Below are 122,557 nucleotides of genomic sequence, written 5' to 3'. Positions count from 1 at the left end.
ATAATGTAGGGCCTGTTTGGCACCCTAGTTTTTTACCAAGTTTTTTAGTTACTAGTTTTTTAACAACTTTTGCTACAAGAACCCCAAAAAACTTTTCAAAGTTTTTTACCTACACACTTCAAAAATCTATACACAAAAAATTTCTCAAAAACTTTTCTTCCTCCCTCACCCAACCCATCACACCAGACACCGCCTCCACCACCTCTCCCGGCGCCGGTCACTTATTCCAGCGCCGTCGGTAACCTCAAAAAAAAATTTTGAATTTTTGAGTCCCTCACCCTCAAAAATTTATTATATATATTATATATTTATAATATTATATATTTATATATTTATTTAAACATATTATAAATATTATAAATATTTTATTTTATTTAAAATATATTTTTATATATTTATATAAATATAATATACCATATAAATTAATATTAATATAAATATGTAATTATACATTTATATAAATATTATATATTATATATTATATATTTAATATATATAATACATATTATATATATTACACATTTATGTATATATATTTATGTATATTTATATACAATTATATTATGTATTATGTATAATATAATACATTTATACATAATATTAATACACAATATTAATTATACATTTATACATAATACTAATACATTTATACATTTATATTAACTATATTAATACATTTATACATAATATTATATATTTATAATATATTCATTTGTATAATTATATAATATTCATTTATAATAATATACAATTATTACTTTTGTAAATATATTTATATTATGTATTATATATAATATAATACATTTATATATTTTTATATGCCTATATAAATATATTTATTTATAAATGTATTATAAATACATAAATATATATAAATATTTAAACAATAAAAATTAAAAATTATAAACAATATTAATTATACATTTATACATAATATTAATACATTTATACATTTATATTAATTATATTAATATAGTTATACATAATCATCACATATATTTATAAATTGTAATTTATACATTTATATAATATTTATTTATAATATATACATTTATATTAATTATACATTTATACATTTATAAGTATATGTATATTATGTATTATATATAATATAATACATTTATATATTTTTATATAAATATATAAATATATTTATTTATAAATATTTATAAATGTATTATAAATGCATAAATGCATATAATAATATTATATATTTATATATTTATTTAAACATATTATAAATATTATAAATATTTTATTTTATTTAAAATATATTTTTATATATTTATATAAATATAATATACCATATAAATTAATATTAATATAAATATGTAATTATACATTTATATAAATATTATATATTATATATTATATATTTAATATATATAAAACATATTATATATATTACACATTTATGTATATATATTTATGTATATTTATATACAATTATATTATGTATTATGTATAATATAATACATTTATACATAATATTAATACACAATATTAATTATACATTTATACATAATACTAATACATTTATACATTTATATTAACTATATTAATACATTTATACATAATATTATATATTTATAATATATTCATTTGTATAATTATATAATATTCATTTATAATAATATACAATTATTACTTTTGTAAATATATTTATATTATGTATTATATATAATATAATACATTTATATATTTTTATATGCCTATATAAATATATTTATTTATAAATGTATTATAAATACATAAATATATATAAATATTTAAACAATAAAAATTAAAAATTATAAACAATATTAATTATACATTTATACATAATATTAATACATTTATACATTTATATTAATTATATTAATATAGTTATACATAATCATCATATATATTTATAAATTGTAATTTATACATTTATATAATATTTATTTATAATATATACATTTATATTAATTATACATTTATACATTTATAAGTATATGTATATTATGTATTATATATAATATAATACATTTATATATTTTTATATAAATATATAAATATATTTATTTATAAATATTTATAAATGTATTATAAATGCATAAATGCATATAAATATTTAAACAATAAAAATTATAAATTATAAACAATATTAATTATACATTTATACATAATATTAATACATTAATACATTTATATTAATTATATTAATACATTTATACATAATCATCATATACATTTATAAATTATAAATTATACATTTATATAATATTCATTTATAATTTATACATTTATATTAATTATATATTTATACATTTATAAATATATGTATATTACTTATTATATATAATATAATACATTTATATATTTTTATATAAATATATAAATATATTTATTTCTAAATATTTATAAATGTATTATAAATGCATAAATGTTTAAAAATATAAAAATTATAAATTATAAAATACTCAAAAATATGTTTTAAAAATACCTCTAAAAATAATCCAAAAAACGTCTACAGTAACATTTCAAAAACTTCTACAAAAAAGTTTTTCACCTTACAAAAACTTTTACAAAATTTTTTCAAAAACTTCTACAGTGCACTACAGTAAAGTTTTAGACAAACTCCCAAAAAACTCAGGTTCCAAACAGGCCCGTAGTAATGCTTCATTTGTATTGGTTTGAGCAAACCAAGTCTATCCATCACGTCAGAAGTCATCTCCAATGATAAAATAAGAATTATAATAAGAGTAAACTTAAAATGAAGAATGATAAAATGAAAATGATATCCAAATTATTTTGGTTATGCCCAAAATACCCTTATTTTTCTAATGATTACATATATTTATTTAATTGCAATATTAATGAACAATGGAAGCGGTTATGAAATGAAAAGCTTTAAAATTAAGTAAATTTCATTTATGGTGACAATTGTAATTAGACAGAGTTAGTGCATTCCAATAATTGATAATAATGATAGCGGTTATGGATTAAAAGTTGGCAATTAAAAAATAAAACATTGCAATATACAAAAAATTAATATTAAAATTGTTAATTAGCCACAATTCTCATTCCAATTCCATGATCATAAAAAAAAACTAATTGCTTTTGCTTTGCATTGGATTGTGCTAAAAATATAAATAAAAGAAAAGGAAAATAGAAAAACTCCAATTATCTCTATCTATAAAATTTCAATTGTCAGAATATACAAGCTAAAAAAACTTTAGGTGGTGGATCATTTATACTCCATTATTGAAAAAAATAGAATTAACATAATACAAAGAATTCAAATTACATGTATGTTTATTTTTCTAACTTAATTATATTCTTCGTTTATGAAAAATTGTAGTGATTGTAGTTTATATGCAATAGAATCATGAATATACAATAATTTTAATAAAACATGATATTATCAATATTTGATATGTTAGAGTTCAAGCTATAAATAAAAAAGTGTTTGATTCATGATTCCAATTCAATCTTAAGAGACATGTCAACTACATTGAAATGTTTTTTTGTCTCTTTTCATTTAATAAATTTTTAAAAATAAAAAAACATAAAAATACTATATTATGATGTTGATGATCAAATTTTCATAAAAATTTTTAGTTTCTTTAAGATATTATAATCACGTGCAAAGCACACGAACTACTACTAGTATTTTAAGGTGGACAATTCATTGCCACATTGGCATCTTTAGCATAATGCCAAACACAAAAGCAAGCCAGAACATACTTTGCATTGTGACTCCAAAGAATCAATTAGAATATTTGAGAGCTAAACTTCCAAAACACGCATTCTGAATTGAAAGTACCAATTGAATTTACAAATCATGGGGAAAAATCATGAACAACGGGAGTCTTACGTTGTATGCCTGAGCTGACGTATGGACAAAGGCAATAACACACTACTTTTCCTTTTGTTGATATCTAACTTTCCAATGGAAACGACTATTAGACGACAAATTTCAAATAGGGAATTTCCTAAATTCACAAGTCAATATAATCCCAAATCGATTTGATCAAAGATTATTCTATGATTTTCCATTTACTTTGTTTAAGGAAGAGTGATCTCAAAGGCATTCAAACAAGGTTCTTTTAACTTGTAGGACAAAGCCAAGTAGCCAACTGCAGGTGACAACAAGAAGATGAGGAAATTTTGTGTCAACTCTAGTTCAGGCATATTAAACAATCGTGACTATGTCAATCAACGTTGTCTCATGCGTGGTTTTTATATACAATCCAACTCAGGAAATTATACAAAATTAGCTTTAGAAGATCTGAGAATCTCTAATGACAATTACTCTTTGATTGTAGATTGATATGATATGATCAGGGAGACTAAAATCCAAAAGCAAGGCAAAGGCAAGTCCCAACCCTTGTTTCATTCACAACAACATTAACAAAGATAGCCAACAAATGTCAATTTGAATTGAGCAATAACCTGGCAGAGTAAAAGGGCTATTAGGGCTCCATTTTTACATGTTTTACTAAGCTGAGATGGAAACTGGTGGCTATCTATATCCTTCTTGAGCTTAGAACTACAATTTTTCTAGGAATTTTTAACTTATTTGATTTTGAGTTGGTGCTCTAAAACTTCATCTTTTTTTTCTGATAAATACAGCTGAGTCAATTTGTTATGGGATGTAATCAAAATGCATAAAATCGCGGCTATGAAAAATGTTTTTGATGGAAAGACTGTTTATAAATGAAAAGATGCAGTATAAAATATTGAAGCAGTGATCCCTGTGAGGTCCAGTAATGATTCCAATAAAAAAAAAATTCTCAAAAATACTAAAGTTAGAATCAAAATTTGCATTATTTTTTTAGGTGACTGACATTGCTTGTCGCCCCTCTAGTTTCATCTTCGCTTCCAGAGAAAGTTCCATCGGACAATGCCCGCTAGAAATGGCAGTGGATCGGGTATTCTAAAAAAATCTCTTCTACCAAATGTTAATCTGCATATTTAAATCTTTTACCAAATCCTATTCCCTCTCATTCTAAATTTGGATTATCCATCAAATATCCTCTGCCTACTAAGTTAAATATAATTCAGAAAAGAAAGAATTACATGTCATCAAACTCAAATTAATACCTACTTCATGTTAAATTAACACACTACATTAACTTGCATGAGAGGAATTCAATATTGTTTATAAAAGACTATGTAAAGAGTTGTGTTAAAGTTATATTTTATTGGAATATAAAATTGAGGCATGGTCAAAGGATACTTTAATGCTAATATCTATTCGAATTCGAGATAGAGCTCACTCGAAATCAATCTCAAATCGAGACCAAACTATTCATTAAGAGTTTAATTCATTTATAGCTCCGCATGTATATAATTATTTTGATTCGATACTTTAATGGAATCCTAACATCTATTCGACTTCAAGATAGAGTTTGTTCAAAGCAAAACTATTGAGCCCAAACTATTGATTAAGAGTTCAATTCATTTACAACCTCGCATGTATACAATTATAATCAGATAAATGAAGAGAAGAATATATTAATGGTAGCTATAATCAAATGTCAATCATCATTTAATGTGATTAAAGAAATTTAGTAAATTTGGCACTAATTACATCAAAGGTAATGGAAGAAGTGGATGAACTTAAACTAAGGTTGAAAGATGAATCAAATTACTTGATACTCAAATCGCATTTGACTTGATAAGAGTTCGTTTAAACTTAGTTCGCCAATTAGTCAAGTCAAAATTAGACAGCGTTTTATGTTCGATAATATTCAAATTCAATAAAAAAAAAACTCGTTCAAACTCAGTTTGATAAATAAAAAAGTCAAGATTGAACAAAATTTTAAACTTGTTAAAGTAATTAAATAAATTTGAACACTTGAGTACTAACGTAGACCCGAGCAAGATAGTAGACTGATTGACAGCTGAACGGGCTAGATTGGCCCTTTGGGGGAGTGGGATTTGAAAACCACATGTTATAAATAATAGGAGAAAGTAAGTAAATATATCTAGTTGTCGGATAAAATGGAATTCCAATTATGTGAATGAAACAAAAGTGAATTAAATTCGAGTTGCCTAAAATTGATGGCTCAATTGTAATAAGGCGTGATATAGGCGCAAGGTTAGTTGCTAACTTTCGTTAAAGTTTGGAAAATCATACTATTGAAAGTAAAACTGAATATTGAATACGAACAACAACTCGCACAAACCGGTCATAGCACCAATGTTTTTAAACTTGGATAGGCCAGTGAACCGGAGAGGGGGACGGTTCGCGGTTCGACCACCGGTCCGACCAGCCGGTTCATCGGTTCTGCCTTTTTTTTTTTTTTTTTGCTACTTCAATGCTAAGTACTTCACGAGTCTTCACTCTATACTTGAATTTGATAGCTGATGCAACGTCTAACATGGTTATTGATAACTTAAGTCCCTAAAATGCATTCACCAACATAATTTAAAACTAAATTTAAGTTGAGATAATAATAAGTTTTCTAAAAGTTATACATGAAACTCCAAAAAATTGTAAAATTATAGTAGTAGATAATACAATTATGACAAGACAAATGGCATCTCTGTCATGGACTAGTTGAAAATTTTCTTTTGATTAAAATTTTCAAATATTTGTATTGAATCATTTGCAAATGGAAATAGAAAACAAAAATCTTGAAAAGGAAAAAATTATACTCACCAAAATGGAAAAACTCTTATGAAAGTTGAAGCTCCCAACGTGCTTATAAATCCGCTAAGATAATAACTTGATGATAATGGGGGAGGCTTGAGAAAGATTTTGTCATGGGTATTTGATTTGGAGGTGGAAAGGTTACAAAGAAAAAAATGAAAAAAAAAAAAGAAGAAGCAGAGACAGAGAACCGAGGATAAGTGAAGCAAAAGTCAAAAAGTGTTGTCTAGTGTCTATGTCTTAGTGCTAGGGTTTCCTTTTGTTTAATTAGATTTTAGTTTTTAATTTAAGATAAGTAGTATTGTATACAAAAAAAGGTTGTCTCGTGAGTGTAGTCCAGTGTTAACAAGCCTTTGTTGTGACTGTGGAGACTTGGGTTTGAATCTTGGGAGCTCTTTTCCTATTATTGCTTTGAATTGTGAATGAATATTTGAAAATTTTAAAAACTGTCGTTTACAGTTCGAACGGTTTTCAATGATTCATACGGTTTGCCCGATTTTTAACAATTTTTCATTAACTTGCGACTTTAGCACTAGACCGGACCGGTGACATATCCGGTTCGCGGTCCAATCAGTCGAACCAGCCGGCCCTGTCCAACTCTGAAAACATTGCATAGCACTGTAGTATAGTGCAACAAACAAAAGTGGGCTTAAGGGCGGGAGCGGTCCGTCCGCCAGAGGACTGTTCTTTCCTCGCAGCGTAGAACAAAGGGGCTAGAATAAGCCACGTGGTCAAGTAAGTAGCTAGGGCCAGAACAATGTCGTTGAGCTTAGTGATTGGAAAACCAGAAAAAAACTTGACGTACCGTGTGATGAAGCGTCAAGTCCATTCCACAACATTTCGCATAGAGCTATTAAATGGAACGAGCAGCTCGAAAGCTCAATTGAACTCGACTCGATAAGACTCGAGCTCGGCTGGTTAATTATGGTAAACGAGTCGAGCTCGAGCTCGAGATATGCTCATTTAATTAACAAGCCGAGTAAGTTCGACTTGTTTGTTATCCGAGTAGCTCGATTAGACTCGATAAAGAAGGGTATATATGTCATTTAACAATTCAAAAGTATAAAAATTGAAAATTATAGACTTTTATTGGGGTCAATTTGCACATGTCCCATTTGACGAGTCGAGTCCGAACACATTTCAAAACTCGTCCGCCAGGCTCGAGTCGACCTCGACAGTCAAATACTCAGCTCGATTAACAGCACTAATCCCGCACAAATGAATCTTCAAAACGAAAAGGTCAATTTGTGAGAGGTCCCTCTGACAGATCATTCCGGCCCTTAATCCACAAAAGTGTCGTAGGTGAGGAGTGTCTGGTCCAAAATGAATAAATGAGGTATTTATGACTGTTAAACCTCGTCAATTGACTCGGAACTCTATATGTTTGAGAAAAGGAATAATTTTCGTCATTCAAAAAACAAATGGAATATGTTAGGCATTTTTCAATTTATAATGCAGTAAATATAGCGCAATTTTTTGGGGCAATTTAATTTTACAAGTGAGTCACACATTCTATTTGTGAGGCACACCTTTTTTCGGGTAGAAAAATGTTTTACGTGACTTACTTCCTTTTTTTTGGGTTGAAAAAAATTTAAATGGATTTAACTTCAATCACTACCACGAGTTAGGGCATGACTTCGATATTATAGGTTATTTTATAGAGATTTTTACAAACCGCTCACCAACACAATCCTCACATCCGTAGCGGGTTGGAACATGCAACTTGCTTCCCTGCCACACACTTGATAAGATTGGACTGTGTATTATGTGCCTCTTCATTCTTTCGAGTTTCGACACCCACACACTTCCTATGTAAGCATGGTCGAAGAGTGCCAACCATAAAGTGAATCCTTGAAACGGCTTCTCAAAGGACTAGATCTTTAGGGGGGAAAATGCTAGTTTTAATTCCTAAACATTGGATCATGAACGCATTTCATCCTCATACTTTTTGGTGTAATACATTTAGTATCTTAGTTTTTTTTTTTTTTTTTCAAACGATAAGAGATTCATTAATCATGAAACAAAGATTACAAAGCTGGAGCACTTGCTCCTACATCATTTCTAGCTAAACTAATCAGCCAATCAGGAAAAAATTCCTGCCACTCAAAGTCGTTCATCAGGTTAATGGCAAATTTTGCCAAGTGGTGAGCTACAAAGTTACCTTCCCTTTTGATAAAAGAGAAGGAACATTCTGTGAAAACTTGTCTGAGCTTCAAGATATCAAAAAGAATGACTCCAATATGTGGATCCGCTGCCTTTCTCGCATTAATTTTGTCAATTATACCTTTGCAGTCAGATTGTATCAGGACCTTTCTCCAACCCTTTTGCTTTGCAATGTTCACAGCCTGCCTGATAGCCTGAGCTTCCTCCACAGCCGGTTCCCCCAGTTTGTCCTCACAATCTGCCCATGCCCCAATCAAACCACCATCATCCTTTCTGGCCACAATCCCCCTCCCCACTCTCTGCTTTTGTGTGTTCAGACCAATGTTTTGAAAATCGGACCGGACCGGCCGGTTCGACCGGTTGAACCGCGAACCGGCCATGGCACCGGTCCGGTTCAATGACATTGTTGACTTTGCTAGAAAACCGGTCAAAGACCGGTTGAACCGTGAAAACCGCCGAACCGGATTGAACCGGCGGTTTTCCGGTTTTCAGCTTTCCCCTTTTTTTTTTTTTTTAGTTTTGCAAAATGCAGCTATCAAGATTCGAACCCAAGACCTTTGTAATAAAAGACCAATGTATTAACCGTTGCACCATCACATCTTATTAGTTTTTTTTGATAACTTATTTATATAAAGCAAACACTCATATTTCTTTTTTCCATTTTTCTTACAAAATCTCATGCTCTCAAGGCTCTTTCTTTTTAATTTTCAACTCTCTCTCTCTCTATTCTCTTTTCTTTTGTCACTCCCTTTTTAATCAAACCTCTTTATTTTTAATTTATTGATGTTTTCTTCCATCTTTTAATTTTGTTTTTGTCCATTAAATTGAAAAAAGTTAAAAAAGAATTTTTTTTAACCCAAATTATTTAATGCCACAACCACTCACTTTTATCTTATTTTTTGTTTCTTATCAAGTTTACATTTCTATTTTCAATTTTCTTGACTTCCTTCGAATTCCAAATTTTCTTTTTTAAATTGCAATCTCTAAATTCCAAAACGTAAATTAAAATTTAAGTTCATAATATCTAAATTCTCAGAGACATGAATTTTGTATAATTTCAAAATATTGTGATATTTTGGGGTTGGATTTAGATATAATTGAAATTGAAATGAAATTTATTTGTTTTAACTTATAATTTAAAAAATTTATTTTTAAAAATCCAAGTTATTAAAAAATAGTAAACTTTTCATCATATAAAATATTAAATTAGTCCATTACATGTCTTATTTTGTACATATATATATTTATATAAATTATTTTTTTAAAAATTCATTGAACCGAGGTTGAACCGGTCCGACCGGTTGAATCTCGACCCTTTCACTTCACCGGTTCAATTAACGGTCCGATTTTTAAAACATTGGTTCAGACTGGCATCAGTATTCATGATTATATAGCCTTTAGGTGGTAATGACCACCTACCACCTTTCATAGCTTTGTCCCCCCCTACTTTTCTTTTAGAATCATCCCCACTCCCTACGTTCTTATACTCTAACCATTCCAGCATCAAATTTCGACTAATTTCATCCTCAAATAAAAAATTTAATCAAATTGAACAAAAATTGGACACATGATAAGCATGAACCCCTTAAGTAAAAAACCATGCATGATTTAAATTCAACAAAATAAAATAGCTATTTTCACTCTCTCAACTCCAATACTTTCTTCCCAACTCCAATTTTCATTCATATTGATTAATTTCCAGTTTAAGGATGGAATTGATTAAAAAACTTGATAGTTCAAATGCTAAATGTAATATACTGAAAAATTTGAGTACGAAGTGTATCCATGATCCAAAGTTTAAGGATGAAAACTGACATTTTCCCTATCTTTAGGCCAATGGCCAGTTGGCCACATGAGCAGTAAGAAAGTGCTGTTTCCTCAGTCAACTAACATTATTATAAAGTAATTGGTTTTAAGACACTAGCATCATCATTCCTGTTTTGCTATATCTTTTGTCTATTGGTAGAATTGTTGCATCCTCGGTTTTTGTAGGCTACTTGCCATTTTTATAAATAAAAGCCACCTTGAGTTTGTTGACAATTTGGCATAGACCGCTACCTATTTATTAACACATTAATGACCCGTTTAAGCTACAAGTATAGTTTACAAACTGTGCTACTGGTGAGTAATTGAGAAATCACTTACTTTAATTTGAGATAACAGAAAAGATCTTGTAATTCTGATTTTTGAAAGACATCTGAATTCATGATCTTGTAGCTCTGGTCGATACATGCGACCTGGATAATTTGATGCCCTCCCATTCCCTTTAAGTTCTCTGAGAAGGACTAGACAACTTGATGCCAGTCTCCTCTCTTTTTGCAGCTTGATGGCTGTGTAGTGTTCATTGTTTACCATTGGACTTCATTGGTTCCCAAGGTTGCCTGCCTGTTAATTTCATGTTTTTGTTTTCTTGAAATTTTTTTGCTACAATTTCTGCGAAAATGTGAAGTTGTAAGTCCTTCATGTTTAATGGAATGCCAAAAGATCTCTTTCCAATTTCTGTTTAGTCCGAGACAGTTTTTAATGCTATGATCAAGTATCAAATCCTTTCTATTCCAGTCATGTGATCAGTTCAAAACTACCAATATTTAATCTGAGACAGTTTTGAAACCTTATGATGTGCCCATCAAATTGATTCTTTTGCACCCTAGCTTCAGAAAATCATTCTCTTGAACAAGAAAGACAGCACACAAACATATCTCCAAGTTACAAGTGACCCCTTGTGACTTGCATAATACCGGATGACCCTTCTAAAGTTTTAATATAGTTATATAATTTCTCTATGATTTTATATAAAATGAAAAATAGATGGAATGAACCACCCCTAACAGTATAATATCGACTTAACTCCCCTATAATTTGCATGAATGTCCACTATTAAATAATTCCCCTACGATTTTATGTATGGTGGTTGGGTCATTATTCAATTCGGTATTGGAATAGGGATACAATTCGTATTTCAACTAACGATGTTATAGAAGTTATTTTCCGTCAAATTTCTACTTTACATAAAATTAAGAAGAAGTGAAGTAGACATTTTAAAACATTAGGAAGGTCACGTAACAATAAATGAAATTACAAGGGGTTATATATAATTTGCTCAATATTACTGTGTGTGACTGTGTTAGTTAGCAAATCCTATTCTAAGCCATATACATGACTAAAGTGATATGAACAAAGTAAATGATGACACAACTCGACAGTTAGTAACAGATGTACAAAATAATGTACTCAAGAAAAAAAAAAAAAAAAAGCCCTTGTACTTGCTACAATTAGCAACAGTTGTACTAAAGAAATTCGTTGCGTTTCCTTCAGTTTCCAAATGTAACCACCACAATAATCTACAAAAGCTAGACCTCGAAAGTAATGCACGGCAACCCTAAGTTGAGTGCAAGAATTTAAAAGGCAATATCCTCGGTTCAGTTCAGACTACATATCCCAGCAATCTTCAAGATTCAAGAATGTGAATTAGTGGTATTTGGATTTGGGATTATGTCATCATAAACTTAACCAGAACATAAGAAGACAGACAGAGAATTGGTGATAGAATATCAAATTAATTTTGTTTGTTTCTCTTTCCACAGGAAATTTTTTAGCCAGCATCTGATGGAAGCTAAATGACACTTCGGTTCTCAATCAAATCAAAATAAAATAGCACATTATTCACAGCTACAGGTCATCTATTTTTGGTTGTCAAGCAATTTCCAGTGTCCGTCCGCTGTTTATGCCAGTTTGCATCTAGGACTAATCCACCTTCTCAACCATGGTGGAGTCGGTCCCCGTGAATTCCTCAAGCTTTATACTTCAGATAATATAAAACAATAAGAATTATTGAGTCCTTGATCCGAACTTTAGCTGGACTAAGTTGACTTTGCAAGTCGATGACAAAATGGTAAAGCTAAAACGTTGAGCAACTAATCAAGTTTCTTTCTTTTCTTTCACATGGTGTCATAATAGTAGAAGCTAAATATTCTATTTCCATCTTCAGGTTCTCTGGCCTGCCACTTCTGAATATTTTAGTGAATAAGATATGTAAGTCAGAGCTCTTCACATGATAGTAAATGGGTAGTAAGGATAACATCTTGGTTGAAATGTCCATTTTAATAATGTCATCCTTGAGTTGTAACTTTCTAGGCCTGAAACAATCCAATTGATCACTTCTGCTGCAATCAGTTCATCAAGCTTACCAGTCTCCTTCCCTCCCTTTGGAGAACTATCATTTCTTTGGAGAAACTAATTCGAGAGAGACACAAGGCATGGATGTCTTATTCACTTGTGTTGAAACTCCCTTAATGAGTGTGGCATGGGCCCTGAAACACCGGAGCTTGCCTTCTCTTTTGAGGGATCAGGTCTTGGCCCTAGCAAAAGAGTTGCGATTCCTGAGAACTTTTCTTATTTGTATTGGAACATCGAAGGACATAATGGCTGAATCAAGTTCAATCATTGGGAGATTCGAAGATGCATTTGGAAAGGCAAATGAGGATCTTATCTCTGCTTGTCGTACCATGCAAGAGAAGTTTTCAGGTAAAGAACTTTACCAAGCAGCTTGTGCTATGCTAGAAATGGCCAAAAATTTTCAACCTGAAATCCGGGAAGCTTACGGCAGCTTGTTGAAGCTGTCCCGGCAACAACACAACATTCCGCTGGATCCAAAATTACTAATGGGGTTGATTGATTCTCTCGCAGAGAATTTAACTGATCTTGTTGACTCGGAAGATCTGATTGCTTCTCTGAAGAAACAAATACCAGTCCTCAAGGAGAAGCTGAGGTTCCTCAGAAATTTCCTGGACATTACTGCCAAGAAAAGCATTCCAGACCAGATAATGCAGTCTTTTTTGTCATATGTTCATTTCTCAGCTTCCACTGCAGCATCTCTGTCCTATTGTTGCTGGACTGATGAAATGGATGAAATCATAGCAGGCGGAATGAACATTAAGCTCTCTGAGCTGGTGTGGAAGATTATGCCTGACACTCTAGAGCTCATGGAGATGTATGTTGGACTTCTGAAAGCTTCAACGTTGGCTACTTCTGATGATGCAAAGACAGATGAAGTTGCGAGTTTTGCTAAGTTTCTATTGGAAAACTTTGTCAGTTTCACAGACAATAAAGCTTCAATGATTCAGGAGGAACTAATATTCCTGCTGTCTTTTATGATTGGTCTCCAAGAGGAGTGCACAGGAGATTTGGGACAGATCTCAGCAAATATTAAAACCATTGCAAGGGAGGCAGGATATTTGGAGTACAAGCACCTTCTCAATGAAGGGACAGAGGACCAGATCAAGGAGATGAAGCATGTGGCTGATAAGTTGCTTGAAAAGATGAAGCTTGTCAAAGCAGAGATACTTCTGATAGAGCTACTACACTCAGAGGACAGTCTGTTTGTCCTCATGAGAGATGCAAATGCAGCAATCCATGAGGAGCTGAAATTCTTCAAGTCTTTTTTGTTGAATCCAAAGCAAGACGGGGAATCTTTCCTAAAACAAGCTGAAACGGTTGCCAGTGAGGTTACATCTCTTATCCACTCAATTCATGGCAAAAAATTTAACGAAGAAATGGTTACAAAAATAAATCTTGATCTTTTTTGGTTGCTAGAAACGATTAAGCTCTTTAGATCAGAGATCCATTTGAATGAGCTAAAAAATAATGAGGCCAATTCGTTGTTCCCCAAGAGGGGTGACACTGAAATTCTTTACAAGGGATTGAGGTCATTGAGGGCATTTTTCATGGATATCCCTGACAATGACGAGAACAGGGAGGATAGGAAATTGTATTTAACATATCTAGAAGCTGCAATTAGTGAATTACAACCTCTCGATCTGCCACTTCGTGTCAACAAAATGACAGAAGACTTGGTAGATGTATATTTGGCGAAAGGCAACGCTGTTGCCAATGATTCAGGATCTCAAAACTGTTCAGTTGGTGAAAGTATGATGCAAAAAGGTATGCAAATTCATCCATTTGCATCTGAAGTGCTACAGTTATTTGGGCTTTTCAAGGCTCATATGGGACAGATATATCTCCAAGATGTAAAGTCATTGCAGTCAAATCTTCCCAGGACTGATGATCTAGGATTTATCACTTCTCTCTTGCAAAATCTGAGAGAGTTGCTGAATCACGATGCAAATCATGCAGCATCTTTCGCAAAGCAACATCTTCAAATGGTATGCGTGGAATTAGAGTTCCTCCAATCTTTCCTAGTAAAAAGTGTGAAGCAAAAAAATGACCATGCAGAAGTTAGAGATCTTTGGACGTGCATTACCAAAGTTGCTTATGAGGCAGAATGGGTCATTGACTCATTTGTCCTTAGAGATGGCCCTTTTACCTATCACATGCTGTGGCTTTCTGCCGTCATGGAGTACATTAAGCTTATCAAAGCAAAGGCCATTTGTGTTCAGGAAAAGTATTACAATGAAGTTCATGACATCGCCAAGCCCTCAGATCGGGCACCCTCATCGGTTAGTACTCCGGAATTGGATGAAGTTGTTGTAGGTTTCAATAATGAGGAGAAGGAGATAAAAGGTGTTCTAACAAGAGGAGAAATGAAGATGGATATCATCTCCATTGTAGGAATGCCAGGGCTTGGCAAGACAACACTGGCCAAAAAAGTGTACAACTCTCCCTCTGTTGCCTCTCACTTCCATGTTCGTGCTTGGTGTTGCATCTCTCAAAAGTATCAGAGGAGACAGTTATTACTTGATATCTTGGGCCAAATTATTGAGATCACTGACCAGATCCGCAGACTGGATGATGATGATATAGCTACAAAGTTGTACCAATCTTTGAAAAGGAAAAGATATCTCATTGTGATGGACGATCTGTGGGAAATTGGAGCATGGAGTGACATGAGGCAATCATTTCCAGATGATAAGAATGGTAGCAGAATTTTGTTCACAAGTCGACAGCAAGATTTGGGTTTACAAGCTAAAGAAGATGGCAAAACTTTCCCTCTTTGTCCACTTTCTAAGGATGAAAGTTGGCAGTTATTGCAAAAGAGGGTATTCTGTGAAGTAGACTGCCCTAACACATTGCTGGAAGTTGGAGAGAGAATTGCAGGAAATTGCAAAGGGATACCTCTTTCACTTGTTGTGATAGCTGGTCTCCTTGCAAGAACAGAGAAGACTCCAGATAGGTGGAAGCAAGTTTTGGAAAAGTTGTGCTCTTATATTTTTGCGGATCCAGAGGGAGGATGCATGCATGCACTAGGATTGAGTTATGAGCACTTGCCAGACAATTTGAAGTCGTGCTTTCTTTATTTTGGTGCATTCCCAGAAGACGCAGAAATTCCAGCCTGGAAATTGTCATGCCTATGGATTGCAGAAGGGTTTGTACAAAATACTGACTCTAAGAGCTTGGAGGATGCTGCAGAGTATTGCTTGTCAGAATTATTATCTAGGAGCCTAGTCATTGTGGCAAAAAAAAGGTCCAATGGCAAAGTGAAATCATTTCGAATTCATGATCTGTTACGGACGCTGTGCTTGAAAAAAGCCAAAGAAGAAAACTTTTTCCAGCTGATACATGGGTATAAACAACTTTTTTCGCCTTCTGGTGAGGCCGAGGGTCTGGATTATGATGCAGATTCCACTAACAGCTTTTCATCAACTCCCCTGGAATACCAAGACCGACGGCTGTGCATCTGTTCTAAGCGAAAGCATTTTAGTCTGCTGAAACCTTGTGGTAGACAGGTTCGTAGTCTATTGTTTTTTGCCTCTAATGAGATATACCCAAGAACTCCAGAGAAAATTCTTAAATTGTGATGAAAAAAAAAAGTTATTCTACAAAGGGGGTGATTTGTGAAGTTGGTTCCACAAATGTGATCTTCGCATTTGTGAAATGCGAGTTCAGGAAATGCGAGGTAAGTGTTTTCAGAAAAAAAGAAAAAAAAGCTCGCATTCTGAGATACCTCGCATTCAAGAAATGCGAGGTACTCAATCTTCTTGCTCCATTTGCTGGTACAAGAACCAGCATGAAGTACAAGACCGCTTGCAAAATGAGAAGCAACAAATGGGATTTTTCTTCATTTTTCTTTTTTCTCCAAGATTACCAATACACAATTCCACCTCACTCACCAGAAGATGCCAAGAATATTCTGGAATTAAGAGCATCAAACGGCTCAAATTCTGGCCATAAAAATGCAGCAAACAATTACCATGGATGCCAAGAACTGGGGCTGAGAGTTTTGAGGGACTGAGGAAGACAAAGAGCAAGAGTGAAATGGGGGGAAAAGGGAAGAGTGGAAGCAAGAAGCTTTCGGAGGGTTGGAAAGGATGAGCTGGAGCAGGAAAGAAAAGAAAGCAGAGGAGAAACTAAGAGAAAAAGGAGGAACTTTGCAGCTGGGTTTGTAAGAGAGCTACGGGTTGAGTGAGTTGCCTGGGCGAGAACCTCGCATTTAACAAATGCGAGGTATATGACCTCGCATTTAACAAATGCGAGGTCTGTTTTTCTTTTTCTTTTTTTTTTTTATTTGAATGCTAGGAAAATTCAGGGAGACCTCGCATTCAGCAAATGCGAGTTCCTTGAGCTCGCATTTGCTGAATGCGAAGACCCCCGAACGGAATCCCATACAAAAAATGTCCCCTTTGTAGAATTTTTTTAAAAATCATCATAATTTTAGAAATTTCTCAAGAACTCCATATGATATTGAGAAATTTCTAATTTTGTGATGAATTTTAAAAAAATTCTACAAAAGGAGTGATTTTGGTAATGGATTCCGTCCGGGGGGTCTTCGCATTCGTGAAATGCGAGCTCAGTAGAGTTCGCATTTCACGAATGCGAGGTTAGAATAGAGCTCGCATTCGCGAAATGCGAGCTCTACTTATTGAGCTCTCATTCCACAAATGCGAGCTCTAATTTAATGTTTCTTTGCATCAACTCCTAGTTTGCTGGTTCAGACTTGCGGCTTTGAAACTTTATCTACTTCAGTTGCTGTTTGGTTGTCTTTGTTTGGCCGCAAGTTCTGATCTGCTGAGATTTGTGTTTATAATCAATAACCCTGGTTTCATTTGAAGTGTTCAGTGTTAAGGGGTATTTGGGGTGATAGGTTCACTAGTTTTGTTTGAAGCTTTGCATGATTTTTCTGCATCGAAATTTGCAGAAGCATTGTTGTTGAAGAAAAAACTGTTCTTTGATGCTCGCATGATCCTTTCATCTAATTTGTTTTGTGCTTAAACATAAGGATTTTTGCGGCTAAAAGATGGAAAATGTTTAGAATTTTTATTACTATAGTCTAAGTGTTGACTGTTCAAGTCATTAGTTGCAGTCGGATGAAAGGAAACAACATCAGACACCATAAAGGCTGTGCCGCGAGCCTGCTGCCGAACCATCTTGCATGAAGTATTTTCAATATTTGCATGATTTCCTCCTTGTCTTGGCTCTCAGTGAGCTCGCATTCCGGGAATGCGAGCTCCAATTCGAGCTCGCATTGGCGGAATGCGAGCTCAGTGAGCTCGCATTTCCGGAATGCGAAGACCCCTATTTGCAGAATACACTCCAAGAATCGCCCTCGTTGTAGAATTCTTTTTTTTTTCCATCATAAACTAAGAATTCACCCATATGATATTTCATTCATTTGTCAGAATTTTAAACTTGTTAGAGTGTTAGATGTGGAAAGCATCAACATGGGTGATTCCTTTCCCATTGGACTAGAACTACTTGTTCAGTTGAAGTATTTGGCAGTTAGAGGTGATGTCAAATCTGTTCCATCATCAATATGCAAGCTCTGGAATTTAGAAACATTTCTTGTGAAGGCATTAAGGGGTGAGGTTCTGGTGCCATCTTCCTTTTTGAATATGAAGAGATTGAGGCGTGTACATATAAATGATCGTGTTGCTTTCAGCTCGCTAAATGATAAATCTGATTATTCTTCGCTAGTAGAGAACATGGAAACGTTTTCCACTCCAGCTCTTTCATATGGAAGTGTTACAGAAAAGATGTTGAGAAGGTTTCCGAGTCTTCGGAAACTAAGATGCATTTTTGTGGAATCTTCGGATTACTCCAAGAAGTTCACCAAATTTCCTGTGTTGGATTTTCCAACTCACCTTGAGTCTCTGAAGATACTTTATCATGGCATGGTTAGTCAGCCTTGCGAGTTCAACTTGCCCTTGAATCTCAAAAAATTAACTCTGTCAAAATTTCGCTACCCCACCTTGAAGTTCTGAAGTTACTGTCAAGAGCTTTTGATGGACAAATTTGGGAAATGACGGGGGGAGAATTCCAGAGTCTCAAATACCTGAAACTTGACAACCTATGGATTGCTCAATGGAAAGCTTCCAACGATCACTTGCCTTGCCTGAGGCATCTTGTATTGCAAAGGTGTAAAAAACTGGAGGAAGTTCCGTCCAGTCTTGGGGATATCCCTACATTGGAGAGAATTGAAGTACACTGGTGTAGCCAATCTGCTGCAGTTTCGGTCAAGGAAATTGAAGATGAGCAGCGAGACATGGGAAATGAGGAGCTTAAGGTCCTAATATCTGGAATGGAACAATAGAGTTCTTTGCAGGAAGTGGATTAGATGTCTGCTCATGTTAGCAGGTAATAAACTTTATGTTTCTTAGTTTCTACCTTTTTTTTTCTATCTTATTTTCTTCTATATTTTGATGCACCCTGTCTTTAAGAGAATTCGTACACATATAGTATCACATGAGTACACTTCATGATCATAATCTCGCAAATACTACTTGATTATCGACAAGGAAGAATACATGCATATGGCATAGGATTCGATTTATTTTATATAGTACGAGTCCTTATCAGAAAAGTTTTACCTCTATTTTGAGATTAAAAACAAAGTTTAGATGACCATGAAGACTGCATGCTCATTTTTCATGGAGATCAGAAGGATGGAAATGTGTTCAAAATGCAAAAACAGATATTCAGAGATTTGAATTTCATCCAAGCCTAAATATTACCTCTCTTTCATACAGTGGCGGATTTACACCGGAGGCACTGGGCCCCTTAAATTTTGATGACACCTATAAAAATTTAATGTAATTTCAACTGTGCCCCTTGGAGTTTTGTGTATCTATTGGTTTATAGGCCCCCACTGTCTCCTTAAATTTCTATAATACCTATAAAAATTTGATGTAATTTCAAGTGTGCCCCCTAGAGTTTTGTGTATCTACCGGTTTATGTGCTTTTAAAGTTGTCTTTGATTTTACCTGTTGTTACAACTATCGTAGAAAAGGTTTTTTCAATGATAAATATAGTGAAGAATCGGTTACAAAATAGAATGGAAGACACTTGGATGAATAATTGTTTAGTTACTTATATTGAAAAAAATAAATTTTGTGAAATTCGAAATGAAAAAGTTGTAAACCATTATCAAAATATGAAAACTCGTCATGAGCAATTGTAAATGGTTTAGTTTGCTTTTGAAATAAAATTATTATTACATTAATAATTTTGAGTTTGTCTTTTGATGTTTTTCATAAAATATGTGCATTATTTGTACTTGTTGGTGAATATTTTTTTTCCTTAAAAAACTAAAAAAAAGGAGTAGGTAAAAAATTTTGGAGTTGCTTTTACCCTCACTGAAAATTTTTTCTGACTCCGCCACTGCTTTCATAGTATTAGGAAGAAAAAGTCTACATCTGTTGTTTCTTTGTTCCCTGGAACTGATTATATTCTTTGCAACAATCTTTTTCTTGCACATTATGGTGAAAAGAGTCATATGTTGGATGAAAATGTTTAAAAATGCTGAGCATGGTACTCACGAATTCCACCTTTATCCTGCTCCTATTTCTTGTGAGATGGAGTCGCAGCATGTATTTGCATCTGAATTTGCCATGGTTAAATGATTTTGTTTTTCAAGTAACCCGGCTATACTGTCCTCCGTTATTTATGACAGCAAAGGCAAAAAAAAAAAATCTGGCTGAAGGCTGATCACCGATGGATTCAATATGGTTTATGTATGCATCTCCAATAATGTCCACAAGCAAGCTGGTCTACAACTTTCTACCTGTTCTGCTTGGTGTTCGTCTACCTTTGTGCTTCAATTGGTGCTTCTTCACTTTGAGAGTCTGTGACTCTATCTACTGCAAGTTAAACTGGCGGTGGAAGATTTACTCTGCCATATCTTCACTTTGTAATTGGCTCATATCCTGTGTTCTTGATAAAGCTTGGTGGGACAAGATTCTTGTTTTCCAAATGGACTTTGCTTGTATTTGTGAGTGATTATATGTGTTACTATTCAGCTTGATACTTTGACTTCTTGTTTCGTTACAAAAATGTGTCATTTCATTTGGAAATTTCCATTAAGCAAATGAAAAATACTTAATGCCACATAAAAAGAATGTAGATTTTGATCCTTCTTCATCAATCAGTGAAATAACTGCGAAAAGAAATAGTAGCTTCAGTTGTTTTTTGAGAGACGTCTTACTAATGGTCTATTAGTAGTAGCAATGGTAACCATCAGACCAAACAAGTGCAGAGCACATCCGTCTGAATTTTTTTTAAAACAAGTCATTTAAATGTTACATTTTTTATGAAAGGCAAGATATCTCACCCCACCAACTAGGTAGTGGCCACTGAGCCGATGGGCCAGTGGTTAGTAGCAATGGTACTCGAGACATTAAAATACTGATAAATAGGACTTGCAGTTAACATTTGGAATTTGTTGGTCTTTCAATTACACTGAAGACAATGCAGCAGCAAGTAGCAAGAAGCTTTTGCACTATGTTGTTGGCCCCTTCATCATTCATTCTACATTATTTCGGGAAAAAAAAAAAAGCCTCTCTTTCTATTCTCCAAAAGCCTGTAAAGGAAAAGAAAAGCAGTTGCCAATTGCACGTATTACAAGACAATTGTCTTATGATATCCTTGTCAGTGTTATTAGATTCGTACTGATCCCTTCACCTGGACTTCCAGTCCTCTCAGGTTATTATTCCCACATGGGCTATGTTTAGCTGTTGATTGCTTCATTGTTGCTTTACAGTTCCACTAGATTTTTAGCCCTGATGCCATGCATCAGGTAGCTGACACTCGTTATTTTTCTGTTATGTTTGTGTGTTTTTTTTTTCTTTGTTAGATATAGTAATCATGTGATTGAATGTCTTTTTTCTAATTACACAGATAAACATGACAGTGGCAATGACAATGGCAACCAATTCTATCATCTACCAGTGGCAATGACAGACCGTATGCATGTGTAAATTTAAAAGGAAAATTATTAAATTTTTTTAAGTAATTGTTGGAGATTTTTTTCTTTTTTAAAAATATGAATGAAAAAATTGTGTTTTTCTTCTTCTTTTTTTTTTTAGGAAGTTGTTGATTTTTTTTTGGGTCAAATATCAACTTCAATATATATATAGATATCGGAAGTTGTTGATGGTTGTTGCTTTATTGGAAGTTTTTCAGTGGTTCATTGGTATGGAATATTTTTGCCCAAAAGAATATATAAATTGTTAGCATATTACAGGATAGTTTTGTCCCTCAGGGGTTTGAGTGACACCAAAAAAAAAAAAAAAAGAAATAAATTGTTTGTGTGTGTATTGTTCTCCCACATAGGCCAACCTAATGGGAAATAGATTGATATGGGAAATGATAGTAATTCTTCGGACAGATTAACCTGTCCCAACTCAACCAAACAATTATAAAGCTAAAAGAAGATAAGTTAATAGAAACAAACTGTAAACAAAATGCAGTAAAATTAAAAAGAAGATTTATAGTGGTTCAGCACTAAAATCGACGTCCACTATCCAAAGTCTTTCTTCCCAACTGGAATCTAAGAAGCTAAATTCCTTTGACAATTGTAATGCAAACTGATTGATATAAACCTGTTCAAAGATAACAAAGTGAGTCCCTTCCTTCCATTTGCCTTTCTTCAACAAGTTTCAACTTTTCGAGAATATACTGTTTACAAAAAAAAATGGTACAAATTGATTAACGGAAACCAATAGAAATAAATTCCACAAAAAAAAAAAACATAAACAATTTGATTGTAAAAGGGCAAAAAAAGACACAATTTTATGTAAGCAAAGCAGAGGAAGAGGAATGGGAGGGGATTAAGCTCCAAAAACCAAGTCCAACCCATCGCACGAAACAAAAGCTGGTAATACACATAGTTGGTGCTACTGCGCCCGCAGCCGAGTTTGAAGAGGGGGGAGGATTGAACGACAACTTGCGGTGGGTTTACTAAATTCCCCTTCTTTGAAAACAAGATTGACAGCGGACTCCTAAATCGACAGTTCGCTCACGCTTTTCGTGTTCATGCAGCTATGCAGTGGAAGGGAAGAAGAATGAAAGCTAAGAAGACGCGGACTCCTAGATCGATAGTTCACTCGTGCTTTTCGTGTTCACACAGCTATGCGGTAGAAGGGAAGAAGAATGAAAGCTAAGAAAAAATTGCTAAGAAGAATGAAAGCTGAGAATGAAAGCTAAGAATAATGACCGCCCACCGCCCACTGACCGCTAAGAATCGGTGAGTGCCAATATTGTGAGCAGAAATTTCTGGCTAGCAAAATCGTCCCCCACCGCCCACTGACCGCTAGGAATCGGTGACTGCCAAAATTGTGAGCAGAAAGTTGCTGACCGAGAATGAGAGAAAATTGCTGACCGCCACCGGCCAGAGAAAGCTAAGAAGAAGAATGAGGAATTGAAGCGGTGTTCCCAAAACCAAGAACAGGCCAAGAATGAGAAGAAAAGCATGAGAGCCACGCGGATGAGAAGAAAGGAATGAGAGCCACGCAGATAAAGGAAATTCCAGCGCAGCCACTAACACCGAATGACAAAGGACCAAAACGCCCCTCAAAGCCACAAAAATAGGACCAAAACACCCCTCAAAGCCACAACAATCACGTGATAACCGCTCATCCTGCACTGTTCACAAAGGCTATCGACGCTTTATATATGTAAGATAAGATTTCGCACCGAAGAAAAGAAGAAGAGTAAATTATCTTTTACTTTGTGTGATTTGGTGCTTTATTACATTGTTCTCCTATATTTTAAAAATTTATATATAATTCTTTCATAATTTTTGGACTAAAATATTGTGATTAGTTTTTTTCATTAAAACTAAGGATCAATGTCAAAAAGTGAAACAAAAACTAATGAATTGACTAATTCACCATTTCACTACTTTTTTTTGCCCTTTTTTCCTTTCCTTTCTCTTCTTTTGCCCTTTTTTCCTTTCCTTTCTCTTCTTCTTTTACCTTTGGAAAGGGAAAAGATGTTTTTAAAAAATTGTACTTTGCCCTACAAAATCATAATAAATCTTTATTTGTCCCAAATGCAAAAAGAAGAAAGATAAATAGAAAATAAATAAACAAGAAATAGAAAATAGCATACCACAATGTCACTTTTTTCTTTGTTTTTTCATTTTCAGTATGCTTCTTAATTTTCTATTTCTTATTTATCTATTTTTAGGATAAATTACATATAATCTCCCTGTGATTTCATCTATTGTCACATGATTCCTAGCATGTCAAATGCCCACTGCACTCCATCTATAGTTTTATATAAAGTGAAAATTTAACACAATATAACTATGCAATGTGGTTAGTTGAAATACGAATAGTGTCATTACTTAAATACTAAATCAATTGACGGCTTAACCACCCTGCACAAAAGTATAGAGGGATTACGTGGATAAATGTAAAAATTACAGGGGGTAAAGTAAGTATTTATACAAATCATAAGGGAATTACTTGGATATTAAGATTTTATCACAGGGCCTTTTAAAGCACATTTGGTATGAACGCTGTAATTGATTGTGCATTCCATCCATTTTTTCACTTTACATAAAAGCCATAGGGGGTTATGTGGTTATTTTAAAACCTTAGGACAGGTCATTTGGCATTTTGTAAAACCACATAGGGGTATTAAGTAATTTACCCTTTTTTATTTCACTTCCTTTTTTTTTTATTTGGGGCAATTTAAGCTTTATCACAATTTAGTAGTCCAATATACTAAATAGGAATACCACTTTATTTTTGAGTATTTATTTGGGTGATTCAATTGAACAAATATACTTTTATTATTCAAGCGAAATATGTCAAAAGTTGTATTCACTCTAATGCTGTCTTTGGTTCCTTAAATGAAGAAAAATTAATAACATGGCATTCGATTTCTCTTCCCTGGGCTGGCTACTCCTACTGCTCCCTCAAACGCAGTTTCCCATGGTCCCTCCAGCTCCCCAGCTCCACCTCTAGTTTTTTTGATATCCAAATCTCTTTTAACCAATCTCATTTTTAACTTTTTTGTGTTTGTGATTAAAAGTGGCCCTCAACCATCTTTTTCTTGATGCATTTAACAAGAATTCCAAGTGCATATTCATTTGGTATAAGAAACCACTGAAGGCTAAATCGAAGAGATTGGAGATTTTTTTCAAGGGTGGTTGCCCTTCTCGGTATCTTCTTAGCCTTTGATTTCTTCTCTCCTCTTCTCTTCTTCAGGTACCGACAACTCTTCTGTTTATTGTTCATTTTTCTCAGGGTTTATTTCACTGACCACGCTTCTGTACTATTGCTAGTAATAATTGTCACTGGAACCAAAGAGAAACTGCTGCCATGATCATGATTAATTAGTGAATTGCTATTGATTTGGTTGTCAATGATGGAGTTGCTATTGATTTAGGTGAATCTTAAACCAACAACAAAATTTTAGATTTTTTTTGGATGAATAAATGTTTGAATTCTGATCAAGAAGACTTTTGTTGTTCACTTCAATAATAAAACCGTGCGTGGTTTGGTATGATTAGATTGTAGAGATAAGGGCTGGGTAAATGCTTGGGGAGGAGGCACTGTCAGGACTGTGGGGAAGCTGTGAAGGGATGGTGGTGTATTGTTGTAAATTAAAAAAATAAAGGGTGTTCATTGTAATATCAACGTTTAGACTCAAATAGTCTAAGACATATGAGAATTGAGAAAACATTCTTCCTGTATTCAAGTAGTTTAGCCAAAAGGTGATAAAGATAGATGATGGGTAGACCAAATATGTTGTTTAGTTTGACACGCATTCGTTTATCACCGGGTCTGGTCCAACTGAGGCTCCCTGGCCAGGGAACAATTTTAAACGCTTTATGGTTCCTGCAGTACAAGTTTTCTTTGAAATCCAAGTAACTATGTCTAGTTTTATAGATTGGTTGTCTTGGTCCAAAGTATCCGAAGATTTGTTTATAGATGGTCAAGCTGGCAACTTGATTGTTTAGTGCAGTTTGTCAACAAATGAAATTTCTGGGGAAACTGCTGCACTCAGAAAAATAAATGGTTTTTAATGACTTGGACATGTCAATCGGCAAGCATTCTGCATATTTTAGGGCCATTTACTCCATTACTCCAAGGGCTGGAAAAACCAAGGGCCATTTACTCCATTAGAAAGACATAGCTGAAGTAGCAGCAATGAGTTCTCCTGGGATTCAACATATCTCACAATGTTTTATCAAACCAAAAAACACACCAGAAGAGGCAAAGCAACCGATTTACTTGTCACAGTGGGATCTAGCAATGGCTTGCGCCAACTACATTCAGAAGGGCCTTCTTTTTGCCAAGCCTCCAGCTTTCGACCGTGAAAATCAGATGGAGGACCTCCTGGAGAAGCTCAAGGAATCTCTTGCTCTCACCCTGGATCATTTCTATCCATTAGCTGGTCGTCTTGCAACTTTGAAACAAGAAAATCCCCCAATTTACTCCATCTATGTTGATTGCAACAATAGTCCTGGGGCAAGATTTGTTCATGCATCCTTGAACTCGACCATCGATGATATTATTTCACCAATTGACGTCCCAAAAATTGTTCAATCATTCTTTGATCATGACAGGGCTATCAACCATGACGGTCACACCAGGCCTTTGCTGACCATTCAAGTCACCGAGTTAATTGATGGCATCTTTATTGGTTGCTCTGCCAATCATATGATTGTTGATGGGACATCCTATTGGCATTTCTTCAACACATGGTCCGAGATCTTCAATGCCAAGGGGCAAAAGATAGCGATCTCAAGACCACCTATCCACAAGCGCTGGTTTCTTGAGGGGCATGGTCCAATTCTTAGCCTTCCATTCACCCACCATGATCAATTCGTACGAAGACACGAGGCACCACAAATGAGGGAAAGAGTTTTCCATTTCTCATCAGAGTCATTGGCTAAAGTGAAAGCTAAAGCAAATGCTGAATCTGACACCACCAAGATTTCTTCATTGCAAGCATTGTCAGCTCATGTCTGGAGGTGCATCACAAGGACTCGAAATTTGCCACCTGATCAGGAAACAAGCTGTATGATGGCAATCAATAACAGGACAAGGTTATGTCCGCCTGTGCCTCAGGAATATGTAGGTAACTGTATTCAGGCGGTGAGAGCAACTGCTGCAGCTGGTGAGTTGCTTGATCGCGGGCTCGGATGGTCTTCCTCGAAATTGCATCTGGCAGTGCACAACCATACAGATGAAATTGTACGCAACTGGGTTGAATCATGGCTGCAATCGCCCGTCATTTACCAAGCGGCTGAGCTCATTGATCCTTGCAGCGTATTGATCGGAAGTTCTCCAAGGTTCAACATGTATGGCAATGAATTTGGCCTAGGGAAAGCAGTAGCAATTCGTAGTGGTTATGCAAACAAGTTCGATGGGAAAGTTTCCTCATTTCCGGGAATCGAAGGAAGTGGAAGCATTGACTTGGAGATATGCCTTCGACCACATTCCATGAGTCTTCTTGAGTCTGATGAGGAGTTCATGGGGGCTGTCACTTTATCAAGCTCAAGGGACTAATCTTGGAGTTCCTTCAGTGTTTAAAAACATTCAGATCAAATCTTGGTTTCTGCCTTAATGCCTTTGTTGAAATAATTCTTGAATGGAAGTATCAATTTTAATTTAAAATTTTGTTTATAAGTTCCAACTCGTTTTAGTACTAATCATTGGATTTCCTAAATGAAGGCAGAGGAGAAACAGCGATTACGTTGAGAATTCGCCTCAATACCTGCCTTTCCCTTCTGATCTAAATCTAATTTTCCTTAGGGTCCAATTTCTGGCTGCATTATTCTGTATGAGGCATAAAAGATCTGTCTATCGTCCGTGTTTAGGCTGCATATAATATAGTTAGAAATTCCTATTGTTGGTTGTACGCAACGCAAAAAGATAAATCCATTTCTGGTTGGGGAATTATTCATTGCCACAAGGCTCCACTTCATCTACCTACATAATTTTATTAACTCAAAATTCAACGATAACAATATCAAGTCGTAATTTTTCGCTTATGATTATTCACAAACATCAACTTAGAGACTTTTCCTCCATCTCACAACTTAACTCAACTCAACTCTTCAAGAAGCAATAGTATTTATAGATTGCAAAATTATCTAAACAGACACAATTGTAAATCGAAACTTATTTGGACTTAGAGTTGACCATTGTTTAAACGACTTAAGCAAAATTAAAGGAAACTCCCCGGACTTAGTAGAGTCAAATTTGTGCTTGGACACAATTACTAAGAACTAAAAGGAAGCATTGAACTTGTCAAACCCACGCACAACTAAATAAACTAATAACGCTTGGTTTAAGATATTCTAACACGGAACTTGATTAATGACTACTGAAGAGGATTGAGAAGGACATTTACGCACAAGAACTATCTTTTAGCAGAAATTTCCTTTTTCCTTTTTATATTAATTATGCTTCTGTACTGTGGGTTGCTTTGTTAAACAGGTCGACGAATGTTTGTTGGACACGAGAGAGCATTGAAAGTATATCACCAGCTCAGGACCAAAGCACTTGAGGATGAGCATTGGATTAACCAAATTAGTAATAATTTCTTAAACCTTGGTCAACCATTGGATCAAAATTTTATGGAGTTATATTCTATAATCTTTATATACCGTTCTATCTTTTGGTGGAAGAGAAATACTTACTGCTTTTCGTCTACCTGGTCAACTGATCATGGCTCATCAACCCTTGAATCTTCTTGGAGTATGCGTGCCTCCACATGTCAACAAACTATAAGGCAAGCTCATCAAATCCAGGTTAAAATAATGTCCATCATTTTGGTCGGTGATCTACAATTCCATAGTTAAATTTTCTGGCGATGAATCCTTATCCTCCTGTGGCACGGAGTTTGTCTGCATTAGCTCAGTAGAGTCAAGACCATAAAATTTGCTCAGTAGAGTTTGTCTGCATTAGCTCAGTAGAGTCAAGACCATAAAATTACCCGTCATAACTCATATTTGTAAGAATATTTATGTGGCCTACATGATCACATATAATGTTTTTAAAATTACCTCCCATTAATTAGCTATAATTACCTCCCATCGGTTGGATGTGGGGGGGGGGGGGGGGGGGGGGGGAGGGACATCCCTCCCACATCGGTTGGATGTGGGTTCTTTAATCTGGGTTTAAGATCCATAGGACTCTTGTCCTGTCATCAATTGGCTGGACGTGGATTTTTTGTGGGTCCTCCTTAGATTATTCTTAACTGGGTCATTTAGTCGCTAACTTTCTGAGTGTTTATAATTTAATTGGGTGTGTGAGTTTCTATCTCTTGACAGAAAAAAAAAATTAGCTATGTTAAGGTATCTAGACTCTTTCATGATATTCAATTAGTAAGTTGAGTCCATTTATGACTCAAGACCCAAAGTGAGAAGGCATCTTAATATTTACTAGTTTGTTGGGGCATCATGCATGATGTTGCCTAGATGGAAGCTATAAAAGAATTTGTGCATTTAAAGAATGGAACAGAATATTCATAGATTAGTGAAGCTTGTAAAGCAATAAGAGTGTAGTCGAGAGTTAGTAGGAAGTTTACAAAAGATAGTTCCAAATTTTTTGAAAGAATTTAACTTGCATGCACAATACTCATATGTGGGATTGACAATCCAAATAAATTTCCGAGTAATGATTTTTGAAAAGACTTACCGAACAGTGAAAGTGTTAAAATCTCTTTTCAAAGACTGAAAGTCATATACTTAGTGAATGCATTGTTTGTTAAAACTGCATTCATGAAGTGCATTCTTTCAATTGCATCATTGGTCGAGAGCTATTTGGAAAAGGTATCGTTATTTGAGTAATAACTTGGAAAACCAACGTGATTCCAAAGCTAAACAATTTGACAATCAAGGCATTGAACCTAATCACCAAGAATAATTAAAATGGCATCTCATATTTCAATAGCATTTATCGCCCAAACAAAACTGATTTATTAGCAAACCAAATAGGAAGAAAGTTATTAGCAGACGGCTAATTTGAAAATTTCTAATTTCCATGGCTAATTTACTTCCTAAGTATCCATAAATTGGAGGGTTTATTTGAGTGCAAGGTATTTACTTCTAACACATTACAGATTGCAAGTTGCAACCATCTAGGAGATGCAATCTCATAGTTGAGAAACCAAAGGAACATTGAAAAGAGAAATTTGAAGACACAAATTGACTTGAATAAGCTGAAACTTTTAGCGATATACAAACATACACCAAACTTGTGCATATCCCATTTCGATTAATGTAAATTAATTTTGAATTGAAAGCAATTAAGATTAATGATCATTGATTTAGCAATATTAAAGTAGTGCAACTTCAAGTATTAAATCTATTCATCGATCAAACATAGCTACACATTAAATAGTACAGTTTATATAACGAAATTATTGCACTTAAGCAGCTGTTCTAAAGAGTACAAGTCTCTTTTTTTTTTTCTTTTTTTGGGAAACTAAGGAATATAAGTTCAATTTATACATGTAACTACCGATAAGATCCAGTTTTTTATAATTAATCACTAAGATATTCAAAGCACTGACTTTTCTATACTAAACTTTTAATTTAATACAAAAAAATCAATTCAACCATCTATATTACTTCATGCAACTATTAAACAGTTGTAAAAAATATTTAGGTTTAAGCACACCATTGGAGATTCGAATCCAAAGGTTAACATAGTCACAAAAAATATTTGGACCGTATTCTATCTCACACGATCAGAGTTGAAACTAACCTAGACCAATAGCATACACAATTGAATTCACAAAATTGTCCACCCACTCAATGTCATCCCAATCAGTACAGAGTATAGACAATTAAGGTATTGAACGTAGTCACTAAGAATAATTAAAATGGTATTTGAATAGCATTTATTGCCTCAACAAAACTAATTCATTAGCAAACCAAATAGGAAGACGGAATTAGCAGATGGCTAATTTGGAATTTTCTTATTTCAGGAGTTGTTTTAAAGACTATAAGTCTTTTTTTTTTTCTTTTTTTTTTGGGAAACTAAGATATATAAGTTCAATTTATATGTATAACTGACGATAAGATCTAGTTTTTTTTTAATTAATTAGTAAGCTATTCAAAGCACTAACTTTTCTATGCTAAACTTTTAATTTAATGCAAAAAGATGAATTTAACCGTCTATATTATTTCATGCAACTATTAAACAGCTGAAAAAAATATTAGGTTTAAGCACAGCAATAGGGGTTCAAATGCAAAGGATTCAGGAAAATTAACTACGCTATAGTGTTGTTTGTGGAATTAAGAGTAGGAGTGTGTCAATTTGGCGATGAGAAGGCAATAGTTTATAATATATGTACATACATTGCATTCTAGTAGTTTGTACATTAGCAAAAGCTGTTTAACAGAGACATGCAAGACATGCAACTTCAGAAGCTCCCAATTGCTTCCACGTAAGCTAACAACACCATCGTATCTGTCCAACACCCAAACATCAAAGTGAAATTCCATAATTAACCACCTACTGATGGTGCCCATACGGGACCATACTTCTTATGTGATATCAGCCAACTCCCCTTTTTATACTTCTTAGGATATACAGAGGCTCTTGGTCCCTGTCTCCGCTCTGACCCACGTTTGTCACTTTACCCATCACCAAGTACAAACATAATAGAGAACCACTGACCTTAGCTCAGTGGCCGTCAAGGTGGGTCTTAAGATCCTGTTTGGATTGTAGGTGAGGGTTCAAATCTCACATGCAGTAAAAAAATTCAAAGGTTGTGCCAAAACATTCTCTTGGTCTAGTAAGGTCTGTGTACCTATTAGTCCTAACACAAAGTTTCTTTAGACTCCCCCTCTCCTCTAATTTATGATAGATAGGTTATACAATAGTTGTCATTTTCGAAAAAAAAAATACAAACATAATAGAGTTCTGGAGGGTCCTCGGGTGCAGATCGGCTGGCTATGGGATAACCTCATTAGGCTCCAGGTCATGTGGTCGATTCTGACTCTCCTACCCTCTCGTGTATTCTTGGGGGGCGGGGTGTACGGATGCAAGGAGATTAGTTTGACAAAGTTGGGATACTCCCTGTATTGAAAAAAAAAAAAAAAAATAGAGTCCTGGAGCACTTGCAAGTTGATCATGTTCGGACGCAATCACGCATTCGAACAAAGAGCCTTTGCCTCTCTGCTTCAAAGAAAAGAAGGAGGTGGGGTCAGTTGAAGTACCTATAAAGTTTGGGGTAATTTTATTCCTTGCGATCTACCTATCCGCTACTCTCACTGATCCTCTCATAAGGTAATCAGACCGGCAAGTTAATTGTGATTTTGCTATCCATAATTAGACAAAATATGTCTCAAAACATTTGGTGTGTTAAGATAGGAACTATAGCATTTTGTGCGATGTGAATGAGAGATAGAAAAAATGATTTAAAATATAAAAATATGTGTTAAAAAATATGTTTATAATACAAGTAAATAATTTTTTGCAATCCATCAAAACATGCCCTTAATTGCTTGATTGCTGTCAAAATCAAGATGTAGTTCATCACCACTTGATGATCACTTGAGAAGGCAGCAAATATTGCTTCTATATTTTCTAAACCTTTGTTTATTGCTGAAAAAAAAATATCGCAAGAATGTTGACCTGACAGGGAAGTAGTATAAAACTATGCGTACTAGGTTGATAATTTCTTTGTTTATTGCTGAAAAAAAATATTGCAAGAATGTTGACCTGACAGGAAAGTGGTATAAAACTATGCCTGTTGGGGAAATTTTTTTTTTTTTTTACAGTGTTGGGTCGCCGGGCTAACTAGGCCCAGCCGCTAGCTGGGAATTTTCTTGGTAAGCTGCCGGGCTGTCAGCAGCTTGAAATTTTTTTTTTTTTTTTTTTTAAAATTGTTGGGCTGCAGGGCACACCGGCAGGCAGTTAGAAACCTTTCAACATTCTATTGCCCCCCAAAATGCAATTAGCTTGCTTCCAATACCAAATGGTCAAAGCTATATTTTGTCACATCAAAATAATATAGTCAAAATAATATATTTTGCTAATAAAATATAGTTTTTTTTAAATGCCAAGAGTGTATATTTAAAACTTTATTGAAGTTTTCGCATGTTCCAAAGACAATATTTTTCTTTATTGTAAAGTGTTTTGAGCTAATTTATAATCATTTACATAATTTTTAATTTTTAATTTTTTTTGTCTAAATCGACGGCTTGGCAACTAAAAAGATACAACATGTTAAAATTTATATATAAACTTGTTTTGATTTTTTTAAGTTAGTCCAAAAAGGTATTCCCATGGTTATAAATTATTGCAAGTTGTTTTTAAGAGTACCATAATCATTCATAATTTTAAATAATTTAAATTTTTTCTGAACCAATGACACAAAAATGTTAAATATTAAAATTTTCAAATATTAAATTTTCATTAAAGAACTATATCGATCAATTTATAAAATTTTAGCAATAAATTTGGTGTATTATGACAATTAAGAAATCACAAGAAAAGGGCAAATTTGAAATGAAATTATATTCTCTCTCCCAAAATGTATAGAAGACCAATCCTTATTAATATTTAGTTGAAGAAACAAACTTTCCAGACTGGGGTTTTTTTTTTTTTTTTTTTTTCAAAACGATAACATATTCCATTTCCAGAAACTAATTACACTGTTGGAGTGCTCTTACATCTTTTTTAGCTAAACTAGTAAGCCATATTGGAAAAGATTCTTTCCAACAAATTTCATCATACAGTTACCATCTCTTCTAACAAATGAGAAGTAACATTCATCAAAACCTTGGCTTAACATCAGTATATCAGCTAAGATAGTCCCCGTAATTGGGTCTTCAACATTCCTATCCTTGAGCTTATCAACCATCAGTTTACAATCGGATGGATTTCCACTCTGTTCCAGCCCCTCTGCTTTACGGGGTATTTAAAACAAGGGAAATTCCACAGCCTCTTTAGGAATTTTAAAGGAACCATTCCTTCAGTGCAAATCCAATTTATGGATGCCGCGTTGTTTAGTCATGGTAGAGTTTGCTACATAGTAAATTTCCTCCCAAGTACATGGCAACCTGCTATAATAGGTTATGGTCATCAATTTGTATGATAGATGTGTTTTATCCTCTAAGATATCAAATTAACAAAATAACTACTAATTTGTATGTTCAAAAATATAATTATATTTTTTAATGCCATAATATCCTTGACTACAAAGAAAGTCCTGTAAACTGAGATTCATACTGTATCATTTCATCTATAAGAAGGTACCAGCAATTCTAATTTTCATTAATGAAAATAAAAACTAAAAAATACAATATTATTAAAATTTTATATTATAAGTTATTGATTATGTTAGTACAAACCAAATTGCAAGAGACAATTAAAGACTTTTATGTAAGATGGGATGTAAGATTTTTTGTGATCATAAAATAGTTGTAAGAGATAAATGTTCTGAGTATATTAGTGCCAAGTAAATTGTTAAATTTGTTTTAGCGTTCAAAAGATCATTCATCTACAGTATTAGCATTGTTAACTATAAAAAAAAAGTATTATGAAAAGTAAAATTTAATAGGATTGTATATTGTAAGAGCTACTATCTAATTGTTTGAATAGAGATACTATAAGACATGGTAAAAATTATGTCTTTTTTAAATTACTAGTATGTTAATATTCCACTCCCATGGTATGTGCTAATGGCCATAAAGTAATTATAAAATACAACCTTGTGATAGAATATAAGTGCCAAAAAGAACTCAAGTTTTATAATGTCCAAAAGATCAATAGGTTAGTACTATTAAATACTAAAAGAAGTACTATAAAAATCAAAAGTAGTATTGTCCAATAAATTGAAAATATACTGTCCAATTGTTTGAATAATAATATTATTAAATATGATAAAAACTGCTTCCATCTTGATAGTGTTATGAGATTTTGTCCAACGATTGTATTAATAATGATGAAATTGTTGTAAACGACATATTTGATGAGTATATAGTGTCAAATAAATTGTTAAATTTTTTTTTTTAGCATTCAAAAGATCATTATTAATAGTAGCATTAGTACCGTAAAATACAAAAAGAAAGTACTTTGAAAATCGAACATAGTACTCTCGAATATAGTAAAAGCTACTATCTAACATTTTTTGTCTGACCAAGTTAGTTATTTTATTGACATATCAAGCGATCTTGATGTTGAAAATTGAACTAACTTGTTACGAAGTCCTGCACGGGTGGTAAATGGTAATACAGAAAAGGGATAATTGCAGAAACCATCCCTAAGGTTTCTATTGGCTCTTTATGAGCATTTTATTTTGAATCTTTGAATTTATGGATGAAAACCAATAAAGAGCCAATACTTTACTCATCTAATAGATGAAAATCATAAAGAATTAATACTTTATGGGTCATTTCTTTTTTTTAAAAAATATTTAATTTATATTAAATAGATAACCTACCGATTTCCTTCTTGTAAGAATATTACTGTAACACTTTTTGAATTTTACTTACAAACATTGATATATTTATCATAAATTAAATGTTTGAAAGTAAAATATCCATAAAGAGCCGGTACTTTAAATGGGTAATGCGTATTTGCCCATAAACTACACCCCTTAAAGTTTATTAATCGTTAATTGATTTATAGTACTTTGTCATTCATTGAACATGTAGCACAAAGGGCAAATCTGGTATAAAATTCTAATTTCACTCCCTAAAACAATATTTTAATCGTTTGGACTGAATTTGCAAAGGATTAGTAAGTTCAGGGGAAGTCAGTACAATTTTTCAAACTACAGGGGATGTCAGTGCAAGTGTCAGAAATTCCAGGAGAGGTTTCTGCAATTCTCCCTACAGAAAAATCAAACCCCAAAAAAGAATTAGGAATACCACTTTAGTTTTGAGAATAGATTAGGGCAAGAACGGTCAAACAAGTTGATGGCCGACTCGGTTCCCTCACCAACCGACCTACCTACCCCAAACTGCCCTCCTTGGCCAGGCAACAATTTTAAACGCTTTTTGATTTAAGTAACTTCTATATATACGCTTTTGCCTCATCGCTGCTGCTGCTTTTCCCAAAAAGAAATATTTACCATATTAATAAGATACAAGACTTAATAGGATTTACAAGATTTGGCTAAACAAAACAAATCCCCCAGGGATTAATTTGGCGATTATTAATAGGTGGCGTATGACTTACGAAAGGTTGGCGACTTGATTGTTCGGTGCAGTTTGTCCACAAACTAATTTCGGAGGAAGGTGCTGAAGTCAATGAAGCAACTGCTTCGAAAGACTTGGACATGTCAACTGTCAACCATTCTGCAGAATTTACCTACCCAACCATTTAAACATGAGAAGAGAGCTGGAAAAACCAAAGGGCCATTAATTACAGAAAGACATGGCTAAAGTAGCAGCAGCAATGAGCTCTCCTGGGATTCATCATATCTCACAATGTTTTATCAAACCAAAAAACACACCAGAAGAGGCAAAGCAACCGATTTACTTGTCACAGTGGGATCTAGCAATGGTTTGCGTCAACTACATTCAGAAGGGCCTTCTTTTTGCCAAGCCTCCAGCTTTCGACCGGGAAAATCAGATGAAGGACCTCTTGGAGAAGCTCAAGGACTCTCTTGCTCTCGCCCTGGATCATTTCTATCCACTAGCAGGTCGTCTTGCAACTTTGAAACAAGAAAATCCCCCAATTTACTCCATCTATGTTGATTGCAACAATAGTCCTGGGGCGAGTCTTGTTCATGCATCCTTGAACTCGACCATTGATGATATTCTTTCGCAAATTGACGTCCCAGAAATTGTTCAATCATTCTTTGATCGTGACAGGGCTATCAACCATGACGGTCACACGAGGCCGTTGCTGACCATTCAAGTCACCGAGTTAATTGATGGAATCTTTATTGGTTGCTCGATCAATCACATGATTGTTGATGGGACAGCTTTTTGGCATTTCTTCAACACATGGTCCGAGATCTTCAGTGCCAAGGGGCAAAAGATAGCCATCTCCAGACCACCTATCCACAAGCATTGGTTTCCTGAGGGGCATGGTCCAATACTTAGCCTTCCATTCACCCACCATGATCAATTCATACGAAGACATGAAGCACCACAAATGAGGGAAAGAGTCTTCCATTTCTCATCAGAGTCATTGGCTAAACTGAAAGCTAAAGCAAATGCTGAATCCGACACCACCAAGATTTCTTCATTGCAGGCGTTGTCAGCTCATGTCTGGAGATGCATCACGAGGACACGAAATTTCCCACCTGATCAGGAAACAAGCTGTCGGCTGGCAATCAATAACAGGACAAGATTGCATCCACCTGTGCCTCAGGAATATGTAGGCAACTGTATTCAGACAGTGAGAGCAACTGCTGCTGCTGGTGAGTTGCTTGATCGCGGGCTCGGATGGTCTGCCTGGAAATTGCACCTGGCAGTGCACAACCATACAGATGAAATGGTTCGCGACTGGGTTGAATCATGGCTGCAATCGCGCTTCATTTACCAACTTGCTCAGTTCTTCGATCCTTGCAGCATAATGATGGGCAGTTCTCCAAGGTTCAACATGTACGGCAATGAATTTGGCCTAGGGAAAGCGGTGGCAATTCGAAGTGGTTATGCAAACAAGTTCGATGGGAAAGTTTCCCTATATCCGGGAATCGAAGGAGGCGGAAGCATGGACTTGGAGATATGCCTTTTACCACGTTCCATGAGTCTTCTTGAGTCAGATGAGGAGTTCATGGAGACTGTCACTTTATCAAGCTCAAGGGACTAATCTTTTAGTTCCTTCAGTGTACAACAATATTCAGATCAAATCTTGGTTTCTGCCTTAATGCCATTGTTGAAATAATTCTTGAATGGAAGTATCAATTTTAATTTAAAATTTTGTTTATGAGTTCCAACTCGTTTAGTACTAAACATAGGATTTCCTAAATGAAGGCAGAGGAGAAACAGTGATTACGTTGAGAATTCGCCTCAATACTGCTTCAGAAAGTCCCTCTATACCCACCTGCCTTTTCCATCTGATCTAATTCTAATTTTCCTTAGGGTCCAATTTTCTGGCTCCATTATTCTATATGAAGCAAATAGATCTGTCTATAGTGCGGGTTTTGGTGGCACATAATATATAGTTAGAAATTCATATTGTTGGCTGTCCACAACGCAAAAGCACAAATCCTAACGAGAAAGCCTAAATTTTTATTTCTGGTGGCGGAATTATTAATTGCCAAAAGGCTTCACTTAATCTACCTACATAGTACCTCAAAACGATGTCATGGAACTTGATTAATAATTGATAAGGACATTTGCAAGAACTATCTTGTAGCAGAAATTTGCTTTTTCCTTTTTATATTAATTATGCTTCCTGGACTGTGGGGTAGCTTTGTTAAACTGGCAAGTGTTTGTTGGACACGAGCAAGCATTGAAAGTATATCACCAGCTCAGGCAATGGGCTTACTACAACATGGTTAAACATGCACTTCATGATAAGGATTGAAATAGCCAAATTAGCAATAATTTCTTAAATCAATGGAGTTATATGCTATAATCTTTATGTATGCTCTATTTTTTGGTGGAAGAGAAATAGTTACTGCTGAAGGAAATATTATTGAAATAATAAATGCTTTTCGTCCAACTAAAGCAATGGCTCACCGAACCCAGGATCTTCCTGGAGCATGCATGCCTCCACATGTCAACAAACTGTAAGGCAAGCTCTTCAAATCCCGGCTCAAATAATATCCAACTGTCTGTCGGTGATCTACAATTCTATAGTTAAATTTTCTGGCAATGAATCCTTATCCACATGTGGCACAGAGTTTGTCTCATCAGCTGCACACCAGTAGAGTCAAGACCATCAAATTACCTGTCAAAACTCATAAGGGGGCTATGGTATCTTTATCTGTATCCTACATCCACAGGGACCTCCAATTTGCCAAGCCGTTCAAGTTTAATTTGACAGAATGATAAACTTCCTCCAGAAGCTCAATGACAGGGTATGAAATGTAGTAAATTTATATGTTTAAGTTGCAAGTTAATTATGTTATTTGAGCTTTATCTTGAGTAGAAATTATTTAATTTTGTTCTTATATTGTTTTAATAGGTGAAAATTTTAATTGAAGAGAAAATGGGCTAAAAACGTGGCATGAAGTAGCAATGGAAGAGGAAAAAGTCAAGAGAAAAGGATTTGATAAGATTGACATGTTTTAGTATTTTGGCAATAACTTGAACTACATAAATTGAATTTAGATGATTCTTGATTTAGTTTGAACCTCAGAGAATGTTCTACAAATCTTACGTAGACATCAATGTTTGGTTATCATGTTTTCATAGTCAAAAATCCAAATTACTAAAATATAGTTGAGCTGCGATGCTCTTGTAATCAGGTATCAGTGTTTTAGGTATATCTCGGCATCCATACATACTCCAAATGACTTGATTCTTGTGGCATTGAAAAGCTTATTCAAAGAGTTACAACTTGCATGTTTTGAGTAAGAACTGATTCAGCCTCTTTGATGATGTTTTTGGGCTTCAAAAGTGATATGCATGCGGATCTGTACCGATTCACGAACGGATCTAGGACTGGCGTCAGACATTGCAAGGAGCTTCGTGTCAGACATCTTCAGATTCTTTTGTGTTTTGAACTTGATCCAATGACCGGCGCTGGTCATTGGGCCGGTCATCATCAGAAAAATAGGCGAAAACGTGATTTTTCAAGTCCAATAAAGCCTATTTCTACCCTGTTTAGGATATATTTTCAAGAAACTATAAATAGGAGTTCTTAAGGTTGTTTTTAGGATAGAAACCATTACATCTTCTTTTCTTGAGAGATCAAGGAGGAACCGTGGAAGAATCAAAGAAGAAGATCGAAGCAAGGGAAATTGAGAAGTTTTCTTTACTTTTATCTTCTTATTTGTATCTTTTCTTTGAATTCTTGATTTTAATTATGAATATATTAAACTAAATTATATCTAGGGTTAGAGTTTTGTGAAGGAGTTTTGAATATCTATTTTATTTAAATTTTTAACTTTTGCCTTGATTTATTTATCTTGATTCAATTACATGTTTGTGATTGATCACCATAGTCATGCTTTTAGGGTTTGTATTGAACTAAGAAAAAATATACAATCATATACTAGATAGATGAATATATTTAGTCTAATCACAAGAGCAGGTTAGGATTTGTATGACACACTTATATCACCAAAGTTTTTAAAAGATTTGATTGAATACTTGCGATCTCTAAAGAGACATAGAATTTAATTAAACAAACTTTAGATGTATTGAGAGATAATCTAAAATACAATTGTCTGATGCATTCATGGTTTGTTAAAAAATTAACTCAAACCCTAGATCAAAATCTTAAACCCTAGTTTTTGCCAATTGTTTTCTTATCTTTATTTATTAGATTTGATTATCTATTTTATTCTTTAATTAGTTAAAAATTAATACTTTAAATTTTATTCTTTTTTTATAATAATTAAAGTAGAAAATTAACTCGAAACCATTGCTACGATCGATCCTACGTGCTTGCTGGAAATAGTCAATCACTCAACGACTCTTTATCTGTCGCTCATTTCTATCCACTAGCAAAGGGCACGTGTTTGATCGTACCAAAATTTGTCTTACTCTTATTTGTTTATAGATGCAGGCAAAAGATATGGTAACAGCCACATAGACGGCACAAAATTGTTGATGCCAAAAGAAAGGCTCAATGGTCCACAGAAGTTAATAAAGGCTTAACCAAAACAAGGTGAGGGGCTTTATCCTTTGGGGAAAGCTCTAACGTTTAAATAAGAATTTATGGAGAAAGATAAAATTCAAAGAGAGAGAACTCTCTAAATATAGAATTCTGGTGAGAAAATAGAACTCACTAACATGAGCCGAGGAGACTTTAGTTTAGTAACTAAAGTTGAGGGGCTCAGGACTTACAAGTCTTAGGTCAAATCCTCCATTTCTTTTCTTGTTTTTTAAATTCCACCTTTCCCTGCTAGAAAAATTGAAAAAGAAAAAACTTGCTGAAATGAAAATTTACCTCCTTTCCTGTGGAGATTCTCGTAATGGGCGTAAATGGGTCTTGCTTACATTCTGGATGAAGTTGTGCTTCTTTGAATCTAGTGAACAATTTCCTTAATTGGAAGATAATTATTCTTGGACTTGAATATTATCTTGGGCTACAACCTAGATTCAAGTCTTGATCCAACAAGAGAATATTTTTGGGCTGAACAGGTTTTTGTCCACAACAAATTTGATCAAATGTCCCAGACCTAATTTCCTTGTGTGCAATTTATGCAAATCTGGTAAAGTTAATACTGAATCTGTTTTTTTTTTTATTCCATGGATATCACAAGAATGAAAAGTTTGAGAATATTTCAGACCTGTGGAGATTAAAGTTATGCGGTGACAAAGAGTGAATAAGATAATTATTGGGATTAGTTTAGTGATTAGGGGAGGGCTCTTAGACTTCTATGATTAGTTTTCTTTGAACTAAAAATTTCCAACTGATTAACCTTTTTTTTTTTTTTTATGGGTGGTGCTATCAGTGGCAGAGCCACATAGAATCCCCCTCAAATTCGATAAATTATACAATGACGTTGAAACTTTTTAAGATTTTTAAGTTTGCACCATATTTTCACCTTTGAATTTTATAAAATTCTCTCGTGGATTGCTCCACTTAGGTTTAACAAAATTCCTTCCTATTCATAGATTATCCTCTTAACATTTATGTATTCTCTCCTCATTCTATATTGACCCTAAAAAAGTAAGATTTTTTTTTATTGATCACATGCTTTAACAAAAATTTTGGACCTATTTCAAATCATGCATGTAATATATTGCGAATTATTTTAATGGATGATGGGGATAAAAAATGATATAAGAAGTGAGACAAAAAATAAACCAATTGTACAACCTTTTCTTGTTAAAGTTAATTAATTTCCATAATAGAAAGACAAATTGGTTTAAAGTCAAGTTTCTAAAGCTTCATTGCATGCGTCATGGGAAAGTGAAGTATCCTGGTTGTTGCCAACCACCATGACCGACACTCAATATGTCGTTTAGTTATATAAAAAACAAGAATAAAAACATAGGAAATGAATACCTACATTTTATCATTTATTGCTAAGAAAAGTTAGGAGATGTTGATATAACATGGTACTTGATATTAGATAAATAAAATTTAGAGTGGAATCCAACAACTCGTATCTACTATCCCCAAGCAAAGGAGAGAGAATGAACTAGCAGAAATACAGATAAAACTCTCTCGAGATGTGACGTATGTGAAATAAAAAGTGATTAATAAAAATATATTTATGACATAACTAAATAAATTTGTGCAAATAATAGTCTATTCAAATAACCAAGAACATAGATCTTATCAAATTAACTCCAACTGTTGTACCTATGCCCAATTCAATCTTCTCCTTGTTAAAATTGGTAAATTGTATATTGCTCAACTGAATTTCCTCTTATTTATTGATAAAATACCTCTTATTACATCAAAAGTAAAAAAATTTATATGGCCAATTCCAATCTTATTCCATACCATGCGCGAAAGAGGATAAGGCAGGAAGTGTTACACGAACGATTTCTAAAAGTAACCCAAAGATGATTTACAATCAATGCTTCAAATAAAATTTAACAAGACTCTCTTTTTAAAAAGAAATTTAACAAGACTCTTAAATGTTAAAGAAATCAAGAAAACTTGGTAAAAATCAAAGAGTTTTGATTAATATTAATAAAAGTCTGAACAACTAAAACCCTATAAAAGAAAAGAAAATACAACTAAAACTAAAAACATAGAATGAAAAATGCATCTAGCATCCTTAACGGATTCAGAGCAAGATCCGAATCTAAGTCAGGAACAAATAGTGGGTCGAACAGTTTGAACTCTATAACTCCTCCCCAATGATCGGGATTGGATTCCTATCTCCATCAAGGTCACAAATTTTATTGTAATTTGATAAGTCAGCAGGCAGGTAAATCACAAGAGCAATAGAGACGTCTTCCTTTGTAATAGAATAGAATTTCTCCTTCTCCAAAACCCCTCCTCGTAATAGAATAAGGTTTCGAAATAAGGTCAGAGACTTGAATTTGGCAGTTGTGGGATCCGGCTCGCGATTCGGTGCAGGAGATCATTCCCCTGGGAGAGATCCCCAGCTGGTGTTCTACAACAATGACTACATGAATCCCTTATAAGATGGCTACATTCCACACCAGGAATGTATCAAAATTGGAGCAGCACAGGTTCATTGGGATTTTGCCCAGAGTGAAAATAGAATTACAGAATTTGGTGTTAATTCATGCAGCTTTGTTGTAATTATGAACAGTAACTTAAGAAAAAATCACTAAAGTTTATAAGAATTACACCAACTAAATACAATTAGACTCTTCACAATCCCTCTAATACTATATGCCACACCACGAGCATCATAACATCTATAACCCACTCGCGCAATCTGACATGTCATGTAGATGCAACTTGATTGTGATTTTACTATACATAATTCGCCAAAATATGTCTCAAAACATTTGGTGTGTTTGGATAGGAGATTATTGAAATATTATTTAGAATAATTATTGTAGTATTTTTACGATGTGATGTATGTAAGATAAAAATATGATTTGAAATATAAAAAATATGTTTTAAAAAATATGTTTATTATGCAAGTAAATAATTTTTTGCAATCTATCAGAGCGTGCCCTTGCTTGCTTGATTGCTGTCAAGATCAAGGTGTAGTTTATCACAACTTGATGATCACTTGAGAAAGCAGCAAATATTGCTTCTATACTTTCTAAAGGGTTCAAAATCAAGATGTACTTCATAACTACCTCATCAAGCTTTTTTTTTTTTTTTTTGTGAAAATTCTATACTGAGCCACGTACGACTTGAGTGACAAAGACAAACTAATGAATAACTCATCTCTTTGATTTTAAGGGTTTTTATGTTAGTATCTATCACCTAGAAATATCGTGATTTAGGGTCATTTTTTGTAAGTAAACTCTTTTTTTCTCTCATGGTGCAAAATTCAGCAATGAAGATAACCATATAGTACTCCTACATGCTAGTATATGTTCAAATATTCCACTTTTGCGCTCAACCCCGTTCAAGTGGTCAAATGAGATGTCAACGCTTCATCTGGAAAATGTAGAAGAGGTGAAGAAGAAAACCACAACTTTGAGCTGTTGCATGCAGGTTTTGTGCGTCAAAGATACAAAAAACGTGGTAAAAGGAGAATTCAAATTTTCAGACTTCAGAAATAGGGATAGTTGTAAAATTGCCAATCAAACCCTGTTTACAGCTGTTTTAAGACCAACATGGACTTGATATGCTAAGTACTTTGATAAAATGGTATAAAACAGAAGACAAAATTTGACTAGGATTCGCACGAATTCTAGTAGTTGTTTGGGCAAGAAAATATGGTACGGCATGTGTGCCTGAGTGTGAGCTGTTTACATTAATTATTCATACAGCTCTGGACATATTTTAATCCTTTGTCTTGTGTTGATAATTCAATTTTCAAACTATACCCCATTAGTCAAATTTAAAAACTAAAACTAATAATCATACTTCTGCATTTGATTTATTTGATCTAATGGCTTGGAAGGCCTTATAAATAGAGTTAATTTCATATACATTACGGCGTATATACTATTATGATTAAATACCTGACACATATATAAAATTTTCAATCTTAAATTTAAATTAAAATTATATGTCAGAGTATAGGAGATTAATCCTTATTAACATTTAACTGAAGTATCAAACATTTGAAGACTAGGGTTTTTAAACAAAGGTAATTAAGTTAAGCCCCAACTATCAAACTAAATGTCAAATCATGACTATTGACAAGGAAGAAGAGGCATACTGAAATTAGTTTTCTTCAAATAGAAGTGGGAACAACGTAGGAGTCGAATTCATGAACAAGAATTTCATCTTTTGTTTCAGAAAAGTATGCAATCTAGAAAGTTTTGTTCTTAAGTTTTCTTAGTTTTTATTTTTCCTTCTATTTGCTTTTTGTCTTTCTGTTAGGCGCATTAATTCACAGATCAGCAACATCGTTTCAAGCTACCTGCAATAAAGGGTCACATTCACAACAATCCACAACTATGATGGTTAAAAACGTTAAGCAACAAAAATCAAATAAGTGCATTAATCAAAGCAACCAACGTGTTGATTAATCAAAGCATAAAGTGCATTTATGCTGCTTTAATTAGGAGCTAAAAATAGATAAAAATTAATTTGTAAATAAATTTATTTGGACGATCCCATCAAGTTGACAAAAGAAATACACCGCTTTGTATTAGAGGTAAGGTTAATGTCCACCTCATGTATCTTTTCATAGTAATCAATAAAATTTAGGGTTGGCATCCATCTTCGTATACGGGTTTTGCCATTTAAAAAAAAAGGCATTTTGTTTTTTTAGTTTTAAAGAGGAAGATTAACTTGGTCTCAAAATAAAAATACCCATATTTTTTTGGACAACATACATCCCAAGTTACACATTTCGATCCACTGAGAATTTAGTTACTTGTGACCAAAAGATGAATATTTAGCTATTACATGACGAAGAAAAAACAAAGGTTCTTTGATTCACCAAATTAGGTCACAATGAATCCAACAGATACCCCTATTTCTTCTCGTATGTTCAGACAAATAAAGCCTTGTTCAGATTTGTTGGAATTAGTTGTAGTCCATAAGGATTCTTCGTGCACGTAATGTGTTTGCAGACTTTATATAGTCTCATTCAATTATCCAAATCAATGAATCATGCATACGAGGAGGGTATAATACAAATGGAGACAATATAAACAATTTCTTGACCCTATATTGCCAAGTGAATTTTCACAATAGAATGACAAATTTGGCTGAAGTCAAGTTTCTAAAACTTCATTGCATATGTCATGGGAAAGTGAAATATCCTGGGAGTTGTCAACCACCCTCATAGATACTCAGTATGTCGTTTAGTTAAATGATACATGAATAAATAAACACATAGGAAGCCTATGCCTGCGTTGTACCATTTCTTGCTGAGAAAGTTAGGAAATGTGGGGATTAGTCAGGCCCCGTAAGGATTGACCCGGACACCCCTGTGTCGACAAAAAAAAAAAAAAAAAAAAAGTTAGGAAATGTGGATATTACATATTTATTTTTATACAGTATATTAAATTTAGAGTGAAATACTGCTGCTACTCGTATCCACCATCCACAAACAATAAAGAGAGAATTAACTAGCAGATATTCAGGTGAAATTCTCTAATGATGTTATTTAACACCTAGCCAATTAAAAACAAGAGCAGAGATCCAATTACACTGTCAGTATAGAGATTTTTTTACATAATAAGTAGATTTAGATGAATGCCACATTATTACTGTTCAAATTTTAAATTCACTTTTTACCTGTGTGTCATATATCTATACCTGAATGTATTAAAAATCTATATACTAACAGTGTATATAACATTAATTCATTAAATTAACCGCAACTATTGTACCTCTCCTTGATAAAAGTGGTAACTTGTAAGCTACTCTTTAGACTTGTAATCTCAATAAGCATGAAACTAGTTCATCACTACCTCAAGACTTGTAAAGGCAGCAAAATTGGAACAAAAATACTATGATATTGCTTCTATACTTCTTATGGGGCCCATCGAGCTTTAATTTCCAAGGTGCAAAATTCACAATGAAGACAATTATGTACTCCCGTGTACCAGTGTATGTACAGATATTCCGCTTAATTTTGTGCTCAAATCTGCTCAAGTAGTCAATAAGATTGTCAATTCTCCATCTAGATGATCTAGAAGACGTGAAGAAGATAAGATGCCCAGACCTTTGAGTCATTAAATCTGTCCAATATTCAGAATTCAGAAATAGAATTGACTAGCCGTAATTAATTAGTTTACCTGTAAATTAGCCAATCAAACCCTGATAACAATTGTTTATGACCAACTTGTTATTAATTAATACTATGAGAAATACGTTATCAAAATGGTACAAAAGAGAATAGAAAATTTGACAAGGATTTGCATGGCTTCTAGTAGTTGTCTGGGCAAGAAAAATATGGCACTGCAGGTGTGCCTGAGAGTCAGCTGTTAATATTGAATCCTATATTTTGCATCATTCAGAATTTAGCCATATTTTAGTCCTTTGTCATTTGTTGATAATTCATTCTTCTTCAACCTATACCCCCTCATTCAAAATTATAAACTCCTTCTGCTTTTGATTTACTTGATCTAGTGGCTTGGAATGCTTTACTGAAGAAAGAAACATTTCAAGAATGTTGGGCATTTAAAACAAAAGTAATTAAGATAAATAAACCCCACCTATCAAACTAAACGTCAAATCATGACTGTTTACTTGGAAGAAGGGACATGCTGAAACTACTCATTTTCTCCTAAATAACGTGGGAACTACGCATTATTGAATTCAAGAGCCACAATTTCATCTTCTTGAGACAAAAAAGAAAGGAACGCGGTTTGGAAAGTTTTGCTCTCAAGTTTTCTTGGTTTTTTTAAATAAATTTTTTCCTTCTTTTTTTTTGAAAAAAAAAAATTCTTCTATTTTTTTGGTCTTTCTACATCATTTCGTGTCAATTGCAATAAGGGGTCACATTCACGAGAATCTACAAGGAAGGATAGTCAAAATCGTTAGGCCACAAAAGTCACATTAAATAAAGTTCCACAAACCTACCAACATGTTGATAAAAAGTATAAAGTGCATGTTTTGCTGCTTTAATCTTTTTAGGAGCTTAATGGTTGATACTAATTAATTCTTAATAAACGCATTTCCACCTAAAATACCATTTGATTATCTTTTTGGAAAGAGGAAGATTAACTTGTTCTTAAAAGAACAAAAAATTAATCTCATGACAATATACATATCAAATTAGAAAAAAAGACTTTTGCAGTCATGAGAATGTAAAACTATTTCTTCAAAATATTCCTCTGATTTACCAAATTAGGTTATGTTAAATCCAACAACTAGTATCCCTATTTCTTTCTTTTTTTTGGGGGGGGGGGGGGGGGGGGGGGGGAGGGGGGGGTGGGTTTTGGGTGGCTTACATTTTTGGGTTAATCCTTAAGAAAAGGAGGAGACCACCATGAGTGAAACTCATGATCACTTGCATCTTCAAATAGGTACAGAATACCCGGACTACCATCCCATTACCAAGTCGAACAAATGTTATAAAATTTTTTAAAGAAATAAAAGTCGAAAATTTCTTTATTATTTATCTCCGTATTCAATCTGCCAAATTACTAAAGGTAGTTCTCGACAGCCTTGTGATATTTTCGATAAAGATGCTTTAGCTTTTTTGTTGACTAGAAAGACTACATTACCGGACTAAATGACCAAAGGCCTAAAAGTTCTGCATAATCTCCAAACTTTGATGTTTGACATAGAATTACAAACAGCATACTTCCATTTAACTGAAGAATACAATTTTTTGTATCTCTACTTCTGTCCATGTTTAGTGTGATACTAAAATTTTTTCTTTTCTTTTTTCAAATAATGAGATGTGATACTGCACGGTTTATTCTCGATTGATTGATTATAGATCTTGATTTTGAATAATTAATTTTTTTTTTTATGTTCTCGCTTGCTTTTGTACTTAGATTATATTTTTTTTAACAATAAACAAAGTTAAAATTCATAATTTATCAAAGAGTAGTTTTTGATTATTCTTTATAATCATTTTTCATAATCAACTTATGCAAAATCCAAAGCAAACAATAACAAGACGTACAATTATTTGATTAGCCAGCAAATTATGGCTTTTACATGAAAAAGTAATATTGTCAGCCATTCAACCATTCCCCAACACTCCACACCACTTAAACAAACCATCATAATTAGATCGCAACTATATAGCTCTTTCACTTGTCACTCTCTTGGTCATTAATTTAAACTTGTAATTAACTTTAATTTGGTCCCATCTTTATTCTTGTCCTACTGGTTCTATTCAAATCTTCTAGCATGCATTTCAATGAATTTATGATCTTCGAATCAATTAATGCATGGGGCAATTTAAGGCTCATTGAAAGAAAGACATCCCAGATCTAAGAAGATGGGCTATGCTAGATGTACCTTTATTCTGCATAGAAACTTGTATCACTAGTTAAGTAACACGTATGGAATTTGATAAACTCAGAATTAATTGTGAGCTTGAGTACATTCAAAAACGTTGTATCATTGTCATCATTTTCTTCAAAAAAGAAAACCCGATATCATAATTTTTCTTGACACTGATTTTCTATAAGATTCAGATTTTTCCTCAACAAAATCATGAATGGGACAGCCAACTTCTTTGCTTCCATTTGAAATGGAAAATTAGAAGTAAATGCTCAAAAGAGACACGCACGAGAAATTTTGGGGAAAAAGCACGGCTCTGTGTCCGGCCATCTAGAAAGGCTTGACTTTTTTGGAGCCTAAAAGCAAATTTAGCCACAAGAAGAAAAATATTGTTGTTATTAAAAGGAAAGGGACAATGGACCAAGACTCATTGATGACATGCAACCGCACCAAACTCTATTCACACGGTTCATTTTCATTTTCCCCCATTTCTTTTTGTCATTTCCTTCCTGGATTGCTTCTTGCTCCCTTTCTTTTCCACCCATAATCTTCCTCCAAGAAAACCATGCTTGATCCAAGAACTGAATCTGATGACAACCCTCATCAGGCGTTTGATCCCTTCAGAAGCATAAATGATAGAAATGGCAGTGGTAGTTGGAGGTCAGGGAGCTTTGGTGCAAGAGCAAGAAAAACAGGGGGAAACTATCAGAACTATTGGAATTTGAATGGTGATGGAGTTCAATTCAGGCCTCAAAATTCAGAAGATGAATCAGGGGTTCAATCACCACCTCTGTGGAAGAGTAGTCCACCGACAAGTCCATTGAATTCTCGGTGTAATTCCAATACTTATCGGTCACTATCTCCAACTTCAAGAACACAAGCCATAGCCAGAGGACAAAGGGAACTCATGGAAATGGTCAAGAACATGCCTGAATCTTGCTATGAACTGTCTTTAAAAGATCTTGTGGAACATCCCAGAATAGAAAGTCCTAAAGAAGAATCATATTTACTTGAGCAGAAAAATTATGATGATCGTCTTCAGGTTTTGAATCAGAAAGTGAAGTCAATAAGAAGGCAAGAAAGCAAGAACAGTGAGAAAAAAGCACAGATTCTGAGAAGTAAAAGTATGGAAAACAGGGATTTGTTTCTGAAGATGGTTTTTCCACTTTCTTTCAAATCAAGAAAGAAGAAGAATCTGATGACCAATACTCTTGCCAAAGTTTCTCCTAAGCCAGAGGTCCCTGATAAAACATCAAAAAGCGTGGATAAAGATTGGTGGAAGAAAAGATTTTCAAGCTCCAGTGGGAGCGAAAGTGGTAGAACAAGCAGCAACGGTGGAAGCACTGGAAGTAGTGGTAGCAGCAGCAGCAGTAGTCGCAGCAACAGTGGCAGGTAAATTTTTCCTGATTTTTTCACCCTTTTCCTTCATGCCTTTGAATCTGTTAGCTTTTCCTTCAAGTTCTTGAAATTAATTTAGAAATTCTATGCTCTTATGTAATTAGATTATGTCAGCGCATAATAAAGTACATCAATTTTTGAATCAGAACTGCTCTTACAACGTTTGAGCATAGGTGATAAATCCAAAATCTGATCTTGATTAGAACAAAAAGAATAAAGCAGCCAGAATAGTTTGTTTCTAAGCTAATTGGATTGGGGCATATGGACAATTGAATAGTGGATTAATTGGATTGGGATATATGATTATAATTTGAAGTTTAGAGCCAAGGAGAAGACAAGAAAATCTGATATTCTGGCTATCCATTGCTCACTTGTTAATTCTTTTGGAGAATGACAAAATTGTGCCATGAAAGGTATGATCCAGTTGGTGCAAATAAGACAATCTAATAATGATTTTCTGTAGCATCCTTTGTATTCAAGTATTGTTGGGTCCTATATGGAAACAGAACAGAGCAGAACAGAACAAACAACAACTACTGCTTTGGAAAGAAAATATGGTAATTGTTGCTAAGTTAATCGTAATTATCACTTCTACTGTCTTATTTTTCACAAGGTACTACATGATTAAAAAAAAAAAGAGATTTCGGAAGTGCCATTAATAATTGCATTTTCATTTCGTTACAAAAAAAAAAAATTGTATTGATATGTTTTGTTTCTGTTTTCGCACCAAATATTTACATATACAGCATGAATACTAAACTAGTCATATTGATTCTTGAATGTGATGCAGGAAAAGAAGTGGCTTCTTAACAAGTTGCTTCTCCTGCTTTTATTCCACGAAAGGCAAATCTCGTGAGTGAAAAGAGAAGAGTGGCATTTTGATATGGTAAAGAACCCTTATCTTCTGTAAACCCGGTGGTATGGTAATTCATGGTGGATGAAGATAAAGAAGTTCTTTTAATACTTGTCACAAAGTTTGGAGTTCATTATGTGTATATTCTCGGAATTATCAACAAAAAAAGTAGTACTAGTCCACTAGTTGTTACTTCTTTTAATATTTCAAATAGGTGGTTCCTTTTTATTTTTTTTGTAAAATCATCCTCTTTGTTTATCTGAAAATGAGTGGGCATGCCCATCTCAAGGTGCAATCAATTTGACATTCCAATGCAGATTTTGGCACGAAGATACACATGGTAGTAATTTGTCAACCCGGGTCTGTCAAATGATTCTAGAGGAATAATAGGGGAGGACATTGCAATTTGGTTCCAAGAATTTGAGGGTTAGATAACACAATAATTGATCTTTTTTTTTTTAAATATTGTTTTAGTTTTGTATTAGGCCACATACACCAAGATTTCATAGTTTTTCTTTCCAATTGAAAGTCAATTGAAGTTTTGTCTCTATAACTTGAAAATTGAAAATTTTCCATGCACGAGCAATATGAGTGTTGGCTCTTTTCCCACATATTAAGATGACAGTCTAACACATCCATTGACTATCGATAGATATTTGCCCCACCAAAGTCTTGCATCCCAAGTCCTCCCGTGCTCTAATTTATAAAGTGGATTGTTTCACTTTATTTGAAGTCAGCAAAAGAAGATAGTTTGATTCATACAATCATGCATCAGAAATCCTATCTAGTTCACATAAAAATGAAATTCTTAATCAATTTTAAGGTTAAAAACTTTTATTCTTTGGTTAAAACCCCATAGTCAGTCCTAATTTGTGTTGAATACTATTAAAATTTGAAGCAAATAGGAGGTCAAAAACTTGTTAGTAGCTATTAAAGTATATCATTTCTGTCAAACGTAATTATGTCTTTGTGATGAGCAAGTTGCAACTTAACTAATAGAAATTTCTACACAAAACTTTATCCTACGAAGTACGAACCAAAACTACATTATATTTAAAAAAAAAAGATTAAAAAATCCATCTCTATTTTGGACACAATGTCACTAAAAAAAAGCCTCATCCCTCACCCTGATTTGAAATATAATTTATGTAGAGGTAAACAAAAAAAAAAACTGCCATCTCTACCAGAAAAAGGTACTTTACAACATGTCTAACACAACCTTTCATTAATCTTAGGAAAACCTGAGATGAAGTCATGGAAAGCGACTTCCACAACGTTTTTGAGGTGACGGCGATGACAACTTTTGCTAGCTTCATCCCTTCTCAGAGTGCATATTTGAATTTAAGCGCTATGGCTGTTTTTTTACCCAATTGCTCTCTGTAAACTTATTTGTTGGCAAGATCTTTTTAATTTGTTCACTTTGACAAGTTGATGAGCAACTAATTATGATCTCTCATTCAAACAGTTGATGAGCACGACTAATTCTGATCTCTTCAAACAGAGGTTGGGGATTATAAGTGCAGCCATCTGTAAAATTAAGATAGTTGGCCAATCGGACATAGAAGAATGTTTCATCTTCTGAAGCAAATCACGACTTAAGATTGTTCCTTTTGCTGTTGTCCTTGGCTCGCCTAATGCTAAGCAAATTTTTAAGTTTGTTATCCTATTTATGCCCAACTTTAGTTTCCAATAATTTGGAAGACCTCATAGACTGCAAGTCGGCCGAGCTTTTTATCATCGATATTTTTGAGTTTGAGTCATCTGGATTAGTATGTAATAACCTTCCAAAGTCTTCTGACTTGGTATGTAATTAATAGCCTTCCAGATTAAAGCATGTTTTAGATTTTTGCGGTTTGAGTTGAAAAGCTATATGTATTATGGGGTTTCTTACAAAGCCTAATCCCGAAATGTTGTTTAGTTTGTTTTACTTTGGACTTGCATCCAGACTCAAGCCCAGCTGCAAATACAATAGTTGTTCTTCTTTCTGTATGAATTCACCAAATCTCAGAATATATTTGGCATGTCCATTATTTTTTTTCCCTTTTAGCCGGAAATACGATTTAAGAAGTTGAAAGGGGAAGGAGATTTGAATCTAAAATCCTACCTTAACTACTAGGCCAAGTGCTCCTCGACATCAAAATTAGTGAATCCAGACTTAATAAATGTCACTAGTTCTTTGTGAATGTAGAAGTAAAATATATAAATCCACAAAACATGTTCAAAAAACACTGAAAGATGACTCATCATCAAGCATAACTTAAAATAAGGGATAATTTCAGAAACCTCCCCTGAGATTTGTAATAATATCATTTGATATCCTTAAACTTTGAGAAATCTCACCTACCTCCCTTTTTTATCAACTTTTTGTAACTTTATCAATTCATCTTAAAAGATATGATTTAAAAACTCGTTTTGGGAGAGATGAAACATTTCTATTCTAAAATTGCTCTTTTCTTGTTGACATTTAGTTTTCATAACAAACCAAGTTAAATCCTGAAGAAAATAACATATTAATCAGGTTAAAAGACGTTTTGCAATTTTTGAAGGCATTAGTGTAGACAAGAAATGGAAAAGAAAAAATTGTTATGATTAGAAAAAAAATAACATTTTCCACTTTAAAAATACCTCAAATAAGTTTCTAAATGTTTTAATAATAATTTATCTTTCTCTTGTTTTCAAGTCATTAATTTGGACAAAAATTTAGAACATTAAAAAAATTCTAAAAAATTTGTAGAATTCTAAATTCATCTAAAAATACTTTGAAGCAAAGAAAGTTACTTTTACATATTTTAGAACACCTCAAATGAGTTTGTAAACATAATTTTAGACATTGTGTTTATTTATGATATTCAAGTCATAAGTCTATACAAAAAATTTAGAAAGTTCAAAATTTTTAAATTTTTAACTTTCTAAAGTTCAAAAAATTTAAAAATTTTGAACTTTCTAAATTTTTAAAAATCCTCAAATTAACAAAAGTTCCTTATGGTGAATGAAATAATTTTTTTTAAAATCTTGAAGCATCTTAAACATATTTTTAAATAATAATTTTTTGAACCTTAAAAACACTAACAGATATAATTTATTCTATTAGAACTATACTTTCACACTAGTTTTCTTTATGTTCAGGCTTTTAGTAATATATCTTCGCTTTTGGAAAGGTAGTAGGATAACACAAGGGCAATTTTGGCATAAAAACACGTGCTCTCTCCAAATATGAGTTTCTTAATAATATATTTTGAAATGGGTTGATAATGTAACAAAAAGTTGAAAATAAGGGAGATGGGTTAGATTTCTCATAGTTTAGGGGTACCAAGTGATATTGTTACAAACCTATGGGGAGGTTTCTGAAATTACCCCTAGAAATAAAATAAGTTTAGCCGTTGCAGGTGGGAATACATCATTTGAAACCTTTCAAGTAGAATTTTGGTGGGGTTACGGATATGAACAAACAAACGTAAAAGGCAAGCACCTAACACCAGAATGTCATAAATATTGCAATGTTAATTAATTATCAGATTATGAGATTTTTTTTTGGCTTTTTTCTGTCCGGAAATGTTTACTTATGACCATTATTGCACCCTTAGATAAAACTAGGTGCGTGAGATATTTGGAAGTAATAGTGGTCAAGATTAATTCTGCCTAAGTTGAAATAAGTTGCATTATTTGCAAGTCTTTTAGTGGAAGCAATTTCTTTAAAAATTGCGCACAAAATATTTAACGATTTGCAGTACAAGGAACTGTTGATGGACTCAACTTGTTCATAAGGGCTCTTCACTATCTTATATTTCATAACAAAATACTTTATAATAAAAACGATTGTCAAATGAAAAGGTGGAGAACAATTAACAATTGCATTTTCATTTCGTCACAAAGACTATATGACACATACTATTTTTGTTATCCGTAGCTAATATTTTTTAACACCATATCAATACTAAGTCACTAATATCGATTTCTTTCTTGAATGTGATGCAGGAAAAAGAGTGGCTTGCTTCTCCTGCTTTTTTCCCACGAAAGGCAAATCTCCAGAGTGAAAAGGTTGAGTGCCATTTGATTGACCCGGTCAGCAAAAAAAAAGAAAAGGTTGAGTGCCATTTTGATATCGCAAAGAGCCCTTATTTTCTCTATACCAGGCGGTATGGTAATTCACGGCAGATGAAGATGAAGTTCTTATAATACTTGTCAAAAAGTTTGGAGTTCATCATCTGTATATTCTCGAAATTATCAACAAAAATGGAATACCAGTGCACTAATAGTTACTTCACTTCTTTCAATGTTTCCAAAAGTTTAGGTGGTTTCATTTTGAGATAATTTCAAAAACCTCCTCTGAAATTTATGACAATTTCATTTAGCTCTCCTGAAATTTGTAAAATTACACCTACGACTCTTGATTTGTTAGTTTTAGTAATGAAACCTTAAAATAATATTGACTTGGTCAAATTTTTAAATGAATACCCTAAAATGCCATCGTGTGATGAGTTTTAATTTACTTTCATATACAATTATAAGATTATTTAGTACAATTATAAGAAACGGTGCCAAATTTTTCATGTCTATATCTACTATTTGAGAAGCAACTATAATAATAATAATTTTATCTCTATGATATGATACTTTTGGTGGTATTTTACTATGGATTTAGATTTATAAGATAGAGAAGAAAGTATTGAAATAATTCTTCTAGAGTTTGTGAATATTTCGAGTAGTGGAATTACCATAGTTTAGCAAGGGTTTTGGGCATTTTCCTTTTAATTTATTGTTGATTTTGATACCAAAAAAAGTAGAAACCAAAGATCAGCGCAAATATTGGATCACAGTACAAAGTTTACTCATCAAAAAAGTCACTAACTCGATATTTGGTTACAATAGAAGCTAGAGGTAATAGTGGTAGTTCTATAGTTTTGTTGGCAAAAAATAAAAAGAGGAATAAGAAGGAAAAAGTACGAAAAAATAACTTTAAAACTCATTCGTAGTATATGCATACCAAACAAAAGAATTTCATTAAAATGTTTAAGGGCAATATTGTCATTTTAATAATAAGAGAGGTATGCATAATTTTTAAAATTTCAAGAGAGCTAAGTGAAATTGTCATAAACCTCAAGGAAGGTTTCTGAAATTACCCCTTTCAATTTTTTTCTTTTGTGTAAAATCAACCTTTTTTTCCTCCTATAAAATAAAAAAGACAACTTGATTTACTGTAGCGATCCAAGCATTTGACACATGGATAGACCTGGTGAAAGCCTTGCTCAAAGCTTTTTTCTTTAACAAAAAGAAAAAAAAAACCAAGAATCCTCCACTTGTAGCTCATTGTCCTAGCACTGGGGGAATGAAGGAAAAGAAAAACTCTGTTGTAACTAGATAAAAAGAAACAGCCAAGACCGGAAAAAAGTTTCCATAGTCTCACTTATTACCCCCAAAAAAGAAAAGAAAAGCATGAACTAGGAAAACAAGTATTTTTATAGCATGTTTCTAGAACTAATAACTCTTTTAATTGGAAGAGAATAAAGTAATTTGGAACATTGCCTTTTCAATCAAATATGTTAGAATAGTTTTACTAATTTAGAAATGACATGTCGCAACTCGCAACATTATTATTATCATTTTCTTTCGTTTATCAATTCAATAGAGATAATGAATCTAACTTTGCATGTAAATGTCGGTGATTTATTTGGTTAGCTTTTCTATTATTTTTTGTCCATTGAAACTTGCATTATATTTAAGGTTTTTTGTCTCAAGATTAATTTCAAAGTACCTTTTTCAAGAGCACATTTTTCTTACTTTGCACACTTGACTATAAAATCGGATCCATCTGTCCCATGTAGTATTTGATTTTTTTTCAAATGGGCACAGTTAGTGTTGCAAGTCTAATTTCTCATAAATTGCTTACGTGAGAATAGGGGTGCAAACGAATCGACCCGCTCTCGAGTCAAGCTCGATTAATATCGAGCTCGAGTCGAAATCGAGCTCAAAATATTAAGTTCGTTAGCTCGCGAGCCGCGAGCTCGAGTATATATATATATTTTTTATTTTTTTATTTTAAGTATATTTTTTTTATTTTTTTATTTTAAGTATATATATATTTTTTAATTTAACTATATATTTTTTTATTTTAATAGTAAAATTACATATATATCCTTAATATTTTATTATTTATTAAGAAAAAAAATATTATTTATTTATTTTTTAAAAAATAAAATAATTATTTTTTATTTTTTTCGAGCTCGAGCTTGAAATTGTCAGCTCGTCGAGCTCGAGTTCGAGTTCAATGAAATTATGTCGAGATTCGGCTCGATTAGGCCAAAATTCGACTCGACTCGACTCGTTTGCAGCCCTACGTGAGAACCACAAGTATGTATAAAAAGATAAAATTACATCTACATAAGTCAATAATGCTCTTGATTCCAGGTCACATTCTTGCTGAAAAAATTGAATATGCAACTCAGTGGCTTCAGTCATGAACTGTAGTAAAGATGCTCAAATAATTATAATACAATTTCACAAGAGTGCTTACATTTCCTTAACATTTCAAAAACAAAAAATCTTCTTTTTTATGGGCCAACGCACATGAAAAAGAAACTTGTGTGCCTTTTTTAATTCCAATCCCTGGAGGACTGGAAGTGTAATTTTGGCCACTGCACGTGGCAGTCTTGTGGCTTAAAAAAATAAATTTTTTTTGCAGCCGCATCTTCCTAAAAAAATGAAAAAGCCCCCCCCCCCAATTCCCCTGTTTGTGCAACTTTTTTTTTAATTCAAAGAAATTTGCCCTGATATCATAGAGATTTCTTTTTGTATTTATTAGAAAATGAGTGGCATGCCAATCTTAAAGTGAAACCAATTTGAGCTTCCAATGCAGATTTTGGTACAAACATATACATATTACTAATTGTCAACGTCAATGTGGCAAATGATTCTAGAGGAACAATATAGGGGCAATTGGCAATTTAGTTCTCAGAATTGAGGATTAGATCACACAATAATTGATCTTAATTTAGTATATTTTTTAAGTTCTGTATTAGGTTCATTATATCAAAAATTCATAGTTTTTCTTTCCAAATGAAAAAAAAATTGAAATTTCGCCTCTATAAAAATCTAAGTATTTGATCATTCCTTTTAGAACTTTTTTCCCATATTAAAATGACCGTCCAACACATCCATCAATCATCCATAGATATTTGCCCCACCTAACTCTTGCAACCCAAGTCCTTTCACATGCTCTAATATATAAAGTGGATTGCTTCACTTCATTTGAAGTCAACGAAAGAAAATATGTTAATTAATACAATCATGCATAGAAATTCCTATCTGGCTTATATGTGAAAATAAAATCCTTAGTTCTTTTTAACTCCAAAAAATTGCTTCTAGCCTAATTCTATCAAATGTAAACCATTCTTTTTGGTGAGCAAGTTGCAACTTATGAAAGTCCTTTAACAATTTAGGAAAGAAATCATATCAACTAAAACTATCAAATTAAAAGAATAATAGGAAAAATATATCTCTATTTTAGAAACAACTTCATCAACAAAAAATGGTTTCCCTCAACCAGCGTTCGATTTGCAAAATATCAGCTATAAGGAGGTAAAAAGCTTCTATTTCTACTAGAACGTTAAAATTTGTGTTGATATTTCTAGATACCTGACTGTAATACTTTCTATCTACACATCATGTAAAAAATATGAATAATCATCTACAAAAATTATTAGCTGTAATTATTCAAATTAACCAATAAACTCATATGCAAGCAATGGTAAACTACATGTAAAACGTTCTCAACATATTTCAATTGCCAGCTTTTAGGAGACTAAGAATTTCTTTTCTTTTCTTTTTGTCAATGGAACTACTTAGAGAGTACTTAGAGGTTTAAGCAACAAATCGAATAAATTGAATTTTGATTTAGTCCAGTAGATAGGAGAGGCTCATTCTAATCTTCCCAACTTTTGTGATATTTGGTTAGAGAGTAAAGTTGAACATATTGCCACCTGATTCTGCTTTGCATATCGATGAAGGAAATATATGAAAATTCTATGAAAATATCACTTTAGTTATTCCACTTGGGGTGTTCCGTACAGTAGTTACTAGCTGTTGACTTTTCGATGAATGTGAATATTTATTTTTTTAATTTGTTTTTCATAAATGGAAGTCCTTAACCCAGGACTTCCTACTTACAATAGCTCCTCCTTTGCCACCCAAAACCCCACATGTAAATATTCATTAATCATTTTTAGTTTTTTATTATACTATCACTATTTATTGGATTGTTTGTCAATGTTTTTTATTCATTTAGTGGTAAGACTAAGCACTTTTTAGTAGTGCTAAACATGGGGATAACGGTACCAACATAACAACTAAGAGCAAGCAGTTGGAGGACATTAGAACCTTCGGTAAGCAAAATTTGCAAAATATATTGGTTTCCGCTTTATTGATGGATGAATTGGTTATACAACTATTTTGAGACGGAATCTAATGTTCTGGTGTGCAATTACCTTGCAGATTATTGGGAAGAAAACTTTATGATGGATTTTTCAATTAAAAAGGTAGATACTTCAATGTTGGAGGTGCGATATGTACAGTATACATAGCTCTATGGACTAATGTCAAGCTGAGTGGAATAATGCAGCAAATACATATTGATGGGTCACTTCAGAAGTTCCTTCAATGCCGCAATCTGCCTCTTCAGACTTTCTTCTAGAGCTTCATTCTCAGCTGGAAGGGTATCCACGACATCCTCCATCCTCAATAGGCCTGCAACAGCAACGTACCTCTTAACTTGCTCCACGTGCAAATTCTCCACTAGCATCCCCATTGCAACCATCATTGCTTCTTTCTCATCCTTCAATCCCTTCAACTCTTCCTTCAACTTGTGCAGCATACTCAACCGTGTCATTAATCCGCGATATGACTCAAGAAGGGTTGTAGCAGCCACTATCAAACCATAAATACCACACAAGACGGTACAATACGTAGCCGCCCGGTTGGAGAATATGAAATCATGTGCTGTCCAAAGTCACCAATAGATCTAAATCCATTTCAACATCAATTATTACCTACATAACAAAAAAAATAAATTTTGTTCACCTGACTTCAACCACGTGGCACTATTGCCATTGACTCCAGAATTTGATCCAGTGCTGCTAAAATGCCTTCTAGTAAAACGCCCACGCACACTTCAATCAAAGCATGAAGACATGCCATAAACGATTAATCCGTTTTTATACAAAGGAAAATGTTAATACATGTTAAGAAACTAATAAGCCGAGAAATGTCTTTTTTCCATTTTCTAATCTAGTTCTTATTGCACATCATATCAAACTTCAAGCTCTCAGCCTAAAGTCAACTTTAATTTGTTATTCAAGTGAAAAAACAGTGTTTGTGCATACTTACATTGAAAATGGAAAGATAAGTCCATATTTGAAAAGAAAGACATAATAAATAAAGAGTTACAAAATACTCTTCTTTCTTCACCTTTTAAGCTGCAAAGACGTGTCCAAATTGAAAACCTGATGATAAAATGAGTGGTCTGAGTCTTTAGAGAACATGTCTATTACTCCACATAAGGAGCCATCCTAAGCCATAAAAAGAACCTCTCATAGCAAATCTTGAACTCTCATTAGTCCCTAAAAAGAACCTTGAAATGTTATTGATCAAATCAACCACGAAATTCACTATAGACACAAAAAAATCTTTAAAGTTAATGATTATGTCCTAAGCTTGCTCCTTTCTTTTTTAAAACAATTTATAATGAAAAAACTTACATACACGTGAGGTTTAATAAAATTTACTGACCAACCAAGTGCTGGTTATGACATAAATGGAGTAACAAATTCTCATTACAAAAGTGGAAGAGGTGTTGGCTTTGGTTGGAGACTAGTAGCATGCAGAAACTTCTTCAAAAGTGCCCCCAATGAATTTATCATTTGACCTTTCGAGGGCAGAGTAGGTGAACAGACATTTTAATAGAGGGAAGAGGACTCTTGTTTTCAACATTATAAACTCCCGAATTTGCATCTCAAACTCCCAGCAATTAAAAAGATTGCTTTGTGAACTTTAATTTTTATTTGCTTGGCAGTTATGTATTCAAAAACATTCTTGTCAACTTTGGGATTGTTGTAGTACTGTCTTAATGTACGCCATGTTGCATTAATGTGGCATCTTTCTTGTTTTTTTTTATTTCTTTTATAAATTCCCGTGGAACATGTAGTATTTGATGTCAATTAACAGGAAAAAGGAAAGAAGAAAAAAAAGATATCAAATGGAAGGAAAAGTTCTGTAAAGACAGAAGTCGAGGGGGTTAAGAAGGTTGGTTGATTTTGAAGACGATAAAGTTTTGTCCTCGTTTTACTTATCGGGAATAAAACAATTTTTTATCTCATCCCAATTTGATATATAGGTGGATGTTTGGTATATGCCATACTTTTACATATTTTATTCTCCAAGAGTTAAAGTAGCGAATTAGACCGATGTCTAATCAAGTTGGCCTAGAGCAAGTTAAAACATTTAGTCAAACAAGGATCAGATAAAATAATCCAATGAGAAAAGAAAGCGAGTTTGGGAAATCAGTTTAGAACCCGAACGGTTTAGACTCCGTTGCTTTGACTCTAAAGTTGCTTCAGATTGGTGTCATGGTTCAAAGACTCGGCCGAGACAGAGACGACTCGGCCGAGTCGTCACTGGAACAGGGCTTCCCAATCTGATACCGAGACGAGATGATTCCGAGATAATGAATCGCCGAAAACTCGACCGAGTCACCGAGACCTCAGCCGATCCGTCTCCGGGACGGATAAAAACAGCCGAGTCTCCCCGAGTCAGCTCGAATTTTTATTATTTTTGCTAATTTTTTAGTTATTTTTTATCATATTTTTTTAATAATTTTTAGAATATTAAGTATTCTAAAAATTTGCGTCTCGCCGAGACCACGTGGCATGTGCAGCAGTCCTGTGGCTTAAAAATAATTTTTTTTTGCAGCCGCATCTTCCTAAAAAAATGAAAAAGCTCCCCCCAATTCCCCTATTTGTGCAACTTTTTTTTTAATTCAAAGAAATTTGCCCTGATATCATAGAGATTTCTTTTTGTGTTTGTTAGAAAATGAGTGGCATGCCAATCTTAAAGTGAAACCAATTTGAGCTTCTAATGCTGATTTTGGTACAAACATATACATATTACTAATTGTCAACGTCAATGTGGCAAATGATTCTAGAGGAACAATATAGGGGCAATTGGCAATTTAGTTCTCAGAATTAAGGATTAGATCACACAATAATTGATCTTAATTTAGTATATTTTTTAAGTTCTGTATTAGGTTCATTAGATCAAAAATTCATAGTTTTTCTTTCCAATTGAAAAAAAAAATTGAAATTTCGCCTCTATAAAAATCTAAGTATTTGATCATTCCTTTTAGAACTTTTCCCCCATATTAAAATGACCATCCAACACATCCATCAATCATCCATAGATATTTGCCCCACCTAACTCTTGCAACTCAAGTCCTTTCACATGCTCTAATATATAAAGTGGATTGCTTCACTTCATTTGAAGTCAACGAATGAAAATATGTTAATTAATACAAGCATGCATAGAAATTCCTATCTGGCTTATATGTGAAAATAAAATCCTTAGTTCTTTTTCACTCCAAAAAATTACTTCTAGCCTAATTCTATCAAATGTAAACCATTCTTTTTGGTGAGCAAGTTGCAACTTATGAAAGTCCTTTAACAATTTAGGAAAGAAATCATATCAACTAAAACTATCAAATTAAAAGAATAATAGGAAAAATATATCTCTATTTTAGAAACAACTTCATCCACAAAAAATGGTTTCCCTCAACCTGCGTTCGATTTGCAAAAAATCAGCTATAAGGAGGTAAAAAACTTCTATTTCTTCTAGAACGTTAAAATTTGTGTTGATATTTCTAGATACCTGACTGTAATACTTTCTATCTACACATCATGTAAAAAATATGAATAATCATCTACAAAAATTATTAGCTGTAATTATTCAAATTAACCAATAAACTCATATGCAAGCAATGGTAAACTACATGTAAAACGTTCTCAACATATTTCAATTGCCAGCTTTTAGGAGACTAAGAATTTCTTTTCTTTTCTTTTTGTCAATGGAACTACTTAGAGAGTACTTAGAGGTTTAAGCAACAAATCGAATAAATTGAATTTTGATTTAGTCCAGTAGATAGGAGAGGCTCATTCTAATCTTCCCAACTTTTGTGATATTTGGTTAGAGAGTAAAGTTGAACATATTGCCACCTGATTCTGCTTTGCATATCGATGAAGGAAATATATGAAAATTCTATGAAAATATCACTTTAGTTATTCCACTTGAGGTGTTCCGTACAGTAGTTACTAGCTGTTGACTTTTCGATGAATGTGAATATTTATTTTTTTAATTTGTTTTTCATAAATGGAAGTCCTTAACCCAGAACTTCCTACTTACAATCGCTCCTCCTTTGCCACCCAAAACCCCACATGTAAATATTCATTAATCATTTTTAGTTTTTTATTATACTATCACTATTTATTGGATTGTTTGTCAATGTTTTTTATTCATTTAGTGGTAAGACTAAGCACTTTTTAGTAGTGCTAAACATGGGGATAACGGTACCAACATAACAACTAAGAGCAAGCAGTTGGAGGACATTAGAACCTTCGGTAAGCAAAATTTGCAAAATATATTGGTTTCCGCTTTATTGATGGATGAATTGGTTATACAACTATTTTTTCAGACGGAATCTAACGTTCTGGTGTGCAATTACCTTGCAGATTATTGGGAAGAAAACTTTATGATGGACTTTTCAATTAAAAAGGTAGATATTTCAATGTTGGAGGTGCGATATGTACAGTATACATAGCTCTATGGACTAGTATCAAGCTGAGTGGAATAATGCAGCAAATACATATTGATGGGTCACTTCAGAAGTTCCTTCAGTGCCGCAATCTGCCTCTTCAGACATTCTTTTAGAGCTTCATTCTCAGCTGGGAGGGTGTCCACGACATCCTCCATCCTCGATAGGCCTGCAACAGCAACGTACCTCTTAACTTGCTCCACGTGCAAATTCTCCACTAGCATCCCCATTGCAACCTTCATTGCTTCTTTCTCATCCTTCAATCCCTTCAATTCTTCCTTCAACTTGTGCAGCACACTCAACCGTGTCTTTAATCCGCGATATGACTCAAGTAGGGTAGTAGCAGCCACTACCAAACTATAAATACCACACAATACGGTACAATACGTAGCCGCCCGGTTGGAGAATATGAAATCATGTGCTGTCCAAAGTCACCAATAGATCTAAATCCATTTCAAAATCAATTATTACCTACATAACAAAAAAAATAAATTTTGTTTACCTGACTTCAACCACGTGGCTCTATTGCCATTGACTCCAGAATTTGATCCAGTGCTGCTAAAATGCCTTCTAGTAAAACGCCCACGCACACTTCAATCAAAGCATGAAAACATGCCATAAACGATTAATCCGTTTTTATACAAAGGAAAATGTTGATACATGTTAAGAAACTAATAAGCCGAGAAATGTATTTTTTCCTTTTTCTAATCTAGTTCTTATTGCACATCATATCAAGCTTCAAGCTCTCAGCCTAAAGTCAACTTTAATTTGTTATTCAAGTGAAAAAATAATGTTTGTGGATACTTACATTGAAAATGGAAAGATAAGTCCATATTTGAAAAGACAGACATAATAGATAAAGAGTTACAAAATACTATTCTTTCTTCACCTTTTAAGCTGCAAAGACGTGTCCAAATTGAAAACCTGATGATAAAATGAGTGGTCTGAGTCTTTAGAGAACATGTCTATTACTCCACATAAGGAGCCATCCTAAGCCATAAAAAGAACCTCTCATAGCAAATCTTGAACTCTCATTAGTCCCTAGAAAGAACCTTGAAGTGTTATTGATCAAATCAACCACGAAATTCACTATAGACACAAAAAAATCTTTAAAGTTAATGATTCTGTCCTAAGCTTGCTCCTTTCTTTTTTGAAACAATTTATAATGAAAAAACTTACATACACGTGAGGTTTAATAAAATTTACTGACCAACCAAGTGCTGGTTATGACATAAATGGAGTAACAAATTCTCATTACAAAAGTGGAAGGGGTGTTGCCTTTGGTTGGACACTAGTAGCATTCAGAAACTTCTTCAAAAGTGCCGCCAATGAATTTATCATTTGACCATTCGAGGGCGGAGTAGGTGAACAGACATTTTAATACAGGGAAGAGGACACTTGTCTTCAACATTATGAACTCCCGAATTTGCATCTCAAACTCCCAGCAATTAAAAAGATTGCTTTGTGAACTTTAATTTTTATTTGCTTGGCAGTTATGTATTCAAAAACATTCTTGTCAACTTTGGGATTGTTGTAGTACTGTCTTAATGTACGCCATGTTGCATTAATGTGGCATCTTTCTTGTTTTTTTTTATTTCTTTTATAATTCCCGCTGAACATGTAGTATTTGATTTCAAATAACAGGAAAATGGAAAGAAGAAAAAAAAGATATCAAATGGAAGGAAAAGTTCTGTAAAGACAGAAGTCGAGGGGGTTAAGAAGGTTGGTTGATTTTGAAGACGATAAAGTTTTGTCCTCGTTTTACTTATCGGGAATAAAACAATTTTTGATCTCATCCCAATTTTATATATAGGTGGATGTTTGATATACGCCATACTTTTACATATGTTATTCTCCAAGAGTTAAAGTAGCGAATTAGACTGATGTCCAATCAAGTTGGCCTAGAGCAAGTTAAAACATTTAGTCAAACAAGGATCAGATAAAATAATCCAATGAGAAAAGAAAGCGAGTTTGGGAAATCAGTTTAGAACCCGAACGGTTTAGACTCCGTTGCTTTGACTCTAAAGTTGCTTCAGATTGGTGTCATGGTTCAAAGACTCGGCCGAGACAGAGACGACTCGGCCGAGTCGTCACTGGAACAGGGCTTCCCAATCTGATACCGAGACGAGATGATTCCGAGATAATGGATCGCCGAAAACTCGACCGAGTCACCGAGAACTCAGCCGATCCGTCTCCGGGACGGATAAAAACAGCCGAGTCTCCCCGAGTCAGCTCGAATTTTTATTATTTTTGCTAATTTTTTAGTTATTTTTTATCATATTTTTTAAATAATTTTTAGAATATTAAGTATTCCAAAAATTTGCGTCTCGCCGAGACCACGTGGCATGTGCAGCAGTCCTGTGGCTTAAAAAAATAATTTCTTTTTGCAGCCGCATCTTCCTAAAAAAATGAAAAAGCCCCTCCCCCCCAATTCCCCTATTTGTGCAACTTTTTTTTTAATTCAAAGAAATTTGCCCTGATATCATAGAGATTTATTTTTGTGTTTATTTGAAAATGAGTGGCATGCCAATCTTAAAGTGAAACCAATTTGAGCTTCCAATGCAGATTTTGGTACAAACATATACATGTTACTAATTGTCAACGTCAATGTGGCAAATGATTCTAGAGGAACAATATAGGGGCAATTGGCAATTTAGTTCTCAGAATTGAGGATTAGATCACACAATAATTGATCTTAATTTAGTATATTTTTTAAGTTCTGTATTAGGTTCATTATATCAAAAATTCATAGTTTTTCTTTCTAATTGAAAAAAAAAATTGAAATTTCGCCTCTATAAAAATCTAAGTATTTGATCATTCCTTTTAGAACTTTTCCCCCCTATTAAAATGACCGTCCAACACATCCATCAATCATCCATAGATATTTGCCCCACCTAACTCTTGCAACCCAAGTCCTTTCACATGCTCTAATATATAAAGTGGATTGCTTCATTTCATTTGAAGTCAACGAAAGAAAATATGTTAATTAATACAAGCATGCATAGAAATTCCTATCTGGCTTATATGTGAAAATAAAATCCTTCGTTCTTTTTAACTCCAAAAAATTGCTTCTAGCCTAATTCTATCAAATGTAAACCATTCTTTTTGGTGAGTAAGTTGCAACTCATGAAAGTCCTTTAACAATTTAGGAAAGAAATCATATCAACTAAAACTATCAAATTAAAAGAATAATAGGAAAAATATATCTCTATTTTAGAAACAACTTCATCAACAAAAAATGGTTTCCCTCAACCAGCGTTCGATTTGCAAAAAATCAGCTATAAGGAGGTAAAAAACTTCTATTTCTACTAGAACGTTAAAATTTGTGTTGATATTTCTAGATACCTGACTGTAATACTTTCTATCTACACATCATGTAAAAAATATGAATAATCATCTACAAAAATTATTAGCTGTAATTATTCAAATTAACCAATACATTTTGATGGGTCACTTCAGAAGTTCCTTCAGTGCCGCAATCTGCCTCTTCAGACTTTCTTTTAGAGCTTCATTCTCAGCTGGGAGGGTGTCCACGACATTCTCCATCCTCAATAGGCCTGCAACAGCAATGTACCTCTTAACTTGCTCCACGTGCAAATTCTCCACTAGCATCCCCATTGCAACCTTCATTGCTTCTTTCTCATCCTTCAATCCCTTCAACTCTTCCTTCAACTTGTGCAGCACACTCAACCGTGTCTTTAATCCGCGATATGACTCAAGTAGGGTAGTAGCAGCCACTACCAAACCATAAATACCACACAAGACGGTACAATACGTAGCCGCCCGGTTGGAGAATATGAAATCATGTGCTGTCCAAAGTCACCAATAGATCTAAATCCATTTCAAAATCAATTATTACCTACATAACAAAAAAAATAAATTTTGTTTACCGGACTTCAACCACGTGGCTCTATTGCCATTGACTCCAGAATTTGATCCAGTGCTGCTAAAATGCCTTCTAGTAAAACGCCCACGCACACTTCAATCAAAGCATGAAGACATGCCATAAACGATTAATCCGTTTTTATACAAAGAAAAATGTTGATACATGTTAAGAAACTAATAAGCCGAGAAATGTCTTTTTTCCTTTTTCTAATCTAGTTCTTATTGCACATCATATCATGCTTCAAGCTCTCAGCCTAAAGTCAACTTTAATTTGTTATTCAAGTGAAAAAACAGTGTTTGTGCATACTTACATTGAAAATGGAAAGATAAGTCCATATTTGAAAAGACAGACATAATAGATAAAGAGTTACAAAATACTCTTCTTTCTTCACCTTTTAAGCTGCAAAGACTTGTCCAAATTGAAAACCTGATGATAAAATGAGTGGTCTGAGTCTTTAGAGAACATGTCTATTACTCCACATAAGGAGCCATCCTAAGCCCTAAAAAGAATCTCTCATAGCAAATCTTGAACTCTCATTAGTCCCTAAAAAGAACCTTGAAGTGTTATTGATCAAATCAACCACGAAATTCACTATAGACACAAAAAAATCTTTAAAGTTAATGATTCTGTCCTAAGCTTGCTCCTTTCTTTTTTGAAACAATTTATAATGAAAAAACTTACATACACGTGAGGTTTAATAAAATTTACTGACCAACCAAGTGCTGGTTATGACATAAATGGAGTAACAAATTCTCATTACAAAAGTGGAAGGGGTGTTGGCTTTGGTTGGACACTAGTAGCATTCAGAAACTTCTTCAAAAGTGCCGCCAATGAATTTATCATTTGACCATTCGAGGGCGGAGTAGGTGAACAGACATTTTAATAGAGGGAAGAGGACTCTTGTCTTCAACATTATGAACTCCCGAATTTGCATCTCAAACTCCCAGCAATTAAAAAGATTGCGTTGTGAAATTTAATTTTTATTTGCTTGGCAGTTATGTATTCAAAAACATTCTTGTCAACTTTGGGATTGTTGTAGTACTGTCTTAATGTACGCCATGTTGCATTAATGTGGCATCTTTCTTGTTTTTTTTTTATTTCTTTTATAATTCCCGCTGAACATGTAGTATTTGATTTCAAATAACAGGAAAAAGGAAAGAAGAAAAAAAAGATATCAAATGGAAGGAAAAGTTCTGTAAAGACAGAAGTCGAGGGGGTTAAGAAGGTTGGTTGATTTTGAAGACGATAAAGTTTTGTCCTCATTTTACTTATCGGGAATAAAACAATTTTTGATCTCATCCCAATTTTATATATAGGTGGATGTTTGGTATATGCCATACTTTTACATATTTTATTATCCAAGAGTTAAAGTAGCGAATTAGACTGATGTCCAATCAAGTTGGCCTAGAGCAAGTTAAAACATTTAGTCAAACAAGGATCAGATAAAATAATCCAATGAGAAAAGAAAGCGAGTTTGGGAAATCAGTTTAGAACCCGAACGGTTTAGACTCCGTTGCTTTGACTCTAAAGTTGCTTCAGATTGGTGTCATGGTTCAAAGACTCGGCCGAGACAGAGACGACTCGGCCGAGTCGTCACTGGAACAGGGCTTCCCAATCTGATACCGAGACGAGATGATTCCGAGATAATGAATCGCCGAAAACTCGACCGAGTCACCGAGAACTCAGCCGATCCGTCTCCGGGACGGATAAAAACAGCCGAGTCTCCCCGAGTCAGCTCGAATTTTTATTATTTTTGCTAATTTTTTAGTTATTTTTTATCATATTTTTTTAATAATTTTTAGAATATTAAGTATTCCAAAAATTTGCGTCTCGCCGAGACCACGTGGCATGTGCAGCAGTCCTGTGGCTTAAAAAAATAATTTCTTTTTGCAGCCGCATCTTCCTAAAAAAATGAAAAAGCCCCTCCCCCCAATTCCCCTATTTGTGCAACTTTTTTTTTAATTCAAAGAAATTTGCCCTGATATCATAGAGATTTATTTTTGTGTTTATTTGAAAATGAGTGGCATGCCAATCTTAAAGTGAAACCAATTTGAGCTTCCAATGCAGATTTTGGTACAAACATATACATGTTACTAATTGTCAACGTCAATGTGGCAAATGATTCTAGATGAACAATATAGGGGCAATTGGCAATTTAGTTCTCAGAATTGAGGATTAGATCACACAATAATTGATCTTAATTTAGTATATTTTTTAAGTTCTGTATTAGGTTCATTATATCAAAAATTCATAGTTTTTCTTTCTAATTGAAAAAAAAAATTGAAATTTCGCCTCTATAAAAATCTAAGTATTTGATCATTCCTTTTAGAACTTTTCCCCCCTATTAAAATGACCGTCCAACACATCCATCAATCATCCATAGATATTTGCCCCACCTAACTCTTGCAACCCAAGTCCTTTCACATGCTCTAATATATAAAGTGGATTGCTTCATTTCATTTGAAGTCAACGAAAGAAAATATGTTAATTAATACAAGCATGCATAGAAATTCCTATCTGGCTTATATGTGAAAATAAAATCCTTCGTTCTTTTTAACTCCAAAAAATTGCTTCTAGCCTAATTCTATCAAATGTAAACCATTCTTTTTGGTGAGTAAGTTGCAACTTATGAAAGTCCTTTAACAATTTAGGAAAGAAATCATATCAACTAAAACTATCAAATTAAAAGAATAATAGGAAAAATATATCTCTATTTTAGAAACAACTTCATCAACAAAAAATGGTTTCCCTCAACCAGCGTTCGATTTGCAAAAAATCAGCTATAAGGAGGTAAAAAACTTCTATTTCTACTAGAACGTTAAAATTTGTGTTGATATTTCTAGATACCTGACTGTAATACTTTCTATCTACACATCATGTAAAAAATATGAATAATCATCTACAAAAATTATTAGCTGTAATTATTCAAATTAACCAATACATTTTGATGGGTCACTTCAGAAGTTCCTTCAGTGCCGCAATCTGCCTCTTCAGACTTTCTTTTAGAGCTTCATTCTCAGCTGGGAGGGTGTCCACGACATCCTCCATCCTCAATAGGCCTGCAACAGCAACGTACCTCTTAACTTGCTCCACGTGCAAATTCTCCACTAGCATCCCCATTGCAACCTTCATTGCTTCTTTCTCATCCTTCAATCCCTTCAACTCTTCGTTCAACTTGTGCAGCACACTCAACCGTGTCTTTAATCCGCGATATGACTCAAGTAGGGTAGTAGCAGCCACTACCAAACCATAAATACCACACAAGACGGTACAATACGTAGCCGCCCGGTTGGAGAATATGAAATCATGTGCTGTCCAAAGTCACCAATAGATCTAAATCCATTTCAAAATCAATTATTACCTACATAACAAAAAAAATAAATTTTGTTTACCGGACTTCAACCACGTGGCTCTATTGCCATTGACTCCAGAATTTGATCCAGTGCTGCTAAAATGCCTTCTAGTAAAACGCCCACGCATACTTCAATCAAAGCATGAAGACATGCCATAAACGATTAATCCGTTTTTATACAAAGAAAAATGTTGATACATGTTAAGAAACTAATAAGCCGAGAAATGTCTTTTTTCCTTTTTCTAATCTAGTTCTTATTGCACATCATATCAAGTTTCAGGCTCTCAGCCTAAAGTCAACTTTAATTTGTTATTCAAGTGAAAAAACAGTGTTTGTGCATACTTACATTGAAAATGGAAAGATAAGTCCATATTTGAAAAGACAGATATAATAGATAAAGAGTTACAAAATACTCTTCTTTCTTCACCTTTTAAGCTGCAAAGACTTGTCCAAATTGAAAACCTGATGATAAAATGAGTGGTCTGAGTCTTTAGAGAACATGTCTATTACTCCACATAAGGAGCCATCCTAAGCCCTAAAAAGAATCTCTCATAGCAAATCTTGAACTCTCATTAGTCCCTAAAAAGAACCTTGAAGTGTTGTTGATCAAATCAACCACGAAATTCACTATTGACACAAAAAATCTTTAAAGTTAATGATTCTGTCCTAAGCTTGCTCTTTTCTTTTTTGAAACAATTTATAATGAAAAAACTTACATACACGTGAGGTTTAATAAAATTTACTGACCAACCAAGTGCTGGTTATTGTGGCGACCCCACTTTCCCCTAAGGCGAACCAAAGGGTTGGCGGGCCGTCTGCCCAACTCTCGCCAGGACTCACGCAAGCATTCAACTTAAAACCTTCCGACGATTAACTTAAGCTATTACAATAACAACTTTCCCAAATAGGATCATCCTTAAATCTACATTAACTTCAGAGATAGCAGTGATAAAAATAACCAGTCGAGGCTCTTAAACGTCCCACGTGCTACGTACCCAAGATATAAAGTCGTACCAATCTGGAGATAGAATACATAAATCCCAAAAACAAACTTACAAACCAAGTAACCGAATTAGGGTTTACACATTTTCCAACTTCAAGTGGCAATCAAAAACAAAAGTACATAATTCAAGTTGAAGCATAATACAACCCACACAATAGCCGTAATTCTCCATTACATCCAAAAGAAAAGAAGCATAAGTAAGTTCAAGACTTTCAGTTTCCCGAACCTGTCAAGGAAAACAAATAAACGTGGGGTGAGCTAAAACTCAGTGGTGCCCCAAAAACATGCAATCACTTAAATCAAACAGCGAGTAATAATTTAAACAAATTGAACAAGTAGGAAAGCGTATAACAGCACAAGGTAGGATACAGGGCTCTCAGGAGCCGTTTTTCCCCGCTTGATCACCATTCGTCGTAGTTGACCCTCCGTCAACTTTCACTACCTAATATCCATGTAGATCCACTCATTTTAATCCTAACCCGTCACCGTTCATACCTCCGCTTTGGGCCCAAACTTCATCTACCGACACAGTATACTCGAGATATACCCGTAATAAAATTTGTCGAGGGATTCACCTATCGACTTTAATGTAAATCGATTCAGATGTCGAGGGATTCACCCAACGACTCACTACATTTAGATTCAAGATTTTTGTAGATCGATTCAGATGTCGAGGGATTCACCCAACGACTCACTACATTTAGATTTAAGGTTTTTGTAGATCGATTCAGATGTCGAGGGATTCACCCAACGACTCACTACATTTAGATTTACGGATTCATTAGAAAATGTTTCACACTGTCACCACTCGAACGGCTAGTGCGATAAAGTACACACTGCTCACTTCGGTGGATCAAAAATCATTTATTGCATTTTGACAATTATCACATAGCGAATTGATAAAGCGCTTAACCACATAACATAGAACAAGCAGGGACACTCACCCAGAGTGAAGTCCAGATATTGGATTGGGGATCAAATTCTGCGTCCTCGTAAAATCCTAACATATCAGAATTTAAGCCATATGTTTTCTATTGAAACTTTCGGCTTGAACATGTAGAGTTTATCTAGCGTGTAGCTAGCTTACTTTTCTCAAAATATTTACTTGGAGTCAAGCTTGTGAGATCAGTACCATATTTCTCATGTGTCTCCTGAAATACCTTTCCTTAAAGAAAAAAAAATACTATTATTATTTTCTTAAAATAAGTCGGCAAGCTATTTAATATCGAGGCTAAGGGGATCAAGACCCACCTTTTAAACTTTTCCTTAATTACAACTAGCCTTAGACTGTTTATAAAGAAGGAAGGAATTTGAAACAAAACTAAGGTTTTGAGTCTGGGAGAATCATTTTCCCAAATTGATAAGGCTAGTCTAACTTAAGGGGTAAAAGTCATGTTGCCCAAGTTTCTAAGGCAAAAATAGTAGATACTATGTTTAGCAATACGATGCTAAATCTGTACCGTTCGAGACTTAAAGCAAAAATATTTTTCATTTACTTAGTCAATCATTTACTTGGAGTCACAAGGTCGGTACAACTTCTCACATTTTCGATTCCAATCCAAAATCACATTTTCTCAATATTGCACAATTAGAATTTAAACAGTAATAACACTAGGGCTCGTCAATTCTTAGCCCTGTGTTCCAACAAATTTATATCTAAGCATAAGCAGGAAAATTTACCAAGGTTTCGTCAATACTTAGCACTTGGTAATCAGTACTTATATCAACTCACGGTTTCACAAAATAGTAGCACAGATTTCTAAACAATTTCAGCACTTCAGTTATCCAGTCAGGGCGGGAATTCATAGAGCCCACCATCAACCAATTTTCAATAAATCACCCAAGGTTTCATCAATCATTAGCTCTTGGTTTCAGCAACCCAATATAAGCAAATAGAATAGAAGTGAAGTCCCAAGACATTCCAGCAGTTAATTTCCGTCATCCAGTAATACATTATAAAAGAAATCATTTCAATGGCTAAGGGCTTCATCAATCATTAGCCCTTAGCACTCAACCAGTAATTCCTGGGACAATCAAGCTAACATATCAAATATTTAAATCCACTAACAGTTATTTAGAACCAAAGATCACATTTGCAGCAGCCTCCTATTCAAATATATGATCCAAAGCCAAGAAATATCATCCACAATATCACGTTGTCACCTCGATAATCAAATGCATGACTACTTCAAGGTATTATAAAGCAAATTCGAAAGTAATACTATTTTCTTCCACAGCTCCAAGATATATGAAGTAAACCATACGGGTTCTTTATCAATCATGACCAAGGCTGAAAAATTTCCAGTTTATATCCATAACTTCACTTCACTAACTCCAAATCGAATTCACAAGATATCAAATGATTCGATACCATACGATTTCCACAGGCTACGTGTACATTTTATCATGCATTTCAGGTTCCTAACATCCCAAAAACAATTCGAGAGTTTTTCTAGCAAGCCACGGGTGAATCTTGAATGAAGGAAATTTTCTATTTTCACCTTACTTGTTCGAGTGAAGTAGGCTATTAAACTCTCACTTTCTCATGCCATGACTTAGCTAAACAATGCACAATTTTCGTTCAGAGGTTGGAGTTAAACCACTGTTATAATTTTCAAGATTTCCAGGTTCAAGTTAACGGTAATTCGAAAAGGATTTCCAGCAATAGCAATGATGCCAAAACAGAATTTTTCTTTGGTTAAAACAGGATTTTTGATACTCCATTAGCTCTTGAAAACATGTAGCTAGTTATTAAAGATTCCCAAAACACTCCAGATTCATACTATAACCGAAATCATCACACAAATCCAGAATTTTGTCTACTAAGTTCGGATGGTAGTTCGTGAAATAATTTTCTGTTTTCATTTTTATTTTCCTGGTTAGCCAGGCTACAAAACCTTATGCAACTTCTATTAACATGTTGTTAACTGGTTAATCATATACATTAACTCATAAAAGCCCCATAATCCTAGATTGAGAACTAAAGATTCAATTCTAGGCCTCGGAAATTTCAGTTGCAATCCAATTCACCAATCCAGAATTTTTCCAAGTTCTTAGCTTTATTATCCAATAATGTAACTCAGTGTGCAGGCCCTTAAGCATTTTATCATCCCTTAGCTAGTTAAGATAATAACCACAACTCATAAAAATTAAGCTAAATAAGTAAATCAATCCTTAGTCATGCTCGGCAGAATGTTAACATCAAACCAGAATTTCTTTCTTCCTAATTTCACCATCCGAGGGTCTAACATGAACATGCAAAGTGGTACGCGGTTTCATTAGCTAGTAGTTAGTTCATTAAATCCCAACACAAGCTCGGTTTATGGCTGTTTAGCAGATCAAAGTTGCAGTATTCAATTCAGTCCTCGGCAGTGACAAAACACTATCACATTTCCAGAAATTGGTGAGACTACACTCGAATGAGTATGCATGCAACAAGTTCTGTTTCATTTTTATTTCCAAAGTAATCCAGGCTAATTAAATTCATGCCTGACCCTAATCTTAATAATCATCCAAGGTTTGATTAATTAGTCACTAATGCATGCTCAAATCATTTCCGGAAAACACATTAGGACTGCAATTCAAATCAGTTTCTCGGCTAAGACATTTTCCCCTTAAAACAGAATTTCCTTAATCCTTGCCATTATCATCCGCAGGCACAATCAACATGCATGGTCTTAATCATCAAGTTTTACCCCAGCTAAAGACATTTAAGAGTTCAAATTATCACCGAAAAACACAAATTAAGCTGCATTGCTCAATCAGCTTCTCGGCAGAAATGGTTTGCCCAAAACAGAATTTTCCACAGCTTTGGTTTCATCATTTGAATACACAAATTAACACATGCAAGGCCACAGCTAGCTTAAGCCACCTCTGATCATCCATTTTTATTCCAGAAAAATTTACCTCACAGCAAGCTAGTTCACACACGAAATTCTGAAAAAATCTCTGCTCCCTCTCGGCTCTCACACACACGGCAGGTTTGATGATTCTGGCTTGGTGTAGTGGCTTCAACTGATGTAGGTGGAGGCTGGTGATGTTGCAGCCGTGAAGTTGGGTGCAAATGGAGTTGATGGTTCCCTGATCTCTTCCCTCAGCTTACGGACAGGGCAGGAACGAAATGGAACTGCAGCTCGCGGCTTCTTCCTTTGGTCGATACTCACGAGGAGCAGCTCTCACTCACTTGCTCTCGGATGCTACAATGAAGGTGAGGTGCAGCTGTGGTTTGATATGTGAAGTGGAATGAATGAAGTGGTGCCGTGGTTATGGAGATGTTTGTGGGCAGAATTGGTGGAGTGTAGGATTTGGTTTGCTTGTAGAATTGGTGAAGTTGTGGTTGGCTAATTGGGGCGGCAGTGGAAGGCTGTAAGAGGGAGTGTTTGGCCGTGCATGGTGAGGTTGTGGTGAAATGGAGGTTTTGTGAAATTGTGAAGGGCACTTTGGTCTTTTCACCTTGCTCCCTAACCTCGACTAAACTCTCAATTCTAATCTTAATTCCAACAATAATCCCCAAGTGTGATTTAAACGTCGAATTATACACTAGTCCTACAAGACCTTAATTATCGTAAGTCTTACGTCCTAAGTATATCTAGGATACTTATATCGTTCTTGTCCAAAATTTATCGATTGCATCTTAATACTAAGGTTTCAGTATACCCTTAATCTTATTCGTAATAAAGTTAGCTATTGCAAATTAAGGAATTTATTTTTTTAGAGAGTAAACTTAATATCGCTCAAGAATTATTACTTTTAGTATAACAAAACTGAATAATTCAATATTGATTACAATTATATTATTTATTACATAAACATTATCTTCATACTTTAATTCAAAACAATTAATTACAATACTAGAGTTCAGAGAGATTAATTGTTAGGTCAAAGAAATAGTTTACAATTGAAATATGAATTTAAAGTAGCAAAACTAATAAGTTTAGTACATAGAGTAAAATATATTCACGTAGTCCAATTTGAGAATACTCGATATTTTGCACATTTAACGTGTTTGCGATTTTAAAATTGTGTTTACATATTTATTCAAAGACAAAATCCATTCTCCTGAAGAAACGGGACATTTAAACAAGATGGCCTACTTCTTGAGCAAATTAATAATTTGTAAGTGATCACTTATCATACTTCCTTTATTATTTAAACTATTAAAATCAAGTTTGACCTTAATATAAAGATTTGACATTCTTGATAGTCGTTTATCCATTTATATCAACATTTATTAACTTAATCATTATTAACACTTACGATCAGCTATCGGAATTCAAAGAGGTCTAATCGTTAAATCAATGAAATAATTTACCTTCGAAATATGAATTTAATGAAACAAAACTAGAAATTTAAATGGCTTAGCACAATTATTTTATTTTGCACATAAAATTTATTGGTTCTGGTCTTAACGTGAAAATTCTTACTAGTATTTAACGCTATTCGCTAATTAGGATTAATTATTGAAATTCAAGAAATTTTATATAATTAATCTACTCAGGTAGCGTTAATTTTTAACATAAAGAAAACTAAGTATTTTAGCATTTTATTTTAAGGCGGTAATTTATACTAACTCCGGATGTATTAATTTAGTCTAGCAAAATCAAGAAAATTCATAACTTGTGAAAATTATATTATTTCTCACACAAAATTATTTTTACGGTCTTATAAGCAGACAAGGGAAATTAATGCTAAAATTTATTAAAGAGTTAAAAGAAATGCAAATGATCAACAGAATGGTATTTATATATATTTTTTTTTCGGGGTTCTCACAGTTATGACATAAATGGAGTAACAAATTCTCATTACAAAAGTGGAAGGGGTGTTGGCTTTGGTTGGACACTAGTAGCATTCAGAAACTTCTTCAAAAGTGCCGCCAATGAATTTATCATTTGACCATTCGAGGGCGGAGTAGGTGAACAGACATTTTAATAGAGGGAAGAGGACTCTTGTCTTCAACATTATGAACTCCCAAATTTGCATCTCAAACTCCCAGCAATTAAAAAGATTGCTTTGTGAACTTTAATTTTTATTTGCTTGGCAGTTATGTATTCAAAAACATTCTTGTCAACTTTGGGATTGTTGTAGTACTGTCTTAATGTACGCCATGTTGCATTAATGTGGCATCTTTCTTATTTTTTTTTTATTTCTTTTATAAATTCCCGTGGAACATGTAGTATTTGATGTCAAATAACAGGAAAAAGGAAAGAAGAAAAAAAAGATATCAAATGGAAGGAAAAGTTCTGTAAAGACAGAAGTCGAGGGGGTTAAGAATGTTGGTTGATTTTGAAGACGATAAAGTTTTGTCCTCGTTTTACTTATCGGGAATAAAACAATTTTTGATCTCATCCCAATTTTATATATAGGTGGATGTTTGGTATATGCCATACTTTTACATATGTTATTCTCCAAGAGTTAAAGTAGCGAATTAGACTGATGTCCAATCAAGTTGGCCTAGAGCAAGTTAAAACATTTAGTCAAACAAGGATCAGATAAAATAATCCAATGAGAAAAGAAAGCGAGTTTGGGAAATCAGTTTAGAACCCGAACGGTTTAGACTCCGTTGCTTTGACTCTAAAGTTGCTTCAGATTGGTGTCATGGTTCAAAGACTCGGCCGAGTCGTCACTGGAACAGGGCTTCCCAATCTGATACCGAGACGAGATGATTCCGAGATAATGAATCGCCGAAAACTCGACCGAGTCACCGAGAACTCAGCCGATCCGTCTCCGGGACGGATAAAAACAGCCGAGTCTCCCCGAGTCAGCTCGAATTTTTATTATTTTTGCTAATTTTTTAGTTATTTTTTATCATATTTTTTTAATAATTTTTAGAATATTAAGTATTCCAAAAATTTGCGTCTCGCCGAGACCACGTGGCATGTGCAGCAGTCCTGTGGCTTAAAAAAATAATTTTTTTTTGCAGCCGCATCTTCCTAAAAAAAATGAAAAAGCCCCTCCCCCCCAATTCCCCTATTTGTGCAACTTTTTTTTTAATTCAAAGAAATTTGCCCTGATATCATAGAGATTTATTTTTGTGTTTATTTGAAAATGAGTGGCATGCCAATCTTAAAGTGAAACCAATTTGAGCTTCCAATGCAGATTTTGGTACAAACATATACATGTTACTAATTGTCAACGTCAATGTGGCAAATGATTCTAGAGGAACAATATAGGGGCAATTGGCAATTTAGTTCTCAGAATTGAGGATTAGATCACACAATAATTGATCTTAATTTAGTATATTTTTTAAGTTCTGTATTAGGTTCATTATATCAAAAATTCATAGTTTTTCTTTCTAATTGAAAAAAAAAATTGAAATTTCGCCTCTATAAAAATCTAAGTATTTGATCATTCCTTTTAGAACTTTTCCCCCCTATTAAAATGACCGTCTAACACATCCATCAATCATCCATAGATATTTGCCCCACCTAACTCTTGCAACCCAAGTCCTTTCACATGCTCTAATATATAAAGTGGATTGCTTCATTTCATTTGAAGTCAACGAAAGAAAATATGTTAATTAATACAAGCATGCATAGAAATTCCTATATGGCTTATATGTGAAAATAAAATCCTTCGTTCTTTTTAACTCCAAAAAATTGCTTCTAGCCTAATTCTATCAAATGTAAACCATTCTTTTTGGTGAGTAAGTTGCAACTTATGAAAGTCCTTTAACAATTTAGGAAAGAAATCATATCAACTAAAACTATCAAATTAAAAGAATAATAGGAAAAATATATCTCTATTTTAGAAACAACTTCATCAACAAAAAATGGTTTCCCTCAACCAGCGTTCGATTTGCAAAAAATCAGCTATAAGGAAGTAAAAAACTTCTATTTCTACTAGAACGTTAAAATTTGTGTTGATATTTCTAGATACCTGACTGTAATACTTTCTATCTACACATCATGTAAAAAATATGAATAATCATCTACAAAAATTATTAGCTGTAATTATTCAAATTAACCAATACATTTTGATGGGTCACTTCAGAAGTTCCTTCAGTGCCGCAATCTGCCTCTTCAGACTTTCTTTTAGAGCTTCATTCTCAGCTGGGAGGGTGTCCACGACATCCTCCATCCTCAATAGGCCTGCAACAGCAACGTACCTCTTAACTTGCTCCACGTGCAAATTCTCCACTAGCATCCCCATTGCAACCTTCATTGCTTCTTTCTCATCCTTCAATCCCTTCAACTCTTCGTTCAACTTGTGCAGCACACTCAACCGTGTCTTTAATCCGCGATATGACTCAAGTAGGGTAGTAGCAGCCACTACCAAACCATAAATACCACACAAGACGGTACAATACGTAGCCGCCCGGTTGGAGAATATGAAATCATGTGCTGTCCAAAGTCACCAATAGATCTAAATCCATTTCAAAATCAATTATTACCTACATAACAAAAAAAATAAATTTTGTTTACCGGACTTCAACCACGTGGCTCTATTGCCATTGACTCCAGAATTTGATCCAGTGCTGCTAAAATGCCTTCTAGTAAAACGCCCACGCACACTTCAATCAAAGCATGAAGACATGCCATAAACGATTAATCCGTTTTTATACAAAGAAAAATGTTGATACATGTTAAGAAACTAATAAGCTGAGAAATGTCTTTTTTCCTTTTTCTAATCTAGTTCTTATTGCACATCATATCAAGCTTCAAGCTCTCAGCCTAAAGTCAACTTTAATTTGTTATTCAAGTGAAAAAACAGTGTTTGTGCATACTTACATTGAAAATGGAAAGATAAGTCCATATTTGAAAAGACAGACATAATAGATAAAGAGTTACAAAATACTCTTCTTTCTTCACCTTTTAAGCTGCAAAGACTTGTCCAAATTGAAAACCTGATGATAAAATGAGTGGTCTGAGTCTTTAGAGAACATGTCTATTACTCCACATAAGGAGCCATCCTAAGCCCTAAAAAGAATCTCTCATAGCAAATCTTGAACTCTCATTAGTCCCTAAAAAGAACCTTGAAGTGTTATTGATCAAATCAACCACGAAATTCACTATAGACACAAAAAAATCTTTAAAGTAAATGATTCTGTCCTAAGCTTGCTCCTTTCTTTTTTGAAACAATTTATAATGAAAAAACTTACATACACGTGAGGTTTAATAAAATTTACTGACCAACCAAGTGCTGGTTATGACATAAATGGAGTAACAAATTCTCATTACAAAAGTGGAAGGGGTGTTGCCTTTGGTTGGACACTAGTAGCATTCAGAAACTTCTTCAAAAGTGCCGCCAATGAATTTATCATTTGACCATTCGAGGGCGGAGTAGGTGAACAGACATTTTAATAGAGGGAAGAGGACTCTTGTCTTCAACATTATGAACTCCCGAATTTGCATCTCAAACTCCCAGCAATTAAAAAGATTGCTTTGTGAACTTTAATTTTTATTTGCTTGGCAGTTATGTATTCAAAAACATTCTTGTCAACTTTGGGATTGTTGTAGTACTGTCTTAATGTACGCCATGTTGCATTAATGTGGCATCTTTCTTGTTTTTTTTTATTTCTTTTATAATTCCCGCTGAACATGTAGTATTTGATTTCAAATAACAGGAAAAAGGAAAGAAGAAAAAAAAGATATCAAATGGAAGGAAAAGTTCTGTAAAGACAGAAGTCGAGGGGGTTAAGAAGGTTGGTTGATTTTGAAGACGATAAAGTTTTGTCCTCATTTTACTTATCGGGAATAAAACAATTTTTGATCTCATCCCAATTTTATATATAGGTGAATGTTTGGTATATGCCATACTTTTACATATGTTATTCTCCAAGAGTTAAAGTAGCGAATTAGACTGATGTCCAATCCAGTTGGCCTAGAGCAAGTTAAAACATTTAGTCAAACAAGGATCAGATAAAATAATCCAATGAGAAAAGAAAGCGAGTTTGGGAAATCAGTTTAGAACCCGAACGGTTTAGACTCCGTTGCTTTGACTCTAAAGTTGCTTCAGATTGGTGTCATGGTTCAAAGACTCGGCCGAGACAGAGACGACTCGGCCGAGTCGTCACTGGAACAGGGCTTCCCAATCTGATACCGAGACGAGATGATTTCGAGATAATGGATCGCCGAAAACTCGACCGAGTCACCGAGAACTCAGCCGATCCGTCTCCGGGACGGATAAAAACAGCCGAGTCTCCCCGAGTCAGCTCGAATTTTTATTATTTTTGCTAATTTTTTAGTTATTTTTTATCATATTTTTTTAATAATTTTTAGAATATTAAGTATTCCAAAAATTTGCGTCGCGCCGAGACCACGTGGCATGTGCAGCAGTCCTGTGGCTTAAAAAAATAATTTCTTTTTGCAGCCGCATCTTCCTAAAAAAATGAAAAAGCCCCTCCCCCCCAATTCCCCTATTTGTGCAACTTTTTTTTTAATTCAAAGAAATTTGCCCTGATATCATAGAGATTTATTTTTGTGTTTATTTGAAAATGAGTGGCATGCCAATCTTAAAGTGAAACCAATTTGAGCTTCCAATGCAGATTTTGGTACAAACATATACATGTTACTAATTGTCAACGTCAATGTGGCAAATGATTCTAGAGGAACAATATAGGGGCAATTGGCAATTTAGTTCTCAGAATTGAGGATTAGATCACACAATAATTGATCTTAATTTAGTATATTTTTTAAGTTCTGTATTAGGTTCATTATATCAAAAATTCATAGTTTTTCTTTCTAATTGAAAAAAAAAATTGAAATTTCGCCTCTATAAAAATCTAAGTATTTGATCATTCCTTTTAGAACTTTTCCCCCCTATTAAAATGACCGTCTAACACATCCATCAATCATCCATAGATATTTGCCCCACCTAACTCTTGCAACCCAAGTCCTTTCACATGCTCTAATATATAAAGTGGATTGCTTCATTTCATTTGAAGTCAACGAAAGAAAATATGTTAATTAATACAAGCATGCATAGAAATTCCTATATGGCTTATATGTGAAAATAAAATCCTTCGTTCTTTTTAACTCCAAAAAATTGCTTCTAGCCTAATTCTATCAAATGTAAACCATTCTTTTTGGTGAGTAAGTTGCAACTTATGAAAGTCCTTTAACAATTTAGGAAAGAAATCATATCAACTAAAACTATCAAATTAAAAGAATAATAGGAAAAATATATCTCTATTTTAGAAACAACTTCATCAACAAAAAATGGTTTCCCTCAACCAGCGTTCGATTTGCAAAAAATCAGCTATAAGGAAGTAAAAAACTTCTATTTCTACTAGAACGTTAAAATTTGTGTTGATATTTCTAGATACCTGACTGTAATACTTTCTATCTACACATCATGTAAAAAATATGAATAATCATCTACAAAAATTATTAGCTGTAATTATTCAAATTAACCAATACATTTTGATGGGTCACTTCAGAAGTTCCTTCAGTGCCGCAATCTGCCTCTTCAGACTTTCTTTTAGAGCTTCATTCTCAGCTGGGAGGGTGTCCACGACATCCTCCATCCTCAATAGGCCTGCAACAGCAACGTACCTCTTAACTTTCTCCACGTGCAAATTCTCCACTAGCATCCCCATTGCAACCTTCATTGCTTCTTTCTCATCCTTCAATCCCTTCAACTCTTCGTTCAACTTGTGCAGCACACTCAACCGTGTCTTTAATCCGCGATATGACTCAAGTAGGGTAGTAGCAGCCACTACCAAACCATAAATACCACACAAGACGGTACAATACGTAGCCGCCCGGTTGGAGAATATGAAATCATGTGCTGTCCAAAGTCACCAATAGATCTAAATCCATTTCAAAATCAATTATTACCTACATAACAAAAAAAATAAATTTTGTTTACCGGACTTCAACCACGTGGCTCTATTGCCATTGACTCCAGAATTTGATCCAGTGCTGCTAAAATGCCTTCTAGTAAAACGCCCACGCACACTTCAATCAAAGCATGAAGACATGCCATAAACGATTAATCCGTTTTTATACAAAGAAAAATGTTGATACATGTTAAGAAACTAATAAGCTGAGAAATGTCTTTTTTCCTTTTTCTAATCTAGTTCTTATTGCACATCATATCAAGCTTCAAGCTCTCAGCCTAAAGTCAACTTTAATTTGTTATTCAAGTGAAAAAACAGTGTTTGTGCATACTTACATTGAAAATGGAAAGATAAGTCCATATTTGAAAAGACAGACATAATAGATAAAGAGTTACAAAATACTCTTCTTTCTTCACCTTTTAAGCTGCAAAGACTTGTCCAAATTGAAAACCTGATGATAAAATGAGTGGTCTGAGTCTTTAGAGAACATGTCTATTACTCCACATAAGGAGCCATCCTAAGCCCTAAAAAGAATCTCTCATAGCAAATCTTGAACTCTCATTAGTCCCTAAAAAGAACCTTGAAGTGTTATTGATCAAATCAACCACGAAATTCACTATAGACACAAAAAAATCTTTAAAGTAAATGATTCTGTCCTAAGCTTGCTCCTTTCTTTTTTGAAACAATTTATAATGAAAAAACTTACATACACGTGAGGTTTAATAAAATTTACTGACCAACCAAGTGCTGGTTATGACATAAATGGAGTAACAAATTCTCATTACAAAAGTGGAAGGGGTGTTGCCTTTGGTTGGACACTAGTAGCATTCAGAAACTTCTTCAAAAGTGCCGCCAATGAATTTATCATTTGACCATTCGAGGGCGGAGTAGGTGAACAGACATTTTAATAGAGGGAAGAGGACTCTTGTCTTCAACATTATTAACTCCCGAATTTGCATCTCAAACTCCCAGCAATTAAAAAGATTGCTTTGTGAACTTTAATTTTTATTTGCTTGGCAGTTATGTATTCAAAAACATTCTTGTCAACTTTGGGATTGTTGTAGTACTGTCTTAATGTACGCCATGTTGCATTAATGTGGCATCTTTCTTGTTTTTTTTTTTATTTCTTTTATAATTCCCGCTGAACATGTAGTATTTGATTTCAAATAACAGGAAAAAGGAAAGAAGAAAAAAAAGATATCAAATGGAAGGAAAAGTTCTGTAAAGACAGAAGTCGAGGGGGTTAAGAAGGTTGGTTGATTTTGAAGACGATAAAGTTTTGTCCTAATTTTACTTATCGGGAATAAAACAATTTTTGATCTCATCCCAATTTTATATATAGGTGGATGTTTGGTATATGCCATACTTTTACATATGTTATTCTCCAAGAGTTAAAGTAGCGAATTAGACTGATGTCCAATCCAGTTGGCCTAGAGCAAGTTAAAACATTTAGTCAAACAAGGATCAGATAAAATAATCCAATGAGAAAAGAAAGCGAGTTTGGGAAATCAGTTTAGAACCCGAACGGTTTAGACTCCGTTGCTTTGACTCTAAAGTTGCTTCAGATTGGTGTCATGGTTCAAAGACTCGGCCGAGACAGAGACGACTCGGCCGAGTCGTCACTGGAACAGGGCTTCCCAATCTGATACCGAGACGAGATGATTCCGAGATAATGGATCGCCGAAAACTCGACCGAGTCACCGAGAACTCAGCCGATCCGTCTCCGGGACGGATAAAAACAGCCGAGTCTCCCCGAGTCAGCTCGAATTTTTATTATTTTTGCTAATTTTTTAGTTATTTTTTATCATATTTTTTAAATAATTTTTAGAATATTAAGTATTCCAAAAATTTGCGTCTCGCCGAGACCACGTGGCATGTGCAGCAGTCCTGTGGCTTAAAAAAATAATTTCTTTTTGCAGCCGCATCTTCCTAAAAAAATGAAAAAGCCCCTCCCCCCCAATTCCCCTATTTGTGCAACTTTTTTTTTAATTCAAAGAAATTTGCCCTGATATCATAGAGATTTATTTTTGTGTTTATTTGAAAATGAGTGGCATGCCAATCTTAAAGTGAAACCAATTTGAGCTTCCAATGCAGATTTTGGTACAAACATATACATGTTATTAATTGTCAACGTCAATGTGGCAAATGATTCTAGAGGAACAATATAGGGGCAATTGGCAATTTAGTTCTCAGAATTGAGGATTAGATCACACAATAATTGATCTTAATTTAGTATATTTTTTAAGTTCTGTATTAGGTTCATTATATCAAAAATTCATAGTTTTTCTTTCTAATTGAAAAAAAAAATTGAAATTTCGCCTCTATAAAAATCTAAGTATTTGATCATTCCTTTTAGAACTTTTCCCCCCTATTAAAATGACCGTCCAACACATCCATCAATCATCCATAGATATTTGCCCCACCTAACTCTTGCAACCCAAGTCCTTTCACATGCTCTAATATATAAAGTGGATTGCTTCATTTCATTTGAAGTCAACGAAAGAAAATATGTTAATTAATACAAGCATGCATAGAAATTCCTATCTGGCTTATATGTGAAAATAAAATCCTTCGTTCTTTTTAACTCCAAAAAATTGCTTCTAGCCTAATTCTATCAAATGTAAACCATTCTTTTTGGTGAGTAAGTTGCAACTTATGAAAGTCCTTTAACAATTTAGGAAAGAAATCATATCAACTAAAACTATCAAATTAAAAGAATAATAGGAAAAATATATCTCTATTTTAGAAACAACTTCATCAACAAAAAATGGTTTCCCTCAACCAGCGTTCGATTTGCAAAAAATCAGCTATAAGGAGGTAAAAAACTTCTATTTCTACTAGAACGTTAAAATTTGTGTTGATATTTCTAGATACCTGACTGTAATACTTTCTATCTACACATCATGTAAAAAATATGAATAATCATCTACAAAAATTATTAGCTGTAATTATTCAAATTAACCAATACATTTTGATGGGTCACTTCAGAAGTTCCTTCAGTGCCGCAATCTGCCTCTTCAGACTTTCTTTTAGAGCTTCATTCTCAGCTGGGAGGGTGTCCACGACATCCTCCATCCTCAATAGGCCTGCAACAGCAACGTACCTCTTAACTTGCTCCACGTGCAAATTCTCCACTAGCATCCCCATTGCAACCTTCATTGCTTCTTTCTCATCCTTCAATCCCTTCAACTCTTCCTTCAACTTGTGCAGCACACTCAACCGTGTCTTTAATCCGCGATATGACTCAAGTAGGGTAGTAGCAGCCACTACCAAACCATAAATACCACACAAGACGGTACAATACGTAGCCGCCCGGTTGGAGAATATGAAATCATGTGCTGTCCAAAGTCACCAATAGATCTAAATCCATTTCAAAATCAATTATTACCTACATAACAAAAAAAATAAATTTTGTTTACCGGACTTCAACCACGTGGCTCTATTGCCATTGACTCCAGAATTTGATCCAGTGCTGCTAAAATGCCTTCTAGTAAAACGCCCACGCACACTTCAATCAAAGCATGAAGACATGCCATAAACGATTAATCCGTTTTTATACAAAGAAAAATGTTGATACATGTTAAGAAACTAATAAGCCGAGAAATGTCTTTTTTCCTTTTTCTAATCTAGTTCTTATTGCACATCACATCAAGCTTCAAGCTCTCAGCCTAAAGTCAACTTTAATTTGTTATTCAAGTGAAAAAACAGTGTTTGTGCATACTTACATTGAAAATGGAAAGATAAGTCCATATTTGAAAAGACAGACATAATAGATAAAGAGTTACAAAATACTCTTCTTTCTTCACCTTTTAAGCTGCAAAGACTTGTCCAAATTGAAAACCTGATGATAAAATGAGTGGTCTGAGTCTTTAGAGAACATGTCTATTACTCCACATAAGGAGCCATCCTAAGGCCTAAAAAGAATCTCTCATAGCAAATCTTGAACTCTCATTAGTCCCTAAAAAGAACCTTGAAGTGTTATTGATCAAATCAACCACGAAATTCACTATAGACACAAAAAAATCTTTAAAGTTAATGATTCTGTCCTAAGATTGCTCCTTTCTTTTTTGAAACAATTTATAATGAAAAAACTTACATACACGTGAGGTTAATAAAATTTACTGACCAACCAAGTGCTGGTTATGACATAAATGGAGTAACAAATTCTCATTACAAAAGTGGAAGGGGTGTTGGCTTTGGTTGGACACTAGTAGCATTCAGAAACTTCTTCAAAAGTGCCGCCAATGAATTTATCATTTGACCATTCGAGGGCGGAGTAGGTGAACAGACATTTTAATAGAGGGAAGAGGACTCTTGTCTTCAACATTATGAACTCCCGAATTTGCATCTCAAACTCCCAACAATTAAAAAGATTGCTTTGTGAACTTTAATTTTTATTTGCTTGGCAGTTATGTATTCAAAAACATTCTTGTCAACTTTGGGATTGTTGTAGTACTGTCTTAATGTACGCCATGTTGCATTAATGTGGCATCTTTCTTGTTTTTTTTTATTTCTTTTATAATTCCCGCTGAACATGTAGTATTTGATTTCAAATAACAGGAAAAAGGAAAGAAGAAAAAAAAGATATCAAATGGAAGGAAAAGTTCTGTAAAGACAGAAGTCGAGGGGGTTAAGAAGGTTGGTTGATTTTGAAGACGATAAAGTTTTGTCCTAATTTTACTTATCGGGAATAAAACAATTTTTGATCTCATCCCAATTTTATATATAGGTGGATGTTTGGTATATGCCATACTTTTACATATGTTATTCTCCAAGAGTTAAAGTAGCGAATTAGACTGATGTCCAATCCAGTTGGCCTAGAGCAAGTTAAAACATTTAGTCAAACAAGGATCAGATAAAATAATCCAATGAGAAAAGAAAGCGAGTTTGGGAAATCAGTTTAGAACCCGAACGGTTTCGACTCCGTTGCTTTGACTCTAAAGTTGCTTCAGATTGGTGTCATGGTTCAAAGACTCGGCCGAGACAGAGACGACTCGGCCGAGTCGTCACTGGAACAGGGCTTCCCAATCTGATACCGAGACGAGATGATTCCGAGATAATGGATCGCCGAAAACTCGACCGAGTCACCGAGAACTCAGCCGATCCGTCTCCGGGACGGATAAAAACAGCCGAGTCTCCCCGAGTCAGCTCGAATTTTTATTATTTTTTCTAATTTTTTAGTTATTTTTTATCATATTTTTTAAATAATTTTTAGAATATTAAGTATTCCAAAAATTTGCGTCTCGCCGAGACCACGTGGCATGTGCAGCAGTCCTGTGGCTTAAAAAAATAATTTCTTTTTGCAGCCGCATCTTCCTAAAAAAATGAAAAAGCCCCTCCCCCCCAATTCCCCTATTTGTGCAACTTTTTTTTTAATTCAAAGAAATTTGCCCTGATATCATAGAGATTTATTTTTGTGTTTATTTGAAAATGAGTGGCATGCCAATCTTAAAGTGAAACCAATTTGAGCTTCCAATGCAGATTTTGGTACAAACATATACATGTTACTAATTGTCAACGTCAATGTGGCAAATGATTCTAGAGGAACAATATAGGGGCAATTGGCAATTTAGTTCTCAGAATTGAGGATTAGATCACACAATAATTGATCTTAATTTAGTATATTTTTTAAGTTCTGTATTAGGTTCATTATATCAAAAATTCATAGTTTTTCTTTCTAATTGAAAAAAAAAAATTGAAATTTCGCCTCTATAAAAATCTAAGTATTTGATCATTCCTTTTAGAACTTTTCCCCCCTATTAAAATGACCGTCCAACACATCCATCAATCATCCATAGATATTTGCCCCACCTAACTCTTGCAACCCAAGTCCTTTCACATGCTCTAATATATAAAGTGGATTGCTTCATTTCATTTGATGTCAACGAAAGAAAATATGTTAATTAATACAAGCATGCATAGAAATTCCTATCTGGCTTATATGTGAAAATAAAATCCTTCGTTCTTTTTAACTCCAAAAAATTGCTTCTAGCCTAATTCTATCAAATGTAAACCATTCTTTTTGGTGAGTAAGTTGCAACTTATGAAAGTCCTTTAACAATTTAGGAAAGAAATCATATCAACTAAAACTATCAAATTAAAAGAATAATAGGAAAAATATATCTCTATTTTAGAAACAACTTCATCAACAAAAAATGGTTTCCCTCAACCAGCGTTCGATTTGCAAAAAATCAGCTATAAGGAGGTAAAAAACTTCTATTTCTACTAGAACGTTAAAATTTGTGTTGATATTTCTAGATACCTGACTGTAATACTTTCTATCTACACATCATGTAAAAAATATGAATAATCATCTACAAAAATTATTAGCTGTAATTATTCAAATTAACCAATACATTTTGATGGGTCACTTCAGAAGTTCCTTCATTGCCGCAATCTGCCTCTTCAGACTTTCTTTTAGAGCTTAATTCTCAGCTGGGAGGGTGTCCACGACATCCTCCATCCTCAATAGGCCTGCAACAGCAACGTACCTCTTAACTTGCTCCACGTGCAAATTCTCCACTAGCATCCCCATTGCAACCTTCATTGCTTCTTTCTCATCCTTCAATCCCTTCAACTCTTCCTTCAACTTGTGCAGCACACTCAACCGTGTCTTTAATCCGCGATATGACTCAAGTAGGGTAGTAGCAGCCACTACCAAACCATAAATACCACACAAGACGGTACAATACGTAGCCGCCCGGTTGGAGAATATGAAATCATGTGCTGTCCAAAGTCACCAATAGATCTAAATCCATTTCAAAATCAATTATTACCTACATAACAAAAAAAATAAATTTTGTTTACCGGACTTCAACCACGTGGCTCTATTGCCATTGACTCCAGAATTTGATCCAGTGCTGCTAAAATGCCTTCTAGTAAAACGCCCACGCACACTTCAATCAAAGCATGAAGACATGCCATAAACGATTAATCCGTTTTTATACAAAGAAAAATGTTGATACATGTTAAGAAACTAATAAGCCGAGAAATGTCTTTTTTCCTTTTTCTAATCTAGTTCTTATTGCACATCATATCAAGCTTCAAGCTCTCAGCCTAAAGTCAACTTTAATTTGTTATTCAAGTGAAAAAACAGTGTTTGTGCATACTTACATTGAAAATGGAAAGATAAGTCCATATTTGAAAAGACAGACATAATAGATAAAGAGTTACAAAATACTCTTCTTTCTTCACCTTTTAAGCTGCAAAGACTTGTCCAAATTGAAAACCTGATGATAAAATGAGTGGTCTGAGTCTTTAGAGAACATGTCTATTACTCCACATAAGGAGCCATCCTAAGCCCTAAAAAGAATCTCTCATAGCAAATCTTGAACTCTCATTAGTCCCTAAAAAGAACCTTGAAGTGTTATTGATCAAATCAACCACGAAATTCACTATAGACACAAAAAAATCTTTAAAGTTAATGATTCTGTCCTAAGCTTGCTCCTTTCTTTTTTGAAACAATTTATAATGAAAAAACTTACATACACGTGAGGTTTAATAAAATTTACTGACCAACCAAGTGCTGGTTATGACATAAATGGAGTAACAAATTCTCATTACAAAAGTGGAAGGGGTGTTGCCTTTGGTTGGACACTAGTAGCATTCAGAAACTTCTTCAAAAGTGCCGCCAATGAATTTATCATTTGACCATTCGAGGGCGGAGTAGGTGAACAGACATTTTAATAGAGGGAAGAGGACTCTTGTCTTCAACATTATGAACTCCCGAATTTGCATCTCAAACTCCCAGCAATTAAAAAGATTGCTTTGTGAACTTTAATTTTTATTTGCTTGGCAGTTATTTATTCAAAAACATTCTTGTCAACTTTGGGATTGTTGTAGTACTGTCTTAATGTACGCCATGTTGCATTAATGTGGCATCTTTCTTGTTTTTTTTTATTTCTTTTATAATTCCCGCTGAACATGTAGTATTTGATTTCAAATAACAGGAAAAAGGAAAGAAGAAAAAAAGGATATCAAATGGAAGGAAAAGTTCTGTAAAGACAGAAGTCGAGGGGGTTAAGAAGGTTGGTTGATTTTGAAGACGATAAAGTTTTGTCCTAATTTTACTTATCGGGAATAAAACAATTTTTGATCTCATCCCAATTTTATATATAGGTGGATGTTTGGTATATGCCATACTTTTACATATGTTATTCTCCAAGAGTTAAAGTAGCGAATTAGACTGATGTCCAATCCAGTTGGCCTAGAGCAAGTTAAAACATTTAGTCAAACAAGGATCAGATAAAATAATCCAATGAGAAAAGAAAGCGAGTTTGGGAAATCAGTTTAGAACCCGAACGGTTTAGACTCCGTTGCTTTGACTCTAAAGTTGCTTCAGATTGGTGTCATGGTTCAAAGACTCGGCCGAGACAGAGACGACTCGGCCGAGTCGTCACTGGAACAGGGCTTCCCAATCTGATACCGAGACGAGATGATTCCGAGATAATGGATCGCCGAAAACTCGACCGAGTCACCGAGAACTCAGCCGATCCGTCTCCGGGACGGATAAAAACAGCCGAGTCTCCCCGAGTCAGCTCGAATTTTTATTATTTTTGCTAATTTTTTAGTTATTTTTTATCATATTTTTTAAATAATTTTTAGAATATTAAGTATTCCAAAAATTTGCGTCTCGCCGAGACCATGTGGCATGTGCAGCAGTCCTGTGGCTTAAAAAAATAATTTCTTTTTGCAGCCGCATCTTCCTAAAAAAATAAAAAAGCCCCTCCCCCCCAATTCCCCTATTTGTGCAACTTTTTTTTTAATTCAAAGAAATTTGCCCTGATATCATAGAGATTTATTTTTGTGTTTATTTGAAAATGAGTGGCATGCCAATCTTAAAGTGAAACCAATTTGAGCTTCCAATGCAGATTTTGGTACAAACATATACATGTTACTAATTGTCAACGTCAATGTGGCAAATGATTCTAGAGGAACAATATAGGGGCAATTGGCAATTTAGTTCTCAGAATTGAGGATTAGATCACACAATAATTGATCTTAATTTAGTATATTTTTTAAGTTCTGTATTAGGTTCATTATATCAAAAATTCATAGTTTTTCTTTCTAATTGAAAAAAAAAATTGAAATTTCGCCTCTATAAAAATCTAAGTATTTGATCATTCCTTTTAGAACTTTTCCCCCCTATTAAAATGACCGTCTAACACATCCATCAATCATCCATAGATATTTGCCCCACCTAACTCTTGCAACCCAAGTCCTTTCACATGCTCTAATATATAAAGTGGATTGCTTCATTTCATTTGAAGTCAACGAAAGAAAATATGTTAATTAATACAAGCATGCATAGAAATTCCTATATGGCTTATATGTGAAAATAAAATCCTTCGTTCTTTTTAACTCCAAAAAATTGCTTCTAGCCTAATTCTATCAAATGTAAACCATTCTTTTTGGTGAGTAAGTTGCAACTTATGAAAGTCCTTTAACAATTTAGGAAAGAAATCATATCAACTAAAACTATCAAATTAAAAGAATAATAGGAAAAATATATCTCTATTTTAGAAACAACTTCATCAACAAAAAATGGTTTCCCTCAACCAGCGTTCGATTTGCAAAAAATCAGCTATAAGGAAGTAAAAAACTTCTATTTCTACTAGAACGTTAAAATTTGTGTTGATATTTCTAGATACCTGACTGTAATACTTTCTATCTACACATCATGTAAAAAATATGAATAATCATCTACAAAAATTATTAGCTGTAATTATTCAAATTAACCAATACATTTTGATGGGTCACTTCAGAAGTTCCTTCAGTGCCGCAATCTGCCTCTTCAGACTTTCTTTTAGAGCTTCATTCTCAGCTGGGAGGGTGTCCACGACATCCTCCATCCTCAATAGGCCTGCAACAGCAACGTACCTCTTAACTTGCTCCACGTGCAAATTCTCCACTAGCATCCCCATTGCAACCTTCATTGCTTCTTTCTCATCCTTCAATCCCTTCAACTCTTCGTTCAACTTGTGCAGCACACTCAACCGTGTCTTTAATCCGCGATATGACTCAAGTAGGGTAGTAGCAGCCACTACCAAACCATAAATACCACACAAGACGGTACAATACGTAGCCGCCCGGTTGGAGAATATGAAATCATGTGCTGTCCAAAGTCACCAATAGATCTAAATCCATTTCAAAATCAATTATTACCTACATAACAAAAAAAATAAATTTTGTTTACCGGACTTCAACCACGTGGCTCTATTGCCATTGACTCCAGAATTTGATCCAGTGCTGCTAAAATGCCTTCTAGTAAAACGCCCACGCACACTTCAATCAAAGCATGAAGACATGCCATAAACGATTAATCCGTTTTTATACAAAGAAAAATGTTGATACATGTTAAGAAACTAATAAGCTGAGAAATGTCTTTTTTCCTTTTTCTAATCTAGTTCTTATTGCACATCATATCAAGCTTCAAGCTCTCAGCCTAAAGTCAACTTTAATTTGTTATTCAAGTGAAAAAACAGTGTTTGTGCATACTTACATTGAAAATGGAAAGATAAGTCCATATTTGAAAAGACAGACATAATAGATAAAGAGTTACAAAATACTCTTCTTTCTTCACCTTTTAAGCTGCAAAGACTTGTCCAAATTGAAAACCTGATGATAAAATGAGTGGTCTGAGTCTTTAGAGAACATGTCTATTACTCCACATAAGGAGCCATCCTAAGCCCTAAAAAGAATCTCTCATAGCAAATCTTGAACTCTCATTAGTCCCTAAAAAGAACCTTGAAGTGTTATTGATCAAATCAACCACGAAATTCACTATAGACACAAAAAAATCTTTAAAGTAAATGATTCTGTCCTAAGCTTGCTCCTTTCTTTTTTGAAACAATTTATAATGAAAAAACTTACATACACGTGAGGTTTAATAAAATTTACTGACCAACCAAGTGCTGGTTATGACATAAATGGAGTAACAAATTCTCATTACAAAAGTGGAAGGGGTGTTGCCTTTGGTTGGACACTAGTAGCATTCAGAAACTTCTTCAAAAGTGCCGCCAATGAATTTATCATTTGACCATTCGAGGGCGGAGTAGGTGAACAGACATTTTAATAGAGGGAAGAGGACTCTTGTCTTCAACATTATGAACTCCCGAATTTGCATCTCAAACTCCCAGCAATTAAAAAGATTGCTTTGTGAACTTTAATTTTTATTTGCTTGGCAGTTATGTATTCAAAAACATTCTTGTCAACTTTGGGATTGTTGTAGTACTGTCTTAATGTACGCCATGTTGCATTAATGTGGCATCTTTCTTGTTTTTTTTTATTTCTTTTATAATTCCCGCTGAACATGTAGTATTTGATTTCAAATAACAGGAAAAAGGAAAGAAGAAAAAAAAGATATCAAATGGAAGGAAAAGTTCTGTAAAGACAGAAGTCGAGGGGGTTAAGAAGGTTGGTTGATTTTGAAGACGATAAAGTTTTGTCCTCATTTTACTTATCGGGAATAAAACAATTTTTGATCTCATCCCAATTTTATATATAGGTGAATGTTTGGTATATGCCATACTTTTACATATGTTATTCTCCAAGAGTTAAAGTAGCGAATTAGACTGATGTCCAATCCAGTTGGCCTAGAGCAAGTTAAAACATTTAGTCAAACAAGGATCAGATAAAATAATCCAATGAGAAAAGAAAGCGAGTTTGGGAAATCAGTTTAGAACCCGAACGGTTTAGACTCCGTTGCTTTGACTCTAAAGTTGCTTCAGATTGGTGTCATGGTTCAAAGACTCGGCCGAGACAGAGACGACTCGGCCGAGTCGTCACTGGAACAGGGCTTCCCAATCTGATACCGAGACGAGATGATTTCGAGATAATGGATCGCCGAAAACTCGACCGAGTCACCGAGAACTCAGCCGATCCGTCTCCGGGACGGATAAAAACAGCCGAGTCTCCCCGAGTCAGCTCGAATTTTTATTATTTTTGCTAATTTTTTAGTTATTTTTTATCATATTTTTTTAATAATTTTTAGAATATTAAGTATTCCAAAAATTTGCGTCGCGCCGAGACCACGTGGCATGTGCAGCAGTCCTGTGGCTTAAAAAAATAATTTCTTTTTGCAGCCGCATCTTCCTAAAAAAATGAAAAAGCCCCTCCCCCCCAATTCCCCTATTTGTGCAACTTTTTTTTTAATTCAAAGAAATTTGCCCTGATATCATAGAGATTTATTTTTGTGTTTATTTGAAAATGAGTGGCATGCCAATCTTAAAGTGAAACCAATTTGAGCTTCCAATGCAGATTTTGGTACAAACATATACATGTTACTAATTGTCAACGTCAATGTGGCAAATGATTCTAGAGGAACAATATAGGGGCAATTGGCAATTTAGTTCTCAGAATTGAGGATTAGATCACACAATAATTGATCTTAATTTAGTATATTTTTTAAGTTCTGTATTAGGTTCATTATATCAAAAATTCATAGTTTTTCTTTCTAATTGAAAAAAAAAATTGAAATTTCGCCTCTATAAAAATCTAAGTATTTGATCATTCCTTTTAGAACTTTTCCCCCCTATTAAAATGACCGTCTAACACATCCATCAATCATCCATAGATATTTGCCCCACCTAACTCTTGCAACCCAAGTCCTTTCACATGCTCTAATATATAAAGTGGATTGCTTCATTTCATTTGAAGTCAACGAAAGAAAATATGTTAATTAATACAAGCATGCATAGAAATTCCTATATGGCTTATATGTGAAAATAAAATCCTTCGTTCTTTTTAACTCCAAAAAATTGCTTCTAGCCTAATTCTATCAAATGTAAACCATTCTTTTTGGTGAGTAAGTTGCAACTTATGAAAGTCCTTTAACAATTTAGGAAAGAAATCATATCAACTAAAACTATCAAATTAAAAGAATAATAGGAAAAATATATCTCTATTTTAGAAACAACTTCATCAACAAAAAATGGTTTCCCTCAACCAGCGTTCGATTTGCAAAAAATCAGCTATAAGGAAGTAAAAAACTTCTATTTCTACTAGAACGTTAAAATTTGTGTTGATATTTCTAGATACCTGACTGTAATACTTTCTATCTACACATCATGTAAAAAATATGAATAATCATCTACAAAAATTATTAGCTGTAATTATTCAAATTAACCAATACATTTTGATGGGTCACTTCAGAAGTTCCTTCAGTGCCGCAATCTGCCTCTTCAGACTTTCTTTTAGAGCTTCATTCTCAGCTGGGAGGGTGTCCACGACATCCTCCATCCTCAATAGGCCTGCAACAGCAACGTACCTCTTAACTTTCTCCACGTGCAAATTCTCCACTAGCATCCCCATTGCAACCTTCATTGCTTCTTTCTCATCCTTCAATCCCTTCAACTCTTCGTTCAACTTGTGCAGCACACTCAACCGTGTCTTTAATCCGCGATATGACTCAAGTAGGGTAGTAGCAGCCACTACCAAACCATAAATACCACACAAGACGGTACAATACGTAGCCGCCCGGTTGGAGAATATGAAATCATGTGCTGTCCAAAGTCACCAATAGATCTAAATCCATTTCAAAATCAATTATTACCTACATAACAAAAAAAATAAATTTTGTTTACCGGACTTCAACCACGTGGCTCTATTGCCATTGACTCCAGAATTTGATCCAGTGCTGCTAAAATGCCTTCTAGTAAAACGCCCACGCACACTTCAATCAAAGCATGAAGACATGCCATAAACGATTAATCCGTTTTTATACAAAGAAAAATGTTGATACATGTTAAGAAACTAATAAGCTGAGAAATGTCTTTTTTCCTTTTTCTAATCTAGTTCTTATTGCACATCATATCAAGCTTCAAGCTCTCAGCCTAAAGTCAACTTTAATTTGTTATTCAAGTGAAAAAACAGTGTTTGTGCATACTTACATTGAAAATGGAAAGATAAGTCCATATTTGAAAAGACAGACATAATAGATAAAGAGTTACAAAATACTCTTCTTTCTTCACCTTTTAAGCTGCAAAGACTTGTCCAAATTGAAAACCTGATGATAAAATGAGTGGTCTGAGTCTTTAGAGAACATGTCTATTACTCCACATAAGGAGCCATCCTAAGCCCTAAAAAGAATCTCTCATAGCAAATCTTGAACTCTCATTAGTCCCTAAAAAGAACCTTGAAGTGTTATTGATCAAATCAACCACGAAATTCACTATAGACACAAAAAAATCTTTAAAGTAAATGATTCTGTCCTAAGCTTGCTCCTTTCTTTTTTGAAACAATTTATAATGAAAAAACTTACATACACGTGAGGTTTAATAAAATTTACTGACCAACCAAGTGCTGGTTATGACATAAATGGAGTAACAAATTCTCATTACAAAAGTGGAAGGGGTGTTGCCTTTGGTTGGACACTAGTAGCATTCAGAAACTTCTTCAAAAGTGCCGCCAATGAATTTATCATTTGACCATTCGAGGGCGGAGTAGGTGAACAGACATTTTAATAGAGGGAAGAGGACTCTTGTCTTCAACATTATTAACTCCCGAATTTGCATCTCAAACTCCCAGCAATTAAAAAGATTGCTTTGTGAACTTTAATTTTTATTTGCTTGGCAGTTATGTATTCAAAAACATTCTTGTCAACTTTGGGATTGTTGTAGTACTGTCTTAATGTACGCCATGTTGCATTAATGTGGCATCTTTCTTGTTTTTTTTTTATTTCTTTTATAATTCCCGCTGAACATGTAGTATTTGATTTCAAATAACAGGAAAAAGGAAAGAAGAAAAAAAAGATATCAAATGGAAGGAAAAGTTCTGTAAAGACAGAAGTCGAGGGGGTTAAGAAGGTTGGTTGATTTTGAAGACGATAAAGTTTTGTCCTAATTTTACTTATCGGGAATAAAACAATTTTTGATCTCATCCCAATTTTATATATAGGTGGATGTTTGGTATATGCCATACTTTTACATATGTTATTCTCCAAGAGTTAAAGTAGCGAATTAGACTGATGTCCAATCCAGTTGGCCTAGAGCAAGTTAAAACATTTAGTCAAACAAGGATCAGATAAAATAATCCAATGAGAAAAGAAAGCGAGTTTGGGAAATCAGTTTAGAACCCGAACGGTTTAGACTCCGTTGCTTTGACTCTAAAGTTGCTTCAGATTGGTGTCATGGTTCAAAGACTCGGCCGAGACAGAGACGACTCGGCCGAGTCGTCACTGGAACAGGGCTTCCCAATCTGATACCGAGACGAGATGATTCCGAGATAATGGATCGCCGAAAACTCGACCGAGTCACCGAGAACTCAGCCGATCCGTCTCCGGGACGGATAAAAACAGCCGAGTCTCCCCGAGTCAGCTCGAATTTTTATTATTTTTGCTAATTTTTTAGTTATTTTTTATCATATTTTTTAAATAATTTTTAGAATATTAAGTATTCCAAAAATTTGCGTCTCGCCGAGACCACGTGGCATGTGCAGCAGTCCTGTGGCTTAAAAAAATAATTTCTTTTTGCAGCCGCATCTTCCTAAAAAAATGAAAAAGCCCCTCCCCCCCAATTCCCCTATTTGTGCAACTTTTTTTTTAATTCAAAGAAATTTGCCCTGATATCATAGAGATTTATTTTTGTGTTTATTTGAAAATGAGTGGCATGCCAATCTTAAAGTGAAACCAATTTGAGCTTCCAATGCAGATTTTGGTACAAACATATACATGTTATTAATTGTCAACGTCAATGTGGCAAATGATTCTAGAGGAACAATATAGGGGCAATTGGCAATTTAGTTCTCAGAATTGAGGATTAGATCACACAATAATTGATCTTAATTTAGTATATTTTTTAAGTTCTGTATTAGGTTCATTATATCAAAAATTCATAGTTTTTCTTTCTAATTGAAAAAAAAAATTGAAATTTCGCCTCTATAAAAATCTAAGTATTTGATCATTCCTTTTAGAACTTTTCCCCCCTATTAAAATGACCGTCCAACACATCCATCAATCATCCATAGATATTTGCCCCACCTAACTCTTGCAACCCAAGTCCTTTCACATGCTCTAATATATAAAGTGGATTGCTTCATTTCATTTGAAGTCAACGAAAGAAAATATGTTAATTAATACAAGCATGCATAGAAATTCCTATCTGGCTTATATGTGAAAATAAAATCCTTCGTTCTTTTTAACTCCAAAAAATTGCTTCTAGCCTAATTCTATCAAATGTAAACCATTCTTTTTGGTGAGTAAGTTGCAACTTATGAAAGTCCTTTAACAATTTAGGAAAGAAATCATATCAACTAAAACTATCAAATTAAAAGAATAATAGGAAAAATATATCTCTATTTTAGAAACAACTTCATCAACAAAAAATGGTTTCCCTCAACCAGCGTTCGATTTGCAAAAAATCAGCTATAAGGAGGTAAAAAACTTCTATTTCTACTAGAACGTTAAAATTTGTGTTGATATTTCTAGATACCTGACTGTAATACTTTCTATCTACACATCATGTAAAAAATATGAATAATCATCTACAAAAATTATTAGCTGTAATTATTCAAATTAACCAATACATTTTGATGGGTCACTTCAGAAGTTCCTTCAGTGCCGCAATCTGCCTCTTCAGACTTTCTTTTAGAGCTTCATTCTCAGCTGGGAGGGTGTCCACGACATCCTCCATCCTCAATAGGCCTGCAACAGCAACGTACCTCTTAACTTGCTCCACGTGCAAATTCTCCACTAGCATCCCCATTGCAACCTTCATTGCTTCTTTCTCATCCTTCAATCCCTTCAACTCTTCCTTCAACTTGTGCAGCACACTCAACCGTGTCTTTAATCCGCGATATGACTCAAGTAGGGTAGTAGCAGCCACTACCAAACCATAAATACCACACAAGACGGTACAATACGTAGCCGCCCGGTTGGAGAATATGAAATCATGTGCTGTCCAAAGTCACCAATAGATCTAAATCCATTTCAAAATCAATTATTACCTACATAACAAAAAAAATAAATTTTGTTTACCGGACTTCAACCACGTGGCTCTATTGCCATTGACTCCAGAATTTGATCCAGTGCTGCTAAAATGCCTTCTAGTAAAACGCCCACGCACACTTCAATCAAAGCATGAAGACATGCCATAAACGATTAATCCGTTTTTATACAAAGAAAAATGTTGATACATGTTAAGAAACTAATAAGCCGAGAAATGTCTTTTTTCCTTTTTCTAATCTAGTTCTTATTGCACATCACATCAAGCTTCAAGCTCTCAGCCTAAAGTCAACTTTAATTTGTTATTCAAGTGAAAAAACAGTGTTTGTGCATACTTACATTGAAAATGGAAAGATAAGTCCATATTTGAAAAGACAGACATAATAGATAAAGAGTTACAAAATACTCTTCTTTCTTCACCTTTTAAGCTGCAAAGACTTGTCCAAATTGAAAACCTGATGATAAAATGAGTGGTCTGAGTCTTTAGAGAACATGTCTATTACTCCACATAAGGAGCCATCCTAAGGCCTAAAAAGAATCTCTCATAGCAAATCTTGAACTCTCATTAGTCCCTAAAAAGAACCTTGAAGTGTTATTGATCAAATCAACCACGAAATTCACTATAGACACAAAAAAATCTTTAAAGTTAATGATTCTGTCCTAAGATTGCTCCTTTCTTTTTTGAAACAATTTATAATGAAAAAACTTACATACACGTGAGGTTAATAAAATTTACTGACCAACCAAGTGCTGGTTATGACATAAATGGAGTAACAAATTCTCATTACAAAAGTGGAAGGGGTGTTGGCTTTGGTTGGACACTAGTAGCATTCAGAAACTTCTTCAAAAGTGCCGCCAATGAATTTATCATTTGACCATTCGAGGGCGGAGTAGGTGAACAGACATTTTAATAGAGGGAAGAGGACTCTTGTCTTCAACATTATGAACTCCCGAATTTGCATCTCAAACTCCCAGCAATTAAAAAGATTGCTTTGTGAACTTTAATTTTTATTTGCTTGGCAGTTATGTATTCAAAAACATTCTTGTCAACTTTGGGATTGTTGTAGTACTGTCTTAATGTACGCCATGTTGCATTAATGTGGCATCTTTCTTGTTTTTTTTTTATTTCTTTTATAATTCCCGCTGAACATGTAGTATTTGATTTCAAATAACAGGAAAAAGGAAAGAAGAAAAAAAAGATATCAAATGGAAGGAAAAGTTCTGTAAAGACAGAAGTCGAGGGGGTTAAGAAGGTTGGTTGATTTTGAAGACGATAAAGTTTTGTCCTAATTTTACTTATCGGGAATAAAACAATTTTTGATCTCATCCCAATTTTATATATAGGTGGATGTTTGGTATATGCCATACTTTTACATATGTTATTCTCCAAGAGTTAAAGTAGCGAATTAGACTGATGTCCAATCCAGTTGGCCTAGAGCAAGTTAAAACATTTAGTCAAACAAGGATCAGATAAAATAATCCAATGAGAAAAGAAAGCGAGTTTGGGAAATCAGTTTAGAACCCGAACGGTTTAGACTCCGTTGCTTTGACTCTAAAGTTGCTTCAGATTGGTGTCATGGTTCAAAGACTCGGCCGAGACAGAGACGACTCGGCCGAGTCGTCACTGGAACAGGGCTTCCCAATCTGATACCGAGACGAGATGATTCCGAGATAATGGATCGCCGAAAACTCGACCGAGTCACCGAGAACTCAGCCGATCCGTCTCCGGGACGGATAAAAACAGCCGAGTCTCCCCGAGTCAGCTCGAATTTTTATTATTTTTTCTAATTTTTTAGTTATTTTTTATCATATTTTTTAAATAATTTTTAGAATATTAAGTATTCCAAAAATTTGCGTCTCGCCGAGACCACGTGGCATGTGCAGCAGTCCTGTGGCTTAAAAAAATAATTTCTTTTTGCAGCCGCATCTTCCTAAAAAAATGAAAAAGCCCCTCCCCCCCAATTCCCCTATTTGTGCAACTTTTTTTTTAATTCAAAGAAATTTGCCCTGATATCATAGAGATTTATTTTTGTGTTTATTTGAAAATGAGTGGCATGCCAATCTTAAAGTGAAACCAATTTGAGCTTCCAATGCAGATTTTGGTACAAACATATACATGTTACTAATTGTCAACGTCAATGTGGCAAATGATTCTAGAGGAACAATATAGGGGCAATTGGCAATTTAGTTCTCAGAATTGAGGATTAGATCACACAATAATTGATCTTAATTTAGTATATTTTTTAAGTTCTGTATTAGGTTCATTATATCAAAAATTCATAGTTTTTCTTTCTAATTGAAAAAAAAAAATTGAAATTTCGCCTCTATAAAAATCTAAGTATTTGATCATTCCTTTTAGAACTTTTCCCCCCTATTAAAATGACCGTCCAACACATCCATCAATCATCCATAGATATTTGCCCCACCTAACTCTTGCAACCCAAGTCCTTTCACATGCTCTAATATATAAAGTGGATTGCTTCATTTCATTTGATGTCAACGAAAGAAAATATGTTAATTAATACAAGCATGCATAGAAATTCCTATCTGGCTTATATGTGAAAATAAAATCCTTCGTTCTTTTTAACTCCAAAAAATTGCTTCTAGCCTAATTCTATCAAATGTAAACCATTCTTTTTGGTGAGTAAGTTGCAACTTATGAAAGTCCTTTAACAATTTAGGAAAGAAATCATATCAACTAAAACTATCAAATTAAAAGAATAATAGGAAAAATATATCTCTATTTTAGAAACAACTTCATCAACAAAAAATGGTTTCCCTCAACCAGCGTTCGATTTGCAAAAAATCAGCTATAAGGAGGTAAAAAACTTCTATTTCTACTAGAACGTTAAAATTTGTGTTGATATTTCTAGATACCTGACTGTAATACTTTCTATCTACACATCATGTAAAAAATATGAATAATCATCTACAAAAATTATTAGCTGTAATTATTCAAATTAACCAATACATTTTGATGGGTCACTTCAGAAGTTCCTTCAGTGCCGCAATCTGCCTCTTCAGACTTTCTTTTAGAGCTTCATTCTCAGCTGGGAGGGTGTCCACGACATCCTCCATCCTCAATAGGCCTGCAACAGCAACGTACCTCTTAACTTGCTCCACGTGCAAATTCTCCACTAGCATCCCCATTGCAACCTTCATTGCTTCTTTCTCATCCTTCAATCCCTTCAACTCTTCCTTCAACTTGTGCAGCACACTCAACCGTGTCTTTAATCCGCGATATGACTCAAGTAGGGTAGTAGCAGCCACTACCAAACCATAAATACCACACAAGACGGTACAATACGTAGCCGCCCGGTTGGAGAATATGAAATCATGTGCTGTCCAAAGTCACCAATAGATCTAAATCCATTTCAAAATCAATTATTACCTACATAACAAAAAAAATAAATTTTGTTTACCGGACTTCAACCACGTGGCTCTATTGCCATTGACTCCAGAATTTGATCCAGTGCTGCTAAAATGCCTTCTAGTAAAACGCCCACGCACACTTCAATCAAAGCATGAAGACATGCCATAAACGATTAATCCGTTTTTATACAAAGAAAAATGTTGATACATGTTAAGAAACTAATAAGCCGAGAAATGTCTTTTTTCCTTTTTCTAATCTAGTTCTTATTGCACATCATATCAAGCTTCAAGCTCTCAGCCTAAAGTCAACTTTAATTTGTTATTCAAGTGAAAAAACAGTGTTTGTGCATACTTACATTGAAAATGGAAAGATAAGTCCATATTTGAAAAGACAGACATAATAGATAAAGAGTTACAAAATACTCTTCTTTCTTCACCTTTTAAGCTGCAAAGACTTGTCCAAATTGAAAACCTGATGATAAAATGAGTGGTCTGAGTCTTTAGAGAACATGTCTATTACTCCACATAAGGAGCCATCCTAAGCCCTAAAAAGAATCTCTCATAGCAAATCTTGAACTCTCATTAGTCCCTAAAAAGAACCTTGAAGTGTTATTGATCAAATCAACCACGAAATTCACTATAGACACAAAAAAATCTTTAAAGTTAATGATTCTGTCCTAAGCTTGCTCCTTTCTTTTTTGAAACAATTTATAATGAAAAAACTTACATACACGTGAGGTTTAATAAAATTTACTGACCAACCAAGTGCTGGTTATGACATAAATGGAGTAACAAATTCTCATTACAAAAGTGGAAGGGGTGTTGGCTTTGGTTGGACACTAGTAGCATTCAGAAACTTCTTCAAAAGTGCCGCCAATGAATTTATCATTTGACCATTCGAGGGCGGAGTAGGTGAACAGACATTTTAATAGAGGGAAGAGGACTCTTGTCTTCAACATTATGAACTCCCGAATTTGCATCTCAAACTCCCAGCAATTAAAAAGATTGCTTTGTGAACTTTAATTTTTATTTGCTTGGCAGTTATGTATTCAAAAACATTCTTGTCAACTTTGGGATTGTTGTAGTACTGTCTTAATGTACGCCATGTTGCATTAATGTGGCATCTTTCTTGTTTTTTTTTATTTCTTTTATAATTCCCGCTGAACATGTAGTATTTGATTTCAAATAACAGGAAAAAGGAAAGAAGAAAAAAAAGATATCAAATGGAAGGAAAAGTTCTGTAAAGACAGAAGTCGAGGGGGTTAAGAAGGTTGGTTGATTTTGAAGACGATAAAGTTTTGTCCTAATTTTACTTATCGGGAATAAAACAATTTTTGATCTCATCCCAATTTTATATATAGGTGGATGTTTGGTATATGCCATACTTTTACATATGTTATTCTCCAAGAGTTAAAGTAGCGAATTAGACTGATGTCCAATCCAGTTGGCCTAGAGCAAGTTAAAACATTTAGTCAAACAAGGATCAGATAAAATAATCCAATGAGAAAAGAAAGCGAGTTTGGGAAATCAGTTTAGAACCCGAACGGTTTAGACTCCGTTGCTTTGACTCTAAAGTTGCTTCAGATTGGTGTCATGGTTCAAAGACTCGGCCGAGACAGAGACGACTCGGCCGAGTCGTCACTGGAACAGGGCTTCCCAATCTGATACCGAGACGAGATGATTCCGAGATAATGGATCGCCGAAAACTCGACCGAGTCACCGAGAACTCAGCCGATCCGTCTCCGGGACGGATAAAAACAGCCGAGTCTCCCCGAGTCAGCTCGAATTTTTATTATTTTTTCTAATTTTTTAGTTATTTTTTATCATATTTTTTAAATAATTTTTAGAATATTAAGTATTCCAAAAATTTGCGTCTCGCCGAGACCACGTGGCATGTGCAGCAGTCCTGTGGCTTAAAAAAATAATTTCTTTTTGCAGCCGCATCTTCCTAAAAAAATGAAAAAGCCCCTCCCCCCCAATTCCCCTATTTGTGCAACTTTTTTTTTAATTCAAAGAAATTTGCCCTGATATCATAGAGATTTATTTTTGTGTTTATTTGAAAATGAGTGGCATGCCAATCTTAAAGTGAAACCAATTTGAGCTTCCAATGCAGATTTTGGTACAAACATATACATGTTACTAATTGTCAACGTCAATGTGGCAAATGATTCTAGAGGAACAATATAGGGGCAATTGGCAATTTAGTTCTCAGAATTGAGGATTAGATCACACAATAATTGATCTTAATTTAGTATATTTTTTAAGTTCTGTATTAGGTTCATTATATCAAAAATTCATAGTTTTTCTTTCTAATTGAAAAAAAAAAATTGAAATTTCGCCTCTATAAAAATCTAAGTATTTGATCATTCCTTTTAGAACTTTTCCCCCCTATTAAAATGACCGTCCAACACATCCATCAATCATCCATAGATATTTGCCCCACCTAACTCTTGCAACCCAAGTCCTTTCACATGCTCTAATATATAAAGTGGATTGCTTCATTTCATTTGATGTCAACGAAAGAAAATATGTTAATTAATACAAGCATGCATAGAAATTCCTATCTGGCTTATATGTGAAAATAAAATCCTTCGTTCTTTTTAACTCCAAAAAATTGCTTCTAGCCTAATTCTATCAAATGTAAACCATTCTTTTTGGTGAGTAAGTTGCAACTTATGAAAGTCCTTTAACAATTTAGGAAAGAAATCATATCAACTAAAACTATCAAATTAAAAGAATAATAGGAAAAATATATCTCTATTTTAGAAACAACTTCATCAACAAAAAATGGTTTCCCTCAACCAGCGTTCGATTTGCAAAAAATCAGCTATAAGGAGGTAAAAAACTTCTATTTCTACTAGAACGTTAAAATTTGTGTTGATATTTCTAGATACCTGACTGTAATACTTTCTATCTACACATCATGTAAAAAATATGAATAATCATCTACAAAAATTATTAGCTGTAATTATTCAAATTAACCAATACATTTTGATGGGTCACTTCAGAAGTTCCTTCAGTGCCGCAATCTGCCTCTTCAGACTTTCTTTTAGAGCTTCATTCTCAGCTGGGAGGGTGTCCACGACATCCTCCATCCTCAATAGGCCTGCAACAGCAACGTACCTCTTAACTTGCTCCACGTGCAAATTCTCCACTAGCATCCCCATTGCAACCTTCATTGCTTCTTTCTCATCCTTCAATCCCTTCAACTCTTCCTTCAACTTGTGCAGCACACTCAACCGTGTCTTTAATCCGCGATATGACTCAAGTAGGGTAGTAGCAGCCACTACCAAACCATAAATACCACACAAGACGGTACAATACGTAGCCGCCCGGTTGGAGAATATGAAATCATGTGCTGTCCAAAGTCACCAATAGATCTAAATCCATTTCAAAATCAATTATTACCTACATAACAAAAAAAATAAATTTTGTTTACCGGACTTCAACCACGTGGCTCTATTGCCATTGACTCCAGAATTTGATCCAGTGCTGCTAAAATGCCTTCTAGTAAAACGCCCACGCACACTTCAATCAAAGCATGAAGACATGCCATAAACGATTAATCCGTTTTTATACAAAGAAAAATGTTGATACATGTTAAGAAACTAATAAGCCGAGAAATGTCTTTTTTCCTTTTTCTAATCTAGTTCTTATTGCACATCATATCAAGCTTCAAGCTCTCAGCCTAAAGTCAACTTTAATTTGTTATTCAAGTGAAAAAACAGTGTTTGTGCATACTTACATTGAAAATGGAAAGATAAGTCCATATTTGAAAAGACAGACATAATAGATAAAGAGTTACAAAATACTCTTCTTTCTTCACCTTTTAAGCTGCAAAGACTTGTCCAAATTGAAAACCTGATGATAAAATGAGTGGTCTGAGTCTTTAGAGAACATGTCTATTACTCCACATAAGGAGCCATCCTAAGCCCTAAAAAGAATCTCTCATAGCAAATCTTGAACTCTCATTAGTCCCTAAAAAGAACCTTGAAGTGTTATTGATCAAATCAACCACGAAATTCACTATAGACACAAAAAAATCTTTAAAGTTAATGATTCTGTCCTAAGCTTGCTCCTTTCTTTTTTGAAACAATTTATAATGAAAAAACTTACATACACGTGAGGTTTAATAAAATTTACTGACCAACCAAGTGCTGGTTATGACATAAATGGAGTAACAAATTCTCATTACAAAAGTGGAAGGGGTGTTGGCTTTGGTTGGACACTAGTAGCATTCAGAAACTTCTTCAAAAGTGCCGCCAATGAATTTATCATTTGACCATTCGAGGGCGGAGTAGGTGAACAGACATTTTAATAGAGGGAAGAGGACTCTTGTCTTCAACATTATGAACTCCCGAATTTGCATCTCAAACTCCCAGCAATTAAAAAGATTGCTTTGTGAACTTTAATTTTTATTTGCTTGGCAGTTATGTATTCAAAAACATTCTTGTCAACTTTGGGATTGTTGTAGTACTGTCTTAATGTACGCCATGTTGCATTAATGTGGCATCTTTCTTGTTTTTTTTTATTTCTTTTATAATTCCCGCTGAACATGTAGTATTTGATTTCAAATAACAGGAAAAAGGAAAGAAGAAAAAAAGGATATCAAATGGAAGGAAAAGTTCTGTAAAGACAGAAGTCGAGGGGGTTAAGAAGGTTGGTTGATTTTGAAGACGATAAAGTTTTGTCCTAATTTTACTTATCGGGAATAAAACAATTTTTGATCTCATCCCAATTTTATATATAGGTGGATGTTTGGTATATGCCATACTTTTACATATGTTATTCTCCAAGAGTTAAAGTAGCGAATTAGACTGATGTCCAATCCAGTTGGCCTAGAGCAAGTTAAAACATTTAGTCAAACAAGGATCAGATAAAATAATCCAATGAGAAAAGAAAGCGAGTTTGGGAAATCAGTTTAGAACCCGAACGGTTTAGACTCCGTTGCTTTGACTCTAAAGTTGCTTCAGATTGGTGTCATGGTTCAAAGACTCGGCCGAGACAGAGACGACTCGGCCGAGTCGTCACTGGAACAGGGCTTCCCAATCTGATACCGAGACGAGATGATTCCGAGATAATGGATCGCCGAAAACTCGACCGAGTCACCGAGAACTCAGCCGATCCGTCTCCGGGACGGATAAAAACAGCCGAGTCTCCCCGAGTCAGCTCGAATTTTTATTATTTTTGCTAATTTTTTAGTTATTTTTTATCATATTTTTTAAATAATTTTTAGAATATTAAGTATTCCAAAAATTTGCGTCTCGCCGAGACCACGTGGCATGTGCAGCAGTCCTGTGGCTTAAAAAAATAATTTCTTTTTGCAGCCGCATCTTCCTAAAAAAATGAAAAAGCCCCTCCCCCCCAATTCCCCTATTTGTGCAACTTTTTTTTTAATTCAAAGAAATTTGCCCTGATATCATAGAGATTTATTTTTGTGTTTATTTGAAAATGAGTGGCATGCCAATCTTAAAGTGAAACCAATTTGAGCTTCCAATGCAGATTTTGGTACAAACATATACATGTTACTAATTGTCAACGTCAATGTGGCAAATGATTCTAGAGGAACAATATAGGGGCAATTGGCAATTTAGTTCTCAGAATTGAGGATTAGATCACACAATAATTGATCTTAATTTAGTATATTTTTTAAGTTCTGTATTAGGTTCATTATATCAAAAATTCATAGTTTTTCTTTCTAATTGAAAAAAAAAAATTGAAATTTCGCCTCTATAAAAATCTAAGTATTTGATCATTCCTTTTAGAACTTTTCCCCCCTATTAAAATGACCGTCCAACACATCCATCAATCATCCATAGATATTTGCCCCACCTAACTCTTGCAACCCAAGTCCTTTCACATGCTCTAATATATAAAGTGGATTGCTTCATTTCATTTGAAGTCAACGAAAGAAAATATGTTAATTAATACAAGCATGCATAGAAATTCCTATCTGGCTTATATGTGAAAATAAAATCCTTCGTTCTTTTTAACTCCAAAAAATTGCTTCTAGCCTAATTCTATCAAATGTAAACCATTCTTTTTGGTGAGTAAGTTGCAACTTATGAAAGTCCTTTAACAATTTAGGAAAGAAATCATATCAACTAAAACTATCAAATTAAAAGAATAATAGGAAAAATATATCTCTATTTTAGAAACAACTTCATCAACAAAAAATGGTTTCCCTCAACCAGCGTTCGATTTGCAAAAAATCAGCTATAAGGAGGTAAAAAACTTCTATTTCTACTAGAACGTTAAAATTTGTGTTGATATTTCTAGATACCTGACTGTAATACTTTCTATCTACACATCATGTAAAAAATATGAATAATCATCTACAAAAATTATTAGCTGTAATTATTCAAATTAACCAATACATTTTGATGGGTCACTTCAGAAGTTCCTTCAGTGCCGCAATCTGCCTCTTCAGACTTTCTTTTAGAGCTTCATTCTCAGCTGGGAGGGTGTCCACGACATCCTCCATCCTCAATAGGCCTGCAACAGCAACGTACCTCTTAACTTGCTCCACGTGCAAATTCTCCACTAGCATCCCCATTGCAACCTTCATTGCTTCTTTCTCATCCTTCAATCCCTTCAACTCTTCGTTCAACTTGTGCAGCACACTCAACCGTGTCTTTAATCCGCGATATGACTCAAGTAGGGTAGTAGCAGCCACTACCAAACCATAAATACCACACAAGACGGTACAATACGTAGCCGCCCGGTTGGAGAATATGAAATCATGTGCTGTCCAAAGTCACCAATAGATCTAAATCCATTTCAAAATCAATTATTACCTACATAACAAAAAAAATAAATTTTGTTTACCGGACTTCAACCACGTGGCTCTATTGCCATTGACTCCAGAATTTGATCCAGTGCTGCTAAAATGCCTTCTAGTAAAACGCCCACGCACACTTCAATCAAAGCATGAAGACATGCCATAAACGATTAATCCGTTTTTATACAAAGAAAAATGTTGATACATGTTAAGAAACTAATAAGCCGAGAAATGTCTTTTTTCCTTTTTCTAATCTAGTTCTTATTGCACATCACATCAAGCTTCAAGCTCTCAGCCTAAAGTCAACTTTAATTTGTTATTCAAGTGAAAAAACAGTGTTTGTGCATACTTACATTGAAAATGGAAAGATAAGTCCATATTTGAAAAGACAGACATAATAGATAAAGAGTTACAAAATACTCTTCTTTCTTCACCTTTTAAGCTGCAAAGACTTGTCCAAATTGAAAACCTGATGATAAAATGAGTGGTCTGAGTCTTTAGAGAACATGTCTATTACTCCACATAAGGAGCCATCCTAAGCCCTAAAAAGAATCTCTCATAGCAAATCTTGAACTCTCATTAGTCCCTAAAAAGAACCTTGAAGTGTTATTGATCAAATCAACCACGAAATTCACTATAGACACAAAAAAATCTTTAAAGTTAATGATTCTGTCCTAAGCTTGCTCCTTTCTTTTTTGAAACAATTTATAATGAAAAAACTTACATACACGTGAGGTTTAATAAAATTTACTGACCAACCAAGTGCTGGTTATGACATAAATGGAGTAACAAATTCTCATTACAAAAGTGGAAGGGGTGTTGGCTTTGGTTGGACACTAGTAGCATTCAGAAACTTCTTCAAAAGTGCCGCCAATGAATTTATCATTTGACCATTCGAGGGCGGAGTAGGTGAACAGACATTTTAATAGAGGGAAGAGGACTCTTGTCTTCAACATTATGAACTCCCGAATTTGCATCTCAAACTCCCAGCAATTAAAAAGATTGCTTTGCGAACTTTAATTTTTATTTGCTTGGCAGTTATGTATTCAAAAACATTCTTGTCAACTTTGGGATTGTTGTAGTACTGTCTTAATGTACGCCATGTTGCATTAATGTGGCATCTTTCTTGTTTTTTTTTATTTCTTTTATAATTCCCGCTGAACATGTAGTATTTGATTTCAAATAACAGGAAAAAGGAAAGAAGAAAAAAAAGATATCAAATGGAAGGAAAAGTTCTGTAAAGACAGAAGTCGAGGGGGTTAAGAAGGTTGGTTGATTTTGAAGACGATAAAGTTTTGTCCTAATTTTACTTATCGGGAATAAAACAATTTTTGATCTCATCCCAATTTTATATATAGGTGGATGTTTGGTATATGCCATACTTTTACATATGTTATTCTCCAAGAGTTAAAGTAGCGAATTAGACTGATGTCCAATCCAGTTGGCCTAGAGCAAGTTAAAACATTTAGTCAAACAAGGATCAGATAAAATAATCCAATGAGAAAAGAAAGCGAGTTTGGGAAATCAGTTTAGAACCCGAACGGTTTAGACTCCGTTGCTTTGACTCTAAAGTTGCTTCAGATTGGTGTCATGGTTCAAAGACTCGGCCGAGACAGAGACGACTCGGCCGAGTCGTCACTGGAACAGGGCTTCCCAATCTGATACCGAGACGAGATGATTCCGAGATAATGGATCGCCGAAAACTCGACCGAGTCACCGAGAACTCAGCCGATCCGTCTCCGGGACGGATAAAAACAGCCGAGTCTCCCCGAGTCAGCTCGAATTTTTATTATTTTTGCTAATTTTTTAGTTATTTTTTATCATATTTTTTAAATAATTTTTAGAATATTAAGTATTCCAAAAATTTGCGTCTCGCCGAGACCACGTGGCATGTGCAGCAGTCCTGTGGCTTAAAAAAATAATTTCTTTTTGCAGCCGCATCTTCCTAAAAAAATGAAAAAGCCCCTCCCCCCCAATTCCCCTATTTGTGCAACTTTTTTTTTAATTCAAAGAAATTTGCCCTGATATCATAGAGATTTATTTTTGTGTTTATTTGAAAATGAGTGGCATGCCAATCTTAAAGTGAAACCAATTTGAGCTTCCAATGCAGATTTTGGTACAAACATATACATGTTACTAATTGTCAACGTCAATGTGGCAAATGATTCTAGAGGAACAATATAGGGGCAATTGGCAATTTAGTTCTCAGAATTGAGGATTAGATCACACAATAATTGATCTTAATTTAGTATATTTTTTAAGTTCTGTATTAGGTTCATTATATCAAAAATTCATAGTTTTTCTTTCTAATTGAAAAAAAAAAATTGAAATTTCGCCTCTATAAAAATCTAAGTATTTGATCATTCCTTTTAGAACTTTTCCCCCCTATTAAAATGACCGTCCAACACATCCATCAATCATCCATAGATATTTGCCCCACCTAACTCTTGCAACCCAAGTCCTTTCACATGCTCTAATATATAAAGTGGATTGCTTCATTTCATTTGAAGTCAACGAAAGAAAATATGTTAATTAATACAAGCATGCATAGAAATTCCTATCTGGCTTATATGTGAAAATAAAATCCTTCGTTCTTTTTAACTCCAAAAAATTGCTTCTAGCCTAATTCTATCAAATGTAAACCATTCTTTTTGGTGAGTAAGTTGCAACTTATTAAAGTCCTTTAACAATTTAGGAAAGAAATCATATCAACTAAAACTATCAAATTAAAAGAATAATATGAAAAATATATCTCTATTTTAGAAACAACTTCATCAACAAAAAATGGTTTCCCTCAACCAGCGTTCGATTTGCAAAAAATCAGCTATAAGGAGGTAAAAAACTTCTATTTCTACTAGAACGTTAAAATTTGTGTTGATATTTCTAGATACCTGACTGTAATACTTTCTATCTACACATCATGTAAAAAATATGAATAATCATCTACAAAAATTATTAGCTGTAATTATTCAAATTAACCAATACATTTTGATGGGTCACTTCAGAAGTTCCTTCAGTGCCGCAATCTGCCTCTTCAGACTTTCTTTTAGAGCTTCATTCTCAGCTGGGAGGGTGTCCACGACATCCTCCATCCTCAATAGGCCTGCAACAGCAACGTACCTCTTAACTTGCTCCACGTGCAAATTCTCCACTAGCATCCCCATTGCAACCTTCATTGCTTCTTTCTCATCCTTCAATCCCTTCAACTCTTCGTTCAACTTGTGCAGCACACTCAACCGTGTCTTTAATCCGCGATATGACTCAAGTAGGGTAGTAGCAGCCACTACCAAACCATAAATACCACACAAGACGGTACAATACGTAGCCGCCCGGTTGGAGAATATGAAATCATGTGCTGTCCAAAGTCACCAATAGATCTAAATCCATTTCAAAATCAATTATTACCTACATAACAAAAAAAATAAATTTTGTTTACCGGACTTCAACCACGTGGCTCTATTGCCATTGACTCCAGAATTTGATCCAGTGCTGCTAAAATGCCTTCTAGTAAAACGCCCACGCACACTTCAATCAAAGCATGAAGACATGCCATAAACGATTAATCCGTTTTTATACAAAGAAAAATGTTGATACATGTTAAGAAACTAATAAGCCGAGAAATGTCTTTTTTCCTTTTTCTAATCTAGTTCTTATTGCACATCACATCAAGCTTCAAGCTCTCAGCCTAAAGTCAACTTTAATTTGTTATTCAAGTGAAAAAACAGTGTTTGTGCATACTTACATTGAAAATGGAAAGATAAGTCCATATTTGAAAAGACAGACATAATAGATAAAGAGTTACAAAATACTCTTCTTTCTTCACCTTTTAAGCTGCAAAGACTTGTCCAAATTGAAAACCTGATGATAAAATGAGTGGTCTGAGTCTTTAGAGAACATGTCTATTACTCCACATAAGGAGCCATCCTAAGCCCTAAAAAGAATCTCTCATAGCAAATCTTGAACTCTCATTAGTCCCTAAAAAGAACCTTGAAGTGTTATTGATCAAATCAACCACGAAATTCACTATAGACACAAAAAAATCTTTAAAGTTAATGATTCTGTCCTAAGCTTGCTCCTTTCTTTTTTGAAACAATTTATAATGAAAAAACTTACATACACGTGAGGTTTAATAAAATTTACTGACCAACCAAGTGCTGGTTATGACATAAATGGAGTAACAAATTCTCATTACAAAAGTGGAAGGGGTGTTGGCTTTGGTTGGACACTAGTAGCATTCAGAAACTTCTTCAAAAGTGCCGCCAATGAATTTATCATTTGACCATTCGAGGGCGGAGTAGGTGAACAGACATTTTAATAGAGGGAAGAGGACTCTTGTCTTCAACATTATGAACTCCCGAATTTGCATCTCAAACTCCCAGCAATTAAAAAGATTGCTTTGCGAACTTTAATTTTTATTTGCTTGGCAGTTATGTATTCAAAAACATTCTTGTCAACTTTGGGATTGTTGTAGTACTGTCTTAATGTACGCCATGTTGCATTAATGTGGCATCTTTCTTGTTTTTTTTTATTTCTTTTATAATTCCCGCTGAACATGTAGTATTTGATTTCAAATAACAGGAAAAAGGAAAGAAGAAAAAAAAGATATCAAATGGAAGGAAAAGTTCTGTAAAGACAGAAGTCGAGGGGGTTAAGAAGGTTGGTTGATTTTGAAGACGATAAAGTTTTGTCCTAATTTTACTTATCGGGAATAAAACAATTTTTGATCTCATCCCAATTTTATATATAGGTGGATGTTTGGTATATGCCATACTTTTACATATGTTATTCTCCAAGAGTTAAAGTAGCGAATTAGACTGATGTCCAATCCAGTTGGCCTAGAGCAAGTTAAAACATTTAGTCAAACAAGGATCAGATAAAATAATCCAATGAGAAAAGAAAGCGAGTTTGGGAAATCAGTTTAGAACCCGAACGGTTTAGACTCCGTTGCTTTGACTCTAAAGTTGCTTCAGATTGGTGTCATGGTTCAAAGACTCGGCCGAGACAGAGACGACTCGGCCGAGTCGTCACTGGAACAGGGCTTCCCAATCTGATACCGAGACGAGATGATTCCGAGATAATGGATCGCCGAAAACTCGACCGAGTCACCGAGAACTCAGCCGATCCGTCTCCGGGACGGATAAAAACAGCCGAGTCTCCCCGAGTCAGCTCGAATTTTTATTATTTTTGCTAATTTTTTAGTTATTTTTTATCATATTTTTTAAATAATTTTTAGAATATTAAGTATTCCAAAAATTTGCGTCTCGCCGAGACCACGTGGCATGTGCAGCAGTCCTGTGGCTTAAAAAAATAATTTCTTTTTGCAGCCGCATCTTCCTAAAAAAATGAAAAAGCCCCTCCCCCCCAATTCCCCTATTTGTGCAACTTTTTTTTTAATTCAAAGAAATTTGCCCTGATATCATAGAGATTTATTTTTGTGTTTATTTGAAAATGAGTGGCATGCCAATCTTAAAGTGAAACCAATTTGAGCTTCCAATGCAGATTTTGGTACAAACATATACATGTTACTAATTGTCAACGTCAATGTGGCAAATGATTCTAGAGGAACAATATAGGGGCAATTGGCAATTTAGTTCTCAGAATTGAGGATTAGATCACACAATAATTGATCTTAATTTAGTATATTTTTTAAGTTCTGTATTAGGTTCATTATATCAAAAATTCATAGTTTTTCTTTCTAATTGAAAAAAAAAAATTGAAATTTCGCCTCTATAAAAATCTAAGTATTTGATCATTCCTTTTAGAACTTTTCCCCCCTATTAAAATGACCGTCCAACACATCCATCAATCATCCATAGATATTTGCCCCACCTAACTCTTGCAACCCAAGTCCTTTCACATGCTCTAATATATAAAGTGGATTGCTTCATTTCATTTGAAGTCAACGAAAGAAAATATGTTAATTAATACAAGCATGCATAGAAATTCCTATCTGGCTTATATGTGAAAATAAAATCCTTCGTTCTTTTTAACTCCAAAAAATTGCTTCTAGCCTAATTCTATCAAATGTAAACCATTCTTTTTGGTGAGTAAGTTGCAACTTATTAAAGTCCTTTAACAATTTAGGAAAGAAATCATATCAACTAAAACTATCAAATTAAAAGAATAATATGAAAAATATATCTCTATTTTAGAAACAACTTCATCAACAAAAAATGGTTTCCCTCAACCAGCGTTCGATTTGCAAAAAATCAGCTATAAGGAGGTAAAAAACTTCTATTTCTACTAGAACGTTAAAATTTGTGTTGATATTTCTAGATACCTGACTGTAATACTTTCTATCTACACATCATGTAAAAAATATGAATAATCATCTACAAAAATTATTAGCTGTAATTATTCAAATTAACCAATACATTTTGATGGGTCACTTCAGAAGTTCCTTCAGTGCCGCAATCTGCCTCTTCAGACTTTCTTTTAGAGCTTCATTCTCAGCTGGGAGGGTGTCCACGACATCCTCCATCCTCAATAGGCCTGCAACAGCAACGTACCTCTTAACTTGCTCCACGTGCAAATTCTCCACTAGCATCCCCATTGCAACCTTCATTGCTTCTTTCTCATCCTTCAATCCCTTCAACTCTTCGTTCAACTTGTGCAGCACACTCAACCGTGTCTTTAATCCGCGATATGACTCAAGTAGGGTAGTAGCAGCCACTACCAAACCATAAATACCACACAAGACGGTACAATACGTAGCCGCCCGGTTGGAGAATATGAAATCATGTGCTGTCCAAAGTCACCAATAGATCTAAATCCATTTCAAAATCAATTATTACCTACATAACAAAAAAAATAAATTTTGTTTACCGGACTTCAACCACGTGGCTCTATTGCCATTGACTCCAGAATTTGATCCAGTGCTGCTAAAATGCCTTCTAGTAAAACGCCCACGCACACTTCAATCAAAGCATGAAGACATGCCATAAACGATTAATCCGTTTTTATACAAAGAAAAATGTTGATACATGTTAAGAAACTAATAAGCCGAGAAATGTCTTTTTTCCTTTTTCTAATCTAGTTCTTATTGCACATCACATCAAGCTTCAAGCTCTCAGCCTAAAGTCAACTTTAATTTGTTATTCAAGTGAAAAAACAGTGTTTGTGCATACTTACATTGAAAATGGAAAGATAAGTCCATATTTGAAAAGACAGACATAATAGATAAAGAGTTACAAAATACTCTTCTTTCTTCACCTTTTAAGCTGCAAAGACTTGTCCAAATTGAAAACCTGATGATAAAATGAGTGGTCTGAGTCTTTAGAGAACATGTCTATTACTCCACATAAGGAGCCATCCTAAGCCCTAAAAAGAATCTCTCATAGCAAATCTTGAACTCTCATTAGTCCCTAAAAAGAACCTTGAAGTGTTATTGATCAAATCAACCACGAAATTCACTATAGACACAAAAAAATCTTTAAAGTTAATGATTCTGTCCTAAGCTTGCTCCTTTCTTTTTTGAAACAATTTATAATGAAAAAACTTACATACACGTGAGGTTTAATAAAATTTACTGACCAACCAAGTGCTGGTTATGACATAAATGGAGTAACAAATTCTCATTACAAAAGTGGAAGGGGTGTTGGCTTTGGTTGGACACTAGTAGCATTCAGAAACTTCTTCAAAAGTGCCGCCAATGAATTTATCATTTGACCATTCGAGGGCGGAGTAGGTGAACAGACATTTTAATAGAGGGAAGAGGACTCTTGTCTTCAACATTATGAACTCCCGAATTTGCATCTCAAACTCCCAGCAATTAAAAAGATTGCTTTGCGAACTTTAATTTTTATTTGCTTGGCAGTTATGTATTCAAAAACATTCTTGTCAACTTTGGGATTGTTGTAGTACTGTCTTAATGTACGCCATGTTGCATTAATGTGGCATCTTTCTTGTTTTTTTTTATTTCTTTTATAATTCCCGCTGAACATGTAGTATTTGATTTCAAATAACAGGAAAAAGGAAAGAAGAAAAAAAAGATATCAAATGGAAGGAAAAGTTCTGTAAAGACAGAAGTCGAGGGGGTTAAGAAGGTTGGTTGATTTTGAAGACGATAAAGTTTTGTCCTAATTTTACTTATCGGGAATAAAACAATTTTTGATCTCATCCCAATTTTATATATAGGTGGATGTTTGGTATATGCCATACTTTTACATATGTTATTCTCCAAGAGTTAAAGTAGCGAATTAGACTGATGTCCAATCCAGTTGGCCTAGAGCAAGTTAAAACATTTAGTCAAACAAGGATCAGATAAAATAATCCAATGAGAAAAGAAAGCGAGTTTGGGAAATCAGTTTAGAACCCGAACGGTTTAGACTCCGTTGCTTTGACTCTAAAGTTGCTTCAGATTGGTGTCATGGTTCAAAGACTCGGCCGAGACAGAGACGACTCGGCCGAGTCGTCACTGGAACAGGGCTTCCCAATCTGATACCGAGACGAGATGATTCCGAGATAATGGATCGCCGAAAACTCGACCGAGTCACCGAGAACTCAGCCGATCCGTCTCCGGGACGGATAAAAACAGCCGAGTCTCCCCGAGTCAGCTCGAATTTTTATTATTTTTGCTAATTTTTTAGTTATTTTTTATCATATTTTTTAAATAATTTTTAGAATATTAAGTATTCCAAAAATTTGCGTCTCGCCGAGACCACGTGGCATGTGCAGCAGTCCTGTGGCTTAAAAAAATAATTTCTTTTTGCAGCCGCATCTTCCTAAAAAAATGAAAAAGCCCCTCCCCCCCAATTCCCCTATTTGTGCAACTTTTTTTTTAATTCAAAGAAATTTGCCCTGATATCATAGAGATTTATTTTTGTGTTTATTTGAAAATGAGTGGCATGCCAATCTTAAAGTGAAACCAATTTGAGCTTCCAATGCAGATTTTGGTACAAACATATACATGTTACTAATTGTCAACGTCAATGTGGCAAATGATTCTAGAGGAACAATATAGGGGCAATTGGCAATTTAGTTCTCAGAATTGAGGATTAGATCACACAATAATTGATCTTAATTTAGTATATTTTTTAAGTTCTGTATTAGGTTCATTATATCAAAAATTCATAGTTTTTCTTTCTAATTGAAAAAAAAAAATTGAAATTTCGCCTCTATAAAAATCTAAGTATTTGATCATTCCTTTTAGAACTTTTCCCCCCTATTAAAATGACCGTCCAACACATCCATCAATCATCCATAGATATTTGCCCCACCTAACTCTTGCAACCCAAGTCCTTTCACATGCTCTAATATATAAAGTGGATTGCTTCATTTCATTTGAAGTCAACGAAAGAAAATATGTTAATTAATACAAGCATGCATAGAAATTCCTATCTGGCTTATATGTGAAAATAAAATCCTTCGTTCTTTTTAACTCCAAAAAATTGCTTCTAGCCTAATTCTATCAAATGTAAACCATTCTTTTTGGTGAGTAAGTTGCAACTTATTAAAGTCCTTTAACAATTTAGGAAAGAAATCATATCAACTAAAACTATCAAATTAAAAGAATAATATGAAAAATATATCTCTATTTTAGAAACAACTTCATCAACAAAAAATGGTTTCCCTCAACCAGCGTTCGATTTGCAAAAAATCAGCTATAAGGAGGTAAAAAACTTCTATTTCTACTAGAACGTTAAAATTTGTGTTGATATTTCTAGATACCTGACTGTAATACTTTCTATCTACACATCATGTAAAAAATATGAATAATCATCTACAAAAATTATTAGCTGTAATTATTCAAATTAACCAATACATTTTGATGGGTCACTTCAGAAGTTCCTTCAGTGCCGCAATCTGCCTCTTCAGACTTTCTTTTAGAGCTTCATTCTCAGCTGGGAGGGTGTCCACGACATCCTCCATCCTCAATAGGCCTGCAACAGCAACGTACCTCTTAACTTGCTCCACGTGCAAATTCTCCACTAGCATCCCCATTGCAACCTTCATTGCTTCTTTCTCATCCTTCAATCCCTTCAACTCTTCGTTCAACTTGTGCAGCACACTCAACCGTGTCTTTAATCCGCGATATGACTCAAGTAGGGTAGTAGCAGCCACTACCAAACCATAAATACCACACAAGACGGTACAATACGTAGCCGCCCGGTTGGAGAATATGAAATCATGTGCTGTCCAAAGTCACCAATAGATCTAAATCCATTTCAAAATCAATTATTACCTACATAACAAAAAAAATAAATTTTGTTTACCGGACTTCAACCACGTGGCTCTATTGCCATTGACTCCAGAATTTGATCCAGTGCTGCTAAAATGCCTTCTAGTAAAACGCCCACGCACACTTCAATCAAAGCATGAAGACATGCCATAAACGATTAATCCGTTTTTATACAAAGAAAAATGTTGATACATGTTAAGAAACTAATAAGCCGAGAAATGTCTTTTTTCCTTTTTCTAATCTAGTTCTTATTGCACATCACATCAAGCTTCAAGCTCTCAGCCTAAAGTCAACTTTAATTTGTTATTCAAGTGAAAAAACAGTGTTTGTGCATACTTACATTGAAAATGGAAAGATAAGTCCATATTTGAAAAGACAGACATAATAGATAAAGAGTTACAAAATACTCTTCTTTCTTCACCTTTTAAGCTGCAAAGACTTGTCCAAATTGAAAACCTGATGATAAAATGAGTGGTCTGAGTCTTTAGAGAACATGTCTATTACTCCACATAAGGAGCCATCCTAAGCCCTAAAAAGAATCTCTCATAGCAAATCTTGAACTCTCATTAGTCCCTAAAAAGAACCTTGAAGTGTTATTGATCAAATCAACCACGAAATTCACTATAGACACAAAAAAATCTTTAAAGTTAATGATTCTGTCCTAAGCTTGCTCCTTTCTTTTTTGAAACAATTTATAATGAAAAAACTTACATACACGTGAGGTTTAATAAAATTTACTGACCAACCAAGTGCTGGTTATGACATAAATGGAGTAACAAATTCTCATTACAAAAGTGGAAGGGGTGTTGGCTTTGGTTGGACACTAGTAGCATTCAGAAACTTCTTCAAAAGTGCCGCCAATGAATTTATCATTTGACCATTCGAGGGCGGAGTAGGTGAACAGACATTTTAATAGAGGGAAGAGGACTCTTGTCTTCAACATTATGAACTCCCGAATTTGCATCTCAAACTCCCAGCAATTAAAAAGATTGCTTTGCGAACTTTAATTTTTATTTGCTTGGCAGTTATGTATTCAAAAACATTCTTGTCAACTTTGGGATTGTTGTAGTACTGTCTTAATGTACGCCATGTTGCATTAATGTGGCATCTTTCTTGTTTTTTTTTATTTCTTTTATAATTCCCGCTGAACATGTAGTATTTGATTTCAAAT

General features: G+C 34.2%; 4 protein-coding genes and 2 long non-coding RNA genes across 6 annotated transcripts; 5 read left to right on the top strand and 1 right to left on the bottom strand.

Moving 5' to 3' along the window:
* The first annotated feature begins 12,908 nt into the window (after nucleotides 1–12,908).
* Nucleotides 12,909–19,315, top strand: LOC113711545 (putative late blight resistance protein homolog R1B-16). Its single transcript, XM_072067196.1, has 4 exons — nucleotides 12,909–16,538; nucleotides 16,631–16,640; nucleotides 18,361–18,801; nucleotides 18,861–19,315. The coding sequence occupies exons 1-4, from the start codon at nucleotides 13,045–13,047 to the stop codon at nucleotides 19,269–19,271; spliced, it is 4,356 nt and encodes a 1,451-aa protein (XP_071923297.1). The 5' UTR covers nucleotides 12,909–13,044; the 3' UTR covers nucleotides 19,272–19,315.
* A 3,096-nt stretch (nucleotides 19,316–22,411) lies between these two features.
* LOC113712641 (uncharacterized) lies at nucleotides 22,412–23,590 on the bottom strand. The gene is made up of 2 exons (XR_003453318.2): nucleotides 23,190–23,590; nucleotides 22,412–22,633 (listed from the first exon to the last, which is right to left on the bottom strand). It is a non-coding gene; the product is annotated as an uncharacterized lncRNA (long non-coding RNA).
* A 1,141-nt stretch (nucleotides 23,591–24,731) lies between these two features.
* On the top strand, nucleotides 24,732–27,591 carry LOC113712640 (uncharacterized acetyltransferase At3g50280-like). The gene has a single exon (XM_072066840.1). The coding sequence runs from the start codon at nucleotides 26,119–26,121 to the stop codon at nucleotides 27,481–27,483; it is 1,365 nt and encodes a 454-aa protein (XP_071922941.1). The 5' UTR covers nucleotides 24,732–26,118; the 3' UTR covers nucleotides 27,484–27,591.
* An 8,621-nt stretch (nucleotides 27,592–36,212) lies between these two features.
* Nucleotides 36,213–37,812, top strand: LOC113711926 (uncharacterized acetyltransferase At3g50280-like). The gene has a single exon (XM_027235169.2). It carries the CDS (start codon nucleotides 36,319–36,321, stop codon nucleotides 37,702–37,704), a length of 1,386 nt encoding a protein of 461 aa, XP_027090970.1. The 5' UTR covers nucleotides 36,213–36,318; the 3' UTR covers nucleotides 37,705–37,812.
* A 772-nt stretch (nucleotides 37,813–38,584) lies between these two features.
* LOC140015400 (uncharacterized) lies at nucleotides 38,585–39,953 on the top strand. Its single transcript, XR_011822051.1, has 2 exons — nucleotides 38,585–38,920; nucleotides 39,463–39,953. It is a non-coding gene; the product is annotated as an uncharacterized lncRNA (long non-coding RNA).
* A 9,448-nt stretch (nucleotides 39,954–49,401) lies between these two features.
* On the top strand, nucleotides 49,402–51,560 carry LOC113711157 (uncharacterized). Its single transcript, XM_027234341.2, has 2 exons — nucleotides 49,402–50,385; nucleotides 51,182–51,560. The coding sequence occupies exons 1-2, from the start codon at nucleotides 49,559–49,561 to the stop codon at nucleotides 51,249–51,251; spliced, it is 897 nt and encodes a 298-aa protein (XP_027090142.1). The 5' UTR covers nucleotides 49,402–49,558; the 3' UTR covers nucleotides 51,252–51,560.
* The last annotated feature ends 70,997 nt before the right edge of the window (nucleotides 51,561–122,557 follow it).

The sequence above is a fragment of the Coffea arabica genome, chromosome 10e (assembly GCF_036785885.1).
Source record: "Coffea arabica cultivar ET-39 chromosome 10e, Coffea Arabica ET-39 HiFi, whole genome shotgun sequence".
Taxonomy (NCBI): Eukaryota; Viridiplantae; Streptophyta; class Magnoliopsida; order Gentianales; family Rubiaceae; genus Coffea; species Coffea arabica.
Note: the sequence above shows the minus strand (reverse complement) of the source record. Positions and strands in the feature narration are given on the sequence as shown.

What these genes read in the sequence shown, in the direction of transcription:
- LOC113712640 (XM_072066840.1), top strand. Translation starts at nt 26,119, where the DNA reads ATGAGTTCTCCTGGGATTCAACATATCTCACAATGTTTTATCAAACCA.
- LOC113711157 (XM_027234341.2), top strand. Translation starts at nt 49,559, where the DNA reads ATGCTTGATCCAAGAACTGAATCTGATGACAACCCTCATCAGGCGTTT. An exon ending in AGTCGCAGCAACAGTGGCAG is followed by an intron (nt 50,386 to 51,181) that starts GTAAATTTTTCC and finishes AATGTGATGCAG; the next exon opens with GAAAAGAAGTGGCTTCTTAA.
- LOC113711545 (XM_072067196.1), top strand. Translation starts at nt 13,045, where the DNA reads ATGGATGTCTTATTCACTTGTGTTGAAACTCCCTTAATGAGTGTGGCA. An exon ending in AGAAGTTCACCAAATTTCCT is followed by an intron (nt 18,802 to 18,860) that starts GTGTTGGATTTT and finishes TGGCATGGTTAG; the next exon opens with TCAGCCTTGCGAGTTCAACT.
- LOC113711926 (XM_027235169.2), top strand. Translation starts at nt 36,319, where the DNA reads ATGGCTAAAGTAGCAGCAGCAATGAGCTCTCCTGGGATTCATCATATC.